The sequence below is a fragment of the Carassius gibelio genome, chromosome A3 (assembly GCF_023724105.1).
Source record: "Carassius gibelio isolate Cgi1373 ecotype wild population from Czech Republic chromosome A3, carGib1.2-hapl.c, whole genome shotgun sequence".
Classification (NCBI taxonomy): domain Eukaryota; kingdom Metazoa; phylum Chordata; class Actinopteri; order Cypriniformes; family Cyprinidae; genus Carassius; species Carassius gibelio.
This window is the reverse complement of record NC_068373.1, coordinates 22,132,070-22,276,248: the sequence shown is the minus strand read 5'-3', so window position 1 is coordinate 22,276,248 and position 144,179 is coordinate 22,132,070. Positions and strand designations below refer to the sequence as shown.

General features: G+C 37.0%; 1 protein-coding gene and 1 long non-coding RNA gene across 2 annotated transcripts; both read left to right on the top strand.

Annotated features, from left to right (window-relative positions):
* The first annotated feature begins 16,312 nt into the window (after positions 1–16,312).
* Positions 16,313–20,110, top strand: LOC127952188 (uncharacterized). The gene is made up of 3 exons (XR_008152844.1): positions 16,313–17,276; positions 17,841–17,958; positions 18,754–20,110. It is a non-coding gene; the product is annotated as an uncharacterized LOC127952188 (long non-coding RNA).
* A 16,607-nt stretch (positions 20,111–36,717) lies between these two features.
* Positions 36,718–128,903, top strand: LOC127952156 (protein ELFN1-like). The gene is made up of 3 exons (XM_052550519.1): positions 36,718–37,133; positions 85,743–85,806; positions 124,357–128,903. Exon 3 carries the CDS (start codon positions 124,761–124,763, stop codon positions 127,152–127,154), a length of 2,394 nt encoding a protein of 797 aa, XP_052406479.1. The 5' UTR covers positions 36,718–37,133; positions 85,743–85,806; positions 124,357–124,760; the 3' UTR covers positions 127,155–128,903.
* Positions 128,904–144,179: the final 15,276 nt, after the last annotated feature.

The following is a 144,179-nucleotide window of genomic DNA, read 5'->3' as shown; positions in this document are numbered from 1 at the left end:
GAATGAGAATCTGTTTCATTTTCATCCTCAGCAATCAGAAGAAGCAAAGTACTGTTATTTTCTTTGGTGTTTTTTCTTTTTCGTGGTTCAGTTGTGCAACACATTTTAGACTTTCACATAACACAGCCTTAAAAATAACCAGCGTCATGATGACAGGCACAATTTATTTACTTTCAGAGATTTCATAAGTCTGCCTCTGTGGTTATGTCAGTTGCTAGATGAATATAGAGTTGAATTCATTGCAGTTCTTGAGTCTGAATCTGAGATGTAGAATCTAGACGTCTTCACCCCCAGCTATGACACTTTATTAGTTCCCAAATTCATAGATGATGAGAACGAGACTTATATATCAAACTGACCTTCACCTCACTTTCTTTGTAGGAAAACTTTTAGAATTTTTTTAGAATGCTAGCTTGCATGAATTCCTCACTCTTATCTTGCCTAGACGTTTTTCAAAATAATGACCTTTTTTTATTTGTTTTTATTTATTTATTTTCTTTTGTAACATTGTTTTATTGCATGACTCACATCTGGAAAACGCACATTTTACATTGCGACACCTTGACATTGTCCTTTTTCAATTTACTGGTGCAATGCAGATTTATTACAACCATAATGAAGCTGACATCCTAAGAAAAATCTTTTTGTAACTTTTGAGCAACAACAGCTCATTATCTTTAGTCTCTTAGAAGTATTTAAAGATTTGTGAACACTATTTGAGAGAAATAGGCCTTTTGTGTACATAGAAAAAGTATTATATCTTTGAGTTCAGCTCATGAAAAATGTTGGCAAAAAGAAAAGTATTGCGTTTATAATTTTGTTCGGTGTATTTTAGAGTGTTTGCTTATCTGCAATATGTCTATAAGACGTCGCCTGTCACGTGTTCAATACAATGTCTTTGACATGTTTATGATATAGAATGTATATAAAAACTGCTTTTTAAAAGAATCTCATCAAATGTTTGTTCATAGCAGTTTTTTTTTTTTTTTTTTCAGATGAAGTTTTGACATCTTGGAGACATTTATACAAATTCTAGTTTCTGATTGGTCAAGTGGACCAGTCCAATGCTAAGCTTGATTTTCCAAGTCTTTGAGCTCTTTTATTGTGACTTGTGTTTCACAGAACTAGAGCACTATGCAAATTAGTTGTGGGGGAAGTCGTGGCCTAATGGTTAGAGGGTTGGACTCCCAATCGAAGGGTTGTGAGTTCTAGTCTCGGGCCGGACGGAATTGTGGGTGGGGGGAGTGCATGTACAGCTCTCTCTCCACCTTCAATACCACGACTTAGGTGCCCTTGAGCAAGCCATCGAACCCCCAACTGCTCCCCGGGCGCCGCAGCATAAATGGCTGCCAACTGCTCCGGGTGTGTGCTCACAGTGTGTGTGTGTTCACTGCTCTGTGTGTGTGCATTTCGGATGGGTTAAATGCAGTGCACAAATTCTGAGTATGGGTCACCATACTTGGCTGAATGTCACTTCACTTTCACTTTCATTAAGTGTTGTACTGGGTGAGATTCAGAGCAAGTTTACAACATCAGAAATGCCATAGATATGAAGCTGGTTAGGTCATGGCAACCTCAAAATGCACTGTGGTAAAAGTTTTTAAGATAATACAATAATATATTGTGAAAGGAACTGTGTGAAAATAAATCTTCTTTACTAATTGATAATCGGCCTCTGTGAAAAGGAATAAAAGTTGTTGGTGCTTTAGTACCATTAGCATTCATTTCAGTTTGAAACTGCAGTGAAGTTGAGTTATTCAGGGATGGGCAAACTGATAAACTTCAGCCAAAGTCAGTTTTACAGGTCAGGTGCCAACATGGAGAGAATTTTAATTTTGCAATTATAGCAATAGAGCAGGGAACTCAGAATGACTTTCTAATTACTTAGCTATTCTTGAAGGATATTGTCTGTCGCGGAATAAATGTGCAGCAGCAGAGGAAGAGCATGTTCCAGGTTGCTGGTGTGTCAATTTTAATTATATCAAAGCTTTCTGTGCAGTCTCCTGATCTGGGTTAATGGGCAGTAAGGAACAGGGACTTACCTCTGAATCCTCCGTCACTGGATTAGTGTAGACGGTAAAATGTGACAGACATGGACATCAGTCCCCACCTGATATATTACAAATGACTGTGACCAAGGGATCTCAGATGAAGAATAGGGTTTTGGATCTAGTTGCTAAAGCATGAATAACTATAAGTATTGTTCATAAGGTAGAGATTTGTACTATATCCTAGCATTTAGTTTTAAACTTCTGTGTCACTTATCCTACCCCGTTTATGCTGCAGACAGAAATAAAACCTCAAATCAAGTTGCTATTACATTTCTAAGCAATCTGACTTGCAATTTTGACCTGATGAATGATAAAAAAGATAAGAAAAAAACTCCAGGATAGAGTGGAGGTACAGGGACATTGGGCATACAGGGATCATGCAGATGCTTCAGAATGGTCTTTTGACTTAGGCCAGCTAACAATCACCCCGTAAGCATCCAGAACTCCTTAGCAAATGCATTATAATGAACTTAGAACATTCTAGCAATGTATAACAAAATGCACCGGCAACCACCCATAACACCCTAGCAGTGTAATAGTGAGCTTTGCGTTGTGTACAATTTGTCTTTTCAATTTAGATTCAGCATTTTTTTTTTTTTTTTTTTAAGAAATTTTGTATTTTAGGGCTGACACAGTATCCTTTAACATGTTCAACAGCATTCAACTGAGTAATTTTTGTGTTTAATACAGGCAGGTTGTTTTAAGAGACTAAATGGAATTTGTTTCCATTTCAAATCCATTTTTTTCTTCTGGTATGTAATTTGTATTTTTTTTATTTCACTTAACAAAATGTTTTCTATTTATGCAGATTTTTGTTATGTCAGATTTTTTATATACATATTCTTGACCACAAACAACCATAACACAACTGTTACACATTAAGGATTTCACAGGATTCACCGTCTGCCACAAAAGCAAGTAATATTTCTTTTTTTTTTCTTTTTTTTAAGTCATTTGCATAAACAACTCTATTTTTTTAAGAGTAAGGTATGGAAGCTTTTGAAAACAGGCTGCAGGGAGAATATCATCCTCCCTTGGATGAGGACTTATGATGCATGTACGGTCATTCCCTTATGAAAGGAAAATATAATTTCTTAAAATATATTGTGATATATTGTAATATATTATTTTCCCTTTTTATTTTCTAATATTTTATATATTTGAATACATTTAATTAATTGTTTCCTAAGGGTCCTGCTTAGTAAGAACATCATTTGCCAAGTAGCAAAACACAAGAAGCATAACTAGAAACTGCACTGAAGCCAGCAGCAAAATTCCAAATACTAATAATGTAAATTCACTAACTAATTGGCCCAACACCATCTGTTTCTAGATTGAATAATGAAAATTACTGGGTTGGCATTTTCGTGCAAAACGTTCGGAGGCTGATATATATTCATTGATTCATTCAATCCCAGCAGAGTGTGCTCAAGTTATGGAAAATGCCAAAATATCGGTTGTAATAAATCACAGAACCATGTCATAGCAGTGAGTTGATTTCATCTGCTTTGAGAGGTTGTCTTTGATAAGTAGACAGTGGTGTCACATTCTCAGCGCTAATGATTGAATGCTAATTTCCCGTCTGGATGTTCCGATGGGTGCTGACTCCTCATCAGTCTTGGAGGTTGTCCTAATCCCAGCACCTTTTAACCATGCGCATAACTTCTGGCCTTCTGCTTCTTGAGTCTAATGTAGCCCTTATTTCACAAAGTGCGAGACGAAGGAAGGAATTCAATAATAGTGAATTGTGCATACTGATTGCACCGTTTATGTGCATGTGCTGTCTGGGTTGTTTCAGCTCCCGATTCACTAAAGGAATTATGCAAATAAGGTAACAATGCAACACAATTGGGTGCAATTTGCACAATCCACAAGCTTGTGGGCTGGTTCTGAACAACATAAAAATGGCTCTTCTTTAACATACAGAAAGTGCACCTGTCTGCAGTGAAACCATAAACAATAAAAGTACTTCCTTGAAGTGACAATCACATGTACCCCCGTCTTCACTTTCATATGGAACACCCAAATTTAGTACCCTTCCTGAAGTGACCTTTAAGGGTGCAAAAATGCTATTTGGAATTCACCCTATAATGGGTTCCTTTGTCTATTTGTAAGAACAAATTTATGCGCACACACAACTGTTGTAGATATGCATGTTATTAGTGAATGAGGTCCAATGACAGATCTCTGTACTGAATTACTACAGCTATTTAGGCAAGGCACGGCAAGTTTATTTATATAGCACATTTCGTACACAATGGTAATTCAAATAATAATTAAGAACAAGAATAACAAGAATAAAACAAGCAATTTTAAATGATTTGACAAAAAAAAAAAAAAAAAAAAAAAAGAAACTGTGAAAATACAGTGCAATCAGTTCGGACATTGCACAGTGCTCATTCAATAAATACACAGCTAAACAGATGGGTTTTAAGTCTAGATTTAAATGTGAGTACTGTTTTAGCACATCTGATCTCTTCTGGAAGCTGATTCCAACTGCGGGCGGCATAGTAACTAAAGACAGACTCCCCTTGTTTTGTGTGAACCCTTGGTATTTCTAACTGACTCGATCCTAATGGTCTGAGTGGTCTGTTAGGCTTATATTCAGTGAGCATATCTGAAATATATTTCGGTCCTAGGTCATTTAGTAACTTATGTATGAGTAAAAGTACTTTAAAATCAATCCTAAATGTAACTGGAAGCCAGTTTACTAGGAATACACCTTCCTCTTTTGATTTTATTAGTATGCTTCACCTGTTCCACAAATGAAAATGAGAGAAAATAATATATTTGTATATTTCTTTACAGCAGCTTCAAAATTGGTCCTGTTTCTTTGGAAGGGGTTTTACCTCATGTTTATTTTGATTATTGGATTTAAATTGACATGGAGCTGTTTACACAAATCACAGCATCTGCAAATCCTTGAGGGTAACAGCACTGATGCCCACTGCAGAATGACAATGATGCTTGAGGCCATCAAAGTACCAACAATTACTGAATTGACAGAGAAATGTTGACTGAGGCATGTCGAAACAATGCTATATACTTTGAACTGTCGTTTGGTATTTAGTGTGGGTGGAGATACTGAATCACTGTCATTACATATGCACATACATGCACCACAAACAGCACATGTGATATACACATTTGCATATTAATGAATGCTAATATATCATGGACTTGTGCACAATATATTTGAAGATGAATGCGTATTTGAAATGAATGTCACTTGTGCTTTGTTACCTTCACCATATGAGTTTTAATCATAGAGAATGACTTTTGTATTGACCAGGATGTCAGGGACAGCCTTCCTGTTCATGACCCTGTTTTAATTTATTTGAACAAGCAACTTCACATTGTCATTAAGGGTCGTAGGTGTGGTGTGCGGTGTAGCGGCTTGTAACAAACTGAACACGAAGACTCATAGTTAATGCATTGCATTTTATTTGTAAGAAAACCAACAGCACAGAATAATGACTATGCATATTTGAGCATATACAAATGCAATGGATGAGAAATTGAGAAAAGGTCATTTTCCGATTCAGAGAATGAAAAAAGCATGGAATGCCTAAATTTGGTGACTTCCTGTGAGCACTTCATAGTGACACTGCCTCCATCAGGGGGTCAAGATTTGTCTGATTAGCATTGCCCCATTAGTCCCTGTTGGTAGATGTTTTAACTACACCATCTGGCTGCAAAGCGTCTTTCTCTGTTGACAACCATATATTCTGATAAAATCACAAATATTTATAAAGTGTGAAATAGGCTGAAAATTGTATAGTGTGAAGTTTTGTATTGTCTTCAGTCAATCAGCACTGTCATGTGGCTTCAGCGTATTATTCACATAGCATTTAAAGGGGTCATGTGAGGCGATTTCAAGCTTTTACAAGCCCTTGGTGCATAAATAAGATCTGTAAGGTTGCAAAGACTAAAGTCTCAAATCCAAAGAGATTTGTTTTTTTTTTATAAAAGTTAAGACTCATCCACACCCTCCTAAAATGGCTCATTCTAACACGCCCCCACATGTCTACCTCACTGTGTGGGAAGATTTGCAAAACTCCACCCAAAAGTTCACGCAAAGAAATAAGGTGTACATTTTATTCTCGCTGTTTCCACCAGTGCCATGTCGTTGAGAAGCTGCATTTTTTCATAGTGAAAGCGAAACTACGTTGTTTGACCTTCCAAAAGAGGACACAGCTAGAAATCAGTGGTTAAGTTGTATTTACAACACTGTTCTGGAACAGTTCAACCCAAATATGTGTGCAACACATTTTACAGAGGATGAGGACTGTTTCCTGTGAGAGTAGTCTACAGCATCGGTTCTCAATTCCAGTCCTCGCGATGCCCTGCTCTGTACATTTTGTATGTCTCTCTTTGTTATCAGCTGGTTAGAAGTGAGCTCCTTACATGAACTGTGTTCCCACTGACATGGTCTCTACACAGTGTTCATTGCTTCCTACTCCCTGATGTTAGGTAAAACATGTTAGCCTGAATGCACTGTAAGTCGCTTTGGATAAAAGTGTCTGCTAAATGTATATATATATATATATATATATATATATATATATATATATATATATATATATATATATATATATATATATATATATATATATTTGTTTTTATGTTATTTCCATTTATTATTTTCCTTATCAAGAAGTTGTTGTTCGCCCTTGAACATTTGCAATATTTAGGCAAAGGCATCTCCGACTACCTGGCAGGGTTGAGGGATGGTGCATGTATAGGCAATAGGGGTCATTATTGTTCTGAGCTGATGGGCATATCTGAACAGGATTGACCACCTCTTGGCCTCTCTCTTTTCATCAGATTACACAAGCCTTGACCCAAATATTCCCTGACACTGAGCAATATGTCTGTCAAGCCAACTGCCTCCTCTTATTGTTTTTATTTTTATTTTTACTTTTATGGACTCAAAAAGAGAAAAACTGTGCCGTTTCCATGCTTGTAACATTGCAAGCCAAAGGGACAAAAGTATATACTAAATCCACAGCATACTGCAAGTAGACTTTTAATGAACTCTTCCTATTTTCTGTACCTTTTTATTGAACTCCAGCCAATTAGGACAAAGACACAGAAATCTGCTAAAAATACTAAAAAGTTAAAAATCACACGAAAACCTCATCTGAAAAAAATGCTCTCAGCTGATAGAGTCAGAAGAAAATTAACATTAATGTGAATGTTAGAGGCTCATAAATGAAAACATGTCAGAGGCTGTATGGCTCTGAACTTTGAATCTTAAGTACAACTTGAGGACAAGCACTGCTTTTATGGAATGGATCCCATTCTTTATTTTCTGCTTACATTGGTTTAAAGGGGACTGAATCATTCAAGCTACAAAAATAGCACAAATATTCACTATATTCCAAGTATTATGAAGTCATGCAAAAGTGTTGTATGGTGAACAGACCAAATTCATTATCCACTGATAATCTTTCCCTTTTATATGTACAGAATTATTCTTTTAGCAGGCACTTTCATCCAAAGTGACTTACAAATGAAGAACAAATATATAATTTTATTCAGCAAGGCTGCAATTAGTTGATCAGAAGTAAATTTATTTTCATTAAAGAGTATTGAAAAAATATATACAATCATAGTTTCATAAAATTATTAAGCAGCACACCTGTTTCTAACATTGAGAATAATAAGACATGTTTCCTGAGCAACAATTCAGCATATTAGAATGATTTCTGAAGGATCATGTGACACTGAATACTGGCGTTATTGCTAATAAAAAAAATAAAAAATAGCACCTTAAAATATATATATAAAGCACACATTGTTTTGAATTTTATTTATTTAGTAATATTGAAAATATTTCACAGTATTACTGTTTTTACTGTATTCTTGGTGAGAGTAAGATACTTCTTTCAAAAACACTAAAAACACTTACTGAGCCCCAACTTTAAACAGCCGTATTCACAGAAAAGTTGAGCCATTAAATGTGTTTGCGGGGTTGTTGGCTGTTGACAACATTTTCTGTTTATTTTTCATCCTTTTCTCCAGCCTTAATTGTAATTGCATTGAAAAGAATGACCATAATTTTATAAGATCATACAGGCTTAAAACAACATGAAGGTAAGTAAATGATGACTTTTTTTTTTTAGGGGATCTATTCCTTTACAGTAACTAACTGCCTCCTCCCATCTGGTCTGTGATCTCTCCACTGACCATGTGTTTCTCTGCCTCTGCATTTCTCTTCTCTCGTAGGTTAAACAGAAATTCACTGACCAGATTTGGCTGACTGTTAAAAAATGATCTCCTCAGGAGGAGCAACACACCGACACATCACCGTGAGTCATCCTGAACTTTCGAATCACAGTTAAATAGGTAGAAGTTATCTTGACATGAAAGATCAATGCTTTCTGAACTGCCCTAAAAGAGCTCTTCACACTAACTTGTCTTGCTTTGATTATAAAAACATGCTTTAACGTCATAAACAATAGTCCAGTTGTTTTCACTTTCCGAACACGCTCATATACGCATGAAACAGAATGACGTCTGTTAGAACATGGTGGGCTGATGTGGCTATAAAAGAATGATGAGCTCTGATCCACTCTCATGTTACCATGGTGCAAACGGAGTTGTGCTCAATGTGTCATCTTTGCTCAGGTGCCCGGTAGGCTTTTCACGCCGCTGCTTCCATATGCTGCATTCTTCACACATGAGAGCCACCGGGCTTGAGACAGGACCGGAGCCGCTCTCAATGGACATGTACCCTCTGTCTCCAGGGCTTCCGGCGGGTACATTCTGTGAGCCTTCATCCACACAGAATACTGAACCTTTCTTCTACATATGATCTGTAATCTGTCTCTAGAATGACACACACCTGGAAAAGAACAGACTGTGGATGACAAGTGTTGTGCGAGACGAGTGGTTTTATGTGTGGTTTTATTTGTGATAGATTCGGCTGGGCTGCATGAGTCATTCACGACAGACAATATTATGATATAACACAGTACATCATCTGTAAAAGGTGCCATTAAAACAAGAAACTAATTATGCACAGAAAGAAATTAGCTAAATCAAGTAGTCATGTCTCAGTCAGTTATACCCATGTATGAACAAATCATTGTGTTGTTATGTAGGACAAGTGGAAACTATTAAACTTCAATTAATTATTCATCTTCAGATATTTTTAGCTATGTCCATTATTTCATTCTCTTTAAAGTACTGGCACTAAAATAGGGATAGTGGGATAGTTCACCCAAAAATGAAAACTGTCATTTATTTTTTTCACCTTCAAGTTGTTCCCAACCTATACATGTTCCTTTCTTCTGCTGAACATAAAAGAAGATATATATATATATATATATATATATATATATATATATATATACATATATACATGTGCTGGTAATGACTGACGTCTTCAGCAAATATACTCTTGCTGTTCCTACACGGGACCAGCGGGCTGAAACTGTTGCTCAGGTCTTGGTCAATGAGTGGTTTTACAAGTTTGGTATTCCAGGCCGGTTGCACTCAGATCAGGGACGGAACTTCGAGTCCGCACTTATTCGCCAGCTGTGCGGCCTGTATGGAGTGGAGAAGTCTCGTACGACCCCTTATCATCCGGCAGGTAACGGTCAATGCGAACGTTTTTATCGCCCTTGTGCCCCTTCAAAAGCCGTATGCAACCTGGCTTGATGCTCCAGAATCCATTCGTGTATACTACCAGCCACTGGTTCCTGTACCCTACCCAACAGGAAATCCACAGGCAATCGTGGTTCCTGTCCCAGCATCAAAAAATAGGGTGACTCACCAGTGGCTTGATGAGGGGTGGTATTATAATAGAAGAGAAGCTGAGGCAAACATGACACCCAGTCCCTCTTCCTGGACACTGGTAAAGTACGTAACAGATTGTGCAAAGTCCGATTAAAACGTTCGCATTGACCGTTACCTGCCGGATGATAAGGGGTCGTACGAGACTTCTCCACTCCATACAGGCCGCACAGCTGGCGAATAAGTGCGGACTCGAAGTTCCGTCCCTGATCTGAGTGCAACCGGCCTGGAATACCAAACTTGTAAAACCACTCATTGACCAAGACCTGAGCAACAGTTTCAGCCCGCTGGTCCCGTGTAGGAACAGCAAGAGTATATTTAATGTGGCATTGGGGGGAAGTGGTAACGGAGCTCTAATTATCAGTAGTAGCGACTACGCCACCCCTGGCTAAACGCCTGGGGAAAATAACACTTAAAGAAAAGCACACCGGTTCGTTCGCTCCCACAGAGCATCCACCAATGAGGCGTGAATCAATATAAGAATACAGCTTTATTATCATAAAGGTAAAAATGACCAAAATGAACACAAGTAGTTCAGAATAAATGGCCAGAGCCACAAGCGATAAAACAACAGGACTAAATCAAAAGGGTTAACTCAAAAGGTTACATCATAGAACTGGGGTGTCTCAGAAAGTGGGTCGGCCACACATGGAACATCACAACAGCCCAAATTAAAGCAGCCTTCCCTTGTGGATTTCAATCTCAAAAGACACTCTAGTGGAATTACACTACAAACATAAGTTACACCCCACACTTTTGACAAAAGACCACCTCCACACCCTAGATAGCCGCCACTCTGATACACCCCACTCCTAAGTCAAAAGAAAGAGGGAAGAGAAAGAATAAACATTTTTTCTTTAAACATAAAACACACAGCATTGGGCTGATTACTGCTCAATTAACAAACTAATAACAGAAAAAAAAACGATACAAAGCAAAATACCAAATAAATACCAGCAATAACCGCAGGAATAATAGTGGTAATAATAAATAATTATTGTTTTTTAAAGATAAGGAAAAATGATAAGCAACAATAGGAATAATACACAATGACAAGAATGAAAAGAAACAAAATAAATGAAAATAAATCAATAAATGTTACAGGCAAACGAATTTAACCAAAAATATAACAATTCACACAAAAAAAAAACCGAAAGAAACGAGAAATAAATCAAAAAATGAAACTAAAGCAAAACAGCAATGTCGCGGCTAGGCCATGCCGTCAAGCATGCCTCTTGAATGGCTACTTCAGATATCACTAATTAAGCGTGCACCCAGATCGCCCTTATGCTGATCACGAATCCGGGGAGAAGCAAATCACCTACAGTCTGTTGTCCAACACACATATATGGTCGCTTTATTTCCAGTTGTCAAAATAACATCGCGAGGAAGATCAACCTTCTTTTTAACAGTCATATAAACTCCCACGGGCCAACTCTCCAACTCAGAGCGGTGGAATCCCGGAAGCGGCAGCAACGCCGTGACGCAATCAAATGACGTCCCTCTATGCTTGGAAATGCCGCTTTTATACCAACTGAGGTACCGCTTAATTATCGGCGAACTGGTATTCACCACATATATATATATATATATATATATATATATATATATATATATATATATATATATATATATATATATATATATATATATATATAAGATGAATTTTTTTTATTAAATCTAAATAGTAATGTTAAAAATATAAACTGCTAAAAATGGCAAAAGCAAATAACAGTAAAATTACTGAACAGTAAACTAAAATTAAACTGAAAATCTGAAAATATATATATATATAATATAATATATTAAATTCATTATGTTTTATATATATATAATACTGAAATAACACTGGTTTGTTGTTTTTTTCAAAAGAGGCTCCGAAAGATTCGGTTTGATATGTGAACAAATTATTTATGTGGTTGACTGATTCTTTTTTTTTTTTTTTACACTTCTCTGACACTTGCGAGTTTTTTCTTAATTCATTTTCTCTTAATTGCCATTTTTTTCATCTTATATAATATAATCAATAAATAATATTAAAGCTTAAAAAATAAGCAGGAAAAAAACTAGATGGCCATGCTGATTGTTTAGTCAACCATTCTAAGCCATCCTTAGAAGCAACACTATATAATATGTAAATAATCAGTTTACATCCTAGTTTTGTAATGGGAATGCTTGTTTATCATCACTCCATCTAGTTTGATGAACATTTTCCTGTAAATGGACTTTGCTCTTCGATCCAGAGCTTTGTATTAAGGTGTGTGGTGAAGCGGTAGAGTGCAGTGTCCGAACTTGTACCCTCACTAGTCTATCCTGATAAAAACAGTTCTGTACTATCTTCAGCCCGCTTCACATTATGTTCTTCCATCAGGCCATTTGTGTGGTCAGTGCAACAAAAATCTCACTACTTCTGCTGTAAACATCTAAAAACGTTTTAGACTACAAAAGGAGGCCAGGGTCCAAAAACTGTGCATTGATTTTGTGCTAAAAGCATGTGTTGGCAGATTTTCAGTTTTAGCATAAAAAAGTTTACTTTATAAATTCTAGTTAAACTAAATTAAATTTAAATTTATGCATACACCAGACACTTTTATCCAAAGCAACTTACAGTGCATTCGGGCTATCAATTTTTACATATCATGTGTTCCGGGGGAATCGAACCCCCAACCTTACGCTTGCTTGCTTGCTAGCGCAGTGCTCTAGTTGAGCTACAGGAACACTGTACTTAGTTAGTGGTAAACTTGTGCACAACCTTATCTGCATTTAATTTGCACATGCAGATGCATATTACTGTATCTAACGTTGCTAGAAGAGAAAAATGAGAGAATGGAAACATTTGAGCATTGTATTTTTCCCCATTTCAAGCTATAGGAGTGACACATCTTGGGTATGCTATAGTCTTTGTTATATGAATATACATTATGTCAATTGTTAATGCAACCTATATTCACTCTCTTATGTCAATCACTTACCTTGTTTGGTAATGCAAATGTTTGCTGAAGGTCCTAGTGAAAGAGCACCTCCCCAGCAGCACACAGGAGGTGATCCATGTCACAGCGCGATGGCACATTGCCGCGCAAATCATACGCAGAGAAATCAAAGATACAATCATGCCAGTGGGTGAGAAGAAAACCTTTGAAGCATGACATTATACAGCCATTCCCCACAGTGGAGTTCGTCCCTATCAATTAAAATGTACGCATCTCAGAGCAGGAATGTATATCTGAAGTGCTCTTGTAAAGGTCAGATCAGTTTGCAAAGTGACGCTGGGTCCAAATGATACACATTTAATTAGTGCATGTCTAAATTTTTTGCTAATTCATTGGCAGGCTGTGGGTATATCTGTATCCTTTAGCTCGGACAGTATGTAAGTAATAATTCATTAAACTTCCAAAGCTAAATAGGTAAATTCTAAGATATCCAGGGGTTTAGCATGCTTTTACCTCAGACCTTACATTTAGCTTTGCTTCTGTTTAAACCAAAGCTGTAGGAATGTCCATAATCTATCTATTTTCTAGTCATATCAACAATTACCAAAGTTTATTTAAGTGTGCAATAGGCATTTACCTTTTCCTTGAGCGACCAATGAGCACCACCATGACATATTCTAACATTTGTTGCATACTCTTGTGTTATTAGGGTCTCTAGGAACCCATGTTAATACATTGCAAAAAATGTAATTGTTTAAACAGAAAGTTTTGAGTACTTCTTTGAATAAAAATGAGCTTAGACTTAAGTTGTGATTTTGATTGCCACAACAACCACAACACACTAAAGGAACTGCTGGAGATGACTTGTTTTGAGTATCAGAAAACCCAAACAGAATGTCTATGTATGCCTTGACTTCTATGCCAAAGACTGAAGAGAAAAATCTGTGTTTATAGTGGTCATAATAGGGTTTTTATTATTTTAATATGTTCCTTTATGTTCACTTATAAAAAACAAGAAGATGATTATTTTTAACCCTATCAGTCTGAAATGCTCAGTTGTTAAGGGCAGTTCCTTTAAGGCTTATCAGTAAACAGATTTATGATTGGCTAATGTCATGATTGGCAAACAGTGCTGACATCCCCGGATAATAATGAGTGCCCATGCTGTTAATCTATTGATTCTATAGGTCATAAAACATCAGCCCGTGTAGCTCATCAATCTGATTTGAAGTGCCTTTCATCCAAGACACTTTATCAGTTGTTCTCCCTAAAGGTCATGTAATTTGACAAACAGACCTCATGTGATTGGGTGAGGAGAAGTATAAAACATCCTGTTCTTGAGGAGTTTTAAATGACTGTTGCTCCATCCAGCTGCTGAGTCATATGCATGAAAAGCACTGCTCCACACAGCCGTTTCATCACCTTAATTCAATAAGGATGACACACTTTTGTCATCCAGCCCTTTGAGTTATCCAACCAAGTTCTGCTTTTAATTGTCAGAGACACTTACGTCAGATGTGGGCTGAGATGTTTTGGCGAACCAAAGGTCTGTAGACTGAGATGACCATTCATATGACTGTATAAAACCCTCTCTTATTCTCATCACCTGTGGATGAACCGATCTGTGCTGTTTATTTGGCATTAGATCAAACTACATTTATACTTTTCCAGGTTTCCCTCATAGCTTGGCCTGCTTTCCACCCAGGAGGTTGTAGCCTTTTGAATTTCATCCAGGAGAAGATCGATATGAACGACCAGGCCATTAAGTTGTCATTATGTAGACTATACTGTTTTACAGTAAATGAAATGTTCTGCAGTATGCGTATGTGTAATTGCTCCAGACCTTGCTGAGCAAGAAGCCTGGCTTCACGACTACTCGGTTAGGCAAATACAACATAAACATGATCATCTTGTGCCCGTGTTATACATCCTTTATCAATCCAGTTTTGGGATTATGGGATTCTGGTGAGTGAAGAAGCATTTTTATCTGTTATTTTATTTTTAATTTTTAATTGAGATTGTTAAGTTTTAATTTGCCAATTCAATTATTTTATAGAATCTTCCTGTCATCCTTGAAAAAAGTAGTTTAGACATAAACTAAAATAAAAATAGTCTCATTATTTTCCTGCATTTATTTGATCAAAACTGCAGTTAAAAACAGTAATATTGTGAAATATTATTACAATTTAAAATAACAGTTTTTCTTTTTCAGTATATTTTTTTTTAATGTAATTTATTCCTTTGATGGCAAATCTGAATCTTCAGCATTATTAGTCCAGGCGTCAGTGTCACATGATCCTTCATAAATCATTCTAATATGCTGACTTGCTGCTCAAGAAACATTCCTTATTATCAAAAAAAAAAAAAAAAAAAAAAAAAAAAAGTTGTGCTGCTAGGACGGTGGTTTTGGGTTATGTTTCTTGTTTAGGTTTGTTTTGTCTTTTATTTTAATATTTAACCATTTCATGTTCCTGTCATGTGTTTCCCTACCCTGTCATATGATCTATCGGTCCCTTTGTTCAATGTGTCATGTTGAACTTTATTCTTGAAAGATGGTGCTGTATTAAGCAGTGCTGTATAAAAAGTGTTTCTGTTGCTCATGTAAACGTTTCTGAAATGTCTGTGCATTTGACAGATATTGCATTTTATTCACTTCATCTGTGATAGAGTATGCAAACACAGTGTGAAGTTCACTTATGGGAGCAGAAAGTGTCCGGCTTAACATGTCTATTTTCAACTAAGCCCCCGACTGCAAGCGGCTGCTCTCGTTGACCGCCGTCTGCAGCCATGCTTCAAGTCATTGGTTGTCTTAGTCATGTGTCTTGTTTCTCATTGGTTGGATTGTGTCATGTGACCTGTATTGTTTGGTATAAGTAGCCCTCATGTTGCCATTAGGTGTGTTTGACTTGAAGCGGCGCTGTGCAGATCAAAGTATCTTAAGAGCGATTAAGCCCCGTTCACATCACCAGTGACTTTTTCGCTGCTCGTTCTACTTTCGAATGGCTCTTACTTTGATGTCATACACTGATCAGTCTGTGCAGCGTCGCTTCAAGTCAAGTTTTATCCATGTAACAACCGTTTTGTTACTTTGTCCATGTTGAAGTTTTTTTTTTTTTTTTTTTTTTTTTAGTTTTGAACTTTTATTAAGTTTTCGCTGATTTTGGACGTCATTTAACTGCAACTATTTCAACTCTCTTCAATGGATTCCTTACAGCTGCTTAATATTTTTGTGGAAACTGACACATACTTTAACGAACAAAAAAGTTTAAAAGAACAGCATTTATTACTTTTTATTTATTATTTTTTTTATTCGGAGGGAATTTAAGTAATCCTTGCTAAATAAAAAATAAATAAAAAACTTAAAAAATGGCAGTGCATGTTCTAGAAAATGTTAATTGAGTTGAATGTCAATTTCATCAAGCACCAGTGATTCTCTCAAGTGTTTCATAGCTACAGTAAACATCATGGCTTTTAAACCACATTAGGTCATATTAGATATTCTCTTTTTATATTTTGCTATTACACTCTAAAAACGGCTGGGTTATTTTTTAACCCAAAATGCTGGGTTGAGTCTGTTGGGTCATTTTGTTGGGTTATTTAATTTCTTTTTAAACACTTTTGGGTAGTTTCAATTTACTAGGTGTTGGATTAAACCTGCTGGGTTGCGTCGCTGGGTTGTTTCAGGCCAGCGCTGGGTTATTTAACGCGCCTTGAAGATGTTTAAATCGCTCCCCAACTGTCACTTTGGAAGAACGGGGCAAAGCCACGGCTTTCAACTGTTTTAAGGTAAGTTTATTTAATGTTTTCAATAATAATTATTTTAAATTGGCAGAATTATAACTTTTTTTTTGCAGCAACAATACTGTTAAACGTCTACAGGCCAACATTATTTACGTTAAATGATGAACTGTTTACCTCAAACGGCCAACCTACGTTACGCGACTCGCATAATCGTGTTAAGGTATCTGAGACGACAGATTAATAAAGTTTTATTAAGTTTCAGAAAGTGACTGATGGCTGAAATATGCGAATACCTGTGAAAATAGAGGAAAAAGTAGTTTCTGACACTGAAAAGCGAATTTGATATTTAAGTGAGTCAAATGAGTTCAAAAAGTGAATACGACTTTCTGCTCTAATGTAAACGCCTGCAGTTGTCCATATCGACATTTAAATCATACAAATTACGTACAATATAGTCGGACCGCAGGTCTAAAAGAACCGACGACCCAGTTCAAGTAAACCGGTTCAGTAATTCTCGAACAAAGTGATTCCCGGAAAAGAATCGACGTCTCAGGGCACTTCAAAGTGCGCGCACGCACAGCGAGTGACGCTGGCCGCGTTAGTGAAGTGATTTGATGCTTTTGTGGTTTATAAAGTCTTTTTACATACAAATTATAATTCAAAATGTGTTTTTTTTTCCTGTCAGAAAAGCGCATGGATACATTTGTGAGAGAAAAACTCGTCGAGTGCAGTCTTATTGAGGCGTCTAACGGTAAGTTCGTGTTTATTATACATTTTACATAATTGTTTGTCTGTGATAATCAACTAACGTTAACCCTCAGGTAACTTAAACGCACATATATTTTTATTTCGTGCTATAGTTAAAGCTGCACCAGAATGTACCTAATTTATGAGCGTAAACATCATATATAAATTTTCCAGATCGTGTTTTTGACTTGTCATTATCACTTTGGTGATAAGTTTTTATATATGGACTGTTTTACCTACGTGACTTGTCATAGAAATGTCTGTGTGCGCGCATGCAGTGTGATCTCCCTTATCTGTGCCAGTGACTGTGTGTGTTTGATATAGCCAGCATATTAACATAAAACTGTGATTTATAATGACTGGAACATCCCATTGATTAGACAGTTTGAAAGCACACCTTTCAGCCAATCACTATATCATATTCTGCTTCTGTAGACCAACTCATAGGTGAATTTAACTCATAATCATGATGGGTCAATTTCATGATTAACTTCACACAGTTAATTGAACTGAATCACTGTTATTAAAACAATTTGTATTTTTTCTTTTTTTTCAACTTTATTTTAAGGGTTGGAACAAACATGGAATTCCTTAACTGAGCAGAGTCCAGAAAACCCCATCCAATTGTCGTGGCGATTTAAAAATGACAGCAGATCTCTCAGGCATTGATCATAATCAATGGACAGGTAAGGATATTCTGGACTATTTTCAAAAGGAATTGCAAATTGTATATTTAATTGTATTTTTCCACATGTGGACATATACATTGTGAAATAGTCCAAACTCAATTGAAAAGCATTTGTATTTCAGATGCCTTACACAGAAAGCTGTCAATTTGTGTCAAGGGTGGGACTATACTAAGGGGCGTGTTTGTATTGGGAGATATTTTGTAGTTTTTACCCCAAATCTCTCACTGTTTGCACTCTGATGCACGTCAGCAAACAACATTGCAGTTCTACTCTTATTTACCTAGTTGCATCTTACCCTATATTTTATTCCTCCGGTGAAAAGCATTTGGTTAATGGTGAATATTGACCAATAGTACCATGTGGCTCTAACGGTTAGCAGGGGATAGTAGCTGCATTTGGGGTAAAAATGACAGAATTATTTATTGTGTGAGGTGCCAAGAATATAGGGAGATCTGGGTTGCACTGTCTGTTCTTTATCACACATCTCTCGGAGCGGCAGCTGCCTTTAGTAGTGCCTTAACCTCCATTGTTCAAAGCATTTTGCACAGTTGTCTTTGAGTGACGTCACCTCCCAATACAAACACTCTCCATAGTATGGTCCCACCTCTGACAAAAATTGACAGTTTTCAATGTGAGTCATTGGAAATTCAGATGCTAAAGATTCCATTTGAGTTTTGGCAGGTAACATGTGCGACACAGTGAAAAAACAGACATGGTAATTCATAAAACCTCATGTACTTGTTCTTATGTTGCATCTATGCTAACATTAGTCTGTTTCTCTCTTATTCCAAGGTCACCGTAGCCACCCGTATCCAGTACGTATCCAGACCAGATGGTGGATCAGCACCTAGAAAGGACCTCTACATCCCTGAAAGACAGCGGAGACCAGGACAACTAGAGCCCAGATACAGATCCCCTGTAAAGACCTTGTCTCAGAGGAGCACCAGGACAAGACCACAGGAAACAGATGATTCTTCTGCACAATCTGACTTTGCTGCAGCCTGGAATTTAACTACTGGTTTCGTCTGGTCAGAGGAGAACTGACCCCCAACTGAGCCTGGTTTCTCCCAAGGATTTTTCTCCATTCTGTCACCGATGGAGTTTTGGTTCCTTGTTTTTCTTTAGTTGGGGACAATTAATATCAAGCGATATCATCCACTTGATTGCACAGAGGGACGATACATCACTGAATCAATGACGAATTGACTTTAGCTGAAAACTGAGTGTTTACTTTTGTCCCTTTGCATTATTACACACTATTTTCCTATTTAATACTGTAAAGCTGCTATGATGCAGTATTTGATCAATATGACAGGCTTATTACTCATAATACATGGAAAATACAGCTACAAACTGACTTTGTTTTTCCATTTGAAATTTGGCAGTCACTAAACTGAAACCGTAATTTTTGTTCAGTGTTTTTGAAACAATGTTTTTGTTCAAGATTTGCAATTGTGTTTGGATTTTGTCACAATTTGTCACATGTGGAAAACGCAATTGAAAATATAATTAGCAATTCCTTTTGAAAATTGTCCTTCCATAGACAGTCTCTATAACGGAGTACACTGCTCTGAGGTGTAGATCTTTGCTTCAGAGCTTAAGTGTTTGACAATAGTTCACCCAAAAAATGAAAATTGTCACTAATGATTCACCCTGGTCTGAAAGCTCTCGAATATCAACGAAAACATCTTAACTTGTGTTCTGAAGATGAACGAAGGGCTTACGGGTTTGTAACGACATAAAGTTGAGTAATAAATTACATAATATTCATTTTTGGGTGAACTATATGTTGAACTACCCTAAGCAGTGCACATCTACCTACGTAGGAGTCTTTATATACTTGATATAAATTTAAGGACATCTTTAAATGATTTTACATTTAAATTTAAAGAATGTTAATTGTCAATGTCATTTCAATGTCAATGTGTATTTAAATAGCTACAAAACTTAAAATGTAATAGTTAAACAGCTAGACACAGGTCATTCAGAAATAATTTTCTTATTTATTGCAACTGTATTTATGTGATTTTTATTTATTTATTTTGCATTTGCTGGAAACAAAAAAAGGGAAAATTCCATGTTGTTTGTCATTGGTAAAAATTTTTGAATGTCAGATGGCATTAAAAATATTTTTTAACAGTCTAAAAAACCTGTATTCTTCATTATTTATTAATCCATGATTGCTTTGTCAAGCAAAGGTGAAATTATGAGAATAACCCAGCAAGAATAACCCAGAATCATAAAAATGCAAACCCACAAATGGTAAAAATGACTCTATCTTGGGTTTTCTCAATAACCCAGCATGCTGGGTTAAAATGTGTAAACCAGCATGCTGGGTTACTTTAACCCAGCATGTGTTCTGTCCAATATTTACCCAGTGCTGGGTTGCCAATTGGGTTATTTTTAACCCAGCCATTTTTAGAGTGTACATCTTCATTAATGTTGGCCACATAATTTCAGAGGATAATATTCAGTTGGCTAAAACTCAAGTTTTTGCATTCCAAGATTTTCTGACTGACAGGCTGATCTCACAAAGTGACTCATGACATTAAGGTAACATTCTCCAGACAGAAACCATGAAAAGCTTGAGCTCTGAAAAATAACTGCACTTGTGATGGAATCACTTTATCATTCCTGCTTTGCTTTTGTGCCAGAAATAAGTGTGTGTGGCCTGAAACAGTCCGCTTGGCTTTGAACAGATGCTTCAGAACTCCTCAAAAATAAATAAATGAAAAACTCCTACAGCAATGTCTAATGCTGTTTAAAGGCTAGAATATCACCTGGGTCAATTTCTCAATGCAGTACCTTTTCAACTTCATGAAATGTCGAAGAAAAAGTTGTCTGGATACAGTTTTTTTTTTACATTGCATCATGAGAAGGATGTGTATATTGTTCAGTAAACAACTTGTTGAGTCACTGAGCTCTGAATTGTATAATCTAATACACTGGGTACAAGCAGTAGTACTGGCTCACTTGATTTTTATAGCTCTCCATATAAGGACTGTCTTTTTTGTTTAGTGTGCAAGGGGACTTGCTAACCAAAATTACAGTGAGAGAGAAAGAGAGATTTTCTTCTTTTTATGTTTTAAACAGTAAACATCGAAAATGCTGCTGAATTTGACTTCATTAACTAAGGTAACAAATAGTACTCTGGGAAATGTGTAAATCAGTGTGCTTTTATAGGAAAGTGATAACCTTTCTTAAAAGTAAATTTGTAATTAAGTATTATAATCAAAATGTTTCTTGTTTTGTATAAATATTCAACTGAACTTGCATACTCACTGTAAAGTAAAAACAAACAAACAAAAAAACAAACATACATAAAAGCATAATAGCATAATTCATCTTTATGGGTGAAATTTCAGGCCATGTTATAGTGTGATATAAAATGATTTTCCATAGGGATGGAAAATCATCCCATAAAGAGAATGACTCAGTTTTCACTACAAGACACCTAATTATCTGTACACAGCCCATACTTGCAGTTTTGTCAGTATTTATTGCTAATTGTTTGAATTTTTTTCCAAGACGGAGGAGTCATTCTTCATGAAACAAATACTGTTTCTTCTCCACGCAGGAGACGGATAAACTACTTTACCTTTGATTTGTGCATCATACTGTATTAAATGCGCCGCACGAAATCTGTTCTTACAGTAAGCATAACCACTACATCACAGATATATACCAGCAAATATGCAAGCCACCAACTTTGCTGAGATTTCTTATCGTTGTTTTCTTGTTTTTTTTTTTTGTTTTTTTTGCTGCAGGCCTCTTTAGTTTCCACAAAGACTGCAATTCAATCACTCAGCTCTTTAAAAACCATGTTGTAAATATTGCATTTCAAGCCAAGTAATATTTTAAGTACAGCAAACATTTTTTATCTGGGTCAAGATGCAGTGAAATGTTTTTGTGAGGTATAAGAATAAGAAAAGTGCCTCCCATGCCTCTTGAGTTAGACTTAAACATTAGACATTTTTGTTGACATCTGTTTTGTTGTCTATGTACAGTACCTTAAATCATGTTATTGACTGTGGTTTGCCTCATACAGTAGTACTAACAGAGCTGAACGATAAAGGTTTTTCTGTATTTATTTATGCAGTTTTTTGTGTGTGTGACTTCTCTGCTACTTTACTGTAAGGTTTTAAGGTAACTATTATCAAAAACAAAAATAATAAAAAAAGCATGAAAATGCTACAGTAGTTGAAGTACCTTGAAGATTAACATGAAAATTCCATAGGGTAATCATTCCGTATCAGTATCAATATTTGATCATTTAATATTCAGCTTGGTATCCTCAGCCAAATTTGTGAACATGGAAATTCACGGAAAGTGCTGCGACAGAGCCAAAGAAACAATAGTGCACAATGCAGTGCCACATGTTTCCTAAAGTGATGGCAGGAACAGATGTTGAGTTAAATATACCATCCGATTTTGCAGTACATCCTTGACAACATGTCATGTCATCAATGATCCTTTTGTCCCAATTTGGACAAAAAGCATTACAGTTAAAAAAAAAAAAACTTCATCATTTACTCCTCGTGCATTTTCAACCTGTATGTCATAGAAGAAGAGAGTTTAGAGAATCTTCATGTTGCTCCTTTTTCGAAATAGTTTGAGCTGAAAAAATAAATAAAAAAAGTATGTGGGCAATGACATGGATAATATGCATATGTGATAAAGGAACCTCAGAAATTCATCCGGCAATAGCAGTCTTTTGGCATCAACAGTTTAATCATGAAACATCTTCACCCTCTTGAGAGATCTTGTCTGCCCTATTCAACAGTGTCCACAAATAATTTTATACCATAGATGGCTTAAATTCCAGGTGGGTAAACATGAAAATGTCAAGCGATGTAGATACGGAGAGGAAATGTGAAGCCAAGCTCATCTGTATACAGTACACTGTAAGTCTCCTAGAACCTAAAAGAGGCCTCTTGTCAAAGAGACATCAGAGTGTATCATGGGGTTAAAATAATAATTGTGCCCAGCATGCCTTGCAATGATGAGATTAGTCCATGAGCAACATGAATAGTACGACTGCTACTATTCCATCAAAGTGTCTTTGTTTAAACGAAACAAATGCACATGTATAGGGTCCTTAACTGCATTAAGATGTACAAGACTGACTGGGCTGGAAATAACTCATGCATTCTTGAAAACACTTGGCTGTGACTGTTGAAGCATTTATGCGACTTCACATCTCTCAAAGACGTCAAGCAGGGGCTCCGTTCCCTCTGAAAGGAGTCAGAGATTCACTGGTACTCTGCCTGTAGCTATGTAAAAAAAACATGCCAAGTACCATGTCCATAAGTAAGCTTCTGAGCTGATGAGGTTCTGGCCAAGGGAGAGGCCTTTCATAGATTCTTGAGAAAAATGGAGGAAGAGAGGAACAGAGATAGAGAGAGATTGAGGAGGATGGGTGGGAGGTTAAAATCTGGCAATCCAGATCTGAAGACTTGACACTAACTTTTCAAAAGCTCCCCGTCCTCTCTAGGCTAATCCGGTTTTATTTGATATTTTTGGGGTAAACACAAAGTTTAGCTTCCATTCATTTGTAAATACAATTTTTAAAACTGTTATGTTATATAAAGGTGCATTTAATATAATGCATATTTATCTGTAATTAAGTCAGAGTCAGAGATAGCATAAATCCCAGTTTCAAGCACATGAATGAACAAGCAACACAACGTAAATACAAAATTTACTAGCAGGAAAGCTTGACGATACACAAGATGTGACATTTGAAGTAGCATGTGTCGATTTCAAACATTGCAAAAATACTTATCTATAATATATTGAAATCATAATATTTGTGAGGGGAAAGCAAGTGTCCAGTAAATTAAAATGAAAGATTTTGCAACTTTTAAAATTCTGTATTGTAGTTCCCGTGATGATATTGGTAGAATATCAGATGGCAGGTAAGACCTCTCAGCCAATCAGATTCGAGGACCAGAAGTAACTCTTCTAAATATATAAAAATTGCTTAAAATGTTTTAAGCATGGCCTATTAACTAAATATAAATCAAATGGAATTTGCTCATGCAATACTGGAAGTCATAGTGTCATTTATAAACAGTCTTTATAAACAGGTTTCCGCTATCTCTTACACAAACTCATGCCATTGGTTGAGCGACTGTTGCTATTGTCGGGCAGGTCAGGATATTTCCCAATTTTTTTAGCATATCGACCTACAAATGGCATGTATATTGAAGACCAATACCTGTCATATATTTGCATATTTATCTGCATTCATTTCAGTTTGCTTTTTCCATTTTCCCAACAGTTAAACATCCCACTCAAAAATATCTTGTGAGTTAATGTTCTTTATTGAAGAGGGGTTAGCACATCAGGCTAATCGTTTCAAGAGGAATTCACAGATTGAAATTTATGGGCACGCGTTCCATTTTGACGAAACTTTTGCTGCAGTTGGTGGTAGCTCTCTCAAATAATTAATGGTCTGAAACAAAAGTATTGCGCTCTATTCTGTGAGTTTCAAGAGCATTGTATGAGATGTGTCTTCATGCTTTTCTATGTGTGCGTAGGTGTATGTACAACTTGCTTAATGGCTGTGCTGAGGAAATGGAGGTAGTGCAGTGTGCACGGAGGGGAACATACAGTATAATTATAGTGCTAGTGGTCAGGCAATTGCCTCTGTAGGTGTAGTCAAGAGGAACTGATGATCACATCTTACCATTATTCGTCTGCTTAGTGGGTACCTGGTTTCTAATCTCAAAACTCACTTTAATCTTCAGGAATTTGGTAAAGTTGTTTGAATAAAATAGCTTGATCCTGTGATTGGGAAATTAAAAGAATAATTCATCCATTTCATCATTTTGTTCCAAGCCTGTGTGATTTTCTTTCTCATGTAGAACGAAAAAGGAGACATTTATCAGAATGTTCATGCTGCTATTTTCCATACTATAAAACTGGCTAGCGAATAGAGTTGGTCAAGCTCCAAAAAATTAGAGTAAGCATATGGATTTATTCAAGTCTTATGAAGTAATTTATTTTATGATAACGATAAGGAATGATTCCTTGTGGCCATCAAATCTCATTAATGGGCATGCATTTTTTTATATGATATGTCAAAATATGTCTCACCAGGTTCGACATAAATAATGCAAATAATTTTGTTTTTGTGCCAAATTAGAATTTGTTCACATACTGAAACATCCTCTACAGTGAAAGTAAAGACTGTCTGCCTGTTTTTCACACAAAGTGTATGCCTTCAAAAGACTTTTGAATATATTGCATGAGTCTTGTATGATACTTTACCATGTTTTTTTTGTTGGATGGATGTTGTTGTATCGAAAAGAACATCTCATTTTGTGCCCTACAGGAAAAAGAAAATCATACAAATTCCAGCGACAGTAAATGTGTGAACAATTCCTTTGAAATAATGTTACAGTAAGTATGCAAATAAAGTTATATAGGTGTCATTGAAGCATTACATGAGATGTGAGATGTGAAATCCCGTACTCAATTCAAACTAAACTGTGAAGTTATGTAACATTTTAAAGCATCCCACCATTCAAACACGGAGAGGCCAACATCCTGCCTTGACTTTAAAAAGTAGCTGAGTTAGTATCATCAGAAGAGTCCATTATCTGCTCCATCTCTTGCTGCAAGGCATATTTAATTGAAAGGAAAAAGGCAGAGGAGGGAATGAGTCAGGTATTTTTCACTCTTTTTGCTCCTCCCTCCACACACACTCGCTTTTCAATCTGTTTTCCCCTCAGCATCGTGAGCAGGGGATCACTTTGACGGTGAGATGTGGGTGGATGTGTCTGTGTTTGCACTCACAGAGCCTGTGTGGTGTCACAGAGGTTTTGGAATCCGCCTCAGCTCTGGGGAGGGCTGGAAAAGATGGAGGTAGAGAGAAAGAGGGAGGGAGGGAGGAAAACATGCTGGCAGGCTCTTCACAGACAGCTGCAGACTAGTGGGCGACCCAGTGAGAGTGTCCTAAACCTGTGCCAACGGAAGGGAGAAAAAAAAACAACAACAAAAAACGGAGAGTAAAACTGATCCATGCACAGATGCACACTTCACTTTAAGGCTTTCGCATATATATATATATATATATATATATATATATATATATATATATATATATATATATATATATATATATATATATATATATATATATAGGGAAAAAATAATGGCATAATGGGTTGATAAAGCAATTCACTTTAACCAGAGTAATCTGCTTGATACCTTTAAATGTTCTGATAACATAATAATTAGAATTAAAAATCATTAAATGTGTTTTTATTTTCTTCTGTGCCTGTGGCCATTAATCAATTAGAGACACAATGAGCACACAAATGGTGCACACAACACAAAACCCCATAGATGTAACAAACACAACTTTTAAATAACACAATAAACATGAACTAAATCACATTAATTATTCTTGTGAATTGTTTTGGTACATTTTATGAGTAATACAGTAATCAAAAATAAATAATTAAGAAACTTAAAAAATAAGTAAAAATAAATAATACACCAGCAACTCTCAAACTATGGTACACAAATTGACATAATTGACAAAAGCACTAACATTGAATTGATTGACTGATTAATCAAGTGATAGCAATACATAAACTGCTTGTGTTAACATCTAGAGAACATGTAGACAAACATGTATATCAGTGGTTGTTTACATCTTCACAGTTGGCTCATTTAGGTTTAGTAAAAATTAGCAGTTTACTAATAGTTTAGTGTTATACAAAACAACAACAACTACAAAAACAGTCTGAACTGGTAAAAGTGAAGATACAGCGAAGGTGTGCACACTGGACATTTTATTGAGTGAAGTTTACTGTTACTTTTAAAGTTTGATTCGTGACGCGCAAAAGGGGCATTCACAAACGATGTTTAAAAAACAAGCTTTATTTTTTTTAATTCCAGATGACAATAGTAGCGCAGAAACTGCCTGCTGGAGTTTAAAACATGCAATATATGAAAATATTGTAATTAAAAAAATCACATACATGTACTGTGGTATTAGTTTAGGAGCTTAAAATTGCTTTGGTATTATATAATACTAACTGTATTTTCTGTTAGCGCAAGGTTAGTTTAATTATTTACTAACTTATATATTTAAAAATGATAAAATATAATGTTAATATACCTGAACTGCCAAAATCAGCATTTTACTCTAAAATGTGCTGATAACAATTAATAAAATAGTAGGCACAATAGAAAGCCACATAATAAATCAGAGTTCATAAACCAACAATACTTGTGTATAGACAGTGTACAGTAACAGGGGCATACAAACAAAGACAAAACACCAGCGTGGTAACATACGACATTGAAATAATGTAACAAACATAAATAAAATACAAAAAAGGAACTCAAAACACCCTTTATTATTTTATTGATAACAAAAATAAGAGGAAACTATTATTACTATATATAAACTATATATATATATATATATATATATATATATATATATATATATATATATATATATATATATATATATATATATATATATACATTTATATAATATATATATAAAGTATAAGTGAGATCACACAGGGAATGTCCTTTTAGCGTTTTTCACCAAAATAGTTTGTTGTATAATTATGTACAAAATTACATGGTAATTAATACTTGTTACAAACATAAAAATATATACATTTGACAGTAAATTACAGTAAAAGTGCATATAATGCAATTTTAAACTTTTCAATCATATATAAAATAACTTAACAATTAAAATTTGCTGTAGTATTGAAAAAATAAAAATAAAATACAAATGAGGAAAGTGAACATCAGTGATTTACACAAATGATCTTTTTGATAAGCAAATATTGTACACACTGGCAACCAAGCATGTGTGTGTTTGCTCTCACACACTCAGCCGATTCCAGCTTGATTCCTTAGGCCTAATTGAACAGCACAACAGCATGGAATATGTTTAATGAACAATGAAATCAGGTTGTTACAATATGGCCATGATAAAGAGGAGGCCATATTTTGCTGAATGTTTATATTATCGATACTGATTCGTAAATTTGTCCTAGGAAAGCAGAGATAGTAAATTATGGCATGCCAGTCACAGCGATAGATCCGCTTCTCTCCTCTGCAGTTAGATGCATAGCAGGCGCGTGCCAGCTCAGAGGTGAAAGGATTGTTGACTGCATAAGCGAGCTCTCTGGCAAGAAGTCAAAGGCGTCTGTGGTTTAGCAGCCCTGCTGCCAGCTTGGCAAATGAATGCCTTATTCCCATGCATGCACTGCATTCAAATGCATCTGAGCCTCACATATACCCTGAACACTGCCCAGCCCCTTCTTTCAAAGTGCTTCCTGTCTTCTCAAACCCTCTAATGTGCCATTGTGTGGAGCATAATGCCACCAACTGCTGACCAGACAGCGAGAGTGATTCCAGAAAATGCTATCACTCCCTGATAAGCTATTCAGCTAAGAGCAGCCAGTCGTCAAATCATTCCCAGGGGCATCAATGGACACAAAAGTCACAATGCAGAGAACGGAGACTCGTACACAATCAGGAGAAGATAAAAAAAAAGTGTCCGCCTTTCATCTGGCTCTGAATATAGATGGGAAAATCAAGTACATGCTATATTTGTGAGCCAAATACTCGTAGATATAAAGGGAGGCCGGAAATTTCATCTTTAGTTGACACACAAGGAACAAGCCGGGAAAAAATGACCAGAGCCTTGTGCACAGGCACTTAGCCAATTTTAATTATGCATGCCATGCTTCCACGTTCCAAATAACCCTGTACGCTTTTTCCTTGTAAGTGTATCAATCTGAGACACGCACTATTTACAGCTGTGGAGTAGGGCAGCCCTTAGGGATTGGGCAGTGGATGGCTGGAGTAACCTCAAAGCACACGAGTCAGGCATTGCACTCTACCTCCATACTGCTGTAAATAAAGGCCCTCCATTCAGGAGTCTGGGGAGAAAAGAGGCATGTCACTGCTGGCGGAAGAGATGTAGCTCTTTTGTAGAGCTTTTAGAATAGATGGTGTGTTTATCCCAGTGGTCAGGATGAAAGCTGCCACTGTGGGGTCACGACACATATTGCGTGAGTCTGTATATGTATTTTTGAGACTGCGTATGTGTGTTTATGCATACTTGAGAGTAAGTGAACATGATACTGTAGCTGGTCTACATTAGAGCCGGTTTTCTCCTGCATAGAGCGGTTTACTGGAACATCGCAGGCATCTGGTTGAGTCATACAGCGGTACGTTCAAAGTTCCTTGGCCTGCTGAACAAGACTGTTGCTAGACATAACATCTGAAGATGTTTTCTCTGCTCACAAATGTCCCCCTCACTGGTGCAGTGGTGTTAGGAATGATGAATTTATTCCTTTAGGGCTGTCTCATTTCTTAAATGCATGCAAATTTTGAGTTAGTAAACAAACAAACAAATAATGATCATCAGAGCAGAACTTTGCCATTGTCATGATAAAGAATACATTTTATGATAACAATAAGGTCAAATTTGTTAACATTATTTAATGCATTTACATAATGTAAATTACGTGTTTAACTGTATAATTAGGACTGAATATCAGTCTATATTAAATGCTTAGTTCATTATTTCATATTATAGTAACAATTTACATGATTGTATTTAGAATAATAAAATAATTTTTTTGCAATATAAGTATTATTATATGATCATAATACCATTATTTTAAATAATACATTATTATTATTATTATTATTATTTAAAACAATAATTATATTAACATTATTACATTATGTTTTATAATTAATATTATAGCTGTCAGAATTTATAATTGTTTCTAATTTTGGATAATAATAATAACAATAATAATAATACCATTTTTGTTGTGTTATTTGTATTATAATTATTACTACCACTGATTAATTTAATAACCATTTTTAAAATAATGATTAATATTTAAAAAAATATTTTCAGAATATAATTATTTCTTATTTGTATTTTGGATAATAATAATAATAATAATAATAATAATAATAATAATAATAATAATAATAATAATAATAATAATAATAATAATAATAATGTATTTGAATATAAAGTATTACAATATTATTATTATTCCTTTTTTACCTGAGAAAAAGCATTCATTCTTCCTTTGTGCAGCATTAAACTGTCACATAAATGCAGTTTTTTTTGTGTGTGTGTGATGCATATGGCACTTCAGGTGTAGCTTCTTTTCTGCCTGTGAAAATAAAATATACAAAAATTATGTTATCTTCATATCTTGTGCCTTATGCGTATAGTCAGTGGTAGCAGATATTGAGTGGTGCTTGCAAAGACAAGCTTCATTGTTACAATTGCTCATACATAGGGTTAGGGATTTAAACTCATTACATTTACATTACATTTACATTTAGTCATTTAGCAGATGCTTTTATCTAAAGAGACTTATAAATGAGGAACATCACAAGCAATTTATCATACAAGAGCAAGCAATTCTTGTAGTCTCACAATGCCAAGCTTCAAGAGTAAGCTAGAATAGTTCAAGGCTTCAAGCTAGAGCAGAAGTACAAATGACGTAAAGAGAAAGAGATATCAGAGAAGAATAGGGGTTTTTAAAGAAAATGTATTTATAGTGTTTGTTTAACTGTGAAGGAGGCTTAAGTTATGTTATGTACTTGTTACCAGTTACCAGTTTCTAGAAACCATGTTTATTTCAGGAGGTTTACTTTTTTTAGTTTTTATTAAACACTGAAATGTCTCAACTGTGAAATGACTGCAAGCATAAGTTTCATTAATTACCAAAGAGATGTGTACTTAACTGTCTCAAAAAATCACAGTCTGTGCCAACCTCGTCTGGTGTCACTGCATATTCAGATCTATGCAAATGTAACTCCTACGTAATGAACTGCTGTTACCTCAAACAGTGAACTCAGCATGTTTATGTAAATGATGGCACATCACACACCTCAAAAGACCACTAAGGTTTCTTTCCTACTGTTAGACTAAAATGCAATTCTGAAGAAACAACTCTTAAAGTTCAAGGCTCTGCAGTCATGATAACCCAAGGTAGTGTCTTTCACTGGCTCGTGCTGTTCTTGTTAGTAAAAGCTCTGATTTTTAATGCTGTTACCTTGTTCTTGTTGTGCTTTCACAATTCTGCTGATGTCGAGGAATGCTGCACCACTAAAACTCACAGGGAAGCTTACAAACTAACATTGCTTTATAATATTTATACAGGCTGTCTTTCTGTTGCATTATTCATGAGACATTGAAATTTAGAGAGAGGAGCAAGACAAAACAGTTATCAAAGACAATCCAGCATTTTTCACATACTTAGGCAGAGCGCGATGGATGAAGACATGACACTGCTGCATGCACATCCTTGAAACTTTTTTTTCTCGCATGCAATATTGAAATTCATAGGCAAAAAGGTGAGATATGAACCCAGAATTAAAAAAAATGCTGAATCCCAATTATTGGTGGCATTTTCCTAGAAGAAAACTTTGAAAATGAAATAAATGGTCCATTTATTCATGGAAAGTAATTTTAGGTCTCATATTTTAAGCACAGTAAAACCTCTAAACATGGAACATGGAATTATAACAAGTAAACTGAGCTTACCCCTTCTAATTGAAAGTCCCATATTCCAGCAGCGAGGTATGGAAATATTAGCATTTGCCCTACAAAGAAACATCACGGAGGGCCCATATGGCATGAAAATCTGTAATCAATGTGCTCTTCACACCACTAACGGCAGTCTTCCACATCTGCTGTGAAGAAAAAATGTTGAACCACTTAAATAAATGGCCTACCATTGCTACTAAGGCACTTAAATCATGCATTAGAAAAAAATAATAAATAAAAATCCTTGACCTAATAGTATCTCATTTTTTTTTGACATTGCCAAAACAAAAGGAGAACTGCTGCAGGCATCTGTCCATAGTCCAGATGTTAAGATGGATCTGCCATATTCAGGGGTGGCAGATGCTCCATTATATCGAATGCCACGAAACATTTGCTTTTCAGAATTATAACTAGCCTCCTCTTTCTCTTCACCTTCTAATAGGCTTAGCAAATAAATAGAGGATTTGAATAAATCACAACCAATAACTCACCTCACAGCCTGTCCTTTCCTTTCCCTAAAACCCATTTATGGACATTAGAGTCCACTCTCTGTAATACTGACAGCTACTTAAAATATTTAGCCTCAATTAAGAGATCTCAGTGCAAATATAACATAATGCCATATTCATGCTTTGTAGACTGATTGTAGGTGAATAGGAAATTTGCAGAGTATCGATGTGCATCTTCTCTCTCCAGATTTGCATCACGTTTAATCAGTCAGATTCATCTGTTTTGCCATTATGCTTTGAAATAGGCTCACTGAGATTTCAGTAATATGTGCATACCTTACAATGCCTCATTTTTATCACTTGATTGTATAATACATGTTTGACCAAACGGAGAAGACAAGACAGGTTTTATTAATGAGACATGAAACATGGGGTTAATTCTATGGGAACAAGGGAGAAATAAACAATAAGAAACAGGGTTAACTTTCCTCGCTATGTGAAAAGGGCCGATGTATTCCTGGGAGAGTTTTTTGGAATCGACCCGGAGGGGCAGGTGCTTTGTAGATAGCCAAACTCTTAGACCGGCTCGGAAATTGGGAGCTGTCCGGCAGCGGTGATTAGCCTGTTCTTGGTATCTCTGAGAAGTCAGATGGAGGGTATATCTGGCCTTCCTCCATGTTAGCCGACAGCGTTGGACAAAGCATTGGGCCGAGGGAACACCAACTTGCACCTCTTCCTCTGGGAATAATGATGGTCCAGTGGCCGAGGACTGGAGGGTGTTGTGGGCATATTCAGCCCAAATCATATAGGTGGCCCAAGACGTGGGATTGCTAGCTGTCATACATCGCAGGGTGGTCTCCAGATCCTGATTAATACATTCTGTCTGGCCATTAGACTCTGGATGAAACCCAGATGAAAGGCTGGCCGTGGCCCCAATAAGCCTGCAGAAGGCTCCCCAGAACTGGGACGAGAACTGGGGACCTAGGTCAGAGACAATGTCCAGGGGAATACCAAATATGCGGAAGACATGGTTCATGAGGAGCTCCACAGTCTCCTTGGTCGAAGGCAGCTTGGGCAGGGGAATGAACCTGGCAGCTTTAGAGAACTGGTCTACAACCACCAGGATGACTGTATTGCCCTGGGATGGCGGAAGCCCGGTAACAAAGTGCAGAGAGAGATGTGACCATGGCCTGCAGGGAAGGGACGGAGCAGTCTCTGAGGTTGCTGATGAGCAGACTTTCCTTGGTTGCACACGGGCACTTCCTGGATGGCAAGTCAAGGGAGACTCATGAGCCCACTGCAAGAACCGGGATCAGGCAGATTGAGGAACGATCATGCATCCAGGGGGACCACCACCTGGATCAGGCTCATGGGCAAGGGCCTCTCGCACCACTCTTTCCAGTTCCCACTGAAGGGGCGCTACGATACTAGACCTCAGAATTATTGGTGTCAAAGGCTTCTCTTGTGTCTCAGGAGAGTAGGCTCGAGGCAGGGCATCTGGCTTGATGTTCTTGGTGCCGGGTCTGTAAAATAGGAGAAACTGGAATGAATTAAAAAACAGTGACCATCTAGCTTGCCGAGGGTTCAACCTCTTAGCCTGCTGGAGATACTCCAGGTTTTTGTGGTCTGTGAGAACCTGGAAAGGGTGCTGGGCCCCCTCGAGCCAGTGGCACCACTTCTCCCAGGCCAATTTTACTGCGAGCAACTCACGATCCCCCACGTGGTAGTTGCACTCGGCATCCGAAAGGCGACAAGACATGGAGGCGCAACGGTGTAATTTTCCATCATCACCTCTCTGTGACGGCATGGCCCCTACCCCCACCTCTGAGGCATCCACCTCCACCACAAAAGGTCTGTCTGTGTCAGGAATCAAAAAAATGGTAGCGGAAGTGAAGCAGCGCTTGAGATCTTCGAAGGCCCCTGCTGCCTCCAGACCCGGAATCTTGGTTCCTCCTCCCTTAGTAAGTGCCGTCAAGGGGTCCACGACAGAGCTGAAATTCTTAATAAACTTCCTATAGAAGTTTGCAAAGCCAATAAAACGTTGAACCTCCTTGACCGTGGTAGGTATGGGCTGTTGTGGATCGCGTCTACCTTCTTAGGGTCCATCTCCAGGTGGCCAGGAGTGACAATGAATCCAAGAAACTGAGCCTGGGTAACATGAAATTCACACTACTCCTTGCGACGAGCTGCCCGCCGCTCTCTCAGGCGATTGTCTAGGTGGATGGCTATTGCTATAAGGGACTCAAGATCTTCAGCCAGTTCTTGAGTGGCTAACTCATCTTGAAGGGGCTCAGACAACCCTCCCTTAAAGCAGACCCTCAGTGCAGACCCTCAGTGCCTTTATGCAGCTATGGTTCGAAACTCTATGGCGAAATCTGCAGGGCTACTGGAACCCTGACGGAGAGTGAGTAGAAACTTGGAAGCCTCCAGACCACTGACAGGATGATCAAACACTCATTTGATTTCTTCCACAAATGCCATGTAGGACTTACAACAGGCATCCTGGGATTGCCACACTGTGGAGGCCATAGAGAGTGCTTTGTCTGAGAGAAGGTTTAATAATGTAAGTGATCTTAGAGTGATCCATGGGGAAACCTGAGGGCTCTGCCACCTGAGGCCACTCAGAGGTGATGCAGAGGAAGGTGAAGAAAAACTCAGCTAAAATACTCTAGGAGAAACAAGGCACAGGTGACCTGGATAATGCTAACAAGAGTAAATGAGGAATAATTAAGGCAGAAGGGAACAAAGAGGACCTCTAGAGGCAGGTAGACAAACTACAGGAGTTTGTTTGCTGACATAAGCTCTCCCTTTCATTTTTAATTAGTTGGAATTTATAGCACAGACACAAATTACAGGTCTAATAACCTTCCTAACATAAATATAGCTTCAGCTGTTTTGATTTGTGAAGACAAATATACATTTAAACAAGGACGAAATTTGTGTGACTCAGGACACTGCTTAATTTATGATGAACATATACTTTGCAATATTTGCATGTTGCATAATACTTAATGAGGGATCAATTTGCAACCCTTTTCTTACCCCCGATTGACTGCTACCTACAACAGGAATAGAAGGCATTTAACCTTGTGACGTCACATCAGCCTGCCCACTGTAATGAGCAGTCAGTTCTGACAGCCCTAGCCCTGCAGCTGTTTGGACTGGTGATCCTCAGCAGGCACACACACACACACACACACAAAAGCCCGGTCACTCTGTGGGTAATGCACCAGATCACCAGCGCTTCTCTACAGATGGATGCCCACTCAGTGCCTGTATGCTTCTTTATGAGTGCTGCAGAGAGCTGAGGAACTTCAGCCTCCACAATGCATCCATCCTGTGCCAGACAACAGCACACAGCTCCCTCCTGCCCCCTTCTTCAAGTACTGCCTCCAGAGAGTCATGGTTACAAAGTAAGAAGAATGGCTGTCAATCATATCTCAAAGGCTTACTGACCTTAAATTTTGACTGAGTGCATTTGGAGTATGTGGTGGATATAGGTGCTGTTCCTAAGAGTGCAAGAAGTCAATATGCAAGTCTTGTTTCTTTCCACTTTTTTTTTACCCTCTCCCTGTATGATTCCAGCAAGAATTTTTAAAATTGCATTTGAGTATTCTGCCTGTATGTCTGGACCTTGGATATAAATTTTGTGATTCTATTTGTGATACCTATTAATGATTCTAGTCAAACAACGGTTCCATTAATGATTCTACAAGTAGTCTTGTAGTAGAAAAAAAGATGTAATGCAATTCTTATTCTGTCTGTTGCCAAATTATGAGATAATAAAGATTTAATACAACGATATGACATAATACATTTAATGGAAAATGTGTTTGAACCAGTTTTAATGATGTTTCATGCTGTTCAACAACTGTTCCCATCTACAAAATCTGTTTATTCATTCACAATCTGTTTTTAACCGAACCGTGTCATATTAATCAATCAGTAGGTGCAGTGATGACCTAAGTGTCACTAGCCTTAAATTCAAGATAACAATTCATGACGGAATTAATACAGTTTAGATCCAGTAACTGATTCATTCAATAACCGCCCTGATTGTGACATAGACGTTTTTGATTCACCAAAAGAAGCAGCTCATTTGAATCGTTCAGTCGATTATTAGACGATACTGTCTCCTAAGAATCATTCGTTTGTCGATTGCACTGCTCTGTTTTTTATTTACTAGAAAGAACCAGCTCTTATTCTGAGTCATTCGTTAATCGAGCGACGCTGGTCGCGATGTATCTCTTTGGGCGAGTTAGCTATTTAGTAGAAGCGCCACTGAAAAGTGTAGGATACTCCATACATTAAGGTTGGATAACCGTTAACCGATTTCCTGAAAATGGAATCCGGTATACCAGTATTAAATAAATGGAGTGCCAGTAGCCTGTACAACAGGTATTGTTATATCTATAACTTTGCTAAAGAATAAGATAAGCATATTAATCCCGCATATTAATCGACCAGCAGCGTAAATATATTTGGCAGTGTGTGGCAAAGGCTTTCTTCTACACAGCCAATGTTCTCCCTGTGCTGCTTTAAGTACAAATTCGAAAACATCTGGCAAGTTTAGATGCTAACTGCGTACAGTGATGATGTGTTAACATCTCACATTTTGAACTAAACAGTGCTCTCACGTGGCACACAGCCCTCTTGCCTTCAGTGTCCAACCCACACCATTTATAGCCTCGCAGTAACCTACAATCTTATTATGAGATTTAACTTTGCCCCAGCTGGACCTGTGGATGAGCAGTGCTCTAGTCCCGCTCCCCAGCTCAACTAATAAATGCATGGAAATAGTTATAAGGCGCTGTCGCTCACTTTTTGACAGACAAAACTACTCTGCCATGGCTCTGTCTGTGCGGAATACATAAATGCTCTGCCTTGAATTAATCACTCGCTCTTTAATGGATCTTTGATGATCGCGCTTGACGCAGCGAGGAGCTGCAGCTCTTGTATTCCGAGGCCAAGAGGAACCTTGTGTGTGTGAGCGCGTTTTGTTTTTTTGTTGTGTGTATGTGTGTGAGTGTGTTTTTTACCCTCGTTCGATATCTACTGCCTCTTTGAAAATGTCAAGGGGGTACATGGTGACATAGGGACCCCGTTTGGTTACGGAGAGACTCTTGCTTCGCTCTGCGAAAGAGGTAAGTGAGAAATGCTTTGGAATGTCGCATCTGCGCCTCTACTAACGTTGGTTTTGTCGGACGAGAAATGAAAGGAGCGCAAGTGTAGTCTGAGACATGTAAGTTATCCATGTGGCTTTTGTACGTCCGCGTATTTGCAACAAATGACTCGGCGTGACTTGTATAACTTGTAAATGCATCGTCTGTTGTGTTGACAGTGCTTGACAGTGAAACCTACATGGACTCGAAATGAAAAATTAATTCGCTTCGTTTTGCACTAAGGCGTGAGTGTATATAGACGTTCACATGTGCACGGGAGTTGTAAGCGTGTTTCTTTTGGAATCATTTGACATTCTGCATGAAATAATTTGACAAATACTGACATGATGAATGCAATATATGCAATTCTAAGCTAGATTAAGCAAGTGAATACTTCATGCCTGTTAGTGCAGGGCTTGTTGAACTCCAAAGCGTCTTACTTAGAGATGTTACAGGCTTGAATATCTCGTGCTTTCGCTAACATCTACAGAAATGTAGTCGAACGTTTCAGGACCCTGGACAGCAGACAGGTTTGGTTAGCCGCTAGAGTTCGCCTTCAGCCGTAAAACTGACAAGTGATCGCCCCCTTTCAGTCCTCAGTCACATTTTAGTGAATCGCGTACAAGACAGATACGCATAGTAGCTACGGTGTCATTTAACGACGACAGAGCTCTGAAAGTTGTCCAGTCTATTACAACAATGCGTGTTCTGACTGTATATACACATGCAGTTGGTTTTTACCAGTTGTGTGTAGTGTAGAATTAAATATGTGCCTGAGTGTCTGTCTCAGGACTGCACGTAAGGATTGCTAAATTGAGAAATCATTGACGCTATAAGTCTAATAAATTATTCATAGAGATAATAATTGAGTTAATGTTGAATGTATGACGCAGACGTACTTTAGAATATGTAATTTTATAGATTTCATGAATACATAAACCAGCTTTGCTTTAATTAAACTTGAAATTGAGAAAGTAATACACTTTACAAACAGCTGTGATTTAAAAAGCTCTAAAAGAGAAGAAATGAAAAATTACCAAATCTGCTCCATTTAACAGATTTGGATTCAGTGAAAACTTCCTAGTTATCTGTGAAATGTAAGCGCTGCACGCTTTAAGCTGTGAAATAATGTGCATCCAATTGGATATGCAGTTGATTTTTCCTCACCTTGACTGACATAACTGTACAGTTATACTTTGAGATTCACCCACTGAAAGATCCTAAGCATATTAGGACATCCGAGCAACACAGTTCACATAGTAAGAAAAGAGCTTCTCCGTCATGCTCTGTTATAATAATACACTGTTATTATTATTAACAGTGTATTCCAGTAAGAACTGGATCAGCAAACAGAGTGAAGGTGTCTCAGCTTGTAAATAAAGCAGCTATCCCCCTCAAAACACGCAAACACATTTGTCAGGACAAACCTCTTACGATAAATGAAAGCATCTATTTTGAGACTTATAAATAACTTTCAGAGTTCTTAAAAGCCACATTTTGGATTATAAGATTATTATATATATTTTTTTAAGAAGGTGCAAAGGAGCTAGATCATTTTGATCGTCAACCACTTACAGCGGATTTGTTTTGATGGTAACAGGTTGAAAAGTATTGGTGAAGCCCAAAATATTGAATGTTATTCATCTGCAGCAGGCATTTTCATCTTTTATAGACCCAGGGAACCCCTATCCAGGTTCTCACCCAACCACAGGGACCACCCAACATAAGACAAAACAAAACAAAACAAAACAAACAAACCGTATATAATGCTTAACAGATCATCCGTTAGATAATGTAAGTTTCATATGTTTCTTCAAATATCTTACCCAAGGACCCACTGCAGTATTTTCAGGGATGATTAAAAACCTTAGATCAGAAGAAGCATGGCCATCATAATTATTATTATTTTGGAATTATTATTGTGCATGTACGTGTCTTTGCTGAAAGATCATTCACTAGAAGATATACAGTAGTAGTATATCTGTACAACCTTTATATAAATGACTGAATGACTGAATTGCACTGTAAGCTACAAACAGGTTGAGAATCTCCACCCTCGCTTTAATCATTTGGTACAAACACAGCCAATCATTCTCGACTTTCATCAGGAGCATTAACTCAAGAGCTGTGCTTAAGCATAACCTAACATTCAATGAGTTGCGCTGGTTCAAAAAACTAAAACATCATTTGTTAGATGTGCATGTCTATCCCCTTCTCTCTCTCTCCATCTCTCTTATCTTGATTATGCAGCTTGAAAATTGAGTCAGCTGTTTTGTATGCAAGGTGTCAGAGCCAGGCTCTTTGTGGAGCAGAGAGCTATCATGCCGTGGCTACAGAGAAAGAGAGAGAGATGGATATACAGACACATAGACAGTCATAGAGGGAGATGGCATGTATGTGCATTGTTGGGATAGCAACGCTCATATTAATATCATATTATCTGACTTTATAAAAAGCATCCTTTATGCCTGCAGCACTCACGTAAAGCATAATGATAAATTATGTAGCCACCCAATGTGCTCACTTAATACATAGACTCATAAAAAACACAAGTGCAGTTATTGGTGATATGTGAGGTAGAAGGCTTTTAGAGCACCACTGAGTGTGTGTTGATAATGGATAAGGACAGTTCTGAACTGATCATTCTGAGAGACGAGTGCCATGATCCAGTAAAGTACAGAGGAGAATAAAAGAGAAGACTTGCATAGGTGTAGAAGACATAGATAGCAATCAATTTGTAATTATATTTTCATCAATACAGAAAATGGATTGTTTTTTGATGTGTCAATTTCAGGCGCATATATATATATATATATATATATATATATATATATATATGTGTGTGTGTGTGTGTGTGTGTGTGTGTGTGTGTACTGTACATACTAGAGTACTTTTTTTAAACATGAAAAAGAATATTATCTAGCTTATACATCAAAGGCAGTGTTTGATTATATATACATAGAGAGAGAGAGAGAGAGAGAGAGATTGTTTAGCAAACGCGTACATATATGTATGTATGGAAAAACATATTAAAATGAAACTTTGTAAAAAGTTGTGTATTTTATATATAATATTTCTAAATTATTTATGATATTTCTATAATTCTAGATCTAGATTCTTTGTAGAATACCAGATTTGTGCCTCTTTTTAAGGAAATTTACAGCGAAGCACATGCCTGATATCATAATTATAAAAGGTGTTTCTACAATAAACAGCATTGGTAAAATGCAGGAATGTGACATAAGTTGATAAGACTGGAAGGACCCTATTTTTATTCATATGCCTGTAGTGAGGCGGCAGAGGTTGAATAGCAAATGAGGGGCTGTCCGTGGTCGTGAACACCATTGAGAGGCTGTTGGACTGAAGTGGCATATTGGGCTTTGATTCATTGTGGTATGAATTATGTACTTTTGATAGATGTTTCTTGTTTACACATTGAGACGGCAGCCTTTTGATTTTAAATTGATGGAGATGTTGCAAGCCTGTGGCAATGTCCCTTGCGCTTGAAAGCACATTATCAGCTGGATATGTATAGATGCAAACAAAGGTTTTTACTATACCTGAATGCTTGAGGGCATTCCACAAAGTGACGTGGGGATTCAAGGCTAGGCTGGTTTTTAAGGTTTCCCTGTTCTTAACCTGAACACAATACCTTTTGGCAGTAATGCATTGGCGTTGGTAGGGACTGACTGGAAGCTGACAGCAAGTGTTAAGCCTTGGGACAGCTTGAAATTGACAAGTAATTAAAATCTAAAGGAAATGTTCAGAAAAGAGAACATGGAGGTTTCAGTGAGCATCCGGGGGCCTCAACATTGTGTTAAATAAGTGACTGGAACTTGCAGATAAGGCTGAAATTAGAAAACCGATGGCTTCACAGCCTTTGCCCTTGAGTGCTGTTTTATTTCAATTTAACAAAGCAAAGACTGCACAGTTGTTGCGATTGTATCTCTTAGAAAGCACACAAATGGCATTAACAGCTTCACCTTGAATCAGTAGCTTGTGTGAGTCATTAACTGCGTGGCTAGTGATTACCAAGCAGTGTGGCCCATTCTAACCCCGCAAGCACCGTGGCAGAGTTTGCTTTGGAGATTGCAACTCTAACGCGGCTGATGTCCCTGTCAGTCACAGCATAATGCTCTCAAAGCTAATAAAGTAAGATAATGTAGACTAAGTGGGACCACTGTTTTGGGATGGTTGGTGATTACAGAGCCTATAGTTAGTGAATGCTACATTTAGATGTGTTCTGGAAAACAGAAATTCTGAATCTTGTTCAGAGCATGAACTGGTCGCCATTACAGTGGTGGCCAAGATTATTAGATCACCAGTATACACACTATTTTTTTTTCAGGTCTCTTGAAGCATCTTGGACATGTTGCCACAGTTCTTCTGCCGTTAGTCTGTAGTTTGGTCAGTTTCTTCATGTTATTCCAGACAGACTGGATGATAATGAGATCAGATCTCTGTGTGGAGCACTGGCTGCTGTCAGACTTCTTGTGCAAACAAACGTCTCACTGGATTATTACAATAAATGGCAAAATGAATGTTTGGAAATGTTAACTGATAATTCCTACTAAAACACTGCAGCAAAAGATAGATATAACTGACTTAAAACCATTTTTTAGTTACTGAAAATACTAGTGTAATAATAATTTTGTCCATCACTGTACGTCAAAAGTGTATTTCCAGTAACCATGGAATCAAGGTCGTCTTCTTATAATTTTTTAATCCAATCATTTCTCATGCAAGAAGCCGTTTTACTCAGATTTATTACATTTAAATTAAATTACATTTATGCATTTAGCAGGCGCTTTTATCCAAAGCGACTTACAATGCATTCAAGCTAACAATTTTTACCTAAGAAAACACTAAAATGTTCATGCTTAATTTAGTATAAATACATCCACTAAGTAATTTATCTAACTAAATCAATTAAACAGTAATAAGTAAATCAGTCAAGCTGACATTTTTCAAAATATATATGACAATTACATTTGTACATTTTTTTTTTAAATTTAAAATTCATTTTTATACTTTGTTGGTCTCTGTTAGTTTACGTTGGTTCATTTTTGATGATTATTTTTTATTATTCTAAATATTATTCTTAAAAAAAAAAACGTCGTGGTGCAATCTATACATGCAGACAAAAAAATGTGTACAGTCATATGTTTTCAAAGTTTAAAGACAATGGGCCCTATTTTAACGATCTGAAACGCAAGTGTCAAAGCGCGAAGCGCAAGTAAGTTTGTGGGCGGGTCTCGGCGCTGTTGCTATTTTCCCGGCGGGATAAATGGCTCTTGCGCCCGGCGCAAATCTAAAATGGGTTGGTCTGAAGTAGCTTCATTATTCATAGGTGTGGTTTGGGCGTAACGTGAAATAAACCAATCAGAACTTCTTCCAACATTCCCTTTAAAAGCAGGTGCGCAAGTTCCATTATGGATTGCTATTATTATGGCGTATTTACCAGGCGCACGCCAGGAGCGGTTCACAGCCGAGGAGACTGATGTTCTTGTAAGAGCAGTGAAAGACAGAGAAGTTGTGTTGTATGGGGATGGGAGAAACCCACCCAAAATAGCGTCGGTTAAACAGGCGTGGGAGGAAATAGCCACAATTTGTCAGATGTACTTATATACACATATGTCTTGCCACTATTTGGCCAACAGGTTAATAATTTTTTTTAGTGTAACAATTTATGATTTGCAAAAATAACTGTTGCATCTGTGTAGATCACATGAGCAAAGTGTATGCGCGTTGTGCACGCTATACATTATGGTCAAGCATGCGCCCTTAAAATAGCACAATGAACAACGCGCAACGCGCCACTGACTTTAGACTAGGTTTTTTCTGGTCAGTGGCGCAATTGATTAATGGAACAGCAAAATAGCACCAGGGATTGTTTGCGCCGGAACACGCCTCCTTTTTTGCGCTGAACCGCCCAGGGAGCGCAAGTTCATTCACTAGTTTAGCGACGTGCTTCTGTGGAGGGAAAAGCGCGCTTTGCGCAGGTGCAAAATAGGAATGACACATGCGTCGGTGTACAAAGTCAATTGCGCTGGGTGCAAGATAGGGCCCAATATGTTTTTACTTTTTACTGCAGTCATTAACACTTATGTCTTTAACCCATACACTGAAATGAGGTTGAAATATCTCTTGAACTGCAACATTTAAAACAAACAAACAAACTTTGTATTAATAATATCCATGGATATAAATTATTATGGGGTTTGCTGCCAGCACTCTTATTATTGGCAAATCCTTTAGTGATCAGGCTCCACATTCGAGAGTATAAGAGAATATTGAACATTATACCCTTCTTTAGTCTTCGTCATCCCCCCTGCGAAGTAATTAGAGGTTAGGATACAGAGAAGCATGGCTATATACCTGCAGGCCTGCATCCTGACTTGATGAATATCCTATGCATGAGAATCCATTAAAGCTGGTGATACATAACAGGTTTGTCAATGCTCACTTCAGAGGTTCTTTTATTGATTGAGCTTTTGAGCGGCCAGCCACTTTCCTCAGAGAGTTCTCTCTCTCTCTCTCTCTCTCTCTAGATATACATTCAGTGTAGATATCAATCAGAATGCAGTGCTTTTAGGGGTTATGAGATCAGTATAATCATAAACCATTGGTGCATCGTTCATGTGGTATTAAACAAAGACTAAGACAAGTTGTGCCTTTGGGAACAGATTACAATTAAATTTAAAAAAAATTTTTCAATATATATAAAATTGATATTTAAAACAGTTAATAATCATTCATATTTAAAATATTATTTCAGGATTCTTTGATGAAAACCAGCATTTGTCTGATGCTCATGAAAAAATATTCCACAATATTACTGCTTTTGCAGAAGAGAATTCTTAACACACATTAAAAATCTTACTGTTCAAAAAAATTAACTGGTAGTGTAGATGCCTTTGTTGTCACTTTTGATCAATTTAATGCATCTTTTCTAAATAAAGAATTCTAGTGTAATGTATGTCTAAATAGTAGTGTACCGGATCATGGTTTCCATTATTTGATAAAAAATAAGAAATGTATCTAAAGTCTTATTAGTATGATGTCTAAATTTTAGTCAGAGTTACATCACAGTGTCATTGTATTTAACAGGATCAATATTCTTGATCACCCTGCGTTTCAAGCAAGAGCTGACGCTTGCATATTCTTCACACACACGCACACACTGTAAATTGCTTCCTATTAAAGGAACTGTCCATATTGCAATCATTGTAATCAGTTCACATGGAAAATACAAGGCCTGTGCATTGATTCTGTTCCAAAGCCAAAATAATACTTGTTGGGCAGTAATGCACATACACTGTGTAAGGGTGGATTATCAATATAAAGCGTGAGTCCAGTAATGTGCTCCTTTAGATTCCATGTGCAGTTTTTTGTGAGGCTTTTGGCTGGAAAAGAGAGCTTCCTGTCCTCATCTGGTCCCTCACTGTGACACACAAGGCCACTAATACTCTGAGCATCATGGTCAGTTCTTTCTGTTTCTACATTTTACTAAATCTTTTTGTGACTGAAGTTACACTACTTGTTAAAACCTTGTTTTTAATTCCATGAGAGGATTTACTAGTCAAAAATGTATTTAAAAATAATCTAAAGATATGTGTTTGTACATTCAAATTATGATAATAGCAATAATGATAGTTTTGATGCTGATGTAGGTGATGATGATAGAAATCTCCCACCCTATTATTTTTTTTTTCATAAAGAAATTGTTTTTAAAGTGAAAAGTACATAAATTTGAATATTCTTTTCAAATATATTGGATTTTATATATACAATATTATATATTGGATTTAAAAATATATATATTTGATTTAATAATCAGTGATTTTATGCAGTGAATCAATGACTAAGTCAGTAGTTCAATATATATATTTTTTCAATAGTTTTAATTAGAGTATGTCAGTCAGTGTGCATTATTAACGGTGTATTTCATTGCTCTGTAAAAACGCACAGTACCTTTTTCAAATAGTTTTTGCTTCAAATAAATTTTTTTAATATCGTGACTCATCTCACAGCTGGTTGGTTTAGTTCATGACTAGAACTATGTATTAAGCAATAGTTTAAAATCTCTGTGGACAAAATGAATGTGTCAAATACGTCTGGAATCAAGCTGGAAACAGTTGCACTTGAAATTGGAAAGAATTTCAACTTTTTGTTCATCACGTTTCAAGATTTGATTTATTGCCTAGTGGGACAGAATAGGATGTGACATTAGAAATGTGTTGAGAAAGAAACTGTAGAAATAAATTGAGAAACGGGTATGGGTATTTGGAAACCGCCAAACTAACATCTGCTTCTGGCCTCTGAGATAAATAAATAAATAAACAAATAAATAAATAAAAACTTAAACTGCCTCATACTTGCAGATCTGATTAATGTATTCGTCTGCTCACCGAAGACAATTCAAACAGATGGGATATTCTGAAAACTGACAAAAGTCTGAGGATATCTCTGAGGAAATGAAATGAGAAAACAAAGGAGATATCATTCATCGTGTGGCACCGTACATATGGCTGTAGAGGAGGAAAAAGCTGCGAAAGCAAACACCATGTCTGTCTTTGTGTCAAGTGTGTCACTGTTTACCCTCTCCTGGGGAAAAGCTCATTTATAATCTGACTGTGTGGCTTATTCATCACAGTAAATAATACTTAATGCCCACATGACAATTCAAACAGTCCACTCTTCCAGTTCCTCTCTGTTCCATCAGTCCCTCAGTTGAATCTGCAGGGCAATTTATCCATGTGTTGAGCCGTATCACGCACAGAGAGCACCTTCTTTTATTTCTGACAGACTTATCTTGTTCATGGTGAGTAGTATACGGGAGAATGTTATTCTCTGAGAACAACACAAAGAACAGAGTCACGCAGGTCATCGGTCCTTATTCAAGCACTCCAGTAGCGTGAACTGTGCACTTTCCAAACGATGGCATTTACCAGCAGATATCAAATATTTTCCATCCTTTTGAGACCACGTTGTGTTCTTTTGTCAGTTGCCCCCCAGGGCATTTATACAAAACTTGAACTTCAAATACAAAGATAGTGGCAGATAAATAAATGTGTAAAGTTGGTCAGATAGATGAACATTTGAGTCTATGATGTACTTATCAACCGATACATAAAAATACTATTCATACAACTAATTAAATACACATACTTATACTTATTTTATTTTTATTTTTTGCAAATATAGAAATAATGATTATGTTACGTGATAATAAAATAAAAAATATGTCATAATTTACTCACTCTCATGTTGTTCCAGCAAAGATATGAATTCATTTCTTCTGTGGAACATAAAATATGTTTTTAGAACATCTGAAAAATGTGAATATTTTTTTCCTTCATACTATGGAAGTCAATGGTTTACCAGGATTGTTTGATTTTCATGTTTCAAAGAAAAAAGGTGAGTAAATTGTTACTTACTTTCTTTTTTCTTTATTTCTTTCTTTCTTTTTTATTTTTATTGAAATTGAGTGAAAGTTTAAAAAGGTGTTTAAAAGTTTCAAAAAGTAAAAAAAAAATAAAAAATAAAACCATATGAAACCAGCATGAAAAAAAAGAGCACTTTGCACCTCTTAAACATTTTTACCTCTTTACCCAGTTGAGATGACAGACCCATATTCCTCATGTCAATGTTACCGTAAAAAAATAAAATAAAATCTTTTTTGAGGAAACATTTTCAGTTATGCTCTTGCAATCATTTGTACATTTCCTTGTTCAGTGAAATTGCTTTGATACTCAACAGAGGGGAACAATTTCAATGAAGACTGGAGTTTCCTTGCAGGCATTTGGAGTATTTTTGATGCTGCATGTGTCTAGGCAATCAACAAGGACCTGCCAAGTTAATACATATTATGTCCAAAGAGCACCAGAACATGGCAAAGCCAAAAGGTCATGACTTCTATGACCAATATCTTGCTAATGTGCAATATTGATCCCTGTTTTTTCAATTATCATTAAGGACCCATATGGTTGTTCAAAGTTCAGGAGATAATTAAGTAAAATGTTTTTTAAATTCTATTGACTGCAGATTGCATCAGTTGCCAAGACGGGTTTTAAAGCATCTAAGCATTTCTGCCATGATGGACCATAAATTTCACTTTTGGCTGGCCTAGGCTTTTTGCTGACCTCACTGCAAGCATCTGTCCATAATTAAGGGCTTGGGATTTTTTTAATATAATTTATCCAATTTAAGAGATCACATGATTAAAGACCATTACTTTCATTAGAAATCTTTGGGAATTCAACTGATATTTTCTCACAGTGCAGAGAGAAAGAGCACAGTTACCATAGAAACTGTCTCTGAAGTTGCCGGATAACATACAGTACTATCATCTACTTATTAAAAATGTGCCAATATTCACAGTTTGTTGGCTACGCTGTATGGAAACGTTCCAATCAGTCTCTCTCAACGCACAGTGGATGGGGCCTCTATTTCCCCGGGTCCACTATTAGCATTAATTTCATTCATTCAAGGTTTACATGCAGCTGGATATGACTACATTATTCTTAATATATTTAAGCTCCATATTGGTTCAGTAATGAGCTGGTGGCTTGATATTAGCATGCTGGTGTGACAATCTGCTTTAGTATCACATCCAGCTTTTTACAGATACTTAGAGACTCTTGAATTGGAGGCAGATATCTTAATTGCATTAATGATTGGGTCATTTAGTAAGCACACTAAGAGTTTATTGGAGAGTCCATCCAAGGACATCCCAGAGGAAGATGTAATTGCTCGCTGGCTTCTCTATCTATCTATCTATCTATCTATCTATCTATCTATCTATCTATCTATCTATCTATCTATCTATCTATCTATCTATCTATCTATCTATCTATCTATCTATCTATCTATCTATCTATCTATCCATCTATCCATTTATCCATCCATCCATCCATCCATCCATGTGTGTATTTACATAATATAAACAATTTAAAAAATATACACATATTCAACTTTTTTCATCACAACTCTCTCATATTATCCCCAGGCCATCTTTGTTGTTAGGCTCTGAGAAACAAACGAGGTGCATTTGACAGAGTAAGGGTGTAGCACTGCCAAATGAAGCAGATAACACGGCTCAGATAATTTGATCTCAGAAGAATTTGATGAAAGATGTTGGAGTTTATATCTCGGCAAATCAAATCACATTGAGATTGTTGCTATCTCTTTTGTAACTCCAGAGGAGACATGCGGGAGAAAAATCAGGAGGAAAATCTTACAAGAAGGAGATTCAAGCATTTCTTCTCGATTCAATCTCATTGTTGTCTTGTAGAAACAATTGGGGTATTAAAGAGAGCTCACTGGCGATTTTTCTTTCCTATGGTCTTTTCTTAGACCTGTTTGGGGAAAAGGTGAAATGAAACAGCAAAATGCTACGGATTATTTTGCAGCCTTTTAAAAAGGGTTTGTGTTTGACACTTGTTGTTTTCTTTGAGTGGTCCCAGCCATGTAGACCTCTGCCTAGTCATTTCCGCAAAGCGGGCAATCCTACGATGATGGATTGCAACTTGATGAAGGTGAACATAGCATTGGACTTTCATAGCATTTTCAGATTCACACAGTACCATCTACTAAATTAAATCAATTTAGTCTCAGTATATTTTTTTTTATTATGAACTTGACCCCACTGCATGCCAAGCTTAAAGAAAGCCTTTAACGGCATCTCATTTCAGATTACACTGTGACATTCATTCAACAGTTGTTTCTTCCCCATCTATTCACATGCTTAGCCAAAGTCCAGGTGGATTTCAGTAATTACGTTGTCGTGTCACTCCGAAATAGCGATGCTGCAAAATGATCAAAACCCATCGCTCGTTTTCGTGTCAAAACATTCTCGCCAAATGAGGCGATAATATGCGAGTCCTTCGCGGCAGCCATGCTCGTGTTGAATGAAGATGATTTGCAGGCCTGCGGTTTTAATGATTATTATCCAGGCCCGACAGCTGGTAGATACAGAGGTGCCTCTCCAGCTGTAGCATGCGAGACTGACGCTCCACCTGTAGTCTCCTTACCCACATGCCCTCTGCTCCTCATTAACCAGGGCTGACTTTCAGAGCCAATCAGAATGACCCACTGATTACCTATTGTGAAGGCGGGAAAAGATTAGAAGGGAGAGAGAGATACTGTAGAGACAGTGAGCGAGAGAGTGGGAAAAGCACCGTCTCACCATGGGATTGGAGATTGCAGCGTGCGTGAGGTGTTATCCTCAAGATAAATATGGATATTCACGGAAGCACTGCGTGCCAATTACAGCTTCTCACTTCAGCGCTGGACCACCTGAGCCAGAAAGCAGTAAGAGAGTTAAAGACATGAGAACATGTCCTCTGGGCTTTGCTTGAGTAGAAAAGCGGGGGAAAGTAGACCGTGATCAGACCCTGCAGTGGGTATTTACTTCCACCTGATCCTATCGCTTTTACAGGGTTGTGGAGGAAGTGTACATGCTGTTAAAATGTCCCGTAGATTTAAAGCTGTGAAGAGAGGTTTAATAGAGATATCAGATGCAGGTAAAGCAGGATATTCCTGCGTAATTTTATGTATATATATATTTATTTTTTTGCTCTTGGTGAAAGCCCATTGTTAGTAAATGTCTGTTTGTGTACCATGAAATAAAATAAAAAGTGTTTTCATAAATACTAAATGATCAAGCCATTCTCAGTAGAGGCTTTTAAAGTGTACTGTAGATCGATTAGTAATGCAATATTTAACATGCATGGTTATGAAGGCCAATCAATGAAATGTGCAAATGATGGAAAAACAGAGGCGCTCTGGTGCTTTCCATTTGTATTTGTTCTGGAGTCTAAATACATATGACGGAGTAAGTATGTAAATGAAGGCTCTTAATTTTGGACCAGATAGTAGTGAAGCAAGTATGGATGTTACTGTTGGCCTTAAATGGGAAGGCTATGCCTTGGCCAAAAGTGTAGTCTTTCTTAAAAGGTCTTTGGAATTTAGTTTAGTGAATCATTGCCCTAAATCTCTCTTTATATATGTCTCCCTCAGGAATGCATACAATCAGCTACCAGCAATTACTTAAAAAAAGTAATTATAGAACAATTTTGAGTCTTTGCAAACATCAGTTTTTGCCACAAAATCTCTCCCACTTCAGAGGTCTTTGCCATTTTCTTCGAATCAAGTCATGAATATATACAATAATGTCATTTTAACAATCTGCTGAATTGATATTCAGTTATTGTTTATAACTTAATAATAATGGTAAAAAAAAAAAAAAAACATACTTGAAAAGGATTCATTTTATAATTTTCTTTTTCCCAAGCTATATTTTGTGCCATCATTGTGGAAAGTGCCATTTGCTTACGCTTACTTTCAAAGTAAGAAATTCATTGCCTTGTCTATCCTCCCCACTCCCAACAAACCCAAACCTCTTTCCTTCATTCATTCAAATTTCCTAAATGTAATAACTGAATTTATGAATCCCTCTAAGGATGTGCTCAGGTAATCGGCCAAGCAATAACAGAAGTGCTCTCCTTCCTGAGGCAAACCAAACCCAATCTTATTTGATTAACATTACACAATTCACCAGATTAGCTATGATTTATGACCTTTGAATTTATCAGCCTACTCAGTTCATACACTGTCAACCTTATTTGTTATGACTCTGACTTTTATTGCTCCTCTCCCCCTGCGAGAGTGAAGCAAGCTGGTGAAAATACCGAAAGAGCAGAGCCTCTTAAGGCACCCGGCTGCTTAAAACCACGAGGGCTGGGCACATTAATCATGTTATAAAAAGGCGGAAAATCCAATTAATTCTATTTGATATTCCAATAAGATCTGGGTCTGATTAGAGAAATCTAATCTCTTCTGACCACCATAGAAATTTATATTACCCACATTCAAATCAGTGGGGAATATCTCCTTAAGTGAAAAAGGTTTTTTTTTCTTCTTTTTTTATCATCCAAACAACTGGATCCCTAACTGACTGATACTATTTTTCATGCTTAAATGCTTATCTCTGGTGGTTAATGTTTTTTTTTCCTGTGTTCTTTTAATTAGAGCGGTTTTATCTTTCACCTCTCATTACTCATATTGCTCCGGAAACCTCCAATGGTATGAGCCTCGGTGGAGCCAATGCTGGTTTCATTATATTAAATATATTTATAAAAAAAACCACAAACATGCTTTCTTGTCTTGGGCTCTCTCTATCCCAACATGAAGTGGTGTGTCCCAGGGAGGGAATGTGCTGATAAGAGCATGGTGAAAGCAGGACTCATCTCATCAGCGGAGCAAAGTCCTAGTTAAATATTCAAGAAGCTTTCTGTCAGATGTTCCCTCAAGAGATGGACCAGAAGCTCCTCCCTCTAACCTGTGAAGAAGCAGAAAGATGCTTTCTGAAGGATTTGCTCTCTGAAGGCACATAGCTTATATATCACCTCTGTTTACACCAAATCAACTGGGCAGAAAATGTAGTTTTGCTGAGTGACGTACAAAACATTTATCACATACTCAATTCTTGAAGTTTCCCTCCCTGCTTTCTTGTTAGCTCTCCCATTGGACTGTCACGATTTAATCATAAATTCATCTGAGAAACGTTATTCTCTCTGGATTGAGACCTGTGTGATTGAGACCTGTGTGATGACAGTCAGAGTCCGGCTGAAGTATATGAAAAAAATGTTTCATGAACCAGTTCTCTATATATGAGCAGAAGTATTTACAGATTTCATTTATTTTATTGCTCGCTTTTATTTAGAATTGTTTTTTTTGTTTTTTTTCATGGAAATCAATACAATGCACTTCTCTCACCAGGACATCGTTAATGAAAATGTTAATTCATTACATTCCATCTCGTATTGACAAGGGTGCAATACGCCCAGTGGGAGAGAAAACAAATCAGTGCAACTACGAAATCTGAAAGTGTAGAATATTTTTGAACAAGCTGTTATAAACCAAGATGGTTTGGAGCACACATTATTAGTGGCAGGGATTATTTATAATATCACATTTTGCGTTAGTAGTTGATTGTTTTTTTTATGTAACAGACACTGATTCAACATTCAACATGTGGTGCAGTAGCGCTTCAGGCAACTGAAGTTTGAGTCCTGGCTTGAGGTCATTTCCTGATATCGTTCCCTTCTCTCCTCCCATTGCTTTTCGTAATAACTACACTGTTCAATCTAATGAAGGTGCAAAAAAAAAAAAAACCTTATTAATTAAGAAGTGAGCCATCAAATCATTAACCCAATATTTTTTTTGGGTTCTGCACTGAAAAACAAGGTCTGGGATTTACTTTGAAACAGTTCCCACTAGAAACAATTGAAAATGTTACAAATAGTGATTCATGTTAAGAAAAACAATTAAAACATTTTAGTAGAAAAACTAATAGTATTTTCTTGAGAAACACAGTTCAAAAGCAATGTATATATATATATATATATATATATATATATATATATATATATATAAACTTAAACTTAAAATAAACTTATAGACTTATTCTGGTTTATAAGCGTTTTGATAAATGGGGACATGGGTTATGTCCTCATAAGTCACCCTCTCCTTGTAATACCTGTGTTATACCCATGTCATTATACAGAGTTGTGTCCTGATATGTCACAAAAACATGCTCGCACACACACACACACACACACACACGCACACACACACGCACACATGCACACACACACACACACACACACACACACACACACACATATATATATATACGGGGAGTTCTTTCCATTTTGTTGTGTTTTTTTATGCCAAAAATTTGGTGCAGATCTTTAGGTGCATTTAAAAATCTGTGTCTGTCATATTAAGTAATCATCATTCTGCAAAGCATATCTGTTTATATTTTTGAAAATTTAAGAACGCCAGAAAGTTGTCAATGGTTCCATGTGCTTGCCATATATTTTGCTTGAATATGTGTGTGTACAACACATTTTGACAGCAGGTGCATAATTCTAGTGCAAGACGCTGGCAGTGGGCCCTGAGGTTACTGCTGCCTCTGTCATGCCCATGTTTGCGCTGGACTGCATCTGCATTCACTCCTCTCGGGCTCTGAACAGCTCACGCTTTAGCAGATCTCTGCTCTGCTCAGAGGTAACATTAATGGTTAGTGTGTAAGACAATAAAATCCAGATTTCTATGACCTCTGGAGTTGATCTATTCTTGGTTATTCTGTTTGGATAATGGGGGAAAAAAAACAGGCATGAATGCTCAATTGCCTGGGGAACCGGTTGCATTTGCTGATGAATAATGAAGTCAAAGTCAAAACTTTGCTTTATGTGACATCGTGCAGACAGATGTCCTATGACCCCTTGTAGAAGTTTTGGAAAGTCTGGTATATCAAAAAGAAAGTTGGAAGACTATTGCTGTGCAAATCAGTATACTGCTTCCTCTCTGCTTTATTTCTGCTTTAGTTTGCCTGTGGATATCTAACAGTGCCACGGCTCATTGGATTTTACATTTTTTACATGTTGTAATTTGAAGTTTTGACGCAAAAAGGAACATAATAATTTTTGAGAGCTGCTTAAGAATTGAAGACATCTGTGCCTGTTAGATTTCGTAATGGCAGACTAAATTTGCTGTGTTTTGTAGTAAGATATAGAAGCAACTGTTGCAGATCTTCCCAAACCATTGCTTTCTTTTGCAGCTGCCTTTAGAGCATGTTGTAGGGGAGAGTGGGGCTTGTTGTGACAGAGGACTGTAAGTTGTCACAAAACTGAGGTTTTGGGTCAAAAGTCCAATTATTCAAATGCTTGTTTTCCTGCTTTTGTAGGTTTTGCATATTAGCTTAAAACATCTAGTTCAAAATTTCTTCATTACATTTTTGTGTTTCATCCTTTGAACTCAATAAGTCTGTTATGCTGACCAAGGCTGCACTTATTTGATCAAAAATAGAATAAAAACAGAAATATTGTGAAATATTATAATCATTTAAAATAACTGTTTTCTATTTTAATTAATCTCTGTGATGTACAGCTGAATTTTCAGCATCATCACTCCAGTCTTCAGTCAAGTCAAGTCAAATCAAGTTACCTTTATTTGTATAGCGTTTTATACAATACTGGTTGTGTCAAAGCAGTCAGACAGTCAAACAGGAAAACAAGAGTCAAACACAGAAAATAGTCTAGCTTGTCAATAATGCAAGAAGACAATAGTCATTTTTTAGCTAAACTTCAGTGATGATTCAGTGATGACATCATCCAGTTCAGTTCTCTTCCAATAGTGTGTCCAATCAATCAGTCAAGCGTCCCCATGTCCCATGATCCTTCAGAAATCATTATTATATACTGATTTGCTGCTCAAAAACATTAAGTATTTTTATTATTACTATCAATGTTAGAAACAGTATTTTTGTGGAAACTGATACCTTTTCCCAGAATTCTTTGATAGTTGTTTTTTATTTACTCTTTCCCTTTTTGGCTTTTGTAGTATTTCTGTATGTTGACTTTTTTTTTTTTTTGCAATGAATTGTTTTTTGTTTTGTAATTATTTAACATTTTTAAAATGTTGCTGTTTAATGTCACAACTTACCCCATATGAAATGCTTCACGAAAGATTAACTTATAATCTTAACTTGGACAATAACAATGGAAGTTTTCAAAAGTGCCTTTTCTTTCTTTTTTTTTTTTTTTTTTTTTTAAGCTAAAACTTAAAAGTATGTGCAGATATAGAAATTTAATTTAAAATATAAATATATCAGAGCAGGCAGCAGCAGGTGAAAAACCCCAGACTCTGGCCTGCATGCTGCGTTACACACTACAGTAAACCACCTGTTCAGTCCACAACTGATGACCATAATGGAGAAATACTGTACGCATATGACTCATCTAATGGCATTCGCCTGCATGCGGCAAAAGCCAGAAACAAATACGCTTGTTGTCTTTTTTCTTCGAAGGGATATATTTACAATCCCTCCTAAAATGGTTTCAGTTCTTTTGAGTCATTCTCGGATTCCCGCACTACATGCCAAAGAGCTGTGGATATGTTTTCTCAGGGGTTTCTCTGGCAGGTTAGAACAATTAGGGAGTGAATATAGGGGTATTTAAACACAGTTTTGCTCATCACTTCATGTTATTAGTATCTCAGACCTGGCTCATGTGGATGCTTATGTTACATAATACCTGTTGTTATTGCCTGCTCTAAGTGCGTTTGATTAAATTGCTGCGGGTATAGATGTGTGTGTATGTGTGTGTGTGTGTGTGTGTGTGTGTGTGTGTGTGTGTGTGCGCCTTGCAGTTGCCATGCAGCAGCGCTGAGCTGAAAGCAGTAAGCTCTCTCCTGCTCTCATCTGAATTACCTGTCCACATTAATTAGAGGGACTATGCGTGAATGGGGTCTTAGAGTTTCTTGCCTTCAGAATTAAGATAAGCCTCTCTGTAGCCGTTTGAGTTACACCCAGTTGACCCTCCTTTAGAGTGACACACCTGCAGCTGTGGGGTCTTTAGACTCACAAATCACCAAGGGACTCGAACCGTTCGACAAACTAGCTACATGTCAGTTGTTTTCCCCATTTTTCTCCACTTCGTGCACTCGGCTGTCTCTTTCCAACCACCGCTTCCCCAAATCCTCATCTGCTTCACAGAATCCCTCATTACCAACATCCCTGAGAGATTTGGGGGGTATTTTTGTCTTGTTTTACAGTAAAAATATGTATAAATAACCCTGAGAAAATATAATATAATAATATGATTAAGACATACATTTTCTTAACTTAGTGTCATATAGTTATTTTTTCCTTTCTTAAATCATAAATTTAACAAGGTTTAGAAAAAAAATGTATGCTAAATACGAACTCAAATATGAAGTGTAGAGTCAGCATTTATTATAACTGACTTAAAATCAAAACTTTTATTCAAGGACACGTTAAATTAATCAGAAGTGACAGTAAATACTTTTTTTTTTTGAGTGTTACAGAATTAGTGTTCTATTGATCCTTCTATAAAAAAAAAATTTAAAAAAAAATATTAAGCAATGCAAACATTGATAATAGTGAGAAGGGTTCTCATTCAAGACAACCCCTTGAATGCAATGAATCGGCACAGAGTATGAACATGCATGTGACACCAGAAGTGTAATTCCCAATCAGTCAGGATATGAGGAGTCACAAGCGCTATTGTCCTCCCTCCTCTTGTCTTTCCTGCTCATCAGAGTCCTGCAGTGGCCACTTCTTCTGCCATTATTCTCAGTTTATAAGCCATTCATTCCCACAGGGGTTGCGCTGAAGAGCTTTACTGTCTGCTTTCAAACTTGGCACAGTAAAATGAAAGTGTCTTCTTAAAGTGGTTTTGTTTCCATACTTATCGTTTCTTAATCCCTGGGTAATCCCATCGTTTTCTTACCGCCAATCCCAGGGGCCTGGCAGCCTTAGACACTTCACTTTGTTGGCTCCTTTAATACTCCAGCCCATCCTAGAGAATAATGGCCACATGTTTCTATTAGAACCGAGAGGGATGGTCAGATTGTCCACGTCTCCTTCACAGGGTGACCGTATATCCTTGAGGAATACACAGAGATTCATGAGGTCTGAGAATCACAACTTCTTAATTGGATTCATTTAGTCCTGATCACCGTCCTCATAAGCAACATTTGTGCACGGTGATGTCGACTCATTATCTGGTGCCTTTCACTGCCTCTTCCTATCCCCCCAGAAATGTACAATTATGTCTCGTTAATGAATTCTAGCCTCACGCCAAAGCATGGCCAATCGCAAACATGGTAGCCAGTGCCACCTTCTCTTGGTCGGTTTGCTCGTTCATCACAACTGGTAACATGCGCCCACATGTGGCTTTATCTCTCCTTCGCATGCACATACATCTAGGTCAGGAGGAGGTTCAAAACATATGGAGCTTCTTATGTTCGTTTACCTCTAATCCCCGTAATCCATTATTTGTCATGCTGGAAGTGCAGGGTTGGTATTGGAAGTTCAGGAAGAAAAGAGGATCAGGGCAGGTCTGAGAACAGAGCTGGAGGCCTCAGCAGCTGGCGCTATCTGATCAGAGGCGACAGAACCTTTTGCACATATCTACATGGCTGGAACCACATCCCTGAGGCTGCCGCAGCTACTCTCTTCATGCGTAACATACATCTGCCGCGCTCACTGTGATGTACTTGTGCTGTTCTATTAAAAGCGGTCATGAACCGTGACTCCTCTGTGTCAGTCATGACTCTTTATAAATGCACATGTGATGGGGGAAATGGCATTTCTCCTGTGAAGTTGAATTAGGGCTGTCAAGCAAGCGCTAATTTAGTTGTGATATGTCATTTATTAAACTGAATGAATTGAATTTATATCTGCAAGGCTTTACATGTGTTCAATTCATTAGTTCAAGTCATTATTTATTCCAACAGCTAACATAACATCATTTATTGTTTCATATACCTACTTATACATTTTTAACATTGTAATTTAGCACAAGTTTATATATTATGAATGAACATGAATTAATACTGAACAATATTGATAAATGAACGTAACCTACAGTATATTACAGGAGTAGTTCATACCCCCCCCCCCAAAAAATAAATAAAAATAAAAACCAAAATAAGGTAAAACTTTAGAATAAGGTTCCATTAGTTAATGTTAGTTAACTACTTTCGTTAACATGAACTAAGCAAGAACAATCCTTCTGCAGCATTTATACAGTCTTAGTTCATGTTAATTTCAACATTTACTAATGCATTATTTAAATCAAAAGTTGTGCTTGTTAACATTAGTTAATGTACTGTGAATTACCATGAACTAACAATGAATAACTGTATTTTCATTAACTAACATTAACGAAGATGAATAAATACAGTAATAAATGAATTATTCATTGTTTGTTCAATTCATGTTAATTAATACATTAACCAACATTAACTAATGGAACCTTATTCTAAAGTGTTACCAATAATAATAATAATAATAATAATAATAATAATAATAATAATAATTATATATATATATATATATATATATATATATATATATATATATTTTTTTTTTTTTTTTTATTCTGTCACCATTTATTTAGTCTTTTAGTTTTTCCAAACCTATTTTAATTTCTTTCTTCTGTGGAACATAAAAGAAGAGATTTTGAAGAATGTTGGTAACCAGTCAGTTTCAGTTCCAATTTACTTTAATTGTATTTATTTAATTAAATGTTCCACAGATCAAAAAGGAAGCCATATAGGTTAACTACAACATCGGGTAGAATAAATGAATAAATAAATAAAATGAAGTTAAATTTTTGGGTTGTTGTGCAGTTTTTATTAGATAGCTAATGCATTCATTTGTTAACAAATTTAACCTTATTGTAAAGTTAACTATATATATTAATATATACTGAGGAAAATTCTCTAATGAAAATAATTTAAAGGAATTACATTGTGGGAGAAAAAAAAAACAACAACAACAAAAAAACAAAGAACATTGTACACTTGCAGACTTATATCTTTGGTTGTTTTCTTGCTGTTTTGAAATAGTCTGGTGCTATGAGTGCTGCATTTTTCATTACACTGCTGTATGTTAAGTGAAAACTGTTTTCAGTTGTATTGTAGTCCACCCATCCTTTTTATGAAGTGAAGAACCCACACTGTGTGATGGTATCTGCTTGTTCAAACTGCAAAAATAAGCAGTACTTCAAGATTTAATTTCTATAATAGAATTAACACGTCAGGGGGCATCTTTACTTTTTTAAATTATTCTTAATTTTGATTTAATAATATTTTAACAATATTTTATATTAATAATACTATAATTTACTTGATTATTTAAATATTTTATATATTATTTTATATATTATATAAATAGTTTATATAAATAATATATTACTATTATTTTTTATTATTTTAATTATTTATTTGTGTAATAATTGTACTAAATAAAGCTGTTTTTAATTATCATCATTATTATTTATTTATTTATTCATTTGACTTTTTTTATTTTTTTATTTTTTATTATGAAATATCAGCATTTGACTGGCATTCCAAAAGAGTATGAGACATCTTGAAAAAGTGAGCAGTGAGGAAATTACAGTCATGTACCGGCATCAGTTCTTTTAAATTACATATTGATTCGTATATCTAAAATGCATCATTGGAACGGTTTCCTCTGTGTTATAGATGATAATATGAGGGCATGTGTTGATGTGTGAGGTTTGTTTGATTTACAGAGTACAGGATAAAGCAGCAACGGATGAGAGTTGCTTGGCCGCTGGATATATATAGCAAACACCCCGTGCCCATCCCTGCTGTCACAGACTCATGTCAGTGCACTTATAAAAGAGTTCCAGTCTTACTGTGTGGCACAGTTGTCACAGTAAAGGTTGTGCCCTATTCTGTTTACACCGAGAGAAGAAAAGAGGAGGAGAGTCTGAACACAGTAGCTACACAAATAAGACCATGAATCAGTCACCTCACAGTCCAGGTACCTTCCATCCATGCATGATTCAACAACTGCTAGATCCACATCAACCATCAAAACTCAAGTCGCAGCAGGAGCTGAGTAAATCACCTTTGGAGCAGAAGATCTCGGGGTACCCGCGATCGCTCTTTGATGGCATTAGGCTGATGGACGCATGTCAGGCGGCGTGTATCAATGGCATGACATACAAGGATAATTTGCTGTCTTACATCCCTGCCGCTAAATGGATTTGGAAGACAGGAGATCTAACAGGCAGGACAAAGGGAGGGAGAGAGAGAGAGAGAGAGAGAGAGAGAGAGAGACTTCTCTCATTGACACCATCTGCATTTTACTCGTCAAACTGAGCCCGTATGTGGCTCTTGCTACAACTTGTGAATAACGGCTACGTTCAAACAAAGCAGCTGAATACAATGCCAGTCCTGTTTTACGGGGCTAAATACAGTTACATTCGCACATAGTTTGGTTTTAAAGCAGAGTGACATGCCCTTTATGTAACCAAATTGACTTCCTTAAATTTTCAGTACTCGCATTTTGAGTGTGAGATGAGGTTGTGTCTCAACTGAAGCTTTTAGAAGCAGCCGTCAATTTCCACCAGAGCTACTGCCGTCTGGGTACGCACCAAATGATGCACTTTGCAATTCAAAACTGCTGGTGGTTAATTAAGATTTGATGGATGAACTTTTGATTGGATTCATTTATTAAATAACATCCTGTCAATTGTGATAAGTCTTGCCAGCCTTATGGATGTCGCCATCTTAGATATTTACTTCAGTCACTGTTGTTATGGTGACAGCAGTGGCGGGGATTTTCTTTCAGTATGTTGGTGCAAATGATAAAAAATAAAAATGTCATATAGTCTACGTATGTAAAATTGTGACTATAATATAATATAATTTGATTTGGTAAATTAAATAAACCAGCTTGGCCAGGCTAAGAGACCAGCTAGACCACTTTTCAGTTTAAGGGGTTTTAAGGAGAGGAGCTACATACATTATTCATGGCTAATGCAAAAATACAGAAGCGTTGTGTGAACAGGATCATTTGAGAGCTACACCTGCTTGTAAATACAGTTGTCACTCCCAAGCGCTTTGACTGTGTGAACATAGCCAATTATCTGAGCCCCTTTAAACAAACACCCAAGCAAATAGATAATTAAGATCTTGTGTACTGTGCAACTAATTACATTTTGAATCAACGGGATGATTAGTTTGTTACTCGTGATGCCTGGCAGGTGTGACTAAAGGAAGAGAAAACTGCGGTGACTTTGAGAGTTTGAAAGTCTTTGTTTTGGAAGAAACAGCTGAGCTGACAAGTCTCTTCTTCATTCATACCGTGATGTTGCTGTAGGACTTATCAGTTGAAAAGAGAGATGTCTTTCGTTCTCCAAAGGCTCCCCTGCATTACGTCACGTACAAACTACTGTGCCCAGTAAAAAGGAAGTGACCCACAACACACAGAGAGGTAGGGGAGGACAATCGGGCTGACAAAGCCATCAAATTGTCTAAAATACTCTGGCATATTTACTGCATAAGCAATATTATATGACTGTTGAGCTATATTTTAATTGAGTGATGCACTCATTTAAGTTCAGGAGAACAGTAGCAGTCCTTTCCTTTTCAACCAAGCATCAACAAAGATCACTTCAAGGGAAGATTTTGAGCGTCATTAGTTTGGTGTGTACATTTCAGACTTATTTACTGACTGAAGGCATGGGAAAATAATTAAGTGAAATACACTGAACGGGCACTCATTAGGCAAGCAATCCATTTGTGTGTGTAAGCGTCCTGCTGGCTCCTAGTGGAATAGGCCGCTTGTGGATTCATTGTTCTAATGAAGTTGGCAAAAGCCACCCGGTGCCAGTATAGTGATAAATCACTGTCGAGCTCCCACTAAGTGAGATGTTTTCAAGGAAAACAATAAAAAGTCAAGCATATTTATTATTGAATATCGCTATGTGACAGAATGTGTCAATAAGATGATGAAATTTGATGGTTTTAGGAAAAATAATAATAAATAAATAAATATATATATATATAAATAAATTAGTGCTGTCAAACAATTAATTGCATCCAAAATAAAACTTTTTGCTTACATAATACATGTGTGTGTACTGTGTATATTTGTTATGTACATATAAAAATAGTGTTCCTGCGGCTCAAGTGGTGGAGCTTTGCATTAGCAGTGCAAGGTTGTAGGGTTCAATTCCCAGGGATCCTCATTAATGTACACACAGCACCCCATATTGACATAAAAAACAGAATTCTTGACATTTTTGCACATTAATTTAAAAAAAAGAAAAACTGAAATATCAAATGGTCAGTATATAGTAGAAGTGCCCTTGATTGAGTCTTTTTGGGAAAGATGCAACAAGTTTTTCACACCTGGATTTGGGGATCCTCTGCCTTTCCTCCTTGCAGATCCTCTCCAGTTCTGTCAGGTTCGATGGTAAACATTGGTGGACAGCCATTTTCCGGTCTCTCAAGAGATGCTCAATTGGGTTTAAGTCAGGGCTCTGGCAGGGCCATTCAAGAACAGTCACGGAGTTGATGTGAAGCCACTCCTTCGTTATTTTAGCTGTGTGCTTAGGGTCATTGTCTTGTTGGAAGGTGAATCTTCGGCCCAGTCTGAGGTCTTGAGCACTCTGGAGAAGTTTTTCATCTAGGATATCCCTGTACTTGGCCGCATTCATCTTTCCCTCGGTTGGAACCAGTCGTCCTGTCCCTGCAGCTGAATAACACCCCCACAGCATGATGCGGACACCACCATGCTTCACTGTTGGGACTGTATTGGACAGGTGATGAGCAGTGCCTGGTTTTCTCCACACATACCACTTAGAATTAAAGCCAAAAAGTTCTATCTTGGTCTCATCAGACCAGAGAATCCTTCAAGTGTTTTTTTTTTAGCAAATTCCAGGGGGTTTTCATGTATCTTGCACTGAGGAGAGGCTTCCGTTGGGCTACTCTGACATAAAGCCCTGACTGGTGGAGGGCTGCAGTGATGGTTAACTTTCTACAACTTTCTCCCATCTCCCGACTGCATCTCTGGAGCTCAGGCACAGTGATCTTTGGGTTCTTTTTTACCTCTCTCACCAAGGCTCTTCTCCTCCGATAACTCAGTTTGGCCGGACGGCCAGCTCTAGGAAGGGTTCTGGTCATCCCCAACGTCTTCCATTTAAGGATTATGGAGGCCACTGTGCTCTTAGGAACCTTAAGTGCAGCAGAAATGTTTTTGTAAACTTGGTCAGATCTGTGCCATGCCACAATTATGTCTCTGAGCTCTTCAGGCAGTTCCTTTGACCTCATGATTCTCATTTGCTCTGACATTCACTGTGAGCTGTATGGTCTTATATAGACAGGTGCGTGGCTTTCCTAATCAAGTCCAATCAGTATAATCAAACACAGCTGGACTCAAATGAAGGTGTAGAACCATCTCAAGGATGATCAGAAGAAATGGACAGCACCTGAGTTAAATACATGAGTGTCACAGCAAAGGGTCTGAATACTTAGGACCATGTGATATTTCAGTCTTTCTTTTTTAATAAATGTGCAACAATTCTGTTTTTTTTCTGTCAAAATGGGGTGCTGAGTGTACATTAATGAGAGAAAAAAGAACTTGATTTTAGCAAATGGCTGCAATATAACAAAGAGTGAAAAATTTAAGAGGGTCTGAATACTTTCCGTACCCACTGTATATATTTAGAAAATATTAACATGCATATATTTATATAACTATATTATATATACACCTATTTAATATATAAACATAACAAATAATCTTACATTTTATTTTACGATTAATCATGATATATATACACACTGCAAAAATGCCAGGAATTTACAGGATTCAAGAATATTATTTTACAATACATTGCTGTGTTTCTTATTAGTATAATATTAATGCATCTTCAACACTCTTAACAGTGTAATTGAATTGCAATTGTAATGACACGAAAATACATTTTAGGTTTATGCTGAATTAATTCTGCATTTTAAAAATTAAATAAAAGAGTGGATATTTAAAGTGTTCTTAAGAATACTTGGAATAGTTCAGTTGAACTTCAGCACTGTTTTTACTAAAATGCATTTATTACACAATTTGTTATAAACGTTGTTCCAGTTTAGCAGACTGTAAGTATACCAATTTATAGTGTGCTTCAAATAGATTTAGTTATAGTAAAGTTAATACAAACAAATTTTACTTAAGTATACTATTTTTTAATTAGGGTGTATATACATACATAAATACAGTACATTACATACATACACATATACATATGTTTGAGAGTCATATAATGTACAGTACTTTACCATAGTCCTATACGTCACAAACACTTGATCTTCAGATAAGGACTACTGCTGTGTTATCACTGCAGATAATTTTTATTATTTTTAATAATAATAATGATTAAACTACAACAACAACAACAACAACAAAACTATTAATATAATATAATATAATATAATATAATATAATATAATATAATATAATATAATATAATATAATATAATATAATATAATATAATATAATATAATATAATATAATATAATATAATATAACACCAGATGACTGGTGATGATATGGTGCAAGATGCCCGGCTAGTAAAATATTATACAAGTACTGTAGTTTGTCTAGGGCAAAACACAAGCCAGGGTGTCTGTCTGCAACATAAGATCTGTCCCTGCATGATGCAAACTGATCTGGGAGCTAGTCCAGACAAGATGTATTTGTGTGTTTGTGTGTGTGTCAGCTTGGGGATGCCCAGAGAGAGGTCACTCATAGGTGAAATCACCACCTCCATGCCAGTGGCAGTTCTACTGAGCTTGGTCTGGCATGCAGAGTTTACAAATTGTGGTGCAGAAATTGAACATACAGATTGTTACATAATAAATAGAAAGTAAACGCTTGTGTAAACACTAACTGAAACTCGTAAATGTGTAAATTGTATTGCTGTGAAATGTAGGTCAGTATAAGGATATTCATCTCTATATCATGGCAATTTATACATATTTTTTGAGGTGGCTAATTCCTACGAATTTGTACGACCTCACTTTTACGATTTTATACGATTTCTCTAATCCCCAGCGTCAGTTAGGTTTAGGGGTGGGGTTAGGTGTAGGTCATCCGTACAAATTCATACCAATTGTGCAACTCGTAAAATATGTATTTGGCAAAAATCTTATGAATTTGTACAAGTGTGGTTGTACAAAAATTCGTACAAATTAGCCACCTCATAAAATACAGTGGGTAATGAAAGTATAGAGACACCCTTACATTTTTCACTCTTTGTTATATTGCAACCATTTGCTAAAATCATTTAAGTTCATTTTTTCCCCATTAATGTACACTCAGCACCCCATATTGACAGAAATAACTTTTTGCACATTTTTAAAAAAAGAAAAGCTGAAATATCAAGTATTCAGACCCTTTGCTGTGACACTCATGTATTTAAGTCAGGTGCTGTCCATTTCTTCTGATCATCCTTGAGATGGCTCTACACCTTCATTTGAGTCCAGCTGTGTTTGATTATACTGATTGGACTTGATTAGGAAAGCCACACACCTGTCTATATTAAACCTTACAGCTCACAGTGCATGTCAGAGCAAATGAGAATAATTTCTGCTGCACTTCAGGTTCTTAAGAGCACAGTGGCCTCCATAATCCTTAAACGGAACACTTTGGGATGACCAGAACCCTTCCTAGAGCTGAGCTCCAGACATGCAGTCGGGAGATGGGAGAAAGTTGTAGAAAGCTAATAATCACTGCAGCCCTCCACCAGTCAAGGCTTTATCTCAGAGTGGCCCAACGGAAGCCTCTCCTCAGTGCAAGACACATGAAAGCCCCCATGGAGTTTGCTAAAAAACACCTGAAGGATTCTCTGGTCTGATGAGACAAAGATAACTTTTTAGCCTTATTTCTAAGCGGTATGTGTGGAGAAAACCAGGCACTGCTCATCACCTCCCCAATACAGTCCCAACAGTGAAGCATGGTGGTGGTGGCAGCGTCATGCTGTGGGGGTGTTTTTCAGCTGCAGGGACAGGACGACTGGTTCCAACCGAGGGAAAGATGAATGCAGCCAAGTACAGGGATATCCTAGATGAAAAACTTCTCCAGAGTGCTCAAGACCTCAGACTGGGCCGAAGGTTCACCTTCCAACAAGACAATGACCCTAAGCACACAGATAAATTAACGAAAGAGGGTCTTCACATCAACTCCGTGACTGTTCTTGAATGGCCCTGCCAGAGCCCTGACTTAAACCCAATTGAGCATCTCTTGAGAGACCTGAAAATGGCTGTCCACCAATTTTTTACCATCCAACCTGACAGAACTGGAGAGGATCTGCAAGGAGGAATGGTAGAGGATCCTTAAATCCAGGTGTGAAAAACTTGTTGCATCTTTCCCAAAAAGACTCATGGCTGTATTAGATCAAAAGGGTGCTTCTACTAAATACTGAGCAGTGTACTTAAGACCATGTGATATTTCAGTTTTTCTTTTTTAACAAATGAAGTGAAGTGAAGTGAAAGTGAAATTCAGCCAAGTATGGTGACCCATACTCAGAATTTGTGCTCTGCATTTAACCCATCCGAAATGCACACACACAGAGCAGTGAACACACACACACACACACAGTGAGCACACACCCGGAGCAGTGGGCAGCCATTTATGCTGCGGCGCCCGGGGAGCAGTTGGGGGTTCGATGCCTTGCTCAAGGGCACCTAAGTCGTGGTATTGAAGGTGGAGAGAGAACTGTACATGCACTACCCCCACCCACAATTCCGTCCGGCCCGAGACTAGAACCCACAACCCTTCGATTGGGAGTCCAACCCTCTAACCATTAGGCCACGACTTCCAAAAATGTCAACAATTCTGTGTTTTTTTCTGCCAGTATGGGGTGCTGGGTGTACATTAATGAGAGAAAAAATAAAAGAACTTAAATACTTTTAGCAAATGGCTGCAATACAATAAAGAGTGAAAAATTTAAAGGGGGTCTGAATACTTTCTGTACCCACTGTATGTACAAATCGCTGTGAGTCAGGCAGGGATATTTTAAAAACACTTATTGTAATTTCCAGTGAATATTTTGCTTATATTTACAATCATCTCTCTGAATCACGTTTCCTTGGATTTTGAATTCCACCCAAAATACTGATATGCACTACAGATAAAGTTGGATAGAAAGTTTGGAATAACATGATTTGTTAATGTTTTTTTTTTTTTAAATGAATTTCTTATGCTCATCAAGGCTGCATTCATGTGATTTAAAATACAATAAATATTATTACAATTATTACAAAATAAGTATTTTCTATTTGAATACATTTTAGTGTAATTTATTCCTATGATATAAAGCTGAATTGTCAACATAATTACTCCAGTCTCCAGTGTTTTATGATCCTTCAAAAATCATTCTAATATGCTGAATTGGTGCTCAGTTATTATCACTTATTATTATTATTTTTTATCATCATTAATGTTGAAAGTAGTTTTTGCTGATTAGTATTTTTGATATTTTATATTCATTATATTTCTTTCAGGATTCTTTGATATATAGAAAAAAAACAAAAAAACAATCATTTATCAATTTAATGCATCCTCAGTGGATAAATGTATTATTATTATTATTATTTTTCATACTTGCCTTACACTTTCTGAATGGCAGTCTATCATGGTTTCCAATTTGAAATTGTAATATTTCACAATATTTTTTAGTTTTACTGTATTTGTGATCAAATAATTGCAGTCTTCGTGAGTATAAGGATCTTTAACTATATTACTCCAAACATTTGACCAGTAGTTAATTTTTGTCAAAGTTAAATTCAATATCATATTTTCATGGTCTTAGTATTGTCAAGGACTCATGATCATGTGGCTTCGGTCTCAACACTCTTCTGGTCTCGAGCTTCACTTAGTGAGCTTGAAAGTGCAACTACAACACTATGTAATTAATTTAATGCATTAATCAGCTTATCTTGTAGTTAATTAGGTTAAATTTTGAATTGATTGACAGCCCTAGTAATTTCATGTAAAATGAGCAGCACCTCTTCATCAAATCCCAGAGTTCAAATGCATGCTGGGGGACAAAGTTTCTAAGTTCATTTGCTGATGCCATTTGAAAGGCTATTTCTTAAAGTGGAGAAATCAATAATGGTATTAAATCCTTAGAACTGGACCAAGAAGGAATGAAACCGAGTGAGAGAGAGACAGATCCTTCACTGTGATCTTGCATCGCAAGCAGTCTGGCCAGCATTCAAGCCTTATCTAAAGCCATAGTGCTGGAGACTTAAAGGGTTAGTTCACCCAAAAATGAAAATAAGGCTGCGTTTCACTCACCCTCGAGGCATAGGTGTATATGACTTTCTTCTTTCAGATGAATCCAGAGTTATATTAAAAATTGTGTTTGATCTATCAAACTCTATCCTTGCAATTAGCGAATGTTGCATTCCTTCAGTCCAAAAGAAGTGGAAAAAAAGCACCCTTCCATAAAAAATGCCATAAGCCACACAGCTCCTGGGGGTAAACAAAGGCCTCCTGTAGTGAATTGATGTGTTTTGGCAGGAAAAATATCCATATTAAAAAAAAAAAACGGAATAATCACTTTAATAGCTTGCGTCAACAGTTGAACACAGAAGCAGTTCCAGGGGAATGACGTATGACGTCAGTGTTGCACATGCGCCGCTGAGTCTCATGAAAACCAACATTTGTTTATAGGATCAATAGAAGTCTCCTCTTGGCTTATATCGAAATCCTCCAACATTCTTCTTCACGAATCCTCGTTTTATACTTCTAATTTGTGAATGTTGTTTTGTTTTGATCTCTCCGCTGTGTTTCCGTATTCTTCACTTCTGACTGGCGTATGTGCAAAGCTGACCTCAAATGTAATTTCCCCCAGAAGTGCTTCTGTGTACAACTGTTGATGCAAGCTAGATTAAAGTGATTACTACATTTTAAATATGGGATTTTTTTTTTACAAAAATGAGTTGTTACAGAAAGCCTTTGTTCACCCCCCAGAGCAGTGTGAGACACCTTTTTTTATGGAAGGGCACTTTTTATTTCACTTCTTTTGGACTGAAGGAATGTTACACCCACTGACTGCAATGATAGAGCTTGAAAGATCAAAGACAAAATTTATTATAACTCCAACTGGATTCGTCTGAAAGAAGCAAGTAATATACAACTAAGATGCCTCAGGGGTGAGTAAAACACAGCCTAATTTTCATTTTTGGGAAACTAGCCTTTTACCGTCATATTTCACAGCAACCACACGTGTTCAAGTCTGTGGTGATTTTATATAGTGTTGGAGAGACAAGGTATCGGTCGCCTTGAGTGCAAATTTGATGTCGACCAGCGCAAATGTGGAAACGTTGAGTGCCCTACTCCGAGGTGTACTCAGGTGCACACAATCTCTGCCACAACGTGCAAGGGCTCGATGAATTATACATTTGGTGCAAAGGAAAACATTTGGATTACTACTCAAGAGCAAAGACAAATACCTTTTAAGTTCCATTTGATATGACTTGCTCAAGTAAATTATTCATTTTCTGAGGGGGAGGCTTCGTGACGAATCCAACAAATGTTGCGTTCAAACTACACGTCTGAGGTAGGCCAGTGCACTTTTGTGCTACTGTAAGTACCTCTGAAATACTCTAGCTTTGGGATGTTTATTCCTGCCTGCAAAACCAGGGTATTTTATGCATTTAAATGTAATTTAACAGATGAGGTTTGTAGTGTAAAAAATTGCCAAATGGTGTTGTAAACCATATGAATATGCAGGGGGCAAAAGCCAAGTTTTTATTGTGTCATTAGTCCTGTTATACCGTTCCAATGAACATATTATTTTTGTACATGACAAAATGCATGAATGTGAAAAAATACAGCAAGAAAAAAGAGAATTGATGCAATAATAAAATAGGAATGAACAATATATTGGTACGAAATGGGTTATCTGTCAATTATTATAAAAAACAAATTTAATACAGCGGATATTGGATGTATATTGGCCAACATTTAGTATTTTATTTTGTTTGTTTCCCCTGTTTTATAAATTTATATTACTTTAGATTACTAGAAAATGTTAATTAATATTTTTTTACATATATTAAATATTGTAGAATTGCAATTTCCTGCCATCTCTGCCCCTGTTCAACGGTTTTGTGTCTGTAAGGTTTTTAAATGTTTTTGAAATAAATTTCTTATGCTCATCAAAGCTGCATTTATTTGATTAAATGCAGTTTTACTGTAATATGGTGAAATATTAATAAAAGATATTCCTTGGATGGCAATGATGAATTTTCAGCACCTTTTTTCAGAAATATTTGTCAATAGTATTAATTTCTTCCAAATAAATTAACAACAGCAATAACAAAAAATAAAAAATAAAAACATATTTTTCACCCAAAACTTTTGTATAATGTGCATTTATGAAATAATTATTTGTTTCGAATGCAATTTGCAATTATTGATGCAATGGTTATGAGAAGATACGTGTCTAATGACATGTAGGGTAAATGGCTGAATGTATTTTTGATAAACAGGGGGCTTTTGGATGGATATTACACATGTGATTCTGTGCAACAGCTGTCCTACCAGCTTTGAAGAAAAGCACATTTGCTGTGAAATAAGCCCCTTTCATTCAACCTCACAGATGCACCGTGTTTCAGCGCTCCTCGTCACATCACATAACCACAATAGTAAATGAGTAAGCCATTTTATGTGACTTTGGCTGATGGCTGTTCATTCAGTCAGAGTAATTCTTGCTGTTTAGATTTATGTAATGAATCACTTTGATAATACTAGGCTTTAGAATTATCGGAGAACCACTAAATCTCATCTGGCGAGTGGATTGGGCCTTGGCCTCCTCCAAACGGTATTGCTAGCTGAGAGCCTGTGCTCATCAATCTGTTCTAAAGCATTGATTGGCACGTCATTGCTGTAAGATAGTTGGAGCAGTGGATGTGATTGACACGGCGGGAGCCCCTGCTTGGGTGCCGCCTCTGTTGGCATAGTTGCCCTTTTCTAATGAGGAGGACCCAGTGTAGATGCACGTAAACAATATGGCAAGAGAAGAGCACAAAGCAGGAGGGCAGGAGTGAATGTGCTGTCAACAGGCAAAATATAGACTAGTGTTATTTGTTGGGGGACAAGCTATGCTGCAGCTGAGAAACAATCTTTTTAAACAATTAATTATTATTATTATTTTCCTTTGTCTAAAATGCAAATATCATATGATTTTAATCACCTAACTGTTTAATCATACTTCAAAGTGGCATTACCGTTTGCTAGCAGTGCTTTTGCTATTGTTTATGCTATTTACAGCCTTCACTTTGATGGTAATGTGTTTGAAAAGGGGTCCACTTTTCCATTCAGAAATATTTAATTGATCAAGTTAAATCATGTCAGGGTATTTCGTTTAAAGATATTACCTTAGAGGGAGTGTTTCCATTTCTCTTCAGTCACTCTTGAGGCATATTCTGCCTGACATAGGCTTAATCTACAAGCATTAATTGCTCATCCTCCTTTTGAAAGTCTGAAAAATTATATTCATTGTACCACAATCCATTTCAAGTGATTTAAATGAATCGAATGAGGGGAAGTAGCGTAATAGACTGATTGCTGCCAGCAATTATGGTTTATTAAGTCAAACAGAAAATGCACTGGTGAGAATCAGTGTGCCAGGAATAAATAAATTATCATCTAGGAATCATCACCCTGTAATGAATTATACGTTTGAAATAAACCTACAGGAAATGTAATGGTTTAAAGGGATAGTAAATGTGCATGATACACTAACCTTCGTGGTGTTCCAAACCTGCGTGACTTCGTAGAATGCACAATGAGAAATGTATACATAGTTCAGTTATTTGCAATGGTTAATGCTGATTTTTAAGCTTGAAAATGAATGCAAAAATTCCTTAAACGTATAATTAAAGTGGTCCATATATGTCTCATGTACTGAATTCCAAGTCAGTGAACTTAAAAGCCAAATCAGTCTGATTCTAGGATAAATTCAATCAGTTTATGGTGCTGTTTCCCATCATCTTTGGGAAGTTGTGGCCTAGTGGTTAGAGAGTTTGACTCCTAACCCTAGGGTTGTGGGTTTGAGTCTCGGGCTGGCAATACCATGACTTAGGTGCCATTGAGCAAGGCACCAAACCCCAACTGCTCCCTGGGCACCACAGCATAAATGGCTGCCCACTGCTCTGGGTGTGTGTTCACTGCAGTGTGTGTGCACTTTGGATGGGTTAAATGCAGAGCTTGAATTCTGAGTATGGGTCACCATTCTTGGCTAAATTTCACTTCAATTTTGTAACACTCAGTTTGGTATTTTTCTTTAAAATGTGCCCACATTAAAGTAAAGAGCATAAAATATGGTCTTATAACAAATTCTCAGTAAACAGTGTCTTCCACGGTATACGAATTATCTAGTTTTGGATTTTTAATTTAAACAGAGCTGAACTTCAATTTACAGTGAAGTATGTCTCAGGATTCAAGTTAATTTCAGGTGGGATGTGTCGGTTTGAGTCTGTTTTGTATGCACAGACGCAGTGTGTGAGGTCTGCAGTGGTGCTTTATTAACATGCTGTATGTGCGGCATGCATGTCTGATGGCAGATCCCCGTGCTGAGCTTTCTGTTGCTGAAAGTTTGGCTGCATGTCAGCAATGTGGCTTTATTTGATCCACAAGTGCATTACTAGTGCCTCTAAGTCCGTTTAATGAATCAACTGTGACAAGACCCATCAATACCCAGAAGTTGACTAATGCCCTGAGTGCAAACACTCCGCAAGTGAATCTTTCCATTATTGAGTGATTTCCAAGTAAACGGCCAAAACAGACTGCATGAGACCTGCATGCAATTATCTCAGTATCGATTGAGGAATTCCATCAGACTTTGGTGTTTTCTGCTTTTTTAAGTAACATATTTTATTTAGGTGCCAGATTGCATGCTCTCTAAGGACAAGATGCAAAGCTAAAGCAATATTTATGTTTGCTCAAGGAAATGCGCTTCTGCCTGGATGACCAAGGTTTTTATTATGACTCCAGATTCCTCATATCTGTAACTTTATTTCAGGTTATTCTGCTGTGCAAAGGCTAGATACACTAACTTCCCATTTTGACTTGAGTTATGGCCAAAGTTGAGTGTCTTCGACTGTGATGTGACCTATGACAGGTGTCTTTGAATCAGCTGTGCTGATATTCAGAGAAAATGGAGTGTAAAATTGAAATCAAATCAATCAAAATTCAAACAAAAACCTTTTGAGACTTTTCCCCCACTTTCATTGCTGGTGTGGTTACTTTGTTTTTGCTTTTATAGAACAGTATTAAAGATTTTTGGCTGTTAGTCCATGTCTATTAGCTTTTGAGTTCATATAAATCAATGGTTTTCAATCTTCTTGGCACAAATTCATATCTTAAGATCCTCCACCTCATACAGGCTACACTAATTCTAGTATTTCTTCTAGAATTATGGCATAGCTTCTTGTTTTCAGATTTTCCTTTTTTTTATTAGTAGAAACTAATAGTATTTATTTATGAAATTAATCAGCCGTGATTCCTATTGTGATTTCATCTATTTCAAGAAGTGAATGTTCATCAATAAGAACAATTGTTATTGAGAAGGGAAAAGGGAAGCAATTAGTGCATTTAGCATTTTTGTAAAATTTTTCAGATTACAAACTGTAATAAAATCTATTCAGTAACGATCTGTTTTAGGGCGGCTATAATATTCGCAGCTTTGCATTATCATTGTCATTCACAACAGCGATTGCTTAGCTAGCCAAGGCTGCAGTCAAAGTACACAACACACACTAACATTTTTGCTTGTTTTAGAAATTACATACCTCACCTTTAAGTAAAGATATTTGCTGAATCTCAGTATTAATTGTTGGCTGTGAAAGTCGTTTACACTAGTTTATTGTTGATTTACTCTTAAATGTTATTCTTTCCTGACTGCAAGCTGGGTTTTAACAATGCCATCATGAATATGAACTTTTACAGTGCCGTAACTGCTAAAAGCAGATAGTGGCCCATGCAAGAGCATGATATGTGGCCATGTGTGATTACTGGGGCTTCCGTCAGCCATTTAGCTGCACAGGCACAGTGTGCTCTGATGGAAACAGGCTCACAAGGGGTTTAATGAGCACCCAGTGGATGAGATTCAACACCGGCAAATTGATTTTCCACATTTATCAATGGGGAATGTTTTAATGGGCAGGAATTAAAGCATGAAAGAGCTGAGAGATACTGTAGTGCTTTCTCACGCTCGGCTCTCAGACCCGTAACCTTAGAGATGGAGCATGGGAGAGAGCTGTTGCACTTACAGGGGAGCATGTACGGCACACATTACGGAAGGTGAGAGCAAGCTTGTTAAGCACACGCTGAAATGCCTTGCTCGGCAGTTTCCCTCATGCAGAGCTACAGCGAAAGCAGTTTCCTTGCTGAACACGAGTGTGATGATGGCCCGTGCCTGTAAACGCGGGCAGAGCTGTGTCCTCTCCTCATGAACAAGTCTTAGGTGAGCTACTGAGTTATTATAGGTTTTCATGGAAGTGGATGCTCTGTGACACTGTTAAACCTGTTTAAGCTTCCTGTCATGCAGGATGCCTCCAATAAATGCTTTTAATTTGCAGTCTGCACTTGTTTGTTTACAAATCTGCATCCCATCGTTTTCTCCTCACTGACAAGCATGATAAACATTTAGAGGGCATCTGTATTTAGAAACTTGATCTGTAGGCCTCCTATTCTGTTCCCTGGCTGTGGAAAATTCTGTCATAATTTTCTCACCCTCCTGTTTATTCAGCAGAACACTTGAGAGAATATTTTGAAAAAATAAAACAAAAATGAAAGTCAAGTGTCTAGACTTTTAAAATGTATTGTATTTAAGAATTATATTATTTTATAATAATATATTGTTAATTAATAATCATATTCATATTTTAAAGGGTTATTTCATTTATTCACCCTGAAGATGCTCCAAATGTGACTTTCTTTCCATGGCAGAACATAAAAGAAGATTTTGAAGAATGTATGGCACACGATATGGCAGGTGAACATGAGCTTAAACTAAAATATATATAAAAAATTATATAAATAAAATTAATAAATAAACTGAGATATTCTTCAAATTATCTTATTTTATGCTACACATAGTAAAGCTTTAAAATGACATGAAGGTGTGTAAATGCTGACAGGATATTCATTTTTGGGTGAACTATCACTTCGATCACGTTCTTGTGCTGTCTCTTTACAGACAGGCAGCTTGCTAGAACTCCACACATTTTACAGTCCCTCCCTTTCAGAAAACACCCTCATAAATTGCATTTGATTGACAAGATGAACTGCAGTGTTAATCATAAATTCATCAATGGCATGACAAAGCAGTCTTTTGTTGGTGCCGGTATGCTCCATTTGTCAGCTGAATGAAGAAAAAGGTTCGAAATATGCGTTTGCTCAACTCACTATCATTTTGTATGGAAGTTGATATTATGAAATGTCAGCGCTTATTCATTCTGGTTGGCTAAAAGATGCTTTATTGTTCTCCGAAGTTGAGCATTGTGCACTAGAAGCGGATAGTGTAGGAATGTTCAGATCTTATCACGTAAAAAGATGGACTCAGCAGCACAGTGTTATTCAATAGAGCTCCATAGGTCTTCCTCTTTGTCTGTGGAATTACCTCAGTCGAAATTAGAGTCCAGCCACACTAATGGCCCTGATGACAATAGTTATCCCACATTTATTCCTGGCAGTACTTGCCGACTGATTGGACATGCCGCAGGCCTTAATTTCATTCCCAGCCAGAGATTATCACACAAACAGAAACATTAAGAATTCCAAACCCTCAATCCTCAGTCAAAGGCTGAGGCAAGATGCCTCTAATGAAGGAGACTTTTATTTTAGAAGAAGGGCGGAAAATTCTGGCATGTTCCCCTGATAATATATATGTGGTACCTCAGCCGAGAAATGCTTAAGAATACACAAAAATAAGAGCAGACTCCAAAATGAACACTAGCAAACTACCAAAAGCAGTTGTGATCAAGTTTACATACAGCTTGCAGAATTTGCAAAGTGTTAATTGTTTTACCAAAATAAGAGGGATCATAAAAAATTCGTCACAAGACAAAATAATAACTGATAAATAGTGCTGACTTGTCCTGAGCAGTTAAACTGCCCGCTGATCTTCAGAAAAATCATCCCAAGTCCTGCAAATTATTTGGTTTTCTGGCATTTTTTGCATATTTGAACCCGTTTCCAGCAGTGACTGTAAGTGTGACTGTTTGAGATCCAACTTTTCACACTGACATCAACTGAGGAATCCCTTCCCCCCATTTTGTATTGCCCTTCAGAAGCTACAGAAGATACCTTCATACTTCAAGAAGGCAACTAAGTACAATTTCCCCTGATCTTCAAATTCAAAAATGCTAACTTTAAGGCACTGTGTTGCCTTCTGGAACTGTATTCTGTATACTGGATACTGTTCTTTTGACTTTTCTATTTGTCAAAGAATATAAGAAAATAGAAAAAAAAAAAATATTAAGCAGCACTGCTGTTTTCAGCATTGATAATCCCAAAAATTATTTCTAGAGTAACTGGAGTAAGCTTTGCATCACATGAATAAATTACATAAAAAATAAAAATAAAAATGTAAATAGAAAATGTCTCAGGTTATGCGTCTCGTTCCCTGTTCTCAGGGAACCATGGTTACATGCGTAACCTGAGACGTTCCCTTTCGAAAGGGAATTTCCCGCTGTGTCTTCTAGAGGGTGCTTTGGGAACAGTATACCCAAGCCGCCATGCTGAGGGATAGTGCCTAGGTAACTTTCTTTCCAAGTCAGGACTTGAGGGGCAGTATCCTTTTTAGCGAAAACTTCTAGGCTTTTAAGGCATGCTCAAGCTCCAACCACCATACACTAACTCACTCGCCAAAGTCCGGAGCTCTAAGAGTGGGGGTCTCAGCATAGCGACTCTCTAAAGCGAGAGTAGACCTAGCTACACTCAATGCCAGAAGCAGTAAATAACAATTAAAATACCTCTTAAATGAGAGGAAACCTACACACTCAGTCCTAGTTTGAGCTCTTAAGAGTGGAGGCCTCAGCCAGCCGACACTCAGCGTCAATGGCAGTTAGTGAAGTTCAAACTAGAAGAGCCTACACCACTCTACTGCCTAGGTGGAGCTCTGGGGAGCGGAGGCTTCAGCAGAGTAACTCTCAAACAAGAAGAAACCTGCCATGCTCAACCCTGGCAAGGGAGCTCTTAAGAGTGGAGGTCTCAGCATGACAACCCTCTAAAAGTGAGAGGAGACCTGGCTACACTCAATGCCAGAAGCAGTAAGCAATGCTCAAGAACGAGCCTTTAAACTCATATCACTGCACCTGACGGAGCTCTAAAGAGCGAAGGCTCCCGCAGAATGACACTCTTAAACGAGAGGAAGCCTAACAATCAACCTTTTTAGAGAAGCTCTAAAGAGTGGAGGCCTCAGCATGACAACTCTCTAGAGCGAGAGGAGGCCTAACAACAATCAGCGCTAAAGACAGTTGGAGAGGCTCAAAGGAGAAGAAGAGCCTACCTACCAATATTACTGTCCAAGTGGAGCTAAGGAGAGCGGAGGCTTCAGCAGAATGACTCTCTTAAACGAGAGGAAACCTACACACTCAATCCTAGTTTGGGCTCTTAAGGGTGGAGGCCCCAACCTAGTCACACTCAGCATCAAAGGCAGTAAGTGAGGTTCAAAATAGAAAAGCCTACACCCCTCTACCTCCTAGACAGAGCTCTGGGGAGCAGATATAACTCTGAAAACGTTAAGACCGTTAGCGAGGCTCGCAAAAAGAGGAGCCTACCAAGTCTACTATGAACAAGACCCAGTTCCCGACCTTCATTGGTCAGGCCTCAGCGTCCCTAGGTTTGAGGAGGGGGAGGGGGGTGGTTCCTTGAGGTATCAGATAATTAGTTCCACTTTTGTCTCCTATTAGAATCTAAAGTGTTGCACTTCTCTCTTTCAGAACCACAAGGGGAGACTACAGAGGAAATTAATCTTCTACACAGAAGAAAGTGAAAAGAAAGTGAAAGTGAAGTGACATTCAGCCAAGTATGGTGACCCATACTCAGAATTTGTGCTCTGCATTTAACCCATCCGAAATGCACACACAGAGCAGTGAACACACACACACACACACACTGTGAGCACACACCCGGAGCAGTGGGCAGCCATTTATGCTGCGGCACCAGGGGAGCAGTTGGGGGTTCGATGCCTTGCTCAAGGGCAAGTCGTGGTATTGAAGGTGGAGAGAGAACTGTACATGCACTACCCCCACCCACAATTCACAATAGCACAATAATCACAAAAATACGATGTCCATGTTTAATTAAATACGAAGTCCATGTTTAATTAATAGCTAGCTGAACATCAAAAGTTGTTTAGATCAAAAAATGGATATATCGACTCACACATTTATTAGGTAAACTGTTGATATTTCAAGCCCCGTTTTTATGAGTGTCTATTTTTGTGTGCACCATCTTATCAAAACAATGAATGTATTTCTAGTTAATTAAAAGCACACTTTCAGCGCACTCACCTATAGCTAGCAGAATGTCCAAGTCAATCATCCTCGTTCCTGAAAGAATCTCTTTATATATTATATATTATCTATGAATGAGCAGTCTTACTCTGCCATGCTCCAGAAAACAATCCTGGATTACTTATTTATCCTGAACTCTATACATTTCGTAGCTCCATATCCTCTGAAAATACAATGCTCACAGCCATAACCAAAGCCAAGAAACGCTTGTGATGAATGGGCCTGTTCGTCCTTCCACCCTACATACTTAGTATAATAACTAATTACTGTCTGTGTCACTCAAGATATCTTCCATAGATTAAGCACAAAAGTCATTACATAGCTTTAGTTAGCTCTATAAGAGCTCCATCATTTTATAATCCTTGAGAGTAAGAATAGGAGGGTCGTACATTAATCTAATTTTCACAAATCTGTAATTCGGGCCGTTCTTTAGAATACATTACAATTCCGACACAAATCTTCCCCATAAAAGCGGCCTGATGAATGAATGATTTCCCTTGAGCAAGGTGCACCACAAAACCATCTAGACAAGGCACAATAATGGCTTCCTCTGCATTCCAAAACACAACACTTGCTCTTTCTTTACACAGACGTGAACTCCATTTAAGTGGCTGTGACAAAAGAACGCCATGTCTTCAAGCTGCCATTGAGAAACTGTAATGTGCTTTTATAGGGCAGATGCTAAGTGTACATCTTTTAAGTGGTGTTGAGTCGAGTTTGACATTTGTAATATTGACAGGTGGAGGCGTTAACTTTACATAACGGAGAACATAGTGGTATGACAAACTTTAAGACAAAATTGATGTTCCGGGTGTATTTATATTACATTTTGTTCTGGATTGGAAGCAAATGTGGATGAATGTGTTGGTAACTTGGATAATAAAACAATAAAACTGTGGAGTACAGCTAAAAAGTAATGCGCAAAGCAGATTAATGACCCCTGAAAATAAAAATAAAATAAAAATGGCTGAAAAGATATACAAAAGGAAAAACTATTTGAAAATAGCTTTGGGTAAGAAAATGCAACAATAAAAGCTGACTTAAAGAAGCAGTTAGTGCAGGTGTTGATATAATCATTCTTTTCATTTATTCTCATGTGTACTCCAGGCTGTTTTGTCTCTTACAGTAGAAATAATCCTCAAGAGTTTTTCTTGTTTCTCTTTGAAATTATGTTGTTTATATTACATTTAGGAAACCTGCCAGAGCGGATGTATTTTTTTTCCCACCCTGAAAATTCAGGATATTTATTTACTTTGAGTTTTGTTTTATAAAACCTGTACTTTATACAATTTATAACAATTACCCTGGTTTTTGGCAATAGATCAAAATGCCAGAAATAGATCAAATGTCGTCTGTATTCTTTATGGGCTTTGATGAATAAATTAACATTGTGGATTTTGAAAACCTGATGAGTCAACATGGAAATAGCCCCCCATAAGACGCCATTTTCAATAATCAAATGTGTACATCTGCTATGAGTAATGCTCAGCTGCAGTAGGTCTGCCTCCATATTTTGTGTCTGATGAACTACAAATAACAAGAGAGGAAATCTATTGCAGCATATGGCTGTACATCCTGCATGATATATCACAATTACGCTGATGCTCCGTCCGGCCCTCAGAGGCCAATTAGAATATCCAGAGCATGATGTCAGACATCATTGGTATTTTGAGACAGATTGCACTGTGTTAAAACATTTCTCCTCTCTCTTATTAGAACATATGACCACTTCTGTGTGTAGTCAGGTTTCATTTTCAACATTAGTTCCTAAACTCATACAGATGGATGATTATGTCTCTGGGCCAATGCATGATGTAATGATCTCACTCTAGCGGAACCAGACCCCAGCAAGAGGTCTAGTCCACATTGCAGCTTATTCTGGCCAAGAACCACCTTGGCCTTAATCCTGCCCCATACCTTAACTAAACAACTACGCTGGAGTTTATTGAGGCCAAATTTTTGTTTATAGTAAGAATTGGACCTTAAAATAAAGTCTGACCAAAGCATTTATTATATTTTAATATCATTCAGAATTGATATTTATCACAATATTCATTTCATACCATTAATAAGAAAATTGAATTAATTCTACAAGTTTGTTAAGCCTCAAGAATGAATCCTTTTCAACTTCTTTCTTTCTTTCTTTATTATTATTTTAGTTTTTCTGCAGGAAAAAAAAAAGCTGAATATATAGTTCTTAATCTTGATCTTAACTGCTTCTTTAATTATTGCAACAAATTATATTTTGCATGCTGTAATATGCACACAGCATTTAAAAATAACCTGATGTCCTTGATGGTCTGATAAATCTCATGTATAATAATCATAGACTTATAGTGTCTTTTATGTCTTGTATGGTGAAAAATTCTCTATGAGAAAATGCCCGAGTAGATGTTGCCCTGACTGAACTTCTGTTGGTTTTGTGCCAACACTGAGGGTATATAAAGGCATCCCTTGTAAAAAATCAATTCAGAAAGGCAGTTCTGTAGCAAATTGCTGATTTTATGCTTTTATTTTTGGTCTGAGTGTTTTCTGGGTATTTGGAGGTCGGATGGTTCAAGATTTTCTCTCTCCTCATCTCACTAGGGGGAAACGAACAGTGTGGCTTTTGCTTTTCTTCCTCCAGGCCTAACAGAGACAGAGTCACTCAGATGTGAAATCACGTTCACGGGGGTCTCCTCAGTTTTTTTCTTCTTCTCTGTCTCCTACTGCTGCCAGTCAACAACATGAGGAAGTGTGCAATGTAGTCAGACTGTCTTTTATTATAATTCTCTTGATGGTTTTTGTGCACGTGTTCCCATGCGTGTGGGATTGATATCTCTCTGACTGACAACACAATATCACAATGCCTTTTTTCTTTCCAATTAAATTCACATTTATTATGTGGTCAAAATATTTCCTATGTTACTCGATCACTGTCATATAAAAATTGCTTCTTTCAGCCTCTCTTATAGTGGCATTCTCTCTTCAGATCTTCAGCAGAAGCCCTATTCAAACGTGGACTCGTGCATCAGTGCGTCCCACCCCAGAGCATTAAAGGGATTCTCAGAAATGCTCAAGAGATGAGCTGCGTGACTTTTCCATCTTAAAATAACCTGAAAATCAGCATTAGGGGCAGTCACTAGAAGAAGCCCTATCAGTCCTCACCAACGGCATGCTTTCGTTCAAACCCCCATCATCTTCTGACACTTGCACATGCTGTGCGGCTTCAAAGTCGCAACCCTTCTCTGATTATTCTCTCTGCTCTTGGCCCTCGTGGCAGAAGATTCAATCTCTTTTCACCCTTATTAAGCTAATATTGTTGCAGGTTCTTTTTTTACTTGTACTCTATTTCATTTCTTCTTTTTTTTTTTTGTTAAAAGGTATATCAAATTAAATATTTATATTTGACAAATTTGAGTGGTGATGGAATGAGGAATAATTCTAGGGGTTTAATTCTGAGGGGTTCATTTCACAACAACAACTGACTGAATGCACATTTTAACCCTCTTGTTACAGAAGTACTTACCAAAGAAATAGCTACTGTACATGGAAATACAATATTGATATTAGTTAGAATAATTTTATTATATTTCAATTCCCTTGTAAATAGCTTAGAGTTTTAATTAAGAAAAACAAATCCATTACAGTGCAGAAAAGCTAATTGTTAGAAAAGCAAAAAAAAAAAAAAAAAAGTACTAACTACTCTGTACCTTATTTTTAATATAAGAGTGGACATGGCCATTTCTAAGGTGAATATGCAAAGAAAGAGTTCTGTACATGATCATAATGCTAAAATGATCTTCATTAAAACAATCAAATTAACCACATTTCTACTTCCCTGTACATGTAGATGTTTTTTTCCCCTTTTTCTGTACAGGAAAACATTATTTTGCTTGTTCTTACTAATTTGTACTGAGAGCAAGATAATTAATATCTTTACACTTTATTCAGTTGTTTTGGTGTATGCAAACAGACGTTCTGTTTATTTCATAATAACCACATGCATAGTTCAGCATCACTAGAATGAGCAGTGAAGTCAATAAAGCCCAGCTGACAGTATAGTTCTACTCTCTGTTATTTGGATTTGCCTAACTCCTTTTGGGAACAAATAGACTGACACACTGCCAATGAAAAGGCCTTGTCAGTTCACTCCAAACAAATATGTCCTTCATATTTTTTCTCTCTCATTTCATTCCTACACTGCTTCAGTCTTCTTTTCAGTTCTCCTATGCTCTTTTTACCTTGGAACAAGGCCCTGTTTGTACCTGTGAGGATGAATAGAGGAAAAAAGTATCATTTTATCCAAGACTGCTCTGCTGCAGAGAGCAAGTGCTAAAGAGGGCATTAGACCAGTGCAGTTTCTTAACATAAAACATATAATTTAGCATCTGCCCAGGGAGTTCCATACCATAAGAACAGTTCCAAATGTCAGGAGCAACAGGATGCAGATGATAATGAGATTGTATTGAAATCATCCAAAAGTCTGTGAGTAATACTTATTCACCAGGGAAAATCCCTTTAAGAGGTTTATTTGCTTTATTACAGTTGGCATCCGTAATACATGCTATACATGTCATAAATGTTAAGAAACATAAATCATTTTGTGGGATGGGAGTTGTTGTGGAGTTTGCCTATTGGATAACATGCCATTAATGAGCATTTCTATTACCAGTATCGATTAATGAAATCAATGGCTGTTGTCTGCAGTAAAAACATCCTTACTCTTCTAATGATGGCCATCGGTTCAAATATTTAACCCGAGGGTGCTCCCATTTTGCAGTTCAAAAGACCCAGGTTCTTTTGCAAGACGTGTAATGACCGTGTTGTTGTTTTTTATCTGAAGCAGCTGCGGCAAAGCCAAAGTGGACCATGGCGGGGCTATTTTTGCCCACATACAGTACCCATGTGTAGCTTCCTTCACTTGTCAGCAGCTGAGCAGAGGCTATCAATCAGAGCTGAGTGGCAGTAGGATCCATAAGCCGCTGAGGAGCTCGTGGTTAGCGTGCCGGTGATATGCTCCTCAGGACTGGGGTCTGATCGTCTGTGAGCACCGGCACACCTGTGGCTTTCCTGTCTTACATCACATATAGGTCAGGGTTTTGTCACAACGGCTATGTTCACACTGCAAGTCTAAGTACTTAATTTTATTTAATGTTTAATTTTAAATATCTACTTGAAGAAAAACATTTTTGACAATATTTCAGCAATCATCTCTTGTGTTTTCTTTCAGCTGTTAAGAATTGGAACACTTTGATTTATTAAGACAGTCACGGACTGAATAGTTCCCTGTGGTTTCTCACACTGAAGCTTTATAAGACAGAAAACAGCAAGAGTTCTAGATGAGGTTACAGACAGGGTTTACACTAAATCAGGATTAGGCCATAGTTAAATTAGGACGTATAAGTAATTTTTATAAACATGCCTTAGAAAAAAAAACAATATTGGTGTGCATCTTGACAAAAAAAGAAGGGTAATGACATATTTTAAGATCAATCAGTGCAAGTATCTTTCAGTTTAACCAGCTAGGGCTTATATTTTAGCTTGGGACTAGGCCGAAGCCTTCTACTGTGGGGAAGATAGCTTCTGTCATTGTCAGCAATGAAGATGATCTTTATTCCGGATTCAGTTTTTGAACGATTATATTACAGGTAAAAAAAAATAAAAAATACTGATATCCTTATATCCATGACATTATTAAATAATAACATTATTAATAATTATAATAAAATATCCAGCAAAATATTTGGAATCCTTTTTTTTTATCAGGGGGCCTGATAAATGATAAACGTCCTTTAGGTGGCCCAAATAAAAAAATTAAAGATTTCAAGTGGTTTGTGCTGTTCACACGGTTATGAAAAAACAAAACAAAATACTGATAAAAATAGATATTAAAATACACTGTAAGTCACTTTGCATAAAAGTTTCTGCTAAATTCATAAATGTAAATAAATCAGTAACAAAAAAATAAAATAACAGATTTAGTCTATTTTTGCCTGCAGTCCATACCCAGCTATGCACATAAGGTGTGTGTTCAAGATGGCCATGAAGAAAATATTGTCCTGTGACGTGATGTATAAAATCCTTTTGTTTCTGAATTTCGTTTTGTTTATTTATTTGTATAAAAGCTCTCTGTGATCTATGCGTCATTAATTAAACTACACTAATGATATTTTATTTCATGCAGTTTGTGCATATGGCTGTTGTCATGTTACAAGTTTTGAAGTCACATTTGGAACTCCTCTTAGTTCCCACATCTAGAAAATTGCAGGGATGCTGGTGTTGTTGAGAGGGGCCACAGTTTGGGTTAAAGGTAGCATACGCCAGGGCAGCTGCAAAATCTGCCCTGCCAAGGACGCAGTGTTTCCAAAGCCTGCTCTGTGCCATTAAATGGGTCATTGACCAGCTAAATGGAGTCATTATGACAAGTAACTAAAAGAATAGCACCCGAATCCATGAACCTTGTCTCTGCGGAGCTCTGGGTTCCGCTGCTTTTGAGGTTTCACAGGCTTTTGCTGTATGACAGCTGCCTGAGACCTCTTTCAGGGGTATGCAAATGATACCCTGACCAGCTAATTATACCGCATCAACAATCCCCTGCTTTACTGACAGTTGCAGTGCTTGATATTTTCACTTGAAACTTTTTCCATGTGAAATTGTATTTATTTTTTTTAGCTTAACTGTGTGTATTCTAGAATGCTTGATATTAGCAAACGAAAGCTAATCATAGGTGGAAGAGTCAGGAACTCTGAAATTATAGTATTTAGGTATTTACAGTAAGTGATTATAATGTTGATTTTTATAAGTGACTATGCTGTGTAACAACAATAAATGCTGGTAGCTAATAGAAAAATTGGAGGGCCTAAGACAGCAGCGCTCACATGAAAATTATTTACGCTAAGCATCAACATTCACAATCACGAACCTTATAATTCCAAGGTGACAATTAGCATGCTGTCTCTTGCTTATCTTGAAGCTGTACCTAAATTGTATTTGTGCTCAGGCAACTTTCTCATTCTGTTCTAATATAATTCCTGTTGAAATCTAAAAACTCAAACTGTAGTCTTTTTTTTCTGTGTTCGTAGCTATTCGTCTTTTTGTTAGAATTTTTACATTGCTGGGCCGAACATGCCTTAGCACTCTGGATGGATGTGCAAGGAGCTCACAGAAAAAGGCATACTGAATTAATGGAGTGTTAATAATTGCTAACTCATTAGTGTCATCTTATTTGCATAGCATATCATTGCATCTTTTGAGAAGTGAATATTAATTTCTAAAGGCATAAAGTATTACAAGATATAAATAGAGGAATTATCTTTGGATAAACCACTTATCATAAAAAGTCAAAGCACTGAAAAGCTGCTATGTAATATTATTTGTGTCATATGCTTCTTTTAGTCAAGTCAGGAGATATAACGCTAATAGCCTAGGATTTTCGTGGCTACTTGATTATTATTATTAATTTATTTTTTGTCAGTTTAAAAAGGTTACTAAATGCTTTGCATAATGAATGTCCATCTCACTTTTTGCTTTTTTTTTTTTTTTTTGATGTCTAAGGCAAAGTCATTGCTCTTAGACATTCTAATGTGCATAGCGATGTCACTGTATGTATGTGAATGTGAAAATGCGCCTCTAATTAGTTTTCTCCTTTTCTCCTACAGGGACAGGCGAGCTACTGATGGTGGATCTCAGACATGCATGTGATCACTAGAAAGTTTAACCGGGGTAAGTCCTCTTTGGAATGCATCCATGACCTGAATAGTGGCACGGTGAGAGGTTGCTCTAAAGCCCATGTTTCCTCCTCTCTGATTGAATCCGCCCCTTTTTAAAGTGCTACTGTGAGCCTTAAAGACTTAACATTCAGTTATCGCTCTGATTTCTGTCAAAGCTTTCAGACATTAAATGAACATATACTCATGTTTGAAGTGTGATAACAGATGATTTAGTTTGATTCTCCTTCAGTTCTAGTTCTGTCAGCTAATAAAATTAAATCAGTTACATAATGTTGATTCAAAGACACTATTATTGTAGCAGATGAGTACAGCACTGAATAGACATTACAAAAAGTAGCTTTGGAGTAAGATTGCTATTTGTTTTATTTCTGTACCTAATATCCACAGCAATCATGCTGCAACCAAGCATGTTGCTTATTCCAAGGTACAGGGGTTGTTCATACAGGATGTGTTCTTGGACTATTTTTTTTTATTGTTTGCCTATGCATACATGGCCATTGGTACATATCATATTTTTCTTCGTCTAGGACCATTAACTCCAAGGTTTGTTCAAATAAGTTCAGTTCTGTTTTGTTTTGTTGATTGCTTTACTTTTTGGTGGTACTTCATGGTCCAGTTGCTCAGTTGATGGTAAGAAAATGGATTATTACAAAATGTACAAATGGGGCAGGGGTCACTAATTAATTAAATATCTAATTAGTTAAATATAAACGTGTGCCATGATAGTATTCCAAAGCCACATAGAGGATGCTTAAAGTCTCATATTTATTTTCATTCATGTTTTAATCATCTTTGTCAGATACACTTTAATTATCATCACAGGCTGGATCTACAGCTGACAGCCTCTGTCCTCGTCTAGAGATCAATGACATGGATGTCTACAGAAACCATTATGACAACTTAATTTAGTAAGAATGAGCCGATCCTTTGATGTGTCCTTATAAATCACATTAAGTGGCAAATATAAAAGAGCTTTAATATTTGAACATAGTGAATAGCTCAGGCAGTTTAATTTGCTTAGTTCTTATGAATATTCCTCCAGACATCATGCACTTGCACCGTTTTGCCTCCAAGGCTATTCACTGACAGCAGCAGCCACGTGTGTTGACTTCTTGCATAAATCTGTCCATTGAGTCTTGGTGCATTCATTCTAGTTCACACTGGCTGATGCAACCCAGACTGTCAGTGGGGCAATGCCAAAGAGATTAGATGCTGCATTACTCTGCTTATCTTCACGGGGAGAGAACTGAGCGTGGACAATCCTCCAAATATGCAACAATTCATTAGCAGCCTTCCATTCTCAATACTGCTTATCCTTTGTAGGGCTGCAGAACAATACATTAAACATGTAAATGAATAAGAGCAATGCATAATAATTGAAAGAATATTCCAGGTTCAGTACACATCAAGCTCAGTCAACAGCATTTGTGGTGTAATGCTATCTACCACAAAAAGTAATTCAGACTTATTCTGTTTCTTAAAAAAAGGAATATATATATATATATATATATATATATATATATATATATATATATATATATATATATATATATATATATAGGTGCTTCTCAATAAATTAGAAAGTCGAGGAAAAGTTAATTTATTTCAGTAATTCATTTCAAAGTGTGAAACTCATGTATTAAATAAATTCAACACAGACTTAAGTAGTCTAAGTCTTTTGTTCTTTTAATTGTGATGTCTTTGTCTCAGATTTAACAAAACCCCACCAATTCACTATTTTGGCAAATTATAATATGATGACATGCCAATCAGCTAATCAACACAAAACACCTGAAAATGTTTCCTGAGCCTTCAAAATGGTCTCTGACAATCATTGACACCCTTCACAAGGAGTGTTAGTCACAAAAATGAATTGCCAATAAGCTGGCTGTTCACAGAGTGCTGTATCCAAGCATGTTAACAGAAAGTTGAGTGGAATGAAAAAGTGTTGAAAAAAAAAAAGATGCACAACCAACTAAGAGAACCGCAGACTTATGAGGATGGTCAAGCAAACTGGATTCAAGAGTTTTAGTGAACTTCACAAGGAATGGACTGAGGCATCAAGAGCCACCACACACAGACGTGTCAAGGAATTTGGCTACAGTTGTCGTATTCCTCTTTTTAAGTCACTCCTGTACCACAGACAATGTCAGAGGCAACTTACCTGGGCTAAGGAGAAGAAGAACTGGACTGTTGCCATTGGTCCAAAGTCCTCTTTTCAGATGAGAGCAAGTTTTGTATTTCATTTGGAAACCAAGGTCCTGGAGTCTGGAGGAAGGGTGGAGAAGCTCATAGTCCAAGTTGCTTGAAGTCCAGTGTTAGGTTTCCACAGCCTGTGATGATTTGGGGTGCAATGTCATCTGCTGGTGTTGGTCCATTTTGTTTTTTGAAAACCAAAGTCACTACACCCATTTACCAAGAAATCTTGGAGCACTTCATGCTTCCTTCTGCAGATTTTTGAAGATGCTGATTTCATTTTCCAGCAGGATTTGGCACATGCCCACCAAAAGCACCAAAAGTTGGTTAAATGACCACGGTGTTGGTGTGCTTGACTGACCAGCAAACTCACCAGACCTGAATCCCACTGAGAATCTATGGGCTATCGTCAAGAGGAAAATGAAAAAAAAAAAAAAAAAATGCGGATGAGCTGAAGGCCACTGTCAAAGAAACCTGGGCTTCCAGACCACCTCAGCCGTGCCACAAACTGATCACCTCCATGCCATGCTGTACTGAGGCAGTAATAAAGCAAAAGGAGGCCCTACCAAGTGCTGAGTACATGTACAGTAAATGAGCAAACTTACCAGAAGGCCAACAATTCAAGTTATTTAGTGTATTAGCAAAAAAAAAAAAAAAAAAAAAAAAAACACTCCAAAGTAATAATCAGTCCAAATTAAACGATGAAGGAGTATTTCATCGGTGAACAGATTTGAAACCTTGCTTTGTAGTTGACAGCTTTTTGTGTGAGGCATTGTGGGATACATCAGAACCCAGAGGACCAGACTGTCTGATGGGAAAAAGCCTTCAGAGGTTGCATTATTAAGTCAGACAGCTTGATTTGACTGACAGTTTTCCCTTATAATGCAAGGCATTTGTGAGGGGAATGTCTTAGGGAGATATTCAACATGTCCTGTCTGCCTGGAATCCTATTTATAGAGCCCCAGGTTGATTCCAGATATACATAATATTGTCTAGTGGTGAAAATGAATGATTTTGTCAAGTATTCAATAATTTATGAATTCTAGACCCATAAACAATGTAAATTGAACAATATTATCTGGCACTGAGACACATTAGCTCTCCCAAAGACCATCAACCTCCTGAACGATGTGTGTGCTGCTGCACTGATGTCTCATAGACTGGGCTGCCTCCTTCTCCTTCATGGATACGGTGATACATAATGTTTTTATCTCTGTATATAAACTGTCTCTATGTCTGTCATGTTAGAACTACAGCAGAAACATTAAAACATTTAAAAAGCATTTTCAGGTTTTAGTAAGAAGGAGGCACCATGATTGTGTGATATAAAACAGCGCAATAATCAAGAAGTTGCAGCTGCAACACTAAGCAAACCACAGTAATAGTGTTATGGTATCAGTTAAATTATTAATTCAGTAAATCACTTAAAAGTCAGTCATTTGTTATGTTTTTTTTTTTTGTTTTTAACAAATTAGTTGAATTAATAATTAAATGATTGCTTCTTTCCTAAACGAATCAGTGTTTTTGACCGAATCGGTTAAATTAATTATTCAAATCACTTACTTTTAAAGACACCTCCATAACCTGTAGAAAGAGTGACTCAAATTAATGCACACAATGATGAGTTACTACATTGCTTGGTAACCGCCCACGCCTTGCAATTATTCTAATGAACTATATTGCTTGGGGGATACATCATTTGATTTTGTTGATTATTTAAGCACATAGTGAGCATTGATGGCTGTTTTCATACTGCTGTTGCTGCAATAATCCACTCAAAGCCATGTGCTGCAGTGATTTTTACCACTGCTAAGGGGCTTCACATCATACCCAAAAACACCCTGTGGTAAAATCATTCTAACACATGGCCTCTTGTGGCTTATTGCTTTTATAGACATCTCCTCTGAAGCTTTTTAAGTCTCTAGATGCATTTCTCCCAAGTAAAGTGAACCCCAGTATTCATCAGTATTCTCCTTTGCCTCTTGGGCCCTCGCTCACTCTCACTTTCTCACTGAGTAGGCGAAACTCCAGACTGCACGCAAAACTGTTTTTGGTGTGGAGCTACATGGAACATATAGAGTTCATCACTGTTTGTGTGTTGTGCAACTTTTTAAAACCTCTGACGCCTAACATCTCCTCCGGAATATGTACTGTAAATATACTTCTGCTGCGCCGCTAATGTTATTCTTCTCAACGAATCCGTCAGTCGCATTACCCAAATGTCATCATTTTTATTTCCAGCTGAGAAGAGGCATCCCTCCCACAGCCATGGCCATTAGCTCTGCCATACAATAATTTCATATATATGGGGCATGAAAAAAAGAGGTACAACGTGCTGTATCAGCTTAAAGCAAGTGTTCATCTCTAATGACTTACATTTAGAAAACTCACTGCAATGCAAGCTGAAAACAGAGAGGATTAATAAAAGCCAACTGCATCTCCAAAACTGGCGGCGGACGTGATAGCTCATAAGTTCACATGCAATTTCAAATCAAAAGTCAAAAATAACCAAACATGCGAGCAACAAAACATTTTCATCAAGACAGACAAAGAAGTGCACATACTGTGTGTCTAGACATATCTAAAAGGATTTCTAATAATTGTTTTCTTGTATTTCTACCTGTGTGGGAAATACAGCCCTAATGTAGCTGCTAAACACGTGTGATTCCATCATGCTTTACTGTTGAGTGTCTAATGACTTGATCCTCAGACTTATTTGAATGGATTACTGTAGTAGATCTGAGATCAGCCTTTAAAACTTTTTTTTTTTTTTGGCTTAACAAAGGCCTTCCTAAAATGCCCATAATTTGTAGTTGATACATTGCATTCAGGAATTAATAACACACTTTGCATAAAGGGAAATCATCCATTGTGGAGCCCAGAGATCTCACGTGGGCCGGTTCCCCAGCAACAGCCATTTTTAAATGGTCCAAATGAACAGTGCACTGACGGACAAGCTGGAGGCAAGATATGGCTAAGCAGACGGCCCCATGAACTGTGCTCCATGCTGATGATAACATACTGCCTACAGTTGTGCTTATACTTTAAATACCCTTTGCAGAGTTTCAGTATTGCAAGCATTTACTTGTTAAGTTACAAACTGGGGACTCATACACAAGTGGCTTTAAAGGCTACAGAGAGTCATTGAGGAGGAAACATACAGTATTCAGAACCAAGGGTAACTTTGACTACCATAACAGGATGATTCAACATGACTCATTTAATAATTGTATTTATACATAATGTGCATTTCCACATGCACATACAAACTGTAATTGAAAAAATTTACAGCATCTAAAAATGGTTACAAAACATTTTATGTTCATAGAATATTGACTGATTTTATTGTATTGAATTAATTACATTCATTAATTCTGTCAAAGCGATCACATTTATCTAATGCATTTACCAAATTTTTGACATTATAAGAGTCTCTTTCTGTTATCTGTAATTTTATTCAAGTTATTTTGAAGGATTCAATTACTCGAGACTAAACTTAAACATGTTAAACTGAGTGAAAAGTCATTTAATGATTTTTATACAAGTAGCTATGTAACAGGTACATTTATGATACTAATAAATACTAATGAGATCAGTTTATTAAATGATTTGTGTAAATTCAGTTAATTTGTCATGTAAAATATTATGTACTGTACAAATCTGTTATGTCAACTAGGGCCGGGTTTCCCGATAACGATTGATCTTAGCACTTAAGAATGTTTTCTGCGAGTAATTTTACGATCGTTAGTTATTGTTTCTCATGCATTTCTCAACAATGTATGTAAATCAATCACACATAACGGTGCTTTAAGTTCTACTAAGGAGTCGCTATCCGCTTGTGCTGAAATGCCACCTTACAGAATGGCTCTTAATTGTAGTACAATTGTTAACCTATTGCTGCATTCCAGAAAACTTGGAATAACTATAATACAATATTATATTATATTATAGTGTATAATATTATACTTTACATAATAATATATAATATACTTTATATACAGGACAGAGAGAGAGAGAGAGAGATTATTTCCGGGTCTAATACATTGCTGGTTTTCGTGCACTTCAGCAAGTCCTTGACATAGCCCCGTCTTTGAAGCATATTTTATTATTTCATTTATAAATTGATGTAAAAATAAATAAAACGAGTCATAAAGTGTACAATAAAGCACAATCGAATTCTTATATTATGATCACATTGCACTTGAATCAAGTTAAAGGTATAATCTGCCGATTGTCCTGCAGGTGACCACATAAATCTGTCTTCTTAAGAAACACTTAGGGCTTTATGATTAATTACCTGTAGATCTACGATGACTTTCAAGGGCTACTTAAGTTACGATGCTTTTGGGAAACTGACTGTAATATTAAGGTCAGTCGTACGATCATTTTTTACAAACTTAGGCTTATGAAACTTTTGGGAAACTCAGCCCAGCTTAATCAGAGCAATAGAAAAAAAAATACACTATTTTACATAAATACAGTACATTTTTTATATACAATTACGAGCATCACTGTACAATTACAGCAGTACAATTACAACTACACAGCAGTATACAAAAAAAAATTAAAATAAATTCAGCATTAATGGCCAGCATGCACCGTGATTTGTGAGAGCTATATTTATGAGAGCTATATATTAGTTTGCCTGGCAGGATAAATAAAGGTCCTATGAGATGGTGATCATCTGTATGTAAGAGTCAAATGGCTGCTTCTTCTACTGCTCTATTAATGATTAGAGTAGAGCTTGCTTGTTAATCAAGTCTCACTCGAGCTGAGAGAGGTAATGATGAAGAAAATAAATGGAGTTGAGGCTGAGAGGCAGCTGTCACATGTTCATTACAGCGAGTGTGACTTCTCTCACTGCCGATGCTGATAAGCACATGGGGAGCTCAAGTCCTGTACGGAATCTGTGCCTGCTGAATACATAATAATAATAATAATAATAATAATAATAATAATAATAATAATAATAATAATAATAATAATAATAATAATAATAATAATAATAATAAAAATAATACAAAATAAAAGCTAAGAATTTAACGTCATTTCCAAGTTTTTGATGTTTGATTAGTAATGCTTAGTAATGCTTGCAGGTGTATATTTAAATGTTCCACAGAATTCTGTGGTAAAAAAAAATAAAGTGGAAAAGATTGTGTAATCTGTTCAAGAACTTTTCCCTTTTCATTCCAGACAAAATCATGACTTACACAGAAAGATTCATCTCAGTGTGACTTTCAGATGCTCTGTGACTTCTTGGCCAGTGAAGTGATTGAGTGAAACAGGGCAGTGGTAGGATTGCAGTTTTAGCGGGGATCAGCCCCCTACCTGAGCATGAGCTGATGTGGCTCCGAGGAATATTTCTTGCCTTAAGTGCAAAGGGTCATGAATTTGAATAATTTCAGTCAAGCGAGATTTGTAAATAAGCATTAATATTACATCTTGTTTTTCAGAGGTATATTTGGCTGTTTTTATATTGTGATTTCATTGGAATGGAGGGCTTTCAGAAAGGAAACTAATAAGCTCAGATTGCAGCCATTGCTTTCAGAGAGAGTTATATGATATTATAAGAGTGCTTATTAATAATAACATAATCATACAATTTAATGAAATAAATATAAACGCTGTGTGTTTCAGAGTGAAGTGCAGCACCCTCTATTTAGAGCAGCTCAGTTCACATTAAGTGATGCTCCACACACACTCATCTTTGCATGGGCTGTGAGTTTGGGTTGCCTCTAACATACATTTGGGAATGCAACATATGCCAACCATCTTTTCAAACTTGTAAAGAGAAGCTCTTAAAAACCAGCTGTTGTCAACAAAAGAGAAGCTTTAAGGGTTCCCTGTTGTTTTCCACCAAAAGAGAAACTTGAGAGTTTAAGGTTAGAATATGAATAAATTAAGACCGCCACTAGTGTTGCAATTTTACAATAAAATTATATATATATATATATATATAATATAATACTCACTTGTATCATGTATACATGGACATTGTGCAACAGTAATATTTATTATTAAAGGGGGGGGGGGGGGGGGGGGGGTGATGAAAATGCTATTTCATGCATACTGAGTTTTTTACACAGTTAAAGAGTTGGATTCCCATGCTAAACATGGACAAAGTTTCAAAAATTAAGTTGTACGTTTGAAGGAGTATTTCTGTTCCAAAAATACTCCTTCTGGTTTGTCACAAGTTTCGGAAAGTTTTTTTTCGAGTATGGCTCTGTGTGACGTTAGATGGAGCGGAATTTCCTTATATGGGTCCTGAGGGCACGTCTGCCGGAAGAGAGCATGCTCCCGTATAGTAGAGCACTGAGAGAGCACAGGCATTCAGTGATCAGAGCGAGAGCGTCGCGAAATGTCACAAAAGGAGTGTGTTTTTGGTTGCCGGGGCAAGACAACCCTGCACAGATTACCAAAGAAAAAACAGCATTAAGGGACCAGTGGATGGAGTTTATTTTTACAGAGCATCAACGGAGTTGTGTAAGTGTCTGAGTTTGTTCCCCTGCATTTCGAAGATGCTTGTTTTACAAACAAGGCCCAGTTTGACGCCGGATTTTCACATGGTTTATTTCTTAAGGATAATGCAGTCCCAACGAAAAAGGGTCACGATCGTATGTTGGAACCGCAGGCGGTGAGTAAAACTGCTTCAAATATCTCTGTGTTGTTAACTTAGCTATCGGCGTGTAAGCACATCAAGTAAACAACATGCGACGTGTTCATCAAACTGCACTTTCCACATGTACAGCTTAAAAAAAAAAAAAAGACGACAAAGTGGAACTTAGTCATTTTCCAAAACCACTAAGCAAATATATACAGTTTCAGTAGGGGAGAGCGGGGTCGAAAGTAACGTGGGACGAAAGTAACAAAGCGATTTTCTCCGAGCCTCTTTCTGCATTTTCATTCCCAGCTATGACAGCATATTCAGCATGCAATTCCTGACGGAGCTGAGAAAGTTAGGTCCGTAAAACTGTTTTCGAGTACAAAAAGTAAATTATTGAAGCGGTAATTTTTTTTTTAATTAGTCATGTTGTTTTTCTTGTTTCATGTGTCACAGTAATGATCAATCTACAGGTTATTTAGTGCTTTAACACATCCTAAAGTTTGCATTTTCAGATTTCTTCTGTATAAAATTAAATCGAGTTTAAATGTCAGGAGTTCCTGTCGGGACGAAAGTAACAGTTGTTACTTTTGTCCCACTGCAGTGACAAAAAGTATTTATTTTGTTCCAGTGCAAGCTATACTGTGAATTTCTGTGTCTTGCATCATTTCTTACAAATGCTTATGTCATATTATACCAAAAGAATATGTCTTAGTGAGGGTCAGAAAGACAGACAGAGGTCTGGATTTATCCAGATGTTTTTGAGAGGGTGTTTCTGGACATAGAGGAACATCTCTCTCTGGGCAGCTGCTACATCTCATTTATATTTGGGTTTTAGCCATATCTTAGCCTTTACACCTCCACCTATGAATTTGCAGTGTTTCCAGATGTTTTAATGTACATTTTCAATTTATTTTTTTTATTATGCTAATGTAATTACATTTTTATATTGTACATTCTGTTGAATTAGTTTATATATATATATATATATATATATATATATATATATATATATATATACATTGAAATTGATAATAAAAAAAATACAGTCAGGTTTTGAGACATCTGATGAGACTTAAATTTAAAATGAAAATATGAAGATGTAATTTAATATTTTTTTTGCAAAGATAAAGGACAAAATATGTTTGCAGTTACATATTAACAAGGTCACAATCAGGTATACTTAAGAAAAATAAGAGTAACAGCAAAAAATCTAGCTTATATTGTTGTGTTACTTTTGACCCACCTGTGTGTTACTTTCGTCCCAACCGATGGGGTCGAAAGTAACAATGTTCAACTTATGTTCAAAGTGAAATTATACTGAAGTCTTTCTACATTTCTACAAAATACCACCTGGTATTGTTAGACCACACTTCTGAGTTACTGGCCAAAGCAGAAATATCTCTCTGTCTACAACATTATCTTTTAAAATGATATTTTTCTGAAAAATGGTACTTTCGCCCCTGCTCTCCCCTACATACCACACAGAAACGTTGTTGCTGATGCTGCTCTTGTTAAATTTCAGCCTCTGGATCTGATTCTGGATCATAAATATATGCTGAATCTGACTGTTAGCCATGTTTTTTTTTTTTTTGGATGTTTTTTTCCTCATGTAATGTCACAGCTTCCAAACGCTCTCAACGCAAAAGCCTACTGGCACTCGTGATTCTTTAGCTCCGCCCACAAGTCACGCCTCCAGCCGGTCGTGTTTTTCCGGGAAAAAACGGTACAGACTATCTTTCTCATATGAATATAATAAAACTAAAGACTTTTTGGAGTTATGAAGGATGCAGTACTACTCTATAGGTACTCAAGATTAACAGGATATTGAGTGAAAACGAACATGTCACCCCCCCCCCCCCCCCCCCCTTTAAGTAAATATTTTAAATAGAATTTAAATATTATGAATATTTTAATAATTATTATTTTTTATATAGTCATATATAATAACACACACACAAACATTTTTTTAAAACTCCATATATAGCAAATGTATTACTTTCTCATAGACAACAATGGTTTAAACCTGAGGCCACTCACCTCTAAATAAGGATGTATGACCATCTGCCATTGCTTTTTATTAGTAATTTAGCTACAAAGCTGTAAATAAGACATTGCTTTGGCTTACAGCATTAATTAATTCAATGTCATGTATTAACTGGTGATTTTAAAAGGCTGTATACAGTTAGTACTGTTGGCCATTACTTGCATGCTGAGAATTGAGTACAAACACCAAGAGACAGAGTAGACAGATTTAAACTATTCACACCATAATCCTATGTAATCCTTAAAGGGGCAGGTAACTTCTTTGGCACACGTTCTTGACTCAACTTGCCATCTTAAACTCAGAGAACAAGTTGAGAAAAAAGTTACTACAAAGGGCAAGCGGCCTTAAAGGGAGTGTTCGTTCAAGAAAGGAAAATCTGCCATTTGCTTAACTTGATGTCACTCCAAACCTGTTTGACTTTCTTTCTTCTGCAGATCAAAAAAGGGGATATTTTGGTTTTGTACAAATAATGAAAGACAATTTATTTTTGGACCACATTAATTTTCACTGTATGACTGACTTTTTTCACAATTTAAAATTAATTCAATTTCAACTTTTTTTTCTTTTTGTTTTACATTCCTGTTTCACATGCACATGTACTTACTGTGGTTACAATAACTGGGTAATAACTAAGTACTACCTACTCCTAACCACAACATTAATATGTGTAGCTATCTTATATTACCCATTACTTTCTTAGGTATGTCGATTGTAAGAACACAGACGTTCAGTAAAATATCACGGTGTAAAGAAATGCATACAAGATTGGAATCACATGAGCATAAGTAAAAGATGAAAATATTCATTTCTTCATCGTCTGTTTCCTCCAGAATGAAAATTGTAATTTAATCATTTTCATGTTCTTCCGACACTGTATAACTTTCTTTCTTTTGTGGAACATACTGTAAATGAATGTTTAATATGTGTGTTTAATATTTGTTCCATTCATTGAAAACCTATGTTTAAAAAGTTAATAAAAGTATTGTAAGAGAAAATATTATATAATAATCTTATTGCTATTGTGTTTTAGCTTCCAGATATGATGTCAGCTTGAAAATAGTTACCGGTACTTATTACTACTTAGGCTTTCAATGGATGGACATAAAAATATATATAAAAAATATATATATTTACAATATTTTCATTTGTGTTCTGAAGGTGAATGAAATTCCAGTGGGTTTGGAATGACATAAGGGTAAATAAATGATGACATCATTTTCTTTTTTTTTCCCCTTTAACATGCCCCAGCAAGTCTAAATAGTTGAAAAGATGGAGTGCATTCATGCAGAATCCCTTAGAAACATAATTGCTTTATAACCGAACCAGCTCTTAGCATCCACATAAAACTCATGTTAAACTCTGAGGAAACGTGCTTTGTAAAAATACCATTGATTCATGTAACATACTTTTTTATGTGCTCTTGAAAGGGTTTGTAAGGCACTACAGATTTTTAACTGAATGGATTCGCAGGCTGCGTTCTGTGGATATGGATTAGAAGACGGAATGCATTTTGGCATCTCAGGCGTTGACTACTCTCTCACACACATGAGATGCAGTAGTAGTGTGTATATAATGCCTACAGTGATCTCAGATATGAGATGAGATAGAGGTGTGAGGAAAAAGGACACTTTGTCGAAAGTGTGGAAGGTGCCATCTAGTGGCATTAAAGGCCTGCTCTTTCATCTTGTGTGCACTTCATCATAGCTTGTCTTTATATCTTGAAAGGACTTTGTCTCATGCATTTGTCATAAAAGAGCACTACCATTTAATACCATTGCTGTATCTGTCCTGATACTACTTTATCTGTATTATATTATATAAAAATGATAGGCCCATATATCAACAAGGCCAGAATTATCATACTTTTTAAAGAGCTACTAATTTAAAAATAGTTTTTTTTTTTTTTTTTTTTTTTCTGATTCTAATTCTACAAACAGGTCTAATCTCGTGATGTCTGATTTTGACTTATTTTACACTTTATTTTACATGAGTCTTATACACCTACTTTATTTATTTATTTGAATAGCAGTCCTGGTTAACTTGGTGCTCCTTTAAATTAATGAATAAATAGAAGACGTGATGCTCCCATAAAATCTTTATTGTATAAAATAAGTAACATTTTATATTATTGAATTACCAGCATTTTAACAGTTGTTCTGTTCTCTAGATATCATATTGGAATCAGGTATTGAAAAACCCAAAAGGCCTATCCATAAACAACTAATATATAAATATATCACTAGTTGTGCTGTTACCTAACCATCAAATCCCACAATTCCATCAAAAAACATAAGGGGAATGAAAGTCCAGAGGTTTTGAAATGACATAAAAGTAATACTAGTTGCTTACAAATGATGGTGAGATATTTATGGCTAAAATAATCAACTAAATCCAACATTTATTTAGAGAAATTAACTGAGGACTTAGAAGGATTGCTGCAACTGTTCTAAGGATCTAAAGGAAGCAAGAAGAGTCAAGACTGATTAGATGTTGTCATCTTTTATGGAGTCCTCATTATCTTTGAGTCCAATTACTGTTTCTGTAGAAAAGAGTTTTACAAACTAGTGCTTTTGAGGAAGACCCAAAATAATTATTTGCAGACTTAAAAGAGCCTGTCACACAAGTTTTACTGATCTCTTATAAAGATCTTAAGATAAATTGCCCTCATAAGATTTGAAATGTATTCGCTGAGCAATAAAATGAGATGAGGAATTTAGTTTACTGTGACTGATGTGAAGTTAACACAAAATTATCCCGATCCTAACTACTTAGAATAAACATTTTGAAGTGCTGTCTGTTCTTCAGTCACAATTTTTTTATATTTGCACTTACAAAAAAATAAAATAAAGCTTTCGTGAAGCTGAGGTAATTCTGTGTAGGTGTGATAGAGTTTAATACAGCAGAAAAAAAATATGTGACAAAATTTATTCGATTTTTGTTTGTCTCTGTGTTTTTTATTATCATTTAATATTGTGGGACACAGAACCAGTGCATGTACATCTTATATACTGTCATTAAATACTGATATATATATGAACTACAGTGTGGTCCAGACATTTGAAGAAAATCTTGCATGAAGTAGAATTATTTAAGATTCAGTAATCGAGTAGAAATGCCTACTACAGCCAACAGCAAAAAGACCCACTGTCCTCCAGTGAAATAATGTTCTAGGGATTTTGTGAATTTTGAGTAAATATTATCTAAAAATGGTGCAAAATGACTGCAATTTAATGTAAATTCCATTTGATCTTGCAAATATAAATGTTTTTTTTTTTAGCCTTTTAAAAAGCCAATGGCATAAAAATCACAAGAAGTGTTTTAAGATTCATCAGTCAGGTAATAGCTGAATGACATAACACATATGACAAAGAAGAGTCAATTTTAAGTGAATATTGTGTGGCAATTGGGTAAACTAGTGCAATTTTGCAATCTTATAAGATGTCATTAAAATATACACTACAGTGGGGTCCAGACATCTGAGACCACACAGAAAATCTGTAACTTGAACTATTTAAGTTTCTTTAGTTAAATAGAAACACCTAGCAGCCAACAACAAAAAGACTCAATGATCTCCAGCGATAGAATTTTGAGTAATATATATAAACTGTGTTAAACAACTACAATTTCGACTACATCCTGGATATAGAACTTTAGGTTTTTAAATGGGCATGATTTAAAAAATCCTAAGAAATATTTAAGATTCAGCAATCAAATATAAACACCTACTAGCAACAACCAACAGCGAGACTCAATGGCCTCCAGTGATTGCATGGCTGTCAGTGTGAATGGTGGCTTAATGCAGCTGAACTGTTTAGTGAAGGCTTGGGAACCAGGCATTTCGAACAGATCTTCGATTCTCTGTGCCTCTTTCATTAGGTGTTTGGTAATGCGAGAGCGTGTGTGAGAGTGAGAGCAGCGTGTTAGTTATGCGAGTAGACGAAGTGCCTGTGGAGGTAATAGCAAGAGCTCAGCTGGCCAGGAATGGCGATCGACATCTCTCGGGGAAGCGAGGAGGCAGTGGAACAGCTGCAGTCTGTGAGGAGGGCTGGCTGACTCACACCTCTGCAGGAAGATGGAACTGGGGGTGGCTGCGGGGCGGTGGAGACGAGGAGGGGGTGGGCTGGCCAAGGTGCCCTGTTAGGGACCCACTGATGGAAATTGCCAAGAGCTGAAAGATGATTTCCCAAAGATGGAAGATGGTGGCCACCACATCTCAAAAAACATTTAAAACTTAATGAAGAGCATGAGCACAGCAAATTCCATATTCATCAGGCTCCTCTAGGCTTTAAAGACATTCCCCTCCTCATGCCCTGTCTTATTTTAAAAAACATCAATAAGCAATTGCAATAAAAATGCTAATTCAAAAGTTTCTTGCACAGCCGTTATCAAAATGTGTTAGTCACTGCTTGTTTCTTCCTGTTATAAAGAGAGAGAGACATGACATTCAGCCAAGTATGGTGACCCATACTCAGATTTTGTGCTCTGCATTTAACCCATCCGAAGTGCTCACGCACAGAGCAGTGAACACACAAACACACACTGTGAACACACACCCGGAGCAGTGGGCAGCCATTTATGCAGCAGCGCCCGGGGAGCAGTCGGGTGTTCGATGCCTTGCTCAATGGCACCTAAGTCATGGTATTGCCGGCCTGAGATTCGAACCCACAACCCTAGGGTTAGGAGTCAAACTCTCTAACCATTAGGCCAAGACTTTCCCCTTTATGCTTATGCTCAGCACTTCGAGGACAATAAGGTTCAGTAACATGTCCACAATCGTAACTGCTGTGATACTGAAATTATCTTTACAAGAAGTGCCATAACAAACCCTATGTATCTGTGCCAATCTTCTTGATGCTGTTCCATACCTATTGAGTTTCCATCTCATCTCCCTCTCAGTCACCACCCTCCAGAATTATACTATGTAAAATCATTTCATTTCAAAAATCAAGAAAACAAAACAACAACAACAACAACAACCATATTTTCCAAAACAGTGGAACTGTAGTGACAGTACAGCTCTCAATGTTTCAGTCCACCTCCATACAATTTCCCATTCCAGTCTCCATGCCACAGTCACTACTTCGCTGGGGATAGATCACAAATGGAGGAGCTGGAATACAACAACAAGAAAAAAAAAAAAAAAACACGTATTACTACTATGTACAATTTGAATGGATTGACAAGAGTGATGACAGAATATTAAAAATATTCTACAGCATCCTCTTTTTCCAAAACAGCCATCTGGCAGAACAGCTCTCAATGTTTCTATCCATCCAATTTCCCATTCCGGTCTCCACTCCACAGTCATTACGTCACTGCGGATAGATCACATACGCAGGAGCTGGAATATTCTGACAGGCCCAATGTCCTCACTGCCGCCGAATTCTCTGCGTGATTGATTCCATTTTCCCATCCAACATCCTCCCCCCTCCCTGAAACTTTTGTCTCATGCCTCCACTCGCTGCTGTCATTTGCTATTCATATTTTCTGTAGTCAGGGAAATGGTCTTTTCGCTCATTTATTGAATTAAAGTGAAATAGATCATACATTGTGCTCAAGGTGCTGGCATTTTCAAGCTCTTGTTTAGCTACCTTTTACTATCCACATGATAGGAAATGAAATGAAGCAAGATTGTTTGGATTCTTCGAATTTGATTGGCTGAGCTTGCAACATCTATACCAGAGTATGTGAGCAGTACATAGAGGTTGTTTGATATTGTTGCTTGATGCTTTGACTTCTTTTGTAACTATTTTAATTGGCCAAAAATATGCACAACTAAAGTTTAAATCTCTGTTAAATCTCTTAATCACTGTAAAAAATATCAGTTTTGCAATTATGCCGTTGTTTTAAATATCTGATGACCCCGAAATGGCGCAATATTAAGGCTTAGTATAAAAGTGCCCTTGCTCGTGATATTGCTTAAATGTGGATGCATCTTCATGATGGAAGCCAGGCTGCCAAAAATGGCTCATGTACTGTATCTGAGGACTGAAGGTTTTCATGAGGGAAAAAAGGTGAGTGTGACAAATAAAAAGTCATCAAGTAGTTTACCTGTGGGCTCTTATGTTAATGCATCCTCAACTCTTCAATTCATAGCCCTGAAACATTGACATGACAGATGGGGAGAAGGATGTGAGGTTGTACAACATCCCACAGCTCACTTACAAACATCGTACAGGAAAACCTCTGCAGAGGATCAAGACAACTTCATTAAATATATAATATATAATACTTGCTAATAGGGTTGGACGTGTAGGATTCTCAAGAGCACACTTTTTTATATAATTATTTTCTTATTCTTTTTCACAAGAGTACAAGAAAACAGAATGCAGAAAAGAAATGGTCTTTCCTAATTCAATCAGATTTAGTGACTGTCAGCCCTTTCTAAATGCTTTCCTTTGGTCTGGAACATTCTGTTAATTGCGTATGTGGCCTAAGAAAATAAAGCATTTGTTATATTCCAAAACTGTGTAAGATAACTCATTTTAGCTGGATTCTAGGGCAGCTTTGCATCTATATTTTCCATACAATACAATCCCAGAATGCACTGCAATATGCTCTGTGACAAAACAAATGAATAGATGGAGGAAACAAGAAAATACCAATTATAAATATACTTATTTTTAAAGTATTAATAATGTAGAATAATTTTACCTCAGTGTTTTACCCAAATACATACATTTTGCTTGTAATGAAATCAATTCCAAGTCAAGTCTCCCATTTACTTGACATGATGCTGCCTAAGTAGGGCATTCCAAATCAGTCCATTTTGATGTTCCATGAAATTAAAATTCAGAAGCCATCTTTTGTAAATGTAGTAACCAATGGGTCGGCTAACTAGGTTTTTGAAAGAAGCTATTGTTTTCTTGTATTTATTCTCAAAAGTCTGTTTGTTTTTCCTGTCAAAGTGTTTCATTCCCATCAAACAGCAATTCCAAACTGCATTTCTATAGTCATCGACCCTGTGATGACATTTTCTCAGGTTTTTCCATGAACACAAAGTCTGTTTGATGCTGTTATTTGTTGTGATGGTGATTTGAGGTTAATCTTTGTGGGGGTGAAGAGCATGCTTACAATATGCTCTGCTCCAAATAACCAGATGTTATGTCCAGAACCCATTATGAGTTCACTTGGTAATAATGAGGCTTAGTAAGAGGTTTCCATGGCAGCAGCACAATGCCCTTACGTTGTGTTCTGCTGTGTCATGTTTACATAAGAGAAATTACTTATGTAGGCTATTCAGTCTCAGGCTTTTTTGGGCCATATTTAATGTGATTGTTTCCAGTATTTCTGTGTTTTTACGAGGTTCCACTCCTATGAACACTTTACATTGCACTACCCGTATTTACTGCATGTCCAATGGTTTGGCAACCACCACATATCATAATTTAGAGTACAGTACATTTATATATAACTGGCTATGACATTAGAAATCAATACAAATGCAAAGAGACAAAAAATAATATACTGTACTTATGACAATAATAGAAAGGTAGGGCAGAGAAAAGTATGGGGTAACACCCCAAATTTCTTTCTGAGACCAGATATTGTTTGAAATGGTCAGAAGAGAGAAGGACATTTAAAGGGATATTTCACCCATATGTAATATTATGTCATAATTTACTAACCCTTATGTTGTTTTAAATCTGTATGATGTTGTTATTTTTATTTTTTTCCATAGAAGAAATTCATATGGACTTGAAACGACTTGAAGGTGAACAAATGATGACAGATTTTAATTTTGGGTGAACTGTCCCTTTAAACTGTCCCATTTTCTGTGCCCTGTTTTGCCATGTGTTTTCTGATGGCCAAGCCCTTGTTCTTTGGAAGACAAAAATGAAAGAGCAAACGGATGGTGCACAGGGCCACATTAACCCATCAAACTGTGTCTCAACTTCTTTCCACCTACATTTTCTCGACCAGAGCTGGCTGATAAAGTGCTGTAGGCTTCCATATCCTGAGTCAGCAGTGGGAAAGGAGTCAGCTCCCATCCTCCTGCCTGAAGCTGCTCCACGCAAAGGCCACAGCACCGAGCAAACAAGTTGATGGTCTGGAAAATTGCATTAAAACCTGCAGGTCTTATTCCTCCGTCCATCACACACATTTTATGTGCTGAATCAAATTAGTCCAGTTATAGACTGACACCATTTCTATGGAGAAACAGGTGCTTTACAACCTGATTATTGTCATATCCTTAAGTTAATTTACCTGCTGGGATGGAAATATGGGACATTGAATATTTTGTAATCTCAGCTGCATTCAAGCATTTGAATTCAAAGGGTTTATGAGGGTTTATGAGGACTTGTGTTGGATGAATCCTGAACATAAATGATCATTGTTACTCTTGTGTTGCTTAAAGTCAAAGCATTTTCTTCACCATTAGCATCACTGAATGTTATTACAAAAATAATGTATGTTTTTAATCAAACAAACCTGTGTCTACTATTGGATGGTCAAATTGATGGTCTTGTCCCAAATTGGTGCCATTGGTTGAGCAGATGTTGTTGCTGGGCTGATTATGGTGTTTGCATAAACAGAGCAGTGTCTTGATAGCACCACAGTTGTTTTTTTTTTTTTTCACACTTTGATTTACTTAAAGTAAAGCAAAGTATTTTTACAGGTTTTGACATCACGGCTGTAGTTTATCTATCAGATGGATCTGAAAATATAGATTTTTGTTTATGTTTCCCATTTAGAAGCATACTTTAGACTTAATTTGGCGTAAAATCTAATTATAGAGGTCATATTAAAATAATAATAAAAATAATAATTTTAAAAATCTTTTTGGCATAACGTGCTCATTTTAAAATCATCAAATACACAATATCTAGTGATCTGTTCTTGAGGCACTTTAGCATTAATGTGCTGCCAGAGAGTCACTGTTAAATACAGTTAAGACAGGAACCACTTTGGGAAGTTAATTGAGTTTATTGAACACAATTTATCTTTGGCAGTATGGTTTCTTATGGGGGTTCTTGCTCTCAAAATATTTGAACATACAAGAGTTATAAACATTAACCCCCCGGGACCATCAGCTTAGAAATACATGACAATTAAGACTCTTAATAATGTCTTTAAAGCAAACAGTGATAATCATTTAGATGTGGCAGTGGGACGTCAATCCTGTAGGCTGGTTATGAGGATGAGTGTCTCTCAGCAGTGAGGTCCATGCCAGATAAAATTTGAAAGCCTTAGTGATCTGAAACAAAGAAGACGTCAATCTGAAGGTGCACAGTAATATGCTCATGATAATAATGGTGAGGGAGGGAGGGTTGCGAGCCGTTGAGCATACTTACCAAGCAGTGGTGCCACGTATATATGTCCTGTGTCTAATAGGAGAGTGGTAGTGATTGGAGCGATTTGACAGCTGACCGCATCAGCTGGTCGCAGCCTTTGCCTCCGTGGCCTGACTGAACTAACGCTGTGCTCGATCATGTCTAAACATTCAGTTCCTGCGAAAGAAACTAAAATTGGAAGAAATGCCAATGTCACATTTAAGTTTAGCATATTGAGAGAGGTATCTGTTTTACCTTCAATTTATATTTGTAGGCGACGCCAGTGGGCATGAGGAAATAATAGGCTTTGTCCCACAAACAAATGAATCTGAAGTACCCTGAATCGGTACAATGACTCTCATTTATCAGCACGGTAATGTTAGATAAAGATAATTAGTGTGCGGAGCCCCAAGGCAGTCTATGCTCTTGACTGAGCTATTTGGGGCAAACCTGAAAGCCGGACCTGAAATAGTATCTTCACAGTCATAAGAGAAAGTCCAGCTCCCTTCACACGGAGAGGTCTGGCTGGGGCAGGACCACTGACACTCAATTCCACCCTGTTCTTTTCCAGTAATTAACGTACAACCTTAATACCATCTGATACAAATGTAGCACGACTCCCAACTCCTCATAATTCTCTCACACTCAAAAGTAATTTGAGGGTTTGATGTGCCAAATGTCCTCCTCTCCCACGAGAGCTGGCTTCATTACAACTAAATTGTTGCAGCACCTCTGAGCCCCTTCTGTGCAACTCTTTTATGTTTTCCTGTTACACACGTACAGTATTAATTCGAAATGACTTCAAATAAGCAGCCGGAGAACATCATAGCAGGACGGCCTCAGAGGGGTTCAAACACCTTCAGAATGCCTCTGAAGGAAGACTACAGGAAAGGTGGATGGGGCTGAAAATATGAGGGAAATGACAAGAAGAAAGGAGGTTCTTGGGCAATTGGACGGGCAGAGCGAGAGAGATAAAAGAGGCAGTGGGGGCAACAATGGGGAGGTTCTGTGGTTTAGATTGTGCAGAATTCAAAAATCAATTAAGTATTAATGAATTTGAGGTAGCAAACAGGATATAGATCTGTAATTTGGATTTGAATTTAGAAAGAAATAACAATGGAATTGTGAGCAAGCTCTTAAATGGCTCATTAAATGCATTTTCAGATCTATATACTATTTTAGGCATTGTACCCTACTGGTACAATTTTACTTCATAAAATGTGCAACACACATCTGCAGACATCCCAACCTGCAAAAAGTCATTTCATGGAGGTATCCCGAAGACCCCCCACACACACACACAAAAAAGGGAAGGAAATACATCTCAGCTGTAGTCACCTTCTCCGTGAGATCTGAATGGGAGAACTTCCCTGCGCTTAGCCTCCCTAACATGTTGTGGTCCCTAAAAGATATAGCATAAAATATTATTTCTGTAAGCTATAGGCCTATGTAACTATTCGTTAATTATGTAGATTACTTTTACTATTTATATAATCTGCTTATACAATTTATGTAAACTGCTTTTATTTATTTTCCATTGCACCTTTAAACAGGTCTAAAGAGTTTGTTGTTTTCATGTAGCCTTGGCAACTAGCCTGAATAATATGCAGATGAAATGAAACTTGTCAACTCACCTCAAACATTCCTTTTGCAATCATTTAACCTGCCATGGGCAATGCTTGAGCAAGACTGTCATTATGTTTTACATCTATGAGACAGGGGTACACTTTCGTGTAGTCTGCCATAAAATGTGTCTTATACTTAATTTTTTTGTTTTTTTTTTTTTTGTGGCACTTTCCCTCTGCCATGGTGCTCCTGTTTCTAGATAGACATAACTGATTAATTTTGTTCGGGAGAAGAGATAAAAGTCCGCCCACACTGACAATTGATTGGTTAATTTGCAGAAACAGGCCAATCATGATGCTCTCTGTCTTACATGCGCTTCGCACACACGCACATTAGCACACACACGCAAGGTCTCTCGCTCCCTCTCCCTCTCCACCATGCGCGCGCTACACGGTTTGAAACAAAGTATCTGTTTCGAATGCGCGCTTTTGCTCGCTCGGTCTAGATTCCGGGAGATTTTAACTCATTTGCGGGTCTCAGTTTTCTATATGCGGAAGACTCCCGGAACTTTCGGGAGACTTGGGATGTCTGCATCTGAATATTTGGGATGAACTGTTCTGGAACAGTGTTATAAATACAACTTAACCACTGATTTCTAGTTGCGTCCTCTTTTGGAATTAGTTTCGCTTTCACAATGAAACACACAGCTTCTCCACAACATGGCACCAGCAGCAATAGCGAGAAAAAAAATACGCCTTTTTTCTTTGCGTGAACATTTGGGCATCGTTAGGCCAATCTATCCACATCATGATGTAGACATGTGAGGGCGTGTTTGAATGAGGCATTTTAGGAGGGTGTGTTTGACTCTTAACTTCTATAAAGAATATCTCTTAAAATTTAAGACTTTCGTTTTTGCAACTTTACGGATCTTCTTTAGGCACCAAGAGCTTGTAACGCTCCAAAGAGAAAGGAGAAATTTAAATAGCATCAATTAACCCTTTGAGGTATGAAACTTCCACTATGTTTTATTGTAGCATAACCTCTTATATGGGTAAATATCAAGAACATGTTGACATTTCATGACCCCTTTAAAATTGTGAACGTTTCCCACCGCTGCTGTGATTTAGTCTGACAGTTCTGCTGACGGGTCCTGGGTGGTGAGATAGTTACAGTAGACAGTGTATCTGCGTCCTCTATGAGGCGTGAAGGTCCAACCACCTGCACTTTGCTAAGACTGATGTTCTCATCACAGAGTGTTGAACCCTCAGGGCTCTGTAGAAGAGCACAGTAGAATAGCGGCTCCGTTCAGTCTAACCGGATTTCAAGCAGCAGCAATTGCTACTCACATGGGATTCTCCAGTACTGCTTTGAATAGTTTTGTATGTGTAGAATTCAGTTTATGATGCAGATCCAGAAGATTTATAGATGTTCTCAAGGTATTTTCACTGCCAGTTTTTTGTATTTTAGAGCCATTGCATGTGCTGGAAAACAGTCCAGTTCAGAGGATAATATCATTGCTCAGAAGTTGTTTTTTCACAGCTAAGGAGACCCAAATGAGTTCTCAGTTATTTTGGTAAACCTTTACTCTGATGTTTCAATAATAATTTTGTGGGCGTACAGTATAAAGAGCTTAAATTGTTTACTAACTGCTCAGTCTGCAGTCAAGTCAATATGAACTGAAATATTTGTCATGAATTTCTTACAGGGCAAATGTTTTTCATCATTATTTACTTGATCTAAGAATAATTTCACAGTGTATGAGACCAGGGTCTTAGAATTTATAATAGGCTCCATGATTAGAAGTTAAAATTCATAGTTCAGAAATGTTTTTATCAGTCACTCTAGAGCTCTTATTTAACCATAATCATCTATGCAATTAGACATATCTATTTAAAAGTGTATTTTTGATCAAATAAAAGCAGCCCTGGTAAGCAGAGGACACTTCTTTCGCATTAAAAAATCTTCCAACCCCAAACATTTGAAGATGTAAATCTACCACACAATATATCACTGGCTCAGATCATTTGGTTTAGGAAGAATCTAATGAGAAATATTTGAGTTCAAATTGAATCCTATGACTTGATTGCAGACTTTTCACAGTGTGTCACAGTGGCATATCCACAGGTGTGCCAGGGTGTGCCTGTGCCACCCAGAGTGGCAGCTGGCACACCTAAAAATAGATGTAGATGTTTACTAAACTTGGGCTATTGTTGTTTACTTAGAATATATAATATATATATATATATATATATATATATATATATATATATATATATATATATATATATATATATATATATATATATATATATATATATATATATATATATATATATATATATATATATATAATTATTAAATTAACCCTTTCGCGCGTAAGTTACAAATATTTTAACTGACTCCTTGTTTCCATGGCGACGCGTCATTATTGTCACGTTACACACCGCAGCCACTAACAGATGTATCGCTATTCATTTTATTTAGTTTTTCATTTTTTATTAAAATATATACACAAACTTGCTTACCAAGTCAACTATCTGATATTCCGATTCTTCGTTTAAAAACCTTTATAAATTATCTTGATCTATAACGAGATGAGCTCTCTATAGTCCTGTCAGCCGGATTTAACGTACAGCACTTGAATTCCCCAGTTTCTCCCGAAATACATGAAGAATAGAGTACACTTTATTGTTCTGCTATGTCTGATATATGAATAAAACACGTTGGCAAATTACATTTGATTAGATAGTTTTTGCTGCTTCCATAGACATCGGTGTATTTTACAGACTACCAATGTATTGTTTTACTAGTGATTATGTATATTTACATGTATGAAACCTAAAATAAACATCATGTGGTTGAAAGCACTGCATATTATTAATTGTGATTAATGACAAGCGCTGAGTGCGTCCGTCTCTGGCTCAGCGTCAGCCAACGCGCGAAAGCTGTATGAATCTGGCAGATCTGTGACGTCACTGAACATTCTAAATCATACTCTCAGGGGCACAGAAATAAGAATCATATATATGGTGCAATAATGCTAAAAATGTTAAAATGTAATTTACATTTTAAATTATTTTTGTTAAAATATATCTGCCGAAATTTGGACTGCCAACCAATCAGCAAACAGCAGCTGACTGTGAACCCAGCAGTCTATGAAATAAACAGATAATTTTTGATTGCACATTGCTAGCTAGCAATATGTCGCAGATCTCCTTTCTTAATTTTTTTTAAGCAAAAAACCTTGGCTTGATGAACAACAGGACACAAGGCCTTAATGTTACACCTGATGAGGATGTTTCTCCCTCCCTGGGCCCTACATCAACAAACAGTGTTGCCAGATTGGAAATGTCCAAGTATCGTACCAGAAGTTCAAAATTATCGTATTTGGAAGAAAATTATTACATTTAACAATTAATTGCATTTTGACACGACCTGCAAATTACCACTAGGAGTATGGTTGGATGGAACAGTGTGACAAAAATACTATCCCATAATTTTGCACAGTAATCTGACAATAAATGTGGCACAACCAGATTTTCATTTGCACACCCAGAGTCTCTTTTCTGGCTACACTACTGGTGTGTCACATTAAGATCTCTCACACACTCAAGATTCCTGTGGTCTTTTGTCAGGAAAAAGCGTAGTTGCTCAAAAGTCCCTCCCTTTCATTTCTTTGCAGTCTAGTAGGAACAATTGAAATATTAAAGAAAAACAAATTTGTTATTCCCTTTCCTAATTACAGTTTTCTTTTAAATCATAACAAAGAGCATTTCAAAAGTGCTTAATGTGTGGTGAAAACATTTGAGTTTATCTATAGCCATCTCATTAGGTTGTGCATCGAGAACAACAGAAAAAGTCATCACTGCTCTGCATGCTCGCCAAAGCGAAATGTCACCCAGACCAGGAAGCAGCTGTGCACTCCCAGAGGATGCTCCGTCTGGCTTGAAGACCCAGACTGTTCTGGTCTACAGCACACATGGCCTCTGCTGGACTATAGAGACTCAGGCTATTAATGAGGAATGGGCAGAGGATAAAGTGGAGCTAGGAAGTATCCCTGCAGACTCTATTACCATTTATTTATGTAGTTTGTTTAAGAGTGGAGTATAGTCTTCCATAACAACACATGCCCTGAGTTGTTAATGGAAGCATTTATACTAAAGTTTGCAAGAGATTCTGTATGTTTTGAAGGAGTTTGGAGCCAAATGCAAGCAAAAACATGAGAAACAAAATGTGAATGGAAATTATAGCTCATGCAGATCATGTTTTTATTTTATTTTTATTTATTTTTATCTGTGTCCACTGTGAACATATTCCATGTAACATAACAAGTTATGCAGCTCATCTGTAATGAATGCTGCACTTTGTGGTAAAATCAGTCTAACTGAAGTGAGTCAGGCTGGACAAACAGCATGTCTATGTTATATTAATGAGCCCAGTCTCTGTTGGTTTACCCAGAACTTTACCTAAAGCGGGTCTAGCCTCTGTATCATGCTGGCTTTGGTTATATACACTCTTGGCCTTTGCCATTTTGTTGCTTTAAATGTCACAGACTTGGGAGAATGGGTCGCAGGATGGAGTCCATTTCTTTTGCCCATTAAAGTCATCAGTCATTCCATTTCACATTTTGCCCTGATGGATTTCTGATATTCATTTCATGGACATTTGAGTTTGGTAGGTAAAGTTTTTTTTTTTTGTTTGTTTTTTTTTTTTGAAGATAGAGGAAAGTGCCTATAATTTTGGCTCTGTTCTTTTTTTCATGTTCAGTTGGAGACTGAGCCATGGAGGAATTTCATTGCTTTTAGATCATCCCAGTATTCCCGAGTGAGCCCTCCACTGGTCTTTTTTTTTTTTGGGGGGGGGAGATATCACAAATTACAGTGAAAAATGACAATGTAAAAAAAATAAAATAAATTAAAATAGTAATAATAATATATGTAGAATAGCAATAATATGTTTGTAAACCCTTTAAAGATTTCTTGATTGTTGCATTGATACTGATAATGTTTTTTTTTTTTTTTTTTTTTTTTGCCGTAAAATTAATGATCTTTATCGAACATACAATTATAGAGAAACAGTCTAAATTCATAACATACAAACAGTTTATTTTGAGTTTGACTGATCATTGACGAGACAGGCTGAAAAAAGTAAGTGAACCTCTGTACACAAATCCTGGTTACTGGCAAACCTGCTTTTATCAAGGAAGGTTTGTTTGTGTAAACCATGCCTCCATTCCAAAGGCTTTCATTTTTTTTATTTGTTTAGGCAGATAGTGTTTGTATAATTTAATTTAATTAAGGTCAGACCACATTTTATAAGTAATCAATGCAGAACTCCAGCTATTTTCATAAACATATTCTTGACACTCACTCTAAAGATCAGCACATGCACAGATGGTTTTGGTGATTGTGATTTTGACAATGTGATTTTGGAAATTGCAGGAAATCAGATTCATCTAAGTGATAGATTTTCTCATGGGGTTTTCTTTAGTTTGATGCATTTCCTAAGCAGTATTGCTTCAAAAGAAATATGAATTCCGTAGCTTATTATTGAAACGGATAATGATGAATACTTGAATATACTTGAATACTTGAAAAGTGTGAGAAGTAGCAGAAGTTCGTCATTCTTTGAATAAGTTTAGTAAAGGTCCGTTCATTTCCTGGTTTTATGAAGCCCTCCCTCAGAAATATGCGATGAGATTGGTTAGCTGGTCCAATGTGTTGTGATTCGCTATATTCACTATATTCGCCTCCCACCCCTTACCTTAGCGACATGTGCTTCGGTTGTATTGTAAACAATGACATCATCTGTATTGCTTACAATTTTGAGCCCGATTGGGAAGTAGAGAATATTAGTGAAGAGGATCGCGCAGAACCTGTGCAAGCATGGCTCTTAATGGTATGTTTTTTGTTTGTTGTTGTCTCATACTTTTAGATTTGTAAATGCTACTGCTGACGTTAGCTTTTATACTACATATGGTTTTATCCTGATTAAACTTTAATACATTACAGCAACAGCATGCGCATCCATGTTTAATGCTTCTCATAGCTATGTGAAAAATATCTGTCTGTCTATAAACATGAAGTATATAATTGGAACACAGTTTATTGGAGCTGAAGAGCTGATGATCTGAATGAGAAAGAGAGAGAGATGCAGAGCAGGGGGATGCAAAGAAAAGTATTAAGAACCACTGTTTTAGAACACTGATTTTGAAAATGTATTAATCCATTAGATTCATTAAAAGACAGAATAATGATTCATATATCAACAGATGTTTTCTTGCACCCCTAGTTTTGAAGGCATGGCCCCACCCCCTTTTTGCATGTGTTCCCTGGGGCGATGTTTATGTAAATTTCAGGGTTTTGTTATGTCACAACCCTAACCCTAACCCTAACTCAAACAGGAATAGTACACACTAACGTTAAAAAAGTTAAATAGCAATCAACCTCCTCTTTAAGAAAATTAGAAATGTAAGCAAAAGGCACAGAGCTTGAATCTCATTATTTATCCAAAACACATTAGTTTAAGTAATACTGTATGTGAGAATATAGTGTGATGATTTGTGTAAAAATTATTTAAATTGTGCTCCATGTTTTCATTTTTGGGTGAACTATCCCTTTAGGGACCATAAGCGAATTCCAGTCCCTGTACCACAGTTGCCTTATTCTTTCTGTTTGTATGGGAAGCATCTGTTCAGAGAAATTCAGGATCAATATCAATGGCTGTTCCAACCCAAACTATGATCATGTTACCACATAGCACCATTACTGACGTGAGAGGCTCTGGCCACATCCTGACAGGTTTTTCAGTCCAACCAATTTCGCATCAATCCAATAGCTCATGCCAAGCCACTCTCAACACATGGATGTCTGTGCTCTTCCTCAGGCACCCCTGAAAACAAAGTGAATTTCTGTAACCCAGTCTGCCAGCAGGCACTAATGGCATATGCAGAGCGAGAGTCATTAATATGTGTGGATGAACGTAGAACAGAACGATGAGAGGGCTCAAATTTGTGGAAAGGGAGGCAGTAATGCTTGGCATAATGTTTAGTTTTGGATAGAAATGTGCATTGTTGGTAAACCACTGTTAAGTCCAAACACAAACCCAGCCAACACTGAATAACAATTCCATATGAACCCTCCCTCAGGCCTCATTCAGATTCAGACAAAACAAATTTTAACACTGGCTACTCTGTGACTCTGTCCTGATGTCAAGATGGCACTGGCTTTCTGAAATGGATCAAAAATGGATTTATTCAAACACGTTTGATTGTAGGCAATGCAGTTGTTTGACTTTTATCTCTCATTTTTATGAAATAAATTGAACCGCTGTAAAATTTATTTTAAAAACCCATCTAATTCTCAGATCTAAACTTCACTTCGGGTCATTTATGACTTTTTACTAGTCGGTGGGTCATTGTTTACTTTGTGTAAATTACTCAACATAATGTACAACATACATTTCTGTTTTTACAGGCTCTACTTTGACAGATAATGTGTGAGTGGAAAGTTTCCGCACAACTGAGATTATATGGGTGAGAAACAAGTGTGGATATCACCATATTTGTTACTTGTGTTGTCATTTTAAATGCAAAAATACACACTCGCTTATAGTTTCTATAAGCCTCTGGCTACCACTTACTTAGTTTCAGGGTGGTAGGCATGAATTGAAGCTTGTATGTGAAGACTCAGACCATCTAAGCTGCCCGCAGTTTGTTTGTCCTTTGCGAATGCAGTCCCCTCTGGGATCACTTTATTTTCACTTTTGTGTAATTCCAAAAATAAATTTGCCTTTTATAGTTTACTTTACAAAATGAATGTAATACAGATGCACTGGGAGAGTTTGTAGACAGAATTTTTCCTTCAGCTATTACCATGTATGGAACAAGGACAACTGAAATCATGTGATCCAAAACTAGTTGACACAGTCAACAAAACAGTTAGTGGCAGAAGTAAAGTTTTCTAACTGCACATGCATATTTTATAATTTACAAATCTGAATTTAAAGATTGATTTAAAGGATTAATTTAAGGATTACATTTAATTTGGTAATTGTGTAGATGACAAAATATTATATGAAAATATGTATGACAGTGTTGCTAATATTCAGTGCACCTAAATCAGATTAAAGTTATTTGCACGATCATTCGAAAGTCAATAAGATATTATATTATTACTTTAAAGAAATTACCATTTTAATTCAGCAAAATCTAAATAAATCTAAACAAATTAAATAGATCAAAAGTGCCATAAAGAGTTAAATACAAAGTAAAAAAAAAAGATTTATATTTCAAATAAACATTGTTCTTTTGAACTTAAAAATATTATGCACAATATTGCTGTTCCACTGTATTTTTCATCAAATTAATGCCTTGGTGTGCATAAAAAGTCTTCTTTCAGAAACCTCAAATATGTGAATAGTACAAACCTGATTCCAAAAAAGTTGGGCCACTGTACAAATTGTTAATAAAAACAGAATGCAATGATGTGGAAGTTTCAAATTTCGATATTTTATTCAGAATGCAACATAGATGACATATCAAATGTTTAAACTGAGAAAATGTAGAATTTTAAGGGAAAAATAAGTTGATTTAAAATTTCATGGCATCAACACATCTCTAAAAAGTTGGTACAAGGCTATGTTTACCACTTTGTGGCATTCCCTCCCCTTTTTATAACAGTCTGCAAACGTCTGGGGACTGAGGAGACAAGTTGCTCAAGTTTAGGAATAGGAATGTTGTCCCATTCTTGTCTTAGGTCTTCTTCGTTGCATCTTCCTCTTTATGATGAGCCAAATGATTTATATGGGTGAAAGATCTGGACTGCAGGCTGGCCATTTCAGTACCCGGCTCCTTCTACACAGCCATGATGTTGTAATTGATGCAGTATGTGGTGTCGCATTGACATGTTGGAAAATGCAAGATCTTCCCTGAAAGAGATGATGTCTGGATGGGAGCATATGTTGTTCTAGAACTTGGATATACCTTTCAGCATTGATTGTGCCTTTCCAGATGTGTAAGCTGCCCATGCCACACGTACTCATGCAACCCCATACCACCAGAGATTCAGGCTTCTGAACTGAGCACTGATAACAACTTGGGTTGCCCTTGTCCTCTTTAGTCCGGATGACATGGCTTCCCAGTTTTCCAAAAAGAACTTAAACTTTTGATTTGTCTGACCACAGAACAGTTTTCTGCACTTCTGGATCATGTTTAGATAAGGCTTCTTTTTTGACCTATGTAGTTTTAGCTGGTAACAGTGAATGGCACAGTGGATCTTGTTCACCGACAATGCTTTCTGAAAGTATTCCTGAGCCCATGTTGTGATTTCCATTACAGTAGCATTCCTGTATGTGATGCAGTGCCGTCTATGGGCCCGGAGATTCTCTGAATCTTTGGATGATATTATGCACTTAAACTCTTTGCAATTTTTCTCTGGGAAATTCCTTTCTGATATTGCATGCTTAAGGTCGCCTGAATTAAGAAAAACAGTTTGGAATCTTACCTAATTTAAAGACAGATATAGATAAATAGAAATGGTTTGTATCAGGTGTGTAAAATTTGTGTGGTGATTTTTCTTTTTTTTGTGCTCTTCACACTCTGACACACCAAAACAAACAGATTTTTGCTGCTTGTCTAAACAGAAACACCTAGTGTGTGATGTTGCAAAAAGTAAACTAAGTACATGGGTTCATTGAGTAATAAAAAGACAATCCGCACACTCACACACAAAAAAAAAAACACTTGCGTTACATACTGACAAGCACTAGCGGACAGAGAGCGCACGGCTGGAAATATGTTGCATCAAACAGATGAAAACCAGACAAAAATATTTGCGTTTTTTAAATGCTCATAGGGAACTGAAGTAGCTATCCTGCTCCAAGTCACACATGCTTCGTTTTCAGTGCATATGAAGTCTGTGTGAGTTACGTATGTGGAGCAGAAGCAGCACGGACTCATTGTGCTTTCACACAGGACACCTTTGCAGTCCGCTACTGATCTGCGGCTGTTTCGTCCACAAACACAACATTTGTTCATTATTCTGGTTTCAAATCATGTAAACAAACAAACAAAAAACACCTTTTTCAGCATTGTGACTCTCTCATCACAGTACAGTAAAAATCTTTCATAGACATAGTTTAATCTCAATAAGTATAAACAACCTATCATTCATGTATTTGACTTCTAGGTTTTAAGGGGTAGTGAGTGGATTATATCACTTACCTGGGTCCATGGAACTCACGAGGAAGTGGCCAGAAAAGCGTGAGGAAGGAACTCATCCCTGAAATGTGAGCTCTTAGCTTGAGAGCAGGGATCACATCTCTCACTGCTAGACCGCACCCAGTGTAACCCCAAGACTGAAGAAACAGCTCTTTCATAGAGAATTTGGGTACCGCTGGACCTTTAGACTGAAGCGGAGGTTTGCCCTCATTTAATTGCAAGTTTGGTCTTCATATGCAGGGTGGAGGCAGCCTGTCTAATTACAAGTTAGTCTAAGCAGCGAAAGCTGACATATGCTCAAAGGCCAAGTACATGAAACATGCATGATTCCCCCAGGTGACAGTGTTTTGCAGCACTGCAATCCCACTCTCCTCCACTCTCCTCACTCTCAAGTGGCCCCACTATCAAGGGTAGTGAGGGTGGAGGAGGCTGGGAGGCAGCTTTGGGCAGTAAAAAGGTGCCTTTCAAAACTTTGTTACCTCCCCTGCACATTCGACCGAGGAATTAATCCAAAGGGGTGACGCTGAGCTAAGCCTTTATCCTTCAGAGGACATTGGCACACCCTGCGATTGAAGAGATCGAAATCGGATCCTAACTAACTTTAAAGGGAACCGTACATCCTATGCTAAAATGTCTTGTCCCTGGGCTAATCTTTTAAATGTCTGACTTCAGTCATATTAACATAGACACCAGCTCGCAGGTCTAAAAAAGACAAACCAAATAGAGAAAAGGTCATCTGATTGAGAAGTTGACCTCTGACCTTTAAGTGTCATTGATGGATCTGATTGATTGGTACTGAAGCCTCCATTACCTCGAGCGTCATTCTGCTCTCCATTCACCACAGAATATATCCACCTGCTGAGTTTCCTGCTCTGCACCTGCCCGTAACAGGGGGGCACTCGTGTCAGCAGCTGCCATTCTGGACAGCAGGATATCTGTATGCACAGGCCAGCTGAAACCAGGGAGCGGCACGGGCAGAGGATTAAACCATCAAAAGAGCAGTGTCCCATGATGAAGAGGTCTATCATCCTGTCACTTGCCTGTCCTGTCACTGTCCTATCAGTCGCCATAGAAAAATATGGGCCGAGAGCAGGCGAGGCGGGGGCATGGTTATCGTGAACACAATTTTTTTTTTCACCTCAGAGTAGAAGCGCTGAGCTTCAGCAAATAATAGGAGCTGTCTAGAGGCTAAAGGCTTATGTTTTTTGAAAATGTCCAAGTACACCACCCTATTGACTGTTGATATACTATTTTACATTGGCCCGGTTGCCTATCACACAAGAATGTAGACACCATGGACAATATATACAAAAAAACTCTTTGTAATTGGGTTGCATGGGAAATTTTCTCCACTAACATATTCTAGAATTATTTGAATTTTACTCAGATGAGGAGCCTAGATTGATTGCAGTGTGGCAGTTTAGTGGCAGGGAACTGGCAATTAAAAGAAATGGAATATGATTATGTTGGCTTCGGTTCAGAGACATAAATAAAAATTAGGGCTAACCACCAATAAAATAAAACAAAAGAAAATGGAATGAAATTCCTTGCATCATATGCTTGCTGATTAATTAGTCTCCTATGTCAATATTTGCTGAGAAGTACCCATAAATTAAAATAATTTAAGACACTGCATTTTTGTGGCAGACAAGTAAATTGTTAATCAAACAAACAGTGGCTTTAGAAATCAATATATTATTTGTTGTATTTGCATGTCGTTGAAAATTAGTTCACAGCAAATTATTTTTTTATTTGACTGACAAGATCTGCATTTAAATTGCTACAATGGTATAAAAAAATATTATTATGGAGTATATGCACAAGTAAATTAAAGTTTGAATGTTACATTTTAGCAGTTTTTTTCCTAATTGTTAATTGTACATGCAGAGTATGACAATTGTCTTTCTCAGTCTGATGAAACTAACAATATTTATCAAAACAAATCACTTGAATGTCATGAATGTAATTTTTCAGTGTCAAACAGAGAATCTTGCTAGCTTGTAGTCTCAAGGGGGACATGTACATATGCTTGTTATGTGTACACACATATTTCTATAAATAACCACATTGCTGGTTTCCTTGTCCAACTCTTGTATCTCAATCACTAGTTGCTGTGATGATATTATCAGCTCCTGTGAACAAAAACAACAAGCATGGACGCCGTATAGGGGGGAAAAGTTAGGACAATTCCAAGGGCCCCTGACTGACAATGGGCCCAAAAAATAAGTAAAAACTAATTAAAAATTTGTATTATATGATACACTATATAAAACATCATTGAGTATATTTTAAATACTAATAAAATGAATGATGTCTTTGATTTTTCTTATTTTGGCAATAAAAGTTAAATATCATAGACTACCAAAATGCAAACTAGTGATCTGAAACAATGGCCTCAGCACCCAAAGGGGCAGGGATGAGGTGACCAGACGTCCCATTTTTTTCCTGGGAGTCACAATTGGTTGTAGATTAACTTAAAGGTACTGAAGGCTGGATAGGTGGAATCACCCTGATAGAAGTGTTCTCTCGTGCGCACGCTCCACTCCCTCAGTTGTCACATACAGAGCGATCAGTTCTCAGCGCTCAAATACACACACTTTTTCAAATGTATTCCTTGATTCAAATTTCTCATAAGCTTGATTTGGTCTAAAGAGAGAAGAATTAATGATTATTTTAATTTGAAAACTACATATAAATTAGCTACCACTGTGTTAATGTCTTAGCATCATTCCAGGGAGGCCTTTCACCCTGTTACAACTTGATGAACCACTGAAACAATTTTGGAAACATTATTTTAAAGTAAAAAATGTTACATAGTGTTGCTTTAAGGACATTTTTATGGTGGCTTTAAATCTTGCATCAAATAGTGAACTGCATACTGTATGCAGACTTGCATTTACAAATCACCAGCATGTGCTAGTAGTAGTATTGAACTACAAGCAGCAAGACAGTTGCAAGCCTTTGATTAAAATTATGTAAAGCTTTTGATGGGACAGTTAGGTCCTACAGATGTGGTGACAACAGCTTCGCAGAGGGGGCCCAATTAGATTTTTTTTGTCATGGGGCCCAAAATTCCTGGCAGCGCCCCTGACAACAAGATATGGGAAAATATAATTTATATTGTGTTTGTCATATATTCAGAGCAGAAATAGCAAAAGTTAACACATTCTTCACTTAGAAGTACAGATACTCATGTTCAAAAAGACTGGTAAAAGTTGAAGTACTGACTACAATTTTTTCTCAAGTTAAAATAAAAAGTATGGGCTATTACATGTAGTTAAGTAAAGAGTAAGCATTACTACCTGTTTTAGTGTCATGCTGGTAACTGGACCACACATTATATTAATACATTAAAACAAAAACAAAAACTCACAATTTAAATTTTGTTAGCTAATTAATGTATTCAGGCTGAACAACCATATTTATTTATTTTTCCCCAGGGTGCTTATTTCTTATTATGATTTTATACAAAATTGTATTGTATTATTCTTGCACTTGTATAAAATATACAATTTTGTTTTCTTTGAATAAAAAAAAATGCAGATAAAGGTGTTTTTCCTGATAAATCATCTTTACAATAAATATACAGTTGCGACAAAATGTGGTTTATCTGTCTTCTTCAGACCATTTCTGGTATTTTTATAAGAATATAATGTATTTGTAATGCAGAGTTAATCGACTTCTATCCCTTAACAGAATACTATAATAATATGATTTTTGCTTTATTATCTGATATGAAACCATGTCAGATCACAAAAGGAAGTTATTTCAAAGACCTATCTGATGTTGAAGTGAATTTGGACTAAATACATTAATTAAAGAAATTATCTTGCAAATTGTCAATTTTACCATTTTGACAAAAGGTTTGTAAACAGACTCACACACATTGCAAAATTGTATTGCACGTCTGCTACTGTGGTAAATTTATTAATCGTTCAGACTGATTTTTTCATAGCATGCGTGATGTGTCGCACTGTACAGCTCTGGAAACGCCTATAATTTCTCAGTAATGTTAACATATCTACGTCCTTCTCTTTCTACCATAACATCAGACATTCTCTTTGCTCCCTTCTGCCTTGCTCCGTGGTAACTTCAGCAACTAGCCTACATCTGTGGCTGTGATAGCAGGGAAATAATAGACCAATGTGGGGTTTTGTTTTCTGTATTACATTAGGTTGAAAAAGGTGAGTAACTTACTAATGTAATGAGCCTGGTCTGAAAATGTAAGAAGTAGAAAGTACAGATATTTGTGTAAAAAATGTAAGGAGTGCAAGTAAAAAAATATCAGAAAATAAACAGTGAAGTAAAGTTATACTTCAATAAAATTATACTTCAATACTCTGATTCAGGGTGCTATAAAAGACTAAGACAATGAATCAAAATGCTTTTATTTAGCTTTTTATAAATGAGCAAAAAAATAAATAAATAATTAAAAAAAAAGAAAACCCTAATGTAATAATTACATATTTTGAATTACATGTTATATTATTAGAATAACAATTGAAGTGTTAACAATTGAATTTTAACAACTGAAAATCTAAATGGAAAAAAAAAGAAAATAAGTTAAATAACAACAAGTTAGACCTTCTGATTTGGCATCACATTATTTTGCTTTCATGGAAGCAGCAATCATGCTGCATGAACTCCACAGATTTGTGTAAAATCTAATGATCATGTTTTCCAACATGATTTGAGCTGATCCAAAGAGGATCTTGAGCTTCAATAGAAGAACATCTGACAGTCAGTACAGTCACATGGTCAATGTAACAATGCTGATTACTGATTATTCTTCTTTCTGTCATTTTTCATTAACATTAACTTTTATTTCCTAAAACTATTTATTTGGTTTAAATGGGATTTTAAATCCCAGATTTCCATTGTTTACTCAGATTTTTGGATTCCTCTAAATTCTTAAAATTCAGTTGAGCGATGATTAACAAAAATTTAATAAGATGCACAAGATGTAATTTGTGCTGTACACTGTAGTGTGATCTTACACACTGAAAAACCAACGCATCATTTGGGGGAAACCCAGATTCCCCCATAAAAATACCATATTTTATCCACTGCCTTCCATAGAGAGCTTTATGGACCATGTCCATCTATGCACTTGAGAAATGCTTCTGTCCTCTTCAGTGAAAGCCCTTCTTGCATAATTGACTCGCTTAAAATCAGTGTGCTCCCTCTCTGAATGTAAACGTGGCTTTCACAGGGCAAGTAGCTGCTGAAGTTACGGCTTACAGTGGGTCAACCAGACAGGGTAATTAGAAAGAGTTTTAGTGCAGTGGAAATCTCTGTAAAGAATTCCATATTGTGCAAGTTTTTAAAATATTCCTCCAGTGAGTGAAGAGGCTTTTAGGAGCTTTCACCAGCTTCAAGGAGACACTGAATGACTTTAATATTGTTCTGCCATTGTTGAGTTCTTTTCTAACACAGTCTATGGTTGTAATATAGCATAGTTGTATTTATATTAGGTGGAAATTGTAGGTAACATGCATTATTTGACATTGCGGTGATACCAATAGAGGACAAAGCGGTCTTTAGTTAATGGACAGTATATTGTTCCTTTACAGTAATAAAGCAAAAGTAATAAAGCAAAAAAATAATAATTAATAGCACTCAGGTTATTGCAAAATACAAATGCACATGCACACACACATAAAACACACACAGCAAGTGCCTTTATGTCCATGGCAGTGGAAAGAAATGCCTTTGCTTTCAAACCAGTTCCCATCCTCTCTTGACTCACAAAATGATTTGTGATACAGCCAACATTGCTTAGAGCTGTCTCAATGTGGTTTCAAAGACTGCCTAGGATGACTGTGAAGTGAACTGAAGCTCCCTCTTGTCTCTGCCACCTCAGGGAATGTACCTTCTCTTTGTGAGGGCAGTGTCTTTAAAATAAATACTATTCTCATTTGATTTCCTTCTGAAGAAAAGGCTTGCATAAGACTTTAGTGTTTAGTAATTGGTCAGGTTTTTTTGGTCCAAAATGAGTATTTCCTATAAATCAAGTATATAAGATTAAATGCAAATCTTCCAAACTCTGCAATATGGATGCATTTGATTTTTATAAACTAGTCTCCAGAGCCACTGGTTGTTTCAAATGTACATTTACATTAAGCCATTTTGCAGACGCTTTTATCCAGAGCGTCTTACAATCAGTTTTCACTTGAACATTTTAAAGGACGAAATGTAATTGATCCGTTTTACCCACCAAGTATTGTTTCTGCTCATTTTGATGGTCTCAGAGTTAATGGAGGGAGAACTGGGACGCTTTTGCTTTCTTTTATCTGTCAGGAGGAAATTGGCCAATGGTTTCTGATAATAGCAATATGTCACAGAAACTGAAGGGAAGTGAAATTGTGTACAAAAAAAATTGATGGTCAGATAACAAAGTTAGTCTTTTACCTTTCACAGGTCCACAGACATATGAGTAAGACATCAGGGAAATACATACAATGAAATATATGAATTATTCCTTTGAGCTTGCACACAAACATAGCATGCTGCTTGTATAGTATGGAACATGTCATAACTGCTGTCGCAAGTTGAACTGTATTTCGAATATTGCTTTTTTAATTTAAAAACTTTGTGAGCATCAGTCAATGCTTCCTTTTTTTTCTTTTCTTATCCAGGGTGTACCTCTGGGCCTATAAATGAGACTAAAATGGTGGAAGAGAAGAAAAGACAAGAGGATGAAAGCCATCTACAATGCTCTACCCTGGGGAAATAAGCACAGGCCATTTTGAATTGGTGAAAGACTAAGTCCCAGCTCAAGCACTCCACTGGTGTGAAAACTTCTCCATTGGAGACTTAACCTGCAAATGTATTAGTTATGGTCAGCGGGTTTAATAAGGGGCTGACATATTAGTGCAGAACACCCCAACTCATGTGAAATAATTCTCTGGACCAGAGACTGGAAGTTTTTATCCCTTGGCTGAAGGGAAAGGGTTTATTACCCTGTTAAATACTGTGAGGCTCCATCCAGCCTAGTTCAGACTCAAGTGGCACCCCAAGCTGCTACCAACTGGCATTGCTCATGGCTTCCAGGAGGGCATTAGGAGCTAGTAATGGAGGTATGGTGAAGAGTGCCTTCTTCTGGTCTTTGGCCATAATCTATCTGACTCACATAAGTGGAGTGAGGGGGGATTGCTGGCTCATAGAAGGTGAAAAGGGCTTTGTGTGGCTGGCAATTTGCAGCCAAAACCAGCCACCCTATGAGGCCATCCCTCAGCATATCAACAGCACCATAGTGGACCTTCGATTGAATGAGAACAAGATCAAGAGCATCCACTACTCTGCCCTTAGCCGCTTTACCAACCTCACATACCTGAATATGACCAAGAATGAGATTAATTACATTGAGGATGGTGCTTTTTCAGCCCAGTTCAACTTGCAGGTTCTCCAGTTGGGTTTTAATAAGTTACGTAACTTAACTGAAGGGATTCTCAGGGGTTTGGGAAAGCTGCAGTACCTCTACCTCCAGGCCAACCTGATTGAGACTGTGACACCCAATGCCTTCTGGGAGTGCCCAAACATAGAAAACATCGACCTTTCTATGAATCGCATCCAGGTGCTTGATGGGTCCACCTTCACCAGCCTGACAAAGCTGACCACCTGTGAACTCTACACCAATCCTTTCAACTGCTCCTGTGAGCTCTTGGGGTTTGTCAAGTGGCTCTCTGTCTTTCCCAACAGGACAAGTGAACGGATGGTGTGCGATTCTCCTGCAGGAGTCTCGGGCTACAGTCTCTTAAGTCAGAATCCAAACAATCCCACATACCGGAATGCTCTGCATATGCTGTCCACTGTGTGCACGGAGGACTACACGACTCCGTACATCCCTGTGCCTACTGAGACCACCACTTACCCTCCAGACTCTACACCATGTGGGCTGGAAGACTGTCCCTCAGGGACTGAGCCAGAGGAAATCAGCATCAGTCCCACGTACATTGACTTAGATGTGAAACCAATCATGAAACTAAAGCAAGTGTCTCACACGAATGCATTAATCACTGTTCAGATCCCTTACCCCTACAAGAAGATGTACATCCTTGTCCTGTACAATAACAGCTTCTTCACTGTTATACAGAATCTGAAGCGACAGAAGGAGGACATTGAACTGAAAAACCTGAAACCCCACACCGATTACACCTACTGTGTGGCTTCCATAAGAAACTCGTTGCGTTTCAATCATACTTGTTTAACACTATCCACAGGGCGTAGGAATGGAAAAGAGCCAGAAACTAGTAAATCATCAGCCACTCACTACATAATGACTATCATAGGATGTCTTTTTGGTATGGTAATTGTTTTAGGGATAGTGTACTATTGCTTGCGAAAAAAGAGACAACAAGATGAAAAGCACAAAAAGGCAGGAAGCTTAAAGAAGAACATAATTGAGCTTAAATATGGTGGTGAGCTAGAGGGTAGGACGATATCAAGGCTGTCTCAAAAGCAAATTATGGCTGGGGAGAACATGACCCGCATGCCCTATCTACCTTCCGGCAGTGGAATGGAGCAATACAAACTTCAAGACATTAGTGACACTCCAAAAATGGCCAAAGGAAATTACATGGAAGTGAGAACTGGGGAGCACCTAGATCGAAGGGAATGTGAGATGTCTATGCCTGGCAACAGTCAAGGCTCAGTTCCCGAGATATCGACAATCGCAAAGGAAGTAGACAAGGTCAACCAGATTATTACCAATTGTATAGATGCTCTGAAATCAGAGTCCACCTCCTTCCAAGGGGTGAAATCTGGTGCTGTTTCAACAGCTGAACCTCAACTGGTAATGATCTCAGAACAGCCTCAGAGCAAGTCTGGCTTCCTGTCACCTGTCTACAAGGACAGCTACCACCACTCTTTACAAAGACATCACACATCAGATGCTTCTCCGAAGCGTCCAAGTACAGCAACTGGTGGTCCACTGCGGAGTCCAAGGCCTTATCGCTCAGAGGGGCCCTACAAGTCAGAGTCAAAGTATATTGAGAAAACTTCACCCACAGGGGAGACTATTTTGGCTATTACACCCACAGCTGCGATACTAAGGGCAGAGGCGGAGAAGATCCGTCAATATAGTGAGCATCGGCACTCCTACCCCGACGCCCACCAGATTGAAGAGTTGGAAGAACCAGATAGTCGGAAAACGTCCATTTTGGAGCCCCTGACACGGCCTCGTGCCAGAGACTTGGCTTACTCGCAGCTCTCTCCCCAATACCACAATCTCAGTTACTCGTCTAGTCCTGAGTACTACAGCAAACCATCACACAGCATCTGGGAGCGCTTTAAACTCCATCGCAAGCGACACAAAAATGAGGAGTACATGGCTGCAGGTCATGCTCTGAGGAAAAAAGTGCAGTTTGCTAAGGATGAAGATCTTCATGACATTCTAGATTACTGGAAGGGAGTGTCAGCCCAACAAAAATCTTAATCTACTCAAGTGTCCGTCTGTGTCTTTTTGAAGAACCACAATGAACAGGACCAGAAGGAATCCTTAATCTAGTGAAATCACATTCTAATGGATAAATATTAAACTACAGTGAATTTCAATTTAGGGAAAAAGGTTTGTGTACCAAAATTAAAATATGTTACTTAAAGCAACAAAGGAAGAATATATTGCAAATATAAAATATATATGTTGAAATGGATTTTTAGTATTTGATTACCGCATGGCCAAGTCCTGTGACAGTGGATTTGCTGTTGTGTACTGTGAGACTAAAAAGAATCCAACAGTGACAGACAATTTTTGAAATCTTACTATTTCTTCTGCAGGACCACTGTAATTTATGGACCATTTTTCTCCCAATATTTGAGTTTGTTCTAAATACAAATGAACTATGTACAGATACTGTTTCTATATTTGCAACGTTCGCTGTTAAAAATGGAGAAAAATATCTATAATGTGTATGATTCAGGTTTAGACCATGGATTTTGGAGTTAGCTCCTGTGATATTATCTGTCCTTAAATGAATGTTTACCGTCCTGATGGATAAACATTGCACTGGTCAATGAAATGGCATATTTTCTTTTAGGCCACAGTTTACGCTACCCTGCTTTGCCAATTTTTAATACATAACACTAATCGGACCGCACAATATTACACCAAGGCTGATATAATGTTATATTTGTGTATCATAATCACAAAGTGAATCCGTTTGTTTGGGATGGTTTAGAAACATCTGCATACATGATTGCAGTGTCAAAGTGGAACAAAATGAAAAAGTAGAGCATTTTAATACACATTTAGTAGTTATGTCTGATATGTTTACCAGTAAAGCACTCCACAAAACATGCACTTCTGCTTTGACCTTACGATGCCTAATAGTAGTGAGGGGTTATCTGATCATTAACCAAAGTGCTTGGGTGGCAGCTCATTACACATTTATCTGCAGATGTTTCCACCAATCTCGAGCCAACAGCCCTATGGATGAATGTATCACATACATAAAGCAGCCTTTTCAGCTGCAGTTCCTTTGTTGTTGTTGTTGTTGTTTTTACAATCACATAATTCCCATTTTTCATGCATTATGCTGAGTTTTGATATTCATACTTCTTTTCAGTTTCATGCATTTGGCATATCTGTCAACAATATTTAATCAATCAGAAGAAACAAAAATGTTTATAAACCTAAGGGTATTGTTTTAGGCTTTTCTACTGTTTGGCGGGTAAAAATGCTTTTGTAAATGTTGAATGCCACTGCACGGACCCTGTGGCCATCACTACTGATCTGCCATTTAGGGAAATGCAGGAAGTAACTGGGTTGTCCAATATCTTTCTTTCTTTTTTTTCCCTTTTTTTTTCTTTTCAACAGCCTTAAACTTCTGGATATATCTGTATAACTGTGTTTTTCTTTAATTGTTGATGTTTTTGAAAAGTCTTCATCTGTTGTTGTTGTTTTTTTGTTTTTAAGAAAGTACATTTCAGTAGACTTCAACAGCTGTCAGGTTTATACTTAATCTAGCAAGTAACCTACATGTTTTTATAATGCATAGTGTAGCACTCCTGTAACTCATTCAATTTAGAAATGTTGAGAAATCTGTGAATGGAGGGCATCAGATACAAACAAGAGCACAATGTGTGTTATTTTGTATTTCTTAAAACTATGTTACCTGCTTTCAGACGAAGTACTGTGAAATAAAGGAAAGGGTGCACCCATACTGTCACAATCCTTATGATAACATTTCCCTGGAGTCCTGTTTTTTTTTTTTTTTTTTTTTTGGTTATATTTATCCTCAAACTAGAATATAATGTTATGCACCAAATATTCTCACCCTATGTCACATATGATTAATTCACCTACTGACTAGAGGAAATTATAATACATAATGAACTTTAAAGATCTTCATGACTGGTAACACACATATTCAGAGTATTGCCTGGTCAGAGACATGATTAATTGCATTTATTTATTTTTTGTATTGTGTCATTTTAATGTTTTTATTAATCACGCTAAAATAGCAAGTCAAATTATCAGCCCAAAAACTGACTTTTACACCTTTTTTGTAATGTTACCGAGTGAAAATGAGGGGCTAAAACAGGATTCAATTACAATATCCTTCATGTGTGAAATTCACTGTTCCATGTTGAGAAACTGATTATTAACTGTTTGCATTAGATCAATCCAAAGAGCCACTTACTGCTTGGCCTTATATTATGAGATGATGTTTGGTATTAGTAAAATATCTGAACTCTTTTGAATGCTGACTGTCTGAAGCAGAGTTTAATATTTCTATTAATATTTCATTTAATATTTCTTACTTGTTTCTCAATGAGTCCAGGCATTTTAATGTCAAGGTCTGAGGTTTTTTCCAAAAATGCCCATATTTGCTCTAATAACCCACACACAAGAAGCAAGCAGCGAAAATAACATCCAGTTTTTTTTTTTTTTTTCTTTCATAATGAATTGCTAAATAGCCACATCAAATATATTTCAGAAAATAAATTACACTTTGCCCCAAATCAAATACAGTCTTAGAGTTGTGGGGTTCGAAGATGGCTTGTCAAATCAAAGACCCCAGCTGATTTCATGGTTTTTCATCAAGCCAAAATAATGTGCAGCCTGTCAATTTGATCAGACATCGATTGCAGATATGTGAAAGAAAAGGAAAAAGAAAAGCTTTGTGCTTATTTTGAAATAGTGACAACAAATTAATAACAAACTAATCGTGTTATCATATGTAAGTATATAAGTAAATATTAAACCTGGGTCTAATTGAACATAGGATATTAAATAAAGTTAATACACTTGTCAGGAACCGATCAAGCTAATCACCCACACCTGTTCCTTATCAGTGACCTCATCAAATGAAACTATAAAGCAGTCACCTCAGCCCCAGTTCTGGGTCAAGCCTCCAACAGGAAAAGACCATACGCTGTTGTCTCCCGATCCTGTGATGCACCGCAAACATAAAGATGTAAAGTATACTCATCTTTGAAACACTAACCGGTGTCATTGTTCTACTACCCCCAGGACTCCTGAGCATTCTCCTGCTACCTGAGATCCAACGATCCCTCTAGTCTCTTGTGTTCTCCATGAGTCGGCTTTATAACTTATGCATCTTAAAAGGAAAGAAAGGAGTATTAACAATCTGTGACTGTGTGGTGTTGACACTCCTGCAAAGGAAGTACTCACCTGTCTTCATCCCTGCACCCTGTGATCTGCACATAGCCTGCACCTGAAAACCCCCAACTATGAACTTTTTTTTTTTTATAAACACTGTGCTTTGAATTCACTTACCTCTGCCTCATGTGAATATCCTGACAACACTGGAATGTATTACAAATAACAAATTCATATATTAAAGGGACACCTAATTTACAAACAAAACAGCCTCTGCCTCTCGCTACCGGCACGTCTATAAATACGTGCCCGTAGGACCCGTCACTGATCTTCTTCGTCTTCATTGACTTCTTTGTTTGAAGCGTGCATCTGAGAAACTACCAAAACGGTAAGAGCGTTCTATTATTGTTATCATGGCATCCACTAGCAAGGCATTTAAACAGTGTGTGCATCCGTGTCAGCGTTATTTGACACCTGATGACACACACACTCTTTGTGTCTCTTGTTTGGGCAAAGAGCACGCGCGCGGTGTCCTTGAGGGGGCAATCTGCGTGCACTGCAAGCTTTTTTCTGTGAAAAAGCCCCGCTCTCGTTTGTCTCTCTTTTTGAGGAAAGAGGGTCAGCCATCTGGATCCCGAGGCTCAGGACCCGCCGTTGCCAAGGCACAGAGGAGAATGAGCTCGTGGGGATCACAGGTTGATCTCGCTGAGGAGTGTAGAGAGGGACTTTAGGCGGCAAATGAGAATGAACTTCAGGAGGAAGATGTGTTGTCATTAACCCCTTCTGATACTGAAGTAAGTGCTCTGCTGGGTTCTACCCAGAAAGAGCAGGAGATGTCTGAGAGTGGCGAAGAAGCTGAGGCTGAGCCTTCTCATTTCTCCTGCTCTGCGTATGGGGAGCTGTTAGAGGTTATGGATCGCGCCACGGCAAAATTAGAGTTGCCATGGAAGCGTGCCAGAAAGGTAACGTCGCGAGGTCGCCTCGATGAGCATTATTTGTCTGACCATAGCCTTCCAGCCCAGGTGAGCCTTCCATTCTTGCCTGACTTACATGCAGAAGTCGAAAAGGAATGGAAGAGGCCGTTTTCCTCTCGCATCCATCGGTTTCAGCATACGAGTTATGCTGATAACGATGGCATGCATGAGAACGGATATGAGAGGATGCCCCCTGTAGAAGAGATGCTGGCTAGCTATCTCTCAGTGGGGGAAACATCCTAAAATCTCCCTCTTTGCCATCTAAGCCCTTCCAGGATACATCCCGCTTAAATGGTAAATCATACGCAGCAGCAGGTCAGGCTGTGGCTTCGTTGCACACGATGGCAGTGCTTCAGGCTTACCAGGCTGTCCTGCTGAGGGACCTGGATACAGGCGAGGCCTTTCAGCTGCCTTTAAATCCCTCATCCCACGAAGGTCCAGATCCGAGCACGAACAAAAAGGGGTCCTGGCCCATCTCGATCTGAGGATCGAATACGGGCGCAGAAGGCTAGTGTCGCGGCTCGCGCTCCTCCCCCGCCTAAGGGCAGGGGCAAGAGGAATCGCGGGTCACAAAGAGGTAAGCAGGATCTGAGGGATGAGTTTCAGACGAGGCAGCGTTCTTGTCCGGATCGGAGCGTAACCTAGGAGTTACTCACTTCCTTTGGATGTTTTTAACTTCTGTTTTTATTTCTCCCCTGCCTAATTCCCATGTAGCCACCAGCGCTCCACCTGATCGAGGTTAGGTGGAAAGTTTCTCACATAACAGTCTCCTATCCTGGACATGTGATGTTTTGGTTGGTCCTATTTGTCCTATTTCCTGTCTGAAATCCACGTAAGTGGTAAGTGTGCATGCAAGACTCTGCGCACTTTCTGAAATCCTGTACGGTAGGGGTTACGTGCTCCACTTCCCCTTCTTAAGATGATTAGCCCTGGGGTTCCTTGAGTTTCATTCAACCAGTGTGTATTTGTTATACACCTCAAGCACCGCCCCTCAACATGGGGGGCTGTGTGGGCAATTCTCGTGGTAGTTAGCAGCGCTCCCCTTTTCTGAAAGGGTCGTCTATGAGCATGCCTCCTCTGTTTTTTCATCAGAGCGCTCCAGTACTACATACTGTTTTGAGATGCACTGTGACATCGGGCTGAGGCTCGGGAATGGCGCCTTCGCACCAAGGTGTTGAAGCAGAGTTGGAAAGGTTGGCCAGACTTGGGTGGATCGGTTTTGCGGCTCCATTGGGCCATGGTACATCTGTACGTTCCGTCCTCCAATTGTTCTGCTCCCGGGCCATTCCATCTCCGGTGAAATGGTAGAGTTGGTACTTAGTGTTTGCCATGATTCTGGCCTGCACTCCCCTCAGCATAGCGGCGTGGGTGTACTGTTCCCCATAGTGTCCCTCCAGAGGACACAGTTCGAAGTTCCCTTGACAGGGAAATTCTCAGGTTACGAATATAGCAATGGTTCCCTGAGAGGGAACGAGACACTGCCTCCTCTAGCTCCCTGCCATGCTTAGGATGCAAGCTTCACGAAGAAGATAAGTGACTGGTCCTATGGGTGCGTATTTATAGTTGCGCCGGTAGCGACGTCAGAGGCTGTCACCGGCCAACACATTGGTGTTTTTCAAAGTATGCTTCAGACACGGGTCACGACGAGGTGTTCCCCATAGTGTCCCTTCAGAGGACACAGTGTCTCGTTGCCTCTCAGGGAACCATGGTTACATTCGTAACCTGAGACATTATGTTTTCTCCCCCAGATGTCATCCTATTTGACATGAATGTAGTGCAATACAGAAAAAAGTAATTGTATATTTAAAAAAAATAACTTCTCCCCACTGGAGGGTCTCATTATTGCAGCAGGTCTCTGTGAAATTCTGAACATAGATTTAATTTCATTGACCAAAGGTAAAAACTGTGAGAAGTATTTAATCTAGTCATGTTTGGTGGACCGTTCACACACTCGGATGTACTGTGAAAAATAGCCATACAACTCTTGAGTCTCTTCTGAGTGCTGTATTGTTGCTGAATTATATGAGGTACCACTAGTTCTTTGTGCTGCTGTCATCTGTCTAATCTGGAGAAGCTTGTGAAGACGTGATGCAGCCAGCTTTACAAAACCCCAGAGAGCTCCTGGAAGATGCAAATGAGCCTTTGAGTGTTCAGATTCATGGTGTTCCTTCTGCCACCTTTGGAGATAAACATCTATCCACATTCTTACAAGCCTCAATAATATTTGGCATGATTTGAGGTTTATTCTGTGCTTTATAACTAAATTAAAGCACTTTGATGTCTTGAAGGTTGTATACCTAGAGAAAAAGAACAGATAAATTGACAAAATTAATTTGTGCTCATATATTAAAATATGGCATGAAAACAAATGCTATGTTTGACACTGATGCCAAATGCCACTGATTGAATGATGCATTTTAACTGATCAATACATGCCAGTTTGAGTAAACAGACTGACTGAGAGACAAGGGGTCATAATGTGTAGAATCAAATATCTGAGTCTTTTGCTTGACTGCTTTATGCTATTGCATGCAGAAATTGAAAACCTTCAACTGCTCCTGAGTGTGTTTAGAAGCTAGTAGTCTGCTTATCCTATTGAAGGAATCCAATGAGTGGCTGAAGTTTATTTTTAGTAAGATTCCTGATTATTTAATTATCAATTTAATGTATTTGTGTGGCACATAATTTAGGCATTTACAGCAATAGCCCTGTGCAATTTTTGGTTCAATCGAACTGAATTTATACTGATTGATGAATCTGAATCCAGTGTTTACATGAGAGATAAATTAAGTGATCGGGTTGATGTGCACATATACGTATGTCACAACATTTAAATCAGAATTGATTATTATTTTACATGTATAAATATAGGCTAGAGTTTCTCACTGTCTGCACTTAATAATTTTAACTGCAGGGTAAATTTTTATCCATTTATGGATAAACATACATATAAACCACTGCGTGCTGCTCATATTTATCATGCAAAAAAATGCCCCTCCCTTTGCCCAAAACCGGTTGACTGTGGATAAGGATCCAAAACAAATACTGGTGGGACATTGTCCTGCTCCGCTTAACAGTTGCACAGTGAAAGGAAAGTTTTATAATGACAGTTAATGTGACCCTTCCTGTGGAAACCCAGCTAAAGTATTGAGTGAGAAATTCACTCCTTGATTTGCTTAATAAAAGCCTCCTTTGAAATAATTTGACAGAAATGTTTGTGTATTATTTTAAACCTGTTTATTGCTAAGTTTAGAATGGCAAAATACAAAACTAATAAATGTGTTTAAAATGGTGACTGACCAAATTGTCTGTCTCGGTTTGCCCCCAAACACTTTGGTAGATACATTTATAATTTCTATACTACTGTTACTACTAATAAAACAGATCTCCGGGGGTCCCAAAAGTGCATCTTAACTCCCAAACAAATACCTCGTCAAAAGATGAGATCTTTGTCTGGCTTTGTATAACCAGGTATCTAATTTGCCCGGTCCATCAGAGTTAGAGGTTTTTGTAACTTTGCCACTTGTTGGATTTTCTTAAATACTTTGAAACCTGAGCTTATCCTGAAAATTCTTCCATCCTGAAGTCTTTTAATTAATTATACCTCATGTCATTGACTCTACATAGTATGATTGCAGAGGACTGTTTTCGTTTACCATTTTGGACGTGATTTTAATTCACGGTGCATATTTGTGGCGCTGCAAAAAAGTGTGCAGAGGTACATATTTCCCATGAGACCAGGTTGCACGGTGTGAGACTTGTCAGTGGTGGGTCAATGACGTAAAAAGGCACAAAATAACTCAAAGTTACTTTTTTAACTTGTAATCCACCATACACACTTCAATTTTATAATTAAATGGACTCTAAAATATAAGTTAAACATAAATGTTATGAATTGAAAATGAATTGTGTTTAATGTACAGCATGACATAAACCTACAGTATGCTAGTTTTAGTGCGCAAGAACACTGATATACTGTAAAGTGGTCCCCCATGATGCTTTTCATGAAAGCAAGAGTGAGTCAATAACATATAATGAAGAGGCAATTTTGAATGCTCTGTGGAGTGTTTAAAGCTCAGTTTAGTGATTGCAAGCAACCACCAAATTAAAAGTAAACAACAAAAATTATTTGAAAATATGCATTATTTGAATATAAATGTACGTGTGTGTGTGTGTGTGTGTGTGTGTGCCTGCTTAACCATATTTTAGGGACAAATTCTGTACCCAAAACTGAGCTAAACCTGACAAAATCATAAAAATAATATAAACAAAGCTTTTTGTAAATAGTAAAAATGCAGAAAGTTTCCTGTAAAGGGTAGGTTTAGGTGTAGAGTAGGTGTAGGCCGATAGAATATACAGTTTGTACAGTATAAAACCATTTCGCCTATGGATTGTCCCCATTTAGATAGCTAAGTAAACTTGTGTATATATACAGTATACATCTATATTGCAAGAAAGATGTCATTGCAGTTATTGTTGTTTGACGGCATCCAAGAAAGATGAAAATTGCTTCAGTGGATTTACCTTTATCTAGTTACTGGACTTAGACGAAGATCTGATCACAATGTAGAAGAATTATGAATGTTACATTGTATGACAAGTTCTTATTATTTTTAAAGGGAATTCAAAAAAATAATGCTAAAATAATTATAACCACTATATTAACTAATTATAAAACTATAATTTTCCCCAGATGACTTGAATAGCTTAACTTTGTGTGTATGTGTGTGCTTTTGGCTTGAACTATAATATGATAATTATTTATATTACCAAAATATATACTGTTCATTTAAATAAATCACATCCTTTGTGATTACATAATCACACATACTGTATATTAAATCACATTACTTAATATATCATTTAATTAGAATCAGTGTGTGTATATGTGTGTTTATGTATATGTATATGTATGTATGTACATATACACTTGCATTTTTTTCTTTTAGAAAGAGTCACTATGACGCTAAAGTTAGAACATCTTTAAAGAATGATAATCTCATCTTTAGAGAAACACTGGATATTCTATTTTATGTAAAAATATAAATACGGTAGTGTCTTCAAAGATTACTCAGGAAAGTACTGATAAGGGTGCAAAGTGAGGATTGAGGCTTTACGGAAAATAAGATAAAGCAGAAGCCCTTTGAAAGCATCCAAACATCAATTTCACACCATCTTTAATCTAGACAGACTGGAGCTTTCTGAAGGAACAGAAAAACTGAGGGAAAGTGGAAGAGAAAGAGCCCAGGGCAAGCCCAGACGTTTGGCAGGAGAAACATGGCCCAAACTCCAGAAGCCTTGACAGGATGCTGGAACACTGAGCTGAACCTGCAGAATGGAGAACTGAAGGATGATGGGCACTATTATAATGACATTTTTAAAAAAATGCTTAAATACATTTGTGAGACTGACCTTGGGCAGCTTGTGTACATAAAATTTCTGCTGATGTCAGATATCTGCTGCACTTTTTTTTTTTTTTTTTGTTACAGTATATCCTCTCCGAGCTCTTTTGATGGGGGAAATGACACATCCGAGCTGGCAAATCCAAAGGACTGAATTCAAATTAAAAGCTAACATTTGAAAAGATTTAGTTAATTGAATAAGACTGCAAAAAAGTGAAATGTAAAAGAATGGAAAATCTCATTTAAATGAACAGAAGTTAATGATAAAACTAATCTGTCAAAAGAGGTTTAATGTGAATGTTTTAATGCCAAGTGGTTTACACATACAGTATCTTTGATGCTTTCATTAGCACAGACGCACTGGCATTTCACAAAATGATAAAACTAGAAAATGTCTGGCACATGAAACAAACTAGGACTCATCATTAAGCTCTTTCTGTATAAATGCAGAATTTGGCTCAATTTCTCTTATAGTTCTGTCAGCAGCCTTGACCTAGATCAGTGAAAAGCTGTGATAACTCCACAGAAAGACAGTGACAGCTGCTTGTTAGTGTCAGACCTCCAGACATCTTAAAATCAAGAATGTTGTAATCAGACTGCCCTTAAGAAAGTCCTCCTTATCATTTCACAGAATGCATGTGTGTTTTGTTTTTTTGGCTAAAGACCACATTAAATGCTTGATGTGCATTTCCTATTGAGACAGGAGGTCTCCTCTGTGAAAGAGGAATGGCGATTTGACAATAATAATAAAAAATATAAAGTGTGAGACTTACTTCTTCTAGAGGTGCAGCTGGATCATGAACAGTGGGTAATGATCCGTCCTTGAGTTTTAACATTTTAGCAAAACTTGCCTTGAATCGTCCCTCGTTCAGAAAGCAGTCTGGAGTAAAACGATTTACAGAGATATAAACCAATTTAGTTGTATTTCGTGGTGCATAACCATCAAAAAACAAAACTAATCCACTGCGTCCTCAGTGGCTCTGATGTCAGGAGAAAATGAAGACTCTTATAATCACTTTTACATCCAACTAGAAGACACCTGCATTGCTTTTGAGTCTTTCTGCAAATTCCAAACGGCGAATGGCACTTCTGGAAGGGGGCGCCATTTGTAGAGATGCTCCAAACAAAAGTGAACAACTGAATCCCTTCATGAAGGGCCCTTCCAGAAGTCCATTAGTGAAGGGAACATGTGACGGTCACTACTCTGTCAGCAGTCATGGGCGGGGCTTGTGCAATATGACGTCATATTGCTCAGAAAATCAAAACAGCTATATAATTGAGACTGCTTGTGTTTTGGGAGGATTGAAAAGATTTGTATCATTGTAGGGTGTTTGTTTCCACACACTGCTATAACAAATTAAATGCAAACACCATATAAAAGTGAATTTTTCTCAGTGGTTGGGCTGCAGCTGTGGAATAGCTACCCTTTAGAGATTTGACTTGCTCCATCTCTGTCCACTTTTAAATCTCTCCTAAAAACATCTGTTTTGTTTGGCTAACAAATAAAATTTCTACTATGGTCTTTGTTTAATCTTTTATGGATTTATACTTCGTTTCTCTTGTGTTATTAATACATTTACTTATTTTATTATTAGGGCGAGTCCCTGTTCAATTGTGTAGTTGTGCTGATTGTTATATTCTTTTGACTATTTTGAAACTCTTTACAGCACTTTGGTCACTTTGGTTTTATACGTGCTATTTAAATAAACTGAAACTTGAAACTTGAAAAGTGAATTTTCCATCCAATGTCCCGTTCAGTTTTCTTCTAATGCTGTCTGGGTCATAAATGTTCTTAAAACTCAGTGAATTTTATTTATTTATTTAAATATTTGAGTCATTTTTCTAACATTTTTTAAATGTTGGAAACTCACATTCCCATAATGTTTTCAAAATGCTATACCAAATGTTAAATGGATAAAATGTTAAATGTTAATATAACATTTTAAAAACTTCATGAACATATGGAGAACATCAGAAAAGAACATTTTCATAACCTAATGGGAATGTTAGTAAAACATTATTGGAACACATTTTTGATAGCTGGGTTTGATACTATTTAGAAACAGCCTTTTTCAAGACTAATGGTACTTTCAGGACTATTATCTACTAAAAACATTTTTCAGTTGAAAATGGTGTTGCGTAAACGCCCCCTAAAAAAGAAGAACTTTAAGATATCACAATGGAGTATTACCGATGTATTTTATGTTGTAGATTAAAAATAAAAATATCTTGATTAGCCTACATGTTAAGCACAGACCTTATTTCAATAATAATAATTAAAAAAAAAAAAAGATTTGGAAAACTCATTGACTTCAGAGGGATGGAATTGGAAGTGTTAAACTGATAACTCTTTTCATGGTTTTGGCTTACAAAAATGCACCCTTCAGCCTTATACAGGTTATTAAAAACTTCTTACGAGAATGAAGCAGGAGTCCAAAGCGGTCACCATTCTATGCCTTTGGATAATGTCAAGAAAACACATTCTACTTGTTGAATAAACAGCACCACTACAGCATTTTTTATTTTATTTTTAAATCATGCAGTGACACATGACCACATTAACACTTCCCGATCTCCATCTATGAAAATTAATGAGTTGTTTCTGGCAAAATTTTCAAAGGCCATTAAAATTGTACTGAGGAGTATAGGGCCATGAGGACTTATGAGTCATATCAATTAACTAAGACTAACCATCACAGCCAATTAAACAGGTTTGAGGATGTGTGTGTTTCATGTACACAACCCAGGTTAAGTGAATGAAAGTGTGTGTGTGTTTTTGCTTGTTAAACGGGACATGAAATCAAGACAGGTGACATTTTTTAAAAAATGGTTGTGGCAATTATTGGATGAGCATTATGACAAAATTAGGGATGAATGTTATTCTGGGTGAATAAACCACGCAAACAAATGTATGAATAAATGAATTTTATTAGCACCCCAATCAGAAAGGATACTGGCTTCACGTACAGCAATGCAATGGAGCAACAGCGACAGCAGGAACATACCACAAAATATATACCAGCATTTCAAACAAAGTGGAATTCAATTTTACATGAATTAAGTTGAGGTTACAGTTGAAGAGCCCAAAGCATGGGCGTGGTAGTGGGGGGAAAAGTGGACCTGACTAACCAGGGCCCCGTCTAGGGAGAGGGCCCTTTGAAATCCCTTCAATTTTGTACAAATATTTTTTGTAATTTTTTTTTTTTTTTTTTTTTTTTTTTTTTGTAGCCTAATTCGAAATAATTGGGCCCTCCAATTGATGTCATTATTCATTTCAAAATATATTGAAATGTATATATCCCCCCCCAATGGTTTAGTCCGACAAGAGACGGCAGCCGGCGGCAAACAAGTAACGCAGTGAGTTTAGAGCCTTGGAGCCTGATCATGCTGCGCAAAAAGCCTAAATCGGGCTTTCAAAAAAAGAAAGACAGGAAGGAAAAAGAAAGGAGGCAGAATGAGGGGAAGCAGCTGATGCCTTTTTTCTTTCCAAAAGGTGAACTGAGTTTGCTTGTTATGCACCTACATCCAATTAAAGTTAACGTAGTCAACTCCAGACAGCTGTTGCTGATGTATGTATGCTAATGTTAAATCTTTAGCTTAACGGGCTTTCAGCAAGTTAAAACTGGTAAAAAACTACCTGAGATCAACAATGGGCCAGGACAGACTAAACAGCCTCGCCATTCTGTCAATTGAAAGCCAACTGGCCAAACAGTTGGACTCTACAGATCTCATCACTGATTTTACAAACAAAAAGACTCGTCAGTGGGCATTTACTGGGAGGTAGATTACATCTCATTTGACTTTTATTTATTTTTTTTATGGTTGAAATTGTATTTTATTTTTTCATTATGGCAGGCTTAGCTTATTTGATTGGTTTCTGAGGGAACAGTTGTCTTGTGTTCTCCTGTTCAAAAATAAATGTTTTTAATTTAAAACTTGCATCAGTATCATGGATCAAAATGTTAGTACACAAACCCGATGCAGCCTAAGTTTTAAAGGTATTTGAGCACAAGTAGGCCCAATAGATTTAAACACTATTTATACTTGTTTATATTCAAATAATAAAAAAAAAATCATTCAAAATTGAATTTTCATTTTGCTAACCCGCATCGTACAATGGCATGTGTAGGGGGCCCACTGACATTGAGAGTATACAGGGCCTAGAATTTGGTGCTACACCCCTGGCCCAAAGATTCATTATGAACACTCATCAAACCACCTGAAAAATATATTATGGTATTAAATTCGGAGCAAGATCAGTAAGATGTTTTTTACAAATTGTGGATTTTTTTTTTTTTTTTTTTTTTTTGAAGTATACAATTAGACAGTTAAGGATTGGCACATAAGGCCCCAAGTGGCATGTTGTTTTTAGTTGTATTATTTTTAAATGTAATTAATGGGCTTACTGCAATTAGTAGGATTCAGTATTTTAATGAATTAAATTTTCTTTGCAAAGATATATTTGCTTTTTTTTATTAAAACCTAGAGTCTATAGTTTCATTTCCATTCATAGTGTTGCTGTTATTGCATAATTAATTCATTTTAATCTTCTATTAAAATATGAGCAATTAAATATTAAACACTGCATGTAAATATCCATGTGCCTGTATATAAGTCATAGAATACATTTACACTTCAGATGGATCTCTTTTACAGGGATTCTGCTTTGTCATTGTGCTTTGTCAATAAATAATTAAACTGAATTGTTAATTTAGTATTTTACATTAATAACACTTAATTATAAGTATTATATAAAAAGCCATTTATATATTCTGCAAAAGTTTAGTTTAAGCAGGCAGGGGACCATCTTATCACAAAAATAGCCACTTTCAATATTTTACAGTTTTTCCTGTAACAAATACATTTGCAAATGTTTCTATTTTTTTTTTTTTTTTCTATGACCCCCATTAGATATTAAATCATCATCTTGCACATGTTTAACTTGTATCTAAATATGTTACAATTTAAAAGTAAATGCACATTGTTCTTAAGGGGGCATCTTCCTCAGTCTTACCCTATAATTCATAAAATATGGAACATCTAGTAAAGCTTTTTCAATTTCCAATGTAAAGATTTCACAAGCTTAGCAATTTAGAAAAATAGCTACTGCAGTAGCAGTAATGAGAATTTTAATTTGAGGGATTTATGAATAAATTCATAAACTCATTGGAATATATGTATTATAAACATTCTTACAGTCTAAGTGAATGAAAAAAAAGTGCAATGAGGGATTCAAGCAAGTAAAAATCAATAGACTCCAATTTCATTTGAAGATCAAGGATGCTGAATAAATGAACAGCTCTTGTACGGGAGGTCTTATGGTATTTTGCTGTAGTGGTCTGCAGACATATCAGGTGTGATGATATAAGTAAATGCATTAACTCTGGTTCTGTCTGTCATGGCAAAGCCTTGCTCCCCTAAGCTCCTGTGTCCTTCCTGGAGCCGTGTTTGGAGGTGGAGTCCAGTGAGCATTCCCTGCTGCTCGGACATGGTATGGATAACATTAATCAGGTGTCCACCGAGCATAACAGCTCAGAGAGAATGACTGGCTTAAAGCACTTAAGAAGAAAGGAGTTGAGATGTTCCTCAACTTTCCTGAGACATGTCGTTTAATTGGACACGGGTGATTGGCTGGACAGAAAACAGTCAATTGTGGCCTCAATGGAGCTGGTCAAATGTAAACAAGGTATATGTAACTATATATATATATATATATATATGTATGAATGTATATATGTATGTATGAATGTATGTATGTATGTATATATGTACTTTAAAGTGTTGTTGCTTCTTACGGATGGCAAAGTTGAATCGCGGCATGCGACAAGGTTGTACTTTATCTCATTGCCTCAGGGAAGCAGGGACAATTATATATTTTTAAAAGCCTTTGTTGCTGTTAATACCAGTCTAAACATAGAAAGAAATATTGAACTGCTAGTGATAATGATAAATTGATTGCACTGTGTCCTCTATTTTCAATACCACATCAAACGTCTGTGAGATTTCTTGTAGTCAAAAAACACTCATTTTGAAAGGCAAAGGGGTATGTAAGACTTGTTTTATCAAAAACACACTTCATACTATACTGTACATTGTAAAGATGTCAAGCTAAAAGAAAAAAGTAAACTCAACTGACACTGAACAGCATGATGGGACTGGGGCTAGGTGTCACACTTTTTACTTCAATGGATTGTTTAAAGCCCTGGATACAAAAACACATTTTCACTGCAATTGCCCAGGAAAGATACTTAAAACGTGCTGGGATTTTACATTCCATATTAACAAAAAATTATGATTATATTAATACCATTTGAAAGTTTGGAGAAGTAATATATATGCCTAAAGTGTAAGTGACCTAATATTATTGTACTTGCTAATTGGACTGATTATTGAACTATTAAACAGTTGTAATGGTGAAAATGTGTGATGTTGCCTAACTAACTGTATTTTAAATATAAAAACTTTTAATTTAGATTTTTTTTTTGTTTTACCTCAGCATGCTTAGACCTATTTTCTGGCGTTAATGAAGCATTAATGTCTAGCCCCAGAGTCAATGGACTCAAACCCTGGACGGCCCCGGCCAAATTTAAACCCTGCTTCCAAGTCTTTTGGATACATAGTGCTCAGTAACGGAAGTGTCAGACTGATAAATCAGCAGAGCACTCAGTGGATAAAGTTCAGCAAAACAATTGCACACATCCTGATCGGGTAAAAGCAGATGACTAAACATCTTGTATGTAACATAATCAATGAGATGCTTAAAAAGTCCTGTCGAACATCCAAAGAATATAAATCCATTAGTGCTGTAATGTAAAATGAGCTATATAACATTTAACTGAAACTCTCTACCTAGTTAAGTCAAGTTCTTCATAAGAAACAACACAGCAAGCAGAAAGCGATCACAACCAGGAATAGACAGAATAAACAAACACTTCTTCTGATGATCAGGAAAGAGAATGAGGTAACGCCGTCTGTCAGCAACATAAGAGACAGTGGAGATGAGCAGGATACCGCTGAACATGCAACAGGTCGAAAAAGAATTAAACCATATTGCTCATTAAGATATAAAAGCGTGAGTGTATCAAAGAAGCCTTGCACAGCAGTAGGCAGGAAAATAAGGAGTGTTTCCCACACAGTTCACACCACTTTTTGTTCCAGGAACTTTTGTTTCTGCTGATAATGAGCATGGCTGTCTTCCATCCTCATTGTGGTCCTCCTTTTATTCTTACACTGCCATACAAAGCCTCCTCTGATCACAGAAACACACCAGCGAAGGAGATAGAGGAGAAGGAAATCAATGGCTCTATTCAATTAAGAGATAAACCACTTTAGGCTTTAATTATTTCCTCCTTGTAGTTTTATGAGTTTCCTTACCACTGGATACCTAGGTGAATACCGACTGACTGCACAGCAAAGATGAAACGCTTTTACTTTCCACATTTGAGAAGAAAAGTGCTGTTTAATGAGTTAGAGACATTAAAGAGCAGAGAGAAAGTGCACGCAAATGGGATCCACCCAGT

Excerpts from the sequence above, each read along its gene's own strand:
- LOC127952156 (XM_052550519.1), top strand. The coding sequence starts at position 124,761 with ATGGCTTCCAGGAGGGCATTAGGAGCTAGTAATGGAGGTATGGTGAAG.